This window comes from Pollicipes pollicipes, unplaced genomic scaffold, assembly GCF_011947565.3.
Source record: "Pollicipes pollicipes isolate AB1234 unplaced genomic scaffold, Ppol_2.1 Scaffold_4740;HRSCAF=5597_pilon_pilon_pilon, whole genome shotgun sequence".
Classification (NCBI taxonomy): Eukaryota; Metazoa; Arthropoda; class Thecostraca; order Pollicipedomorpha; family Pollicipedidae; genus Pollicipes; species Pollicipes pollicipes.
In genome coordinates, this window is record NW_023596545.1 from 18,114,029 (window position 1) to 18,250,773 (window position 136,745).

General features: G+C 50.4%; 6 protein-coding genes across 8 annotated transcripts in view; 2 read left to right on the forward strand and 4 right to left on the reverse strand.

Annotated features, from left to right (window-relative positions):
• Positions 1 to 53,095: 53,095 nt before the first annotated feature.
• LOC119098508 (V-type proton ATPase 116 kDa subunit a1) lies at positions 53,096 to 66,644 on the forward strand. 2 transcript variants are annotated; one of them, XM_037221456.1, is made up of 13 exons: positions 53,096 to 53,242; positions 55,374 to 55,512; positions 56,120 to 56,296; positions 56,916 to 57,044; positions 58,827 to 58,915; positions 59,830 to 59,956; positions 61,163 to 61,339; positions 61,720 to 62,083; positions 63,205 to 63,344; positions 64,184 to 64,539; positions 64,850 to 65,451; positions 65,815 to 65,989; positions 66,136 to 66,644. In XM_037221456.1, the coding sequence occupies exons 2-13, from the start codon at positions 55,390 to 55,392 to the stop codon at positions 66,230 to 66,232; spliced, it is 2,556 nt and encodes an 851-aa protein (XP_037077351.1). In that variant the 5' UTR covers positions 53,096 to 53,242; positions 55,374 to 55,389; the 3' UTR covers positions 66,233 to 66,644. The 2 variants fall into 2 exon arrangements, with proteins under 2 accessions (XP_037077351.1, XP_037077350.1); XM_037221455.1 differs by having other exon boundaries at positions 53,098 to 53,229.
• A 2,054-nt stretch (positions 66,645 to 68,698) lies between these two features.
• Positions 68,699 to 74,555, reverse strand: LOC119099213 (mannosyl-oligosaccharide glucosidase-like). The gene is given in 5 exon segments (XM_037222330.1): positions 68,699 to 70,053; positions 70,055 to 70,729; positions 71,322 to 71,499; positions 72,066 to 72,217; positions 72,885 to 74,555. Coding segments are annotated over 5 exon segments (2,436 nt in total). The 5' UTR covers positions 73,098 to 74,555; the 3' UTR covers positions 68,699 to 68,835.
• Positions 74,556 to 74,844: 289 nt separating this feature from the next.
• Positions 74,845 to 90,810, forward strand: nac (GDP-fucose transporter nac). 2 transcript variants are annotated; one of them, XM_037221523.1, is made up of 9 exons: positions 74,845 to 75,089; positions 75,696 to 75,781; positions 76,414 to 76,467; positions 80,336 to 80,531; positions 81,509 to 81,647; positions 85,521 to 85,607; positions 89,088 to 89,167; positions 89,581 to 89,793; positions 90,136 to 90,810. In XM_037221523.1, exons 2-9 carry the CDS (start codon positions 75,705 to 75,707, stop codon positions 90,331 to 90,333), a joined length of 1,044 nt encoding a protein of 347 aa, XP_037077418.1. In that variant the 5' UTR covers positions 74,845 to 75,089; positions 75,696 to 75,704; the 3' UTR covers positions 90,334 to 90,810. The 2 variants fall into 2 exon arrangements, with proteins under 2 accessions (XP_037077418.1, XP_037077419.1); XM_037221524.1 differs by lacking the exon at positions 75,696 to 75,781.
• Positions 90,811 to 91,340: 530 nt separating this feature from the next.
• Positions 91,341 to 114,865, reverse strand: LOC119098014 (secreted frizzled-related protein 5). Its single transcript, XM_037220946.1, has 5 exons — positions 114,391 to 114,865; positions 96,639 to 96,725; positions 95,230 to 95,474; positions 91,725 to 91,895; positions 91,341 to 91,346 (listed from the first exon to the last, which is right to left on the reverse strand). Exons 1-5 carry the CDS (start codon positions 114,860 to 114,862, stop codon positions 91,341 to 91,343), a joined length of 981 nt encoding a protein of 326 aa, XP_037076841.1. The 5' UTR covers positions 114,863 to 114,865.
• A 10,105-nt stretch (positions 114,866 to 124,970) lies between these two features.
• Positions 124,971 to 133,712, reverse strand: LOC119098688 (E3 ubiquitin-protein ligase SIAH1A). The gene is made up of 5 exons (XM_037221676.1): positions 133,409 to 133,712; positions 130,966 to 131,242; positions 130,424 to 130,663; positions 129,540 to 129,732; positions 124,971 to 126,980 (listed from the first exon to the last, which is right to left on the reverse strand). Exons 2-5 carry the CDS (start codon positions 131,237 to 131,239, stop codon positions 126,803 to 126,805), a joined length of 885 nt encoding a protein of 294 aa, XP_037077571.1. The 5' UTR covers positions 131,240 to 131,242; positions 133,409 to 133,712; the 3' UTR covers positions 124,971 to 126,802.
• A 1,815-nt stretch (positions 133,713 to 135,527) lies between these two features.
• The window catches only part of LOC119098015 (E3 ubiquitin-protein ligase SIAH1A-like), a 6,071-nt gene continuing 4,853 nt past the window's right edge, over positions 135,528 to 136,745 (reverse strand). Inside the window, 1 exon segment of the mRNA XM_037220947.1 lies at positions 135,528 to 135,541. Within this exon segment, the coding sequence (XP_037076842.1) occupies positions 135,528 to 135,541 (14 nt within the window).

Here is a 136,745-nt window from a genome sequence, read left to right on the forward strand (position 1 = left end):
GCTGCACAAACTTCACCTTCGGTTCTCGTACGTTTAACACGCGCCCGGGTGGCCGGTTGGATGTGGTTCGTTCGGGTGAGGGGCCATTTTGACACCTCCCCCCCCCCCCCCCCACCACGCACCCCATGAGATCTCAGGAATTAAGAGAGCGAGAGATACCAAATTCACAGCGCATGTTGACCTGTACGTGAACTCACTTAGGTCAAAGTTTAAGTTTCCTAGGGCATAACCTTCGAGTCAAGGATCAAGCAAGGTCAGATTCCAGGATGGTCTCCAAAGGGTCCCCAGAACCTAGATAGCTGTTCTGTAGCTCATTTAAGGTCAGTTATCTTGCTTAATCTTTTGAAGGTCATGGTGACTAGAATCGTGCAATACTGCTTTGATTTTGCATTTGGGTAAGTGCCAAAGACGATTACACTAGGCAGGATGTTCCTTAAAACAAAATGCTGACCTGGGTCATTTTAGGTCAGTTATCTATTCTGACATTTAAAAGGTAAATGAAGGTGTATAATGCGGTTTCTGTCGTCAGTAAATAGGAAATGAACACCAGAAACTACCCCATACAGCAAGCACTAGAGTAATAAAGCAGGTTGGTTTTGACCCTGGACTGACCTACGTATCTTCCCCTAGGTCAATGCAACTTGTTCATTCACTTATTGTGCTGTCTAAGAAAGAATCTCAGAGATGTATGACCTCGTCTAACACTCCGTTGTTGGATCAGATTAAACGACTCCCTAGAGATTGCTTTCGCTGAAAGTATGGCCCGATTTTGACCTGCCATAGTTTCAGCTACCCCACAAGATACATCCAAATTTTTGATACCAGACGATCCGCTATTCAATTGTCTATAGCTATGCAAAATTTGGCGGGGCTACGCCGGCCGTTAAGAAACCTTTCCGGAAAAATTTTCGGAGGGTTCATCAGGGGGGGGGGGGTTAGGGGATAACCGCACCCGAGTGCGTAATAAATACCATTTAAATGTTTGCGCATATCTATTACCTACCATGTTTTTTCCTCACTAAGACGGCATGACTTTTTGTGGTTATGATGTTATGATCGATCTTGGTTACTCACTGGAAAGCAGCTTACGTTTACTAGGCCTGGGACTCTAAGTGATGACGCCATCGAGTGAGTGCGATCTTGGTGTTCTGTTTTGTGAAGAAGCTACATTTCTCACAAGATGTGTTGATTAAGGCCCAGATAAACTTTTTTGCGCACATGTGTAGAGATCAACAAGTATGACGCAATTTCAAGACAGGGACAACGAAATAGTAATGAATATAGAAGTGGTAAAGTGAAGCAATTAAAGCGTTGTGCTGCCAAAGTGCTTGCACAATACTCAGTGTACAGCAATATCTGTTGGTTTGTGCTGCTCAGTAGTTTACTGTAATGCACGTAGCGTTAGGCGGCGTATTCCAAGAAATGTTGATGAAGAATTCTAATTTTACGCTCAGGGCCCTGCCGACGATCATAAGTCGGGAGGAAACACCGACGTGCTCCAGGCTTGCCATGCCAACGATCATAAGTCGGGAGGAAACACCGACGTGCTCCAGGCTTGCCATGCCAACGATCATAAGTCGGGAGGAAACACCGACGTGCTCCAGGCTTGCCATGCCAACGATCATAAGTCGGGAGGAAACACCGACGTGCTCCAGGCTTGCCATGCCAACGATCATAAGTCGGGAGGAAACACCGACGTGCTCCAGGCTTGCCATGCCGACGATCATAAGTCGGGAGGAAACACCGACGTGCTCCAGGCCTGCCCTGCCGACGATCATAAGTCGGGAGGAAACACCGACGTGCTCCAGGCTTGCCCTGCCAACGATCATAAGTCGGGAGGAAACACCGACGTGCTCCAGGCTTGCCCTGCCAACGATCATAAGTCGGGAGGAAACACCGACGTGCTCCAGGCTTGCCCTGCCGACGATCATAAGTCGGGAGGAAACACCGACGTGCTCCAGGCTTGCCATGCCGACGATCATAAGTCGGGAGGAAACACCGACGTGCTCCAGGCTTGCCCTGCCAAGGATCATAAGTCGGGAGGAAACACCGACGTGCTCCAGGCTTGCCATGCCGACGATCATAAGTCGGGAGGAAACACCGACGTGCTCCAGGCTTGCCATGCCAACGATCATAAGTCGGGAGGAAACACCGACGTGCTCCAGGCTTGCCCTGCCGACGATCATAAGTCGGGAGGAAACACCGACGTGCTCCAGGCCTGCCATGCCAACGATCATAAGTCGGGAGGAAACACCGACGTGCTCCAGGCCTGCCCTGCCGACGATCATAAGTCGGGAGGAAACACCGACGTGCTCCAGGCTTGCCCTGCCAACGATCATAAGTCGGGAGGAAACACCGATGTGCTCCAGGCCTGCCATGCCGACGATCATAAGTCGGGAGGAAACACCGACGTGCTCCAGGCCTGCCCTGCCAACGATCATAAGTCGGGAGGAAACACTGACGTGCTCCAGGCTTGCCATGACACCTGATAGGTTTCCTCAAAGTTTCCCTGTAACCCTTGTTGAGGCCGACAAAGAAGACCTTGTCACTTTATGGTTGACCTCAGCAATTATCGGTTAATCGACAGTGGGGACCGTGTAATGAGAGAAACATGCGCATAAGTTCATCAGCAGCCACGCCCTGGATATGCACATGTTGACATTTACCAACAAACACATCTCGCCCACATAGTTTGGCTCAGCGTTATGGCAACAAAACAAAATCAATTTCAAATTGAAGCCTCTTGTCTTCAGGTTGTGGTGTCAGTTGGTCCGAATTTAGGATGATAAAATCGTGATCATGACTTTGATTATTAGTCCTTCTGGTCCAAATCGCAGGCCTTGCGTGCACGTGCACCTACCGTTGCCCCGTCTATGGAAGACGTGTCCCTTCGAAAAGTGGAAGAAACACCAAACTCACTTTTGTTTAGCAGAAACCAAACAAAAGGTTGCAGTAACACACCCAAATTTTGCTGTTTTGTGCGACTTACCATGACAGTAAACCACAAGCCTCGATATTATTGCGGGCATGCCATTCTTAAGTACTTAATCTTCAAAACGAACGATGAGACAGTATTAATAGCCTCATTCTTCGTAGAATAAACGGGAGAATTGAGAGATAGATGTGATATTTTGGATATATGCCTTTATCGAGACGAATGTCAGCAGTAGATAAAAACTTGTCTACCGTTCCTAATCGATTTTTTAGGCTTTTTAAACGGTGACCCACAGTTTTTTGCAGGTCACTAACATTCAGCGAATCAAACAATGAGCAATGGCCGGCCATTTCTACGATACAGTGGATATCCACGAATTAAGATACGCGAAAAATGCGTATACATGCAAACGAATTCAAGTTAAGAGGCATCACGCAAAACACACCATTGATACACTCAAACAATTTCAAGAAAACAGTCTTAAGTAAATGGGCATTACGCATCATGCATCACTTATGCATGCAAATTGCTTCAATTTAACAGGCAAATCAGGTTCGAACCTGCCTCAATTAAACAGGGAGGTACGGGCGCTTTACCCATTTGAAAGCTCAAAGTCATCTACAGAGCACAGGACCATCCAGATAGGAAAATAGGCGAATCTCTTCTCATAAGAAGGAGCCGGTGACTAGACATTAACGTATATGGCTCATTATTGCCGATCATGTGAATGTGATAAGTGTCTTGATGTGTGATGCTCGCCAGCTTAAAATCGTTTTCGTGTATGAATGATGCTGGCGCGTGATACACGATGCCTTTTTAATTGAAATCGTTCACATGTACAAGTGATGCCTGGTGCATGATGTCTGTTTATTTAAAATAATTTCCTTGAAATAGCTTGCGGGTATGAGTGATGTGTTGCCCGCGATGCCTGTTAACTTGAATTCGTTTGCATGTACAGGTATTTATTGCGTATTTTAATTCTTGATGTGCGCTGTCTCATGGAAATGGCGGGCCCTTGTCTCCTGTTTAATCCCCCGAATGCCGGTAATCTGTAAGAGCCGTGGCTCGCTGCTTAAAAAAAATCTGAAAAATCGGATAGGATCGTCAGGAAATTTTGAGTTTACTACTGATCTTTATTTTGTTGAAAGCACGTAACCAAAAGATCATGTCTATCTCTCCTTCCTTCTGTGTATTCTGCGAGGAATAAGGCTATTAGTGTTGCGTCATCTGTATGCATTATATTCATTGCAAGTGCACTGAACAACGTACGTAATTTCAAAAGGAACGCTCCAAGGTTTTGCGGGTTATCGCCCAATGCACTGAGAGCGATGAGAACAAGGGTTGGACATGCACTCCGCTATAGCATCCTGGTTGCTTGATCCGGCATGATCTGCCTGCAGTGTGCAAAGGTCCTGCAATCATAAATGCTACCAAATATCGCCGCGGTCATCTTGACTTTGTGTCACTTTTTGGTTATGGTCCTAAAAATGAATAAGGTTGCATCGGGCGCTTAAGTTTTGACTCAACTTTGGCTGTAAATGAATCATTGGCATGTTTGGACATGACAGCAGAGATGACACTCAGGAGGCAAGTCTACAGCGTGGGATAATGCCATACGTATTCCGACTGAGCCAGGGCCCCAAGCATCATCCCTCCAGGATGCAGTGTCTTATTTTGGCCAGCACGTACGAGGGCTCGGACGGTCCAGTTTGTCATGGCGGCTCGGGGCCGCAGTGCGTCGGTGACTGGCTGCCGAGAGACTCGAGCTCAGCCCGGGGCCACACTGCGCCGATGACCGGCTCCGGAGAGACTCGAGCTCGGCTCGGGACCACACTGCGCCGGTGACCGGCTCTGGAGAGATTCGAACTCGGCTCGGGACCACACTGCGCCGGTGACCGGCTCCGGAGAGACTCGAGCTCGGCTCAGGGCCACACTGCGCCGGTGACCGGCTCCGGAGAGACTCGAGCTCGGTTCGGGGCCACACTGCGCCGGTGACCGGCTCCGGAGAGACTCGAGCTCGGTTCGGGGCCACACTGCGCCGGTGACCGGCTCCGGAGAGACTCGAGCTCAGCTCGGGGCCACACTGCGCCGGTGACCGGCTCCGGAGAGACTCGAGCTCGGCTCGGGGCCACACTGCGCCGATGACCGGCTCTGGAGAGACTCGAACTCAGCTCGGGGCCACACTGCGCCGCGCTTTTTTGTTCATTCACAATTAATCGCCTTAAATCCACTACCTATCTGTCTCTTTGTCTTCCCACCTCTTCGATAGCTGAGAGTCCAAGTTCAGCTCTATGGGTGCACCAGTTCCGCAACAACCCGCGGTATGGAACATCGACCAGTGCCCTCCCCCCCCCCCCCCCCCCCCACACACACACTTAATATCCACACATCGTGAACGACCCGCACTTGGCTTAGTTCCGAAAACAACCAACAGATGTCCTTGAATTGGACGGGCCGGCTCGTGGAGCGCACCCGGCCACACCACGCATGCGGTGCGGGTCCCGTCCCGAGTAGGAGGCGCTCAGCTGACGCCATCGGTGGTATACGCCGTAGGCGCGTCACCAGTGACTCCAACAATGCACACTGCGCTGCTCGTGACCTCGGTGTGAAAGATCCCGTCCGAAGACACACCCGCTAATTAAGCAAAATGGGTTGCGAGGAGGTACAAGCAGTCAGTCAACTGCTCAGGGCTGGTGGGGTGGGGTTATAGAGGCGTTTATCGCACGTCCTCACAAGTCAGGGCCACGAGTATTGCGGAAATTGAGATAGCACCGGCAAGTGCTGCAATACTACACGGACGAAGCTTAGGCGAAGTATAAAAAAATCATGACTGGTCATGGAGCGCAGCTAAAATTGAGTCATATCACAACATTTTTAATTTAGCTACATTGACAAAATATTCAGCATTTCTTTACACAATGAACTGAACCCAAGAGGTTTTCGAGTCAAGTTCGTCTACGAGTAATAACAAGATTCAGTTCAATTCATCCCCTAACGATATTTTCTTTACATTTTACTCCGCGAAAACAAGAGGCATGTGTCATCTCTATAAGCAGCCATTCGACTTCAACGAACTCATTGTATTGAAAGCTTTGCCATTTGTGCCAAAAGGGAGGCGGGACACGGCCCCCTGCAACGTAACGTTATGTTATGGGTGCACCCCCAGAATCCTGGTTCACCAGTCAACAGTGGTGTTCCGCTGTCCACATATAACCTGTGTCGAAGTGACTACTGTGTAGAATCTTGCTGCGTGTAATGGAATTAAAAGAAAAAGGTGGCAAAAAGGGATGCGCATAGTGGAGTCACGGTTTTATGTTGCGCGGTACTTCTGACAGAATTTTTGGCAGGCCCAATTTCATTCCAGTGGACCGGCAATCAGGACACATCGGCCATGGCGGTGCCTTGCTATATCCGCTGAGGCATCACTGGCTGCGTGCTGAATTGCTAGACGCGTGAGCAATGGACATAAGTTCGGAAAGCTCGCTGACCCCAACTGGCCCGACTCAAAGTTGAGGGTAAAGTAGAGCACTTTTCACGGATTGAATTTTCAGGGTCCGGTCCAGTCCAGTCCGGCTGGTCCAGGTCCAGTCCGCCCCAGATCTACTTTTCCCAGACTTCTCAGTACAATCCGGTCCGGTTCGACTCAACAGAAAGTCTGCGGAGTGAACTCGGGCCAATGCGCTTCCATATTAAGGGCATTTTTAAAGTTTTAACAGCAAATTTGTCTCATTCAAAAAAATTGTCGACTTCACCCCATAAATATATGCAATAAGCTGTCATAAACTAATGGGTGCAAACATGCTTAACACAAATTGTTGCCCATTAGAAACGTAATTTTGCATGCCGACCAGAACAGGCAGGGTTCACCATATTGTAGGCCACCTCACTGCTATTTTGGCCAATAATTCACAAGTACCACCACTTCGCAGGCGTCAAAATCGCTCTGGTTTCAATAATCTGAGAACATGAGCACATTATCTCACACTTCTCAGCCTCCAGGTTAGGTGCAACATACCTACACATGCCATTCGAGTGTCATCGGCACCCAGATGACAAGCGCAAGACGATGCTCATATGGTGTGCCTTCGGAATAGCTCGAACGACTATCTTACCTCATATGTGATGCTTCAGGTGTGTATTCATTATCAGACTCACCAACTGATGAAACAACCTCAACTGCGACCATTATTTTCCAGTAGAGAACCGGCTGCGTTAACATGATTCACTCGAGCGACTGTCCACTGCCTGTCGTACCTGCTCTTTCATCTAGGAAAATGATACAGTTTCGTCATTTTTCAATCATATTGTCAAGATGCCAGACGCCGCCAAATTTCCTTCCTTTGGTGATAATGGAAGACTTGCGGAGGCTATTTTCAGTTGTAATCGTGCATGGCATAGCTGCATGAAGCTAGATTTAGACAGGCCAAAACAAATTCTGCCATGTGTATTGACAACAGTATGTGACGTTGCATCCGTTGTTTTGTCGGGGTACTAAGAGAGGTACCATGAATGCTTTATTACATGGTGCACAGTTTAAGTCAAAGTGTGTAACGTCTTTCGTGTGACATGAGCGCCTTAGGCGCAAATAGAGAGACCTCCCATATTTACAAAATGTTGTGCGAGAGTTAGGCACTTGTCGCCCATCATTCCAACATTTGTCATGACCACTGGCGTTTTGGCATATCATATGCATTCTAGCCTCTTGCCTTTAGCGATCGTGCAAGCTACTCCAAATCTCACCGAATATTCATCTGTGGTGTGAAGGACAGTCATGGGTGGCATGTTCACCCACGCTAATTTCCTGACTTTCTATGTCAAGTGTGTTGGACTTTTGGAATAATTACAGGAGACTCACAAACATGCAAATGTATCGTTGGCGTCCAATGTCCGCATAGTTCATGCAGGTGGGAATAGAAAAGATAGGACACACATTAATAAGTGCGTACATAGCGCCAAAGTTTTTGCTAGGTGCCAATATACCTCGCTCACATCAAGAAGCCATCTGGCGGGTGAGAGAGTACCTTTGGTTCATGATGGTAGCGAACAACGTGCACATTCTTTGAAATACATGAATTGGTGTGAGGGTGGGTCAATAAATAATTGCGAGGGTGCAACAATCTTCGTTCTGGTAGGCACCTGTAAGTGGATCAATTAAGCAGCATCCTCAATTTGCTTGTGGCTCAAAGCTCGATGGTGTGCTCTCCACCAACAAAACACGCACCTGGCCTGTGTTTCAAGTCTGAAATTCAGTGTCACCCCTTGAGGTTGGATGAGATTGCTGACATGATCAGGAGGAAGAGCAGCTATGTTATGATACGATAGGTATTCGATCGTTAGATTTTTTGGTTACCTGGGAAGAAACAAATGTTCTAATATTTTACAGCAGCAAATATGAGTGTCGCTCACTGATATCAATTTGTCAATGTGATCTGATTATAATTTTTCTATGAAATGTGTGGTTTAGTTATGATCTATGTGGCCTGTTTGTCCATTTCTGGGAATTAAAGGTACTGCATTGCACTGGTTTAAATGTATTCTCCCTAGCTGATATTTCATTAAGCATATGATGAACAGTTTAGCGGTAATTTCGATTTTGTTGGCTTTAGATTCGCTCATTCCGTATGAGCTGGTAAATTTGAAAACCCGGTCCGGTCCTAACTCGTGTTTTGGTCGAAGTTCTTATCCCGTCTAATTCGCTCCGCGGATTGATCCACAATCCGTGGATTGATTCAGTCTAAAAAGAACTCCAGCACACAGCTTGGCCGCGTTGTCGCATCCACGCCAAATGCATGGTGTTATTTGTCTTTACTTTATTCTTATAGAGACATACACCGCTGTGCAAAGAAAGAATGGCATTGCAGGACACCACAGTGGCTTCGATCCTCCAACCACCAACTCCCCCCTATTCAAGTAATTTTTCAGAAAGCTGGCGAGGGCTTTGGTCTTCTGGGTTTTACGAATAAGCAGGTACGGTAGGTTCCACTGCCTGAATACCCTCGTTAGAACTTGTTATCAGCAGGCTTGTGTTACAATTAAACATATGCACTAATGTGGCAGTTATTTTCCAACTGGGTGTCAGGGAAATCAGGCCTGCTTCCAATTTTGTTTTATTGTGATCCCATGTTCCGAGCCTGTGGACGTATTCTTTTTTCTATGCCGCTACCCAAGGACAGGTAGGTAACCAGGAGTGCCCCTCCCTCGATCACAGCGACGCTATGAACCGTGCGTTAACACCAGAAAACATAAAATCAAGTCGCGGCACCCCCAGCTAGGAAGAGGAAACAAACGTAAAGAAGCATGCGAAGAGATGGTGCAGACCCGGAGGAATCGTGTTAGGCAAAAGGCAGGGAAAAATCATACAAGAAAAGGCTTAAAGTAGTTATTAGCAGTCAGCTAATGACAGCCCGATAGAATCACCCAAAGCTACTACTGCTTATTCACAGTGTTAGTAAGGGTTGTACAGTCGCACAAGTCGGAGGGGCAATTACCTGGTCATTTTCGTGCTGGGTTTCGAGCTGGATGTCCAGGGACTCCAACAACCTAAGCGGAGCTTGTTGCTGGGAGAACTCCCGGAGCCATCGCCGTGAATTTGGGTACATGTGCATGACTTTAATTACATCAGAACGTGATTATGGAGCATGAAGAAGGTTAAATATGAAGTGTGTTGCATATGTGCAGCGCAAAGGATTGCAATATCTACAAACATGTTGGTTACGTTAATATGTCTTCATGAAATGCTTGCGTATGATGCTCTTAACGATGGTTTTTGCTGCAGAGATATCAGTTATTCTTGGAAAATATGAAATCATAATGCCGTTCCACAGCTTCGGCCAGGGTAAGATATTGTAAATAGCCTATCATTACGATTAGAGAAAGGTCGATCTAAATGTTTTACTCGCCTCATATCCATATCATTTGATTCGTAGAGCTTGTATACCGAATCGAATAATGCAGGGAGCTGTGAAGTTACAAATTTGTGCATCACAATTAACATGTGGGATTTAGCAATATCCGATAGTTTCAAAATTTTGTATCGTTTAAAGATTGGCTCTGAGCTTTGTGAAGAATGCACATTTTCTATCAGATGCACAGCCCTTTTTTGCAAACTTTCTAACTGATCTAGTTGAGAAGCATAATTAGCATCCCAAACCAAGTAGCAGTAACTTAAATAAGAAAGTATTTAAGTGTTATAGAGTAGATGTGAGGTTGTTTTATCAATGAAGTACCTAACCCTACTTATTATTCCAATATTTCTACTTACTCTGCTTGCAACACAATTAATGTGGCTTGTAAATTTAAGAGATTTGTCAATGAGTACACCAAGGTGTTTCATTTCTTTTTCTCTTCAATGAGTGAATTGTTAATTTGCACGTTAAGTTGGAAATGCAAAGAGAAGGTAGCGTAATGCTGTGTAAATGTTTTTGATACGTTCAGGGAAAGAGGGAAAAGAAGGGGAAAGCCCTTGACTAGGAGAATCCCAAATGATCTCACACGTCGAATTAGCCATCGGGGTGTACATGAAGAGGGATGTCCTACATGCACTTCAAAAGGCAAAATCTCAGTTTAGGGGAAATCAGGCCTGCTTCCTGCCTCTCATCTTAATTGATTATTTGAAACGTCGGTCTCAGAACAAAGTCTAATACATGTTTGCATAGAAGAATTCCTGGGTGTATTCCGTAAAAATGTATATCTCGATTAACGTTATTATGAGGTCAGAATGGTTCGTGACGGAGGTGAAGAAAATTTAAAGATCCAAAATGAGCCGCGGTAACCAGTACAATGAGTTCAAGGCTCTATGTACACGGGGAAATGCCGGTTAAGCGACGTTGCATTGTTATGCATCGATTATATAAACAGTAATTAGAACAAAATGAAACAAACAGAACGTGATCAAATGTAGCAAATTGAGCAAATAGTAGGATATGATCGTTATTTGGCACTATAACATCGCTTAATCAGCATCTTCTGGTATATTGCGCGTGCGAAAAATAAGTACTTTGCAATGTGCATTTCGACACACCAAGAAAGACACCCAAATACTCTCATCACTCACTGACCTGTTCGGAGAGAACTCATTTGCGCAAAGCTCCCAATCGCGCAACCATACGGCGTCGAGCCGCCTTCTCTTGGCAATGGTGGCCGATGGCGCCTGGCAGCGGGTGTCTCGCACAGGGGAAGGGGAGCAGACCGTTCGTCATCGCCGCTGCCAGGGGAGGGTGCGCCCCCTGGAAGGGACGGTCGCTGCTCCCCGCCCCCATCGGGTGAGCTCGGGCCGGCCAGTCTGGCCCCGGAACCGGTGGAAGGCTGCTCCCTGCGTGACGTTGGCCATGTCCAACGCCATCAGCGACCAGATCGACTGCATCTGTCCACGTGGAGGGCGCCTTTTTCACGGCCCATACGCGGGTAAGTACTTATATTGTTTAATGTAATGAAAGTGCCAACGGTTGCCAGATGTAGTGGTGGTTTGGTATTTTAGGGCGCGTCGATATCGGGGTCATTTTGTGTCCACGGTTGCCAGGTGCAATGCCTGTACATGCTCTCCATCACTGCAGGCGTGTTCTGTCACTGTCACCGCATCAAATGTTCATGCCATTTCAGGCAATATCCCAAGATCCAACACTTAAACCGGCGAGCTCATTCCTATTTCAAACGTGCATCAGCATTTCATCAAGGCATTAAGTCATCACTTCCCTTCCTAAAAATAGGCGCCAATTTCCATCATAATGGCGGGTCAAGCTATTTGCCTCGTTCTAACAGCTAAACGACGTTGTTGTTACTTTTCTAGCATTGCTGGCCCACATGATGGGCCCAGCCATACCTCAAGTCACACAGTTCTATGACCGCACTGACCTCAGACTCGCCCAGCTGTTCCCTCGGGAGCATTAGCGCTTAGAAGCAGTGCAAAAGCTATTGCCTGTTTTCCCATCCCAGTTTGTATGCCCTGAAATATTGTTGTGCGGAACCATACATTTGTTTTGGTTTTATTCCAGAAAACCTTCGCACACGGACCATTCACACATTCGATAGCGACGCACATAACCGCTTCGAAACGAAACGTTACTGACGTAGTCGCCAGGTCTACCCCAACCATATTCCACATTCTCGCACCATGTCTTTGGCCCATAACTTCATGCAACACCTTGCAATCATGCTTGTCGCTGGTCCCATTCTCTCGCCTGTGTCACGGTCTGTGTTCATGCATACCCTGCACTCCTGCTGCCAATACCACCACAGGCGTGTGCCGTGCTGTTAGCCTAGGGTGTGGGTGGGATGACGTCTGAGCTTTATTCCGAAGCCCTCTTTTGTAAGTTCCAGAGGATAATACGTGCTACCAGTGAACAAGGTTTATCCGTCGCACGTGAAGTCTTCCCCAAAGACCGATTTTTTTGTATAAACCCGGCCATGGCCCAGTTTTGGAGACGTGTTTGTTGCTGCACACCGTCGTCTCGTCATTGGCAGTAGGTAGCCTGCTCCTCTGCCGATGGCGTGGCTCAATATTGCATTCAGTTGACCTAACCTATGCTGCACTTTTTCCCAATTGATGGTCGGGATATCCGGCAAGCACTCAACGTCAAGCGCACTCGTGCACACCGGTCAATGCATTTTGAAATAACTCCCTGTCGCTGCAGCCACCGCCAACTCCGTGACCCCTGCCCCTACCCGGATCCGCCCCCGCCTGCCACCGTCTCAGGTCGTGGCCCCGTCGGCGGCCAGCCCGCCCGCCAGAGCAGCGTACGCTGCCGGCCACGTGCGTCCATTTTGCGGGGCGGCGTTCTCGGCCGAGGCCGGCGCCAGCAATATGGCCGCCGCCGCCGCCGCTGCCGCCGCCGCCGCGTCTGCGATCGATTGGAGATAAGCGCCGGTCTCGCAGCGGGAAACTGTGCTGCCAATGGCCGGTAGGTATCGATTCTTCAGCGGCTGATGTGGGGATGTCTGCGCTGTGTGAATATTTACAGGTGTGGTCGAAGTGGCATGGCGGCATGGTTTTGTCATGAGATGGGCTGGGCTGGTTTGGTCCGCTAGCTGATTGTGATAACAGGGGCAATTCAGATTCGTCAGTTCATTGCACGACCGCGCGTAATGTGGTTTCGCTTCTTTGCATTATTATCATTGCGACGATTATGTGACGCTAAACAGCCCAGCTGAGGAATCGTAAAGCTGTGGCAAGTTGTCCCTTCTCATCTCCTTTAGTGTCGTACAGTTAACCCTTTACCGCTTCACGCCCCAAAGTTTATAGACCTTAACGTTTTACGACAGCGCCGAGTCCTGGGCACTACGGTCATTCACACGGGCCGCAACGTGGAGTAAAACATCCCGCCCGACGACCGCGGAGGCAAGCTGCGTTCGAAGCCGAGCCACCCCAAACCAACCCCTTCTTGGTACCTCCGACCCTTCCGTCAGCGTTCCTCGTCAACGACATTGCTCCTCCCCTCCCCTCGACAGTCCCCGCCCCCCCCCCCCCCCCGTCGACGGCTCGTGCACTCACCCACATCTGGGCGGCGGGCGGTGGGGCGCGGGCGGGCACGAGCACCACTGGCGTTGCACGGTCGCGGCGGCGGCGCGGCCCGACTAGAGCGTGCAGCGCCCGAACGCCGCCGCCAGCGCCGGCCGGCCCCGCTGCGTGGCCCGGGTCTGGCGGCTGCCGTCCGCGCACCACCACCGCCGCCGCCGCCGCCGCCGCCGCCGCCGCCGCGCCGCAGCCGCCGCAGCCGCGACGCTGCGGCATGCACGCGTGCGCAGGGTTGGCTGGGGGAGGGGGGAGGGGTCAGCAGCTGGCCTGGGTGGCTTGTGTGGCGGTGCCGGGTGCCGGGTGCGGGGTGCGGGGTGCCGGGTGCTGGGTGCGCGATGCCGGGTGCCGGGGCGGGGCTCCGTACGCCCCGGCCGGAAGTCACGGGACAATGTCCGGCTGTGAGTGGGGTGATCGTAAAACCGCTATGTGTGAGGGCTGCCGTGATTGGAGGTAGTTGGCGCTCGAGGAAGTTGGGAGTGACGTGTGATTCAAATGAATTATAAGAAAATCACGACACCGCTCTCTAATTTGCCGCTATCTCTAACGTCTGCGCTGCAACCTTGGAACAATTTGGGCGCGGTCACTGCTGAGCTGCGAAGACATAATGGCGTTGTGGGCGCTTTGTGGTCCATTTTACAAATCGGCTAACTTCTTACTGGCAAAGGAACAGAAACGAGCTTTTACTGTTAGCAAAGCAGAAGAGCATACGGAATGTCTCAGGCCATGCCAATGTAGATAGCTCCAATGCAGAAACACGGGGACTGCTCGGCCTGACTGGCACGGTATCTCAACTGGGAGCGGTCCGAAGAGGCTGGACTGGAACGGCCACTGGATGACTGTGTCGTAGCATCGCACAGCACGAAAGAGACCGCATCCATTGCCCTGTCTGTTGAAACAAAACAGATGCACCACTAACTGACGAGTCGAGCCAGCAGCGCTGAGCCGGCCAACAACCACACTTGTTTGTTGGCTGGCTCAGCGCAGGGCTCTGGCTTGTTTGTTGGCCGGTTCAGCGCAGGGCTCCGGCTTATTTGTTGGCCGGCTCAGCGCAGGGCTCCGGCTTATTTGTTGGCCGGCTCAGCGCAGGGTTCCGGCTTGTTTGTTGGCCGGGTTAGCTGTCGACAGATTGCTCTGTTTTAGCCCAGGCTCCAGTTATCCTTTTTCATCAATCAGATGTTTTTGTTACCCTTATTCCTCACTTTTGAAATTTTCATGAACATTCCAACATCAGACAACAGCATCTTGATGGATTTCGAAGAATTTCAGTGTTGTTTCTGTTTTCATCCAGTGGCTTCGCCAAAACCTCAGCCAGAAGGTAATCAACCGGGTCAGTCAGGTTCTTTCAGCTCAGGGACCCCACTATTCATCTGCAAGATATTTTTGGATTCAGGGAACCGTTTCAGGTTCGTGATCCCGTTTTAGCGCCTCGGGGGCCCGTTATTATATTGTGGAAGCCCCGCGGGCGTCTTAAATTGTTAAAAAGTGCTGGGGCCTTCGGTCACAGCGGGGATATCGCCTATCCAGGGAGGGGTAGGGGGGGGGGGGCGTGGCCTTTAAGACAAAGGCTGGCATTTAAGGTCAATCATCCAGATATGTTTTGAAAACGTTCGGCACTTCCAGTGGTGCGCATGGTAACTTGTGACACTGAGCACTGCCGGAGATGTTGAATATTCTTGTGATATATTTCAGTGACTGCCTGATACGGTGATTATGGCCGCGAAGGACCACGAGCGCTGCCAAAACACCGGGTTTCTCACCACTTAAAGTCGATATTTAAGGAAACCATGATCGATGTGCAGATGGAGCAGGTTTCAAGGTATCGATGAATCGATGGAGATGCTCAATATTCTTTAAGCTGCACGTCCTGGCAAACTGCAGGCTGGCTATTTTGGTCATAAGGCCTCGGTTTTGAGAAATGTATTTGTCCGTTGAACTACACCATAGTAAAAATGGTTCCTTCCGAAGGGCCGTGCTATCCTCCGTTCATGTCCAATGGTGGCGGAACATTTGCGCTCTCGTCGCTCGTCTAACCTCCGCTCACCTGACGGTCTGCTGCCCTCACGGCGCCTCTCACTGCCGGACCGACCCTCACGGCGCCTCTCACTGCCGGACCGACCCTCACGGCGCCTCTCGCTGCCGGACCGACCCTCACGGCGCCTTTCGCTGCCGGACCGACCCTCACGGCGCCTCTCACTGCCGGACCGACCCTCACGGCGCTTCTCGCTGCCGGACCGACCCTCACGGCGCCTTTCGCTGCCGGACCGACCCTCACGGCGCCTCTCGCTGCCGGACCGACCCTCACGGCGCCTCTCGCTGCCGGACCGACCCTCACGGCGCCGCTCGCTGCCGGACCGACCCTCACGGCGCCGCTCGCTGCCGGACCGACCCTCACGGCGCCGCTCGCTGCCGGACCGACCCTCCGGCCTGGTCCGGCACGTCATTGCGTCTCCTGCAGGGCGTACCTGGTGACGTGTCAGACGAGGCCGACGCACGGGACGCCTGCATAGGAGCTTTCCCATGCCCGTTTTCTGCACCGAGCAAGATGCATGCCATAACAGCAGCGTCACGGAGTTGGAAGACATAAACAGTGGTTCCACGACAAATTGCTGAATGATGCTTAACCGAAAGTTATTTCACCAGATGTGGACAACCTGAATGCTTTTGCCGCTCCGGTACCAAGACCAACCGTTGAAAGTTGAAATGTACGCCAAGGACAGCTCTTTTTAACGACGTTCTTTGTCGGCAAATTGCCGTTCGACTTGTGGCGCTTCGCCTTATTCACAAGGTGACAGAACGAAACATCGGCCAGACTGCCCTCGGCTCAATGCATTGGACAGAACGACACAAAAACACAAGGCCAAACGCATTTCGGCAATTTTTTCGCACACCATCATCTGGCGTCGCCCATTCCCCGCAGTGCGTGTCGCCAGGTATGGCGCGCTGTCGGTGGACCGTCGCCCATCCCCCGCATTGTGTGTCACCAGGTATGGCGCGCTGTCGGCGGACCGTCGCCCATCACCCGCAGTGTGTGTCGCCAGGTATGGCGCGCTGTCGGCGGACGATGGAAGGCATCTGCAGGGCATGCCAGCAGAAACGTCACGTAGGATAGCAAATGTCACGACTCGACGATCTGCCTCGTAGCTGCTGCGTCGCGGGTTGAAAGCTTAGTCCCTCCAGGCTCTCTGGGCTAAAGCCTGGTCCCTGCTGCGTCACGGGTTGAAAGCTTGGTCCCTCCAGGCCCTCCGGGTTAAAGCTTGTTCGCTCCTCCTACCATCTCCGGCAAAGGCCTAAGTGCAGTCATTAAATATGTTTTACTTAGCGTGGTCGAAAGGTAAGAATCCTGAACACGTTGGGTCGCGTTGGTATGCCACCGGTGTCCACGTCGTTATCCAGAATCCAGGTACGCTAAATTCTCTCCTGTAGCCTATACCTGATGAGAACATGAATGCGCACGCAGATAGTCTGGCGAGTTGAACACTTCCGATGTCAGTCCTGAGACACAGGCCCGAACACCGGCTTAGAACTCCCCGGACATGTCTACCAGTCCTGAGACACAGGCCCGAACACCGGCTTAAAACTGTCCGGACATGTCTACCAGTCCTGAGACACAGGTCCGAACATGGCTTACAATTCCCTGGACATGTCTACAAGTCCTGAGACACGGGCCCGAACACCGGCTTAGAACTCCCCAGACATGCCTACCAGTCCTGAGACACAGTCCCGAACACCGGCTTAAAACTGCTCGGACATGTTTACCGGTCCTGAGACACAGGCCCGAACACCGGCTTAAAACCGCCCGGACATGTTTACCAGTCCTTGTCGGCAACATTTCCCATACGTCTAGGAACTATCGTACAACCAAGCCTGTAGTTCACAGGTCACGCATTTCACACCACCCCCTGGCCACAGGTGTCCTGTTGATGGTGCGCGTCTGGTTCCGACTCAGCCTCCAAGCATCCGGCACCGCTGCCGGCTGGGGTCGTGACCTCCAGGCGTCGCGGCGGCCCGCCTTGTTTATGAGGCCGCCGGTCGGGTGCCGCCGCCGCCTCCTGCCCAGCCGCCGCTGGCCGTCTGCGTCCGTCTGCAGCTGCAGCCGCCGCGCGACAGCCTCCCAGCCGCCACCATCGGCGCACTGGGGGCCACCGCGCCGCGTCTGGCCCGTGCCACACAACAGGCGGCCCACTTTATGGCCTGCTTTATGTGCCATCAACGGGAGGCGTGAAAGCATGAACGCTCCGCGACAAACCCAAAATGGATCGTACGGTTGTCAATGAACCGTCAAATCGTTTGCTCGTGTTAGTAGAAAGGATCTTCGTGGCTGAGAGCATAACAGCGTCCACGTTTTTTTTTTCGCTTTCCCAGGAGCAGCATCCTGCTGGGAATCCAGCACACGCGCAATACATTTCTACAAGCGTGTGATGCTATGGAAGCAAACGACATCCAGAGATGGTAAACAGCATTCTATGCCGACGCTTGCCATTTGAGCGTCGCCATCCCGGATCACTGGCAGGTGGCACGCTCCGTCTCTACCGCATGACCCCGGCTGGCACCCCGTAGCGCAGGCAGCCGCAACGGTGGCCGGCACGCTGGTCTGGTATGCCGGCTAGGCGGCCAGACCCGGCGGCTGGGCCGCAGACAGCGCTCGGCGGCCAGGAGCGCCGGCTGGCACGGTCAGGTGCCGCTCTCTCTCTCTCTCTCTCTCTCTCTCTCTCTCTCTCTCCTCTCTCCTCTCTCTCTCGCTCTCGTCTCTCTCTCTCCCTCTCTTCCTCTCGTCCTCTCCTCTCCTCTCTCTTCTCGTCTCTCATCTCTCTCTCTCTCATCTCTCAGTCTTCCTCTCTCTCTCTCTTCCTCCTCTTCTCTCTCTCTCTCTCTCTCTCTCTCTCTCCTCCCCTCTGATTTATCTAGCGTGATGCTTAGGCGCTGTCGCAAAACGTGCTGATTCGCGCTTGGTTCCACCCTTCCAACGTAGACCGCATTACTGGTCACTCCGCTGGTTATTGGTCGTGTTCAGTTGAGGTCTAGAATGTCCTTGGAATTCCAGTTTGGTGCAGTTTAATGCAACCACGTGTCGACTCCATACAAAACGATTGCGTGCGCATGTCAAATGGTCGGGAAGCGAACGTGGCGGCAGACGAACAGTTTGCCGAAAATGCTGCGCGCTAAATAATGACATACAACGCTTGCCAAGACGGTGGGGATAAAAGCAGGTGCCGTGAGATGCTTTGAAGGCCGACGCTCGTCGCAAAAGATCCGATCTTCTTGGGGCAAATAAATGCACCGCAGCGGGCAACAGCAGACAGCACGTGTCACATCCGAGCCATGACGCAGATGCCGACCATCGTCCCCTCGGACGGCAGATCGACGAAAGCGGGTAGGGGCGGGCAGCGGGCGCCGTACCCGGACCGTCTGAGGCCCTATTGAACGCAGCAGGCGGGCCGCCATTCGCCGCCGGTGCCAGAGACGGCCCCAACTGTGCTGGGCGCATAACTTATGTCACATTTGAGCCGCTGGCAATTCGGCTCGGAATGGTCGGGTCTCGGCGGCAGTTCTGGAGGCCCAGGCCGGGCCGGGGCGGGCCGGCCCACAGCGAGGGCGTGATTGATGGTGGGCTCGCGGCGCTGCGCGGCAAAAATAAAATGGGAAATGGGGCATGGGCAGAGCCAAAGAGGAGCGTAGGAGTGGAGGAGAGCATGGCGAATAACAGGCCACGGGCTGAAATACAGACAGGGAAGAAGTGATGGTTACCTGGTCACCTTGGCTGCCAGGTATCGTTCCTCAGGCTGCCACCCTCGCTCCTCGGGATGCCACCCAGAAGAAAGAAGTGCAAAATGGTACAAAGCCAGGAGGACTGCAGTTTAACGAATTTCCAAATTAACAGTTGCACGGACAGCGTTGGTGTACCGCGTTAACTTTTTATGCAAAAAGTTTGCCATACCGCACAGGGTAACGCATAAAAGGAAGCGACCTCAGAAAGGGGTCACAGTCCTCGCATTCTCGTGTTTCCGCACCCCAACACAACTACCTTCCCTTTGGGCATGGCACGAAAGACATTGTTCTTGATGGCCCACAGCAGCTTCACGACATCACGTCTTGTCATGCCTGCAGGCAAGACGAAGATTGTTAATATGTGTCTTACCATATTTCCTGATCCCCTGAAGTCATTAAACAGCAAATTCACACTTGATGATACAGTCTTAGGACAGTACGCAGCTTTATACAAAGCATCTAATTAATCATAAAACTACTTCTTCAGTAGAACATGGATCATGCTCATCATCAAAAGGATGCAAATCGGTTACGCAACACATCGACATCTTCTCGGCAGTTCCAATAAATGCGCAGTGTTTAATTGTATATGTATGGGCAGTTACCGCACACAGGGACAGAGTGCAACGCGGATATTTACGCAGCGTTTTCACAAATGGCCCATCACGAGCCGAATTTCAGTCTCATCAAAACATGATGGGAGACAGGACACTGCTGCCTGACAACATGAGCAAGTGAATGTCCTCAAAAACTCATCTAGCTGAACCTAGCAGCCAGGATGGAAAACACTGAGAGACCGAAACCTCGTGTACCCGAAGACCGAAACCTCGTGTACATACCAGGCGAGGACGATGGTCCGGACAGTGAACTGACCGAAACCTCGTGTGCATACCAGGCGAGGACGATGGTCCGGACAGTGAACTGACCAAACCTCGTGTACATACCAGGAGAGGACGATGGTCCGGACAGGTGTTCTGCCCGTAGATAAAAATTCAGTTCGCTTGCAACGACCATGCCTTGTTTGGAGCCGAAAAAGAAAGCAATGGTGGCGCTATAGTTAAAAAAAACAGCACCAAGCCTTCGTAATCTTTTCATCCAGAAAAGGATGCCTGTATTTTACGTCTATTCACGTGGGCATAGACGCCTTTTAAAATGGAGGGGCAGTACCAATCTTAAAGTTGTTTCTTTCCATCTATTCCATAGGGGTTTTTATTCAACATTCTTAAAAAGTGGGGACCATGGCTTTCTGGAACCCATGCCCCTACACGCATATGTTTTCACAAGCACACAACAAGCATACGCACAAGCAATATCCGCACAAACATACCCTTGTGCAGACAAGCATTGCAGAGACAAATGTTTATGTCTTTATACCCTCCAGCTGTATATATCTATATGTCTATATGCCTATATAAATACATATATATATATATATATATATATATATACATTATACCGCCGTAATATATCCGGTTCGTCCTGTCTGCTGACACAGTTGACTGCTCCAACAGCAGCAAAACGAGAAACCGACGCCACCAAATGTTGGAAACATGACGGTGCATACACATAACAGGATGCGTCCGGCCGCTGTGTGCGTGTGTGTTGGGGGGAGGTAAATCATGGTGTCACGACCTTTGGCGGGTGATGGTTTGTTCCCCCTCCCCCTGGGTCCGCCCTTGTTCTAATCTATATCGCCCTGAAGTGCCTTTCTGTCATTCTGGTGACTTTTGCAAGGCCAAGAATGGCAATATCTTACTGTTAGGGAAGGCTTTTCTAGCCATGCCCTTCCCATTTGTTTGGCCTGTTTTGTTCTTAATATACGATCGGATGTGTCAATGCAACAGTCGCCTTCACCCCTCTGACGTGACATGACGTGTACAGGTCACATGTGTTGATCTTCGCTAGTTCTTGTCTGCTATAGTTATCTAACTGCTATTACATGGGGGTGTGTTAAGTACGAAGTCAGTAACTTTGACCTGGTTAAGCTATTAAGTGTTGTTAAGACGGATAAGCTCAGTAAAAAGCAGATTTGATATTGTCCAGACACACCCACCCAACGCAGTTTGGCAAAACCTTTTCATCACTGTTTTTCCGTGGTTTCAGCTTGCTTAGTTTTCAAAAGTTTAGGAAGGTCTCTGAAGACCCCTCGTGGGCGAAAAAAGTGAAGGCGAAAAAACTCCCGCTGGGCAAAGGAGGAAGATTTTCCGCTTTTCAAAGATCTTAATCTGCTTGCAAAAGTGTATGCACATTATTCATCCGGTGCTGGTGCCTGTCATATGGCACTCACTCGTTCACTGCTGGCTACTGCCAGCTGACACCAGGTCGTACAGCTGGCTCCGGGAAAGTTTCAGCCCCTCTTACAATCGCCGCTAGCCATTATCTGCGTTAGCTGAATGGGCAATGGTGCAACCACCTGAGATGCAGAGGCCACTTGATTGGCATGACCAGAGGTCACGCGTCGATGCGCCACGTGCCAGACCACCAACGCCGTGAATGGCCTGACCAGAGGTCACGCGGCGATAGCCACGTACGAGACCACCAACGCCGTGAATGGCCTGCTCAGGGGTCACGCGGCCATACGCCACGTGCCAGACCACCAACGCCGTCGTTACTGTAATCACGTAGACTGTTGACGATCGCTGATTGACCTGGCCGTGCACTCCAGCCTTCCCCCAAAGACATCTCGACCACGCGTGTCACACAACATGACAGGAAACCAAGTCCACGGCAGGCGCAGCCATCGTAGCTATTGGAACGGGAGTATCGCGCGGTTCACTAACCCGCCTGCCGCAGGTCGTGCGTCATGTGTCTGATGTTCAACAACCAAGCACTTACGCTCGGCCATCTGCAATGTCAAGTCACAAACGCGCTGCTCAAGCCTTGCAGTTGCAGCTGGGAAACGCGGGAACGCGTCTCAGTTTGAGCTCCATTACAGCTCGTGGCTATAAATAAACCGAGACAGCACACCCAGCGCCTGTAATCGTGCAATGGTTACGGTCGGGCCATGGCCAACTGTCCCTGGCGCATGTTTTAGCGTACGTTCCGGACGCTGCGCTGGCGCTGGCCGGTACATCCACGCTCGTTGACAGTGCTCACCAGCCAGGGGCCGCAGGTCGCGAGGTGAATGACAGAGGATGACAGCAATGGGCGGCACCTGTCCGGCTCACGGTCGCCGGCGGGCCTTGATGGGTGCAGGCGCGTCGGGTGGTGATGAATCGGACGTCCAGGTGCGGGGGCGGCCTGGCTGAACACGAGCTGGCGTGCCTGGCACGCTTTATGGTGATTAGCTCTATTCTGGTATCAGTGTGCGATCAAAACTTTCTTAAGGCTTAACGAGCACTGCAATTTGGCTTTATATGGCTTGCAGTTGCATGGTTTTGATTTGTGGCTGCTGCGCTAATGAACTGCTCACGTCTCGGCCCGCGAACAGGCGTTACAGCCATGTTGGACTCGAAATCAAATTAGTTTTAGCGTAGCCGGGCCGACCTTTCCCACGGCGCTGCAAACAGCATGGACACTGGACGGTTCTGACAGACACACGGTCACAAGTACAGCATGTCACCAGAGCACACCGACAGACGGTATGGGCACTGGACCGGTCCGACAGACACACGGTCACAGGGACAGCATGTCACCGGGGCACACCGACAGACGGTACGGGCACCGGACCGGTCCGACAGACACACGGTCACAGGGACAGCATGTCACCAGCGCACACCGACAGACGGTACGGGCACTGGACCGGTCCGACAGACACACGGTCACAGGGACAGCACATCACCAGCGCACACCGACAGACGGTACGGGCACTGGACCGGTCCGACAGGCACACGGTCACAGGGACAGCACATCACCAGCGCACACCGACAGACGGTACGGGCACTGGACCGGTCCGACAGACACACGGTCACAGGGACAGCACATCACCAGCGGACACCGACAGACGGTACGGGCACTGGACCGGTCCGACAGACACACGGTCACAGGGACAGCACATCACCAGCGCACACCGACAGACGGTACGGGCACCGGACCGGTCCGACAGACACACGGTCACAGGGACAGCACATCACCAGCGCACACCGACAGACGGTACGGGCACTGGACCGGTCCGACAGACACACGGTCACAGGGACAGCACATCACCAGCGCACACCGACACATGCCACAAATTGAGGTGGTGATAATCTGGATATAGACAACACCTTTTATCAAACAAAACAACTATTGAGGGCGTGTCTGTAATGTGTCTGAATTTCGTGACGAGTTTCCCAGTAGCATTTAAACTGATGTGAACATCTGCTCAAGCTGGTTGGATTCGTTACAATACTATTAAGTCAGGTACATGAACTGCATGGTCTCGAAAAACAACGCAAGTGTGTAGATGTACTACGCATTCTTGTTGTCTCAGATTACCCTTGTGCCTAATCACACAGGCTGGTTGGTAACCGGAATGCATCTGCACACTTTGCTGCAGCTAAACTCGGATGGTCCGTTTATCGTAAGGCCTGGGCCTAGTTCAGAGAGCACAATACAAGCACACGGAGGTTTAAACTGCTCGTCAGCGGCGTGCTTTCGCAAAATGAGTTTGGGGAAGGGGGTGAACTGTGTTAATGACCTAAATTCCCGCTAAATATGTAAACAAGCAGGTTTTTTCCTGGACTTTGCCACCTTCTTCTCAAAGTTGGCGGGTCGAAGCTCCTCAAATTTGAATGGGAAACCACACTCCCGCTGCTTGTATGGGCTTACGAATTGAAAAAGTCGGTTTTGCTTGGCATTTCTCATATTTAAAAATTGAAAGCTCGGACGCAGGAGATGACAAAGCTGTTTTTGGTTGCTAAGCTCATATGCCGAATATGAAAAGTGTGCATGCTGTTTCCTTCTTCTTTTTTTTTTTGCTTTTGCATCACGAAATTAGACCCCGGTTTTCTTCACGACCCATGCGATACGCCAAGCCAAGTTTCAGACAAGCCTATATGTCTGACAAACACTAGATATACGCCCACGTCCGCTCATGTCAGAGACACAGCGGATGACGGTAGGGAGGCCCCACGGAGTCTGAGTTTGGGCAGAACTTTTCAGTTGGCCTCTGAGGCAAAATGAGGTCTTCTCGCAGGGGAGAGCTTTTGAGCGGAGCTTTCAAGTGGGTCTCCTGACTTTGAACGATAAGAGCGACACTCCCTCCCCCCCCCCCCCCCCGCCCTGAAGCGCCTGTGTCTGTGTCTGACCAATCGATAGGGAGCTTGATTGTAGGACGCACTGTGTTTATGTACTGGGAAGAAGGCCATGAGAACCTCTCATCCATTTGTCTTTATGTACACACAGCCGTCACTTAAGCGCATGTACAGGGTGTACATGGCATGCACATCTTGTGTGCATGCATGTACATGAAGGGCTGGGTACGTACGGAAAACAGGAGAATTTTCCCAGAGCCACCGTGAAAATAATTGTCACAGGCACGGCACGCGATGCCTTCTCGGTACTCCGACGGTTTGCTTGTAGTGCCGCTGACCGAGTGTTTAGTGGTTTTTAATTAAGCAGTGTTGCAGTAAGGTCCCAACATCCAGCCAGGGTGGTTTGGACAGGTGCACTGTGTCTCTGTGTATTTGCAGTATATTCACCGTAGTTTGAATGCCTTCACCAGTCAGAATGTTTCCGTACACCTTGTTTTAATCAGAGCTGAAGACACCTGGCATCCGATGGAAAGCCTTTAGGATTCACCTTTTCAAAGATTTTCCCCGGAGAGATTTCGCCTTTACCCCAGAAAGTTTTCCGGGCTCTAGACCGTTGAACTATATCACTCTGAAATGCACAACCGTCGTCTTGGCTGCTTTACACGGTAAAGTTGTCCACGGTCAAGCTAGGTAAAATTGTGATCTTTATAGCAACTGACCATTGATGTCAGACGTCTTACAACAATGACTAACACCGTTTCCCCTATCGGTGTCATTTGTTTAGGTTGTTTATATAGCCGGGCGCGGCCATGCAGCAATAACCTTCACCACTCGAAACATGACATATCTCAGATCACACCGATCGACATCCATGACCATCCATTGTATCGATTTCCCCGGAACTATCCAGCGCCATTTTGCGAAAAACTATAGCATGCTTACTTTTTGAGATAACAGGAGAGAGAGAGAGAGAGAGAGAGAGAGAGAGAGAGAGAGAGGAGAGAGAGAGAGAGAGAGAGAGAGAGGAGAGAGAGAGAGAGAGAGAGAGGAGAGAGAGAGAGAGAGAGAGAGAGAGAGAGAGAGAGGAGCAAGCTACTTTTATCTATATAAACGGATTTCATCACTTAACGAATTATTTCAATTATAGTCATTTGCACCTACCTGCAAATAGCGCACAGATTGTCGAGCGAGCTACGATACGGCTTTCTCCGTGGGTCTAGCTTATTTAATTTCCGGGATCTTAGGGATGGCTCTCTCAGAGGGCGAAGATAAAAGCCGCAAGCGAGGATCGATTTGAAGCACTCTCTAGCTGCCTGTGGCTTCATAACTGAATGGCGGCTGTGAGCGTGACCTACCGACGGCAATAGTCTCCAAACGTGACTTTGTCCACCCGCGGCCTTTCTGACCCGTGCACCCTGGCCGTCACTGTGACGCCCGACCACTGTCCGGTTCATGTACCCCAACCGTCACTGTGGCGCCCGAAGATTGTCCGGTTCATGTACCCCGGCCGTCACTGTGGCGCCCGAAGATTGTCTGGCTCATGTACCCCGGCCGTCACTGTGGTGCCTGACCACTGTCTGGCCCATGTGGTGTCCGGACAAAAAGTCGACGCTCATTTTGCCGGGACTTCCATATTGGCGGCATGAAAATGTTGACATGCCAAAAAGTCTAATCGGAAAAATGGTGAACTGCAAAATGGCGACATGGAAGAATGCCGACATGCCGAAATGGCGAACTGCCAAATGACGAATTGCAAAATGGCGATATCCCAGCAAGTCGACATGCCAAAATGACGAAAGGCTAAATAGCGAATTGCAAAATGGCGACATGTAAAAAGGTCGGTATGCAAATTTGGTGAACGCTTAAATGTCGTTGAATTGCTCTCCAGTGATGTTTAAACAAATGGTCGCAAGGTATAATTGTGACATGCTAAAACGACAAAAAGTCAAAGGACAACATGACAAACAGCAAGCTCAAGTGGGAATAACAAAAACACGAGGTTCTCCAAGGCTACATGGAATGAGTCATTTCTATGCGGTCTTTCATGACAGCTGCGTCAAGTGCCTACGATTCTGGTTACTGACTAACTGTTCCCGTTCTCTTCCTTCTTCAGGCAACATAGGACAGAGAGACACGCATCATAAATCTCGGAACAAAATGTGTCCACGACTTTGGTATTTGTGGTCAATTACCGACATGCAGTTTGCCGAATGCGTATTGTCGGCTGTCATGTGATGTCTTCGACACTGGCGACATGTAAAACAAGTTAACTTGCCAAAAAGTCGGAGCGGCTAATTGGCAAACTACAAAATGGCAACATGAAAGAATAGCGACGCCAAAAATCCGAAAGGCGACATGACAAGCTGTAAAAAGAGTCACATACCAGAAAGTCGATAAACCGGAATGGCAAAATGCAAAGCGGTGGCACGTAAAAAGACAAAATGCCAACTTGGCAAATGGCTAAAGGGTGAATTGCTTTTAGACAATGCTCCACATTTGAAGAGGCTGAAGCAAACTTGAGATATAATGGAAAAATCTCACTTTCAACTATTGATGTGATTAAAGGTTCAAATACTGCTCTAGGGAAAAATGGCTATTAATAAATATGGCCCTCAATACGTAATCGTTCGATTATGTCATTGGAAGGATGTTATGACGTCAGAGTCGCTGCCAGACTGGACGCGTCAGGATAACCACTGCATTTTACGGGCTGACGAACTTGTAGCATTTTAGCTCGCCGACAGGGGGTTTGGCAAGAGTTGTGTGTTAAATTAGCCGAATATCGCTTTGTGCGTATGCTTTGGCCCTTTCCCCTCTTAATGTTCTCTTATATTTCTCCATAATATCATCCGTTTTTTTTACTTGCCCTTATTTTCGCAGCTAAGCCACTGCTTTTAAGCAATTCAATCCCAGGCACATTTTCTTCTGAGCTAGTAGAAATGCCAAATGCCTGAATATTGCATCAAAAAAACGCGATTGGTGTACGAAACTTGCAATAAAGGAAGTGTTCTACATCTATATAGGATTTTGAACTGAAATAGCCACCTTGAAGACCTTTCAGTGCTGCTCACAAACCTGCCCTTTTAAGGCCCAGCCTCTCTAGTTTATGAGCTGCGCGCCCGCGAAAATAGGGAAAGCTATACCGGGAGAGTATTTCAGTCACGTTGGCATTTATGACATCATAATAACGCCATTTAAATCCTGTCATTCCATAAGCCATGCGAAGATCAAAGCCAAGAAAAGTATAGTTGTCTTGGTGTCATATCTGGTGTTCGTGAGCGCACCTTCCAGAGATAACGGCCGTTAGTTGGCTCTCAAAGTTTTGCAAGGCACGATGATGTTATCAAACCATGACACATTGAATAGCATGCACATTTACTTAACAGTTCTCTGTTTAGTGAATGTTCATGTGGCGCCGTGCTAAAAAGACAAAAACCAGAAATGGCGGCATTAAAAAACGAAAAATATTTTGAAAAATCTGCTTCCTAACTTATGTGGTAAGCACGAAGGCTGCAATCTTTTGATGATGACATGAAATGAAAATCTGTATACCGGCGTGCAATTTCCTGTTAAGTTGTATGTACTTCAGCCCCCCCCCCCCCCAGACTCCACACACACGCACACACACACACACACACACACACACACACACACACACACACACACACACACACACACACACACACACACGCACGAGGCCCTTCAAGACTTTGAGGGAAAAATGGGGCCAAATCCGGGCAAAACCTCAGTTGTTGTCGAATGCTCGTGGTAGGTTTCATAATTTTTCACGATTCCCCCACAACGCTTGTTACGAAACTACGTCCCTGTTCCTATTTGATCGTTTATGATGATTTTGTCCAGTTTGACTCTCTTTGTCGAAACACAGTTCCGTTTCTTTCCTTTTGCCATAGGGGCCATTAGCTGACGCGTAAAGCTGATGCCTACCATCCGTAAGAACCTGCCTGAATTAAGGGCCTACCTGGCTTAATATTTATTTATCTCTCTATTTCCTTATTGCATTGCATTGCCAACAGAGCAGCGTTCTCCTAACAGGAGAAGTCTTCTTGATTAGATACAGTAAATACACAGCACACAGCGCCCATCCAGCCACCCAGTTTTTTTTTGGCGTGACCACGTTTTTAAAACGCCATTCACCAGGACCAAATTCAAATATGCGTCTTTTGTATTTTGCCATTCTGCCGTCTGCCAAGATGGCATAAAAATGTTCTTCTAGGTCGCTATTTTGTAGTTCACCATTAAGCCGTTCGCCAACTTGGCATGTGGGCTTTTCCAATGTCGCCATTTTGCAGTTCGCCATTAAGCTTATCGCAATTTTGTCATGTCGGCTTTTTTACCGTACGCCTTTTTGTAGTTCGCCAGTTAGCCGTTTCGACTTTTCGCCGCGCCGACTTTTTTACATGTCGCCTTCGGCATTTACCATTCAGCATTTGACAAAACAGCACTCGCGAAATGGGATTTTCTTCTTTTTGTCCTAGAACCGGTTCATGTATCCCGAACGCCACTGTGGTGCCAGCTCATTGTCTGACTCAAGTACCCCCAACCGTCACTGTAGTTCCAAACCAATGTCTGGCTTATGTGCTCCGACCGTCACTGTCGTGGCAGACCACTGTCTGGCTCATGCGCCCCAACAGTCACTGTGGTGGCAGACCACTGGCGTCCGGACGGCCGGCTGCTGAATTTTCATCCCTCAAATTGAACTATTTTCATCTGATATGTATAGGGCCGGCCTTAATAAAATAATGTCGTTAATTCAGTTGAGCATCCCTGAAGTTCTCGATAAGGACTTGACCAAAATACTATTGAAAGCTTAATAAGCTACACGCGTTGAAATATACTTGTTTAAGTGCTGGTCAAAAAACGATAGCATCCTGCCCAGCATCCTAGAATTGCCGACTTCGGGTGTAAAGCAACACCCTATGAGGAGGACTTTTTACTCCTTTTCCCCATATCTTATGTTAATTTTACACTCCTGCCTGACATTGTCAAATCGCACATGCCAAACCCCTATTTCCCCCTCTGAGGTTTTCAGATGTCATCCAACACCGAGCTCACTTGAAACCACCAGGCATAAACGAGGCTCCACAGAACCTGGACAGCTATTACTATATCTTGCCTCACCCACCTCTGAATCATGTCTATGTATGCACAGAGCAAGGATGCCAGGTACCTCCAAGCCCAAGAACCCCAGCGACTCCAGCCGCTTGCACGCATTAAGTCCGGTTTGTTTACAAAATGCACCACAATCGACACCTGTGTGACAAATGCAAGGTTTTCACGCATCTCCTATTGTTTTTTGTCTCACCACCACACCACGAAAGCAGAACCTGGTGCAAGCACCAGCAAGGCCTGGTGGATAATTTTATTCCACGTATTTCTTTTACCCGAAAAACTTGACTACTAAGTTGCATCACTCCCGAAATGCGGGAGTGAAAAATTCAAGAAATGTGTTCTAAATGGATGAATTTGAATTTGAAAATTAATTTCAAAGATGAATATCGCAATTTGAGCACTCATGAAAACATATTTTAAGTAAAATCAGCTGATAACAAAATGCCTCAAAAAAATTATGAGTTTACATATTTATTTAACTGGTTTTGTTGTCTTCGTATCATACGAGTATGACACCACTTCATTCTTCCTTCCTTTCCCATTGCCTTTAGAGGTACCATTTGTTGCTCAAAGTGCTACCCAATTTCTCTGCAAGATGTTGCAATTGCAAACTTGCACTATTTTATACATAAATTGGATTAATTCGCCAGCCACCCGAAAAATGTCGGATATGCACCCAAGAGTGAACAATTCGCAGGAAATGAAGGAGACAATTTGAAGCACGAAACTTACTTTAGCCGCCATTTTTGCTCTGTTAAACCCTCGGTTAGCCGTTTTTTGGCTCATGGCGGCGCTCGATAGTAATAAATCCAAGCCTTTCGAGTGTCTTACTCACCAGGCTACCTGGAAAGGCTATCCTTATGCTGCCATACAAACCCTTAGGACAGACCTGATGCAGCTAATACAGAAGTGTTTGATGGCGAAATTCTGTCCTCCGGAAATGTTTATCATGCACACCTCTTACTTGTTTCGCATTTAAATCTCGTAGGTTGGTGGACATGATTGATATTTAAATTTGGGGATAAGTGGGATGACTCTGTCTGTTAGCAACCTGTGCGAAAGATGCTGACTTTTCGTTTTGGGGGAGGCGGAAGAAGTGTGCCCTGAAAAAGTCAGTAAGCTTTCTGTGGACCAAGTAATTGCTTACTTTACCTGCTTTCAGCACATGATTTATAATCAGAGTTAGCCATTTTCTGCTTAAATCCATTGATTTTTGTCATAATACAAATTATGATGCCACAAGGCATGCAATGGGCTTATCTTTTTCCATATTCTTGATTATTTGCCCCAAGTTTCTTGAAGAAGTCCCTCATGGCTGCTTTAAGCAGATGATTTCTATAGTCGTCATGGTTTGCTGACCGGCAAACAACTGTACTGTATATATACACTATATTTTTAACATAGGGATACTCTAAGCTGCATAGCAACTATAATATGAGTTAAATATTGGTGTGTAACAAATAGTCAGACCATCCCATTTAAAATATAAAGCTAACATCTCAAACGTTTTCTTTAAATACGAGCAAACAAGTCTAAATAGATACCTTTGCTGCAGCTGAAAAGGCAAGCAGCAATACTGGCATGGTCATCTAAAAGTTGTTATTTTTGGAGAAGAGAGATTGTTTTGTGGAGCATACCCATCATTGCCCTTGACATAGGTTAACCATGACAATCAAAATGAGTTGCTCAAAGTGCTTTAAAGTGTTTGATTTATGTATTGTCAACTTTGTCTGATGTCAACAAGCATACACAAATGAAGTGAATAAAGATGGAAGTTGAAACCAGCCAAAAATTAGCTTTAAAGTGTAATTATCACAAGTGCTGCGGTCAACAGATAAGTGCGTTGAGATGATTTTCAACATATGGGCTACTCTGAGTTTGGTAAAGTTGGTTAGGTGCATGGCAAGTGGCACTAGAAATTGTGCAAGGCTCAACAACTCGCAACTGCTGCTGTGATACAAACAGGCTAGACAGGATGAGATGAAGTAAGGCCTCTTTAGGTTAGGCATAGTTAGGATACTTTCATGGAAATAAGCATTGGTATTTTGTAAGAAACAATGGCAAAATGTTTGTTTTCTCTGACCCCATCTTAACAGAAGCCAGAGGTATGTCTATTGTATTTGACTTGGTGATGGGCTGATGTGTAGGAGTCCAAGGTTTTTTTTTGTTTTAGTGCTTTATGCTTGTTGAATTTTCCGTTGTTATTTTGCTGTTGAATTCCTTTGCTTTCTTTTGTGTTGAAAATGCCGTGGAAGGGAATTGCAAAGTTCAGCTTCAAATTACTGGCGTTACATAATTGTTTATGCTGATTACACTGCCATGAAATTATTATGCTTTAATATATTCTGTTTGACTTTAATAGCCTAAGATGATAAAAACAAAATGGTTCTGTCAGACATAGGATATTCCACCCATGTCAACTTGAAATACATGCCCTTGTTTGCTGAAGCGTCAATCACGAGCTCATAAGTTCCGTCTTGTGTGAATTGACTTTTTCACTCCCGCACGGTCTTTTCACGATGGAATTTTTCACTCCCACCCTAGTTCAAAAGCGATCCTAGCTCCGTGATCATGCATCATATAAATCACTAGTGCCCACGTTTTTCTAATTGTCTGCGAGTCTTTTCATCTGCATTATATGTTCACGTAAGATCACACGTAGTATATCACAAGGTCCACATATGACACAATGATATATTACTTCAATTACTTCCGTGTGACATTAAACAACGATCTAAAAAGTACCCCACGAAAGAAACATTTTTGCCAACGCTTCGTTTGTTGGCCAGTGCTGCCCGATCATTGCAGTCCACGACGCCGACGGCGGGCGCCAGTCACGCTGTCTGGGTTTGAGGTGAAGCAGAGCCGCTAGGAGCACAGCGTAACGGTCTGATCTCATCCACGCTGTCTGGGTTTGAGGCGGAGCATACCCGCCAAAAGCACAGCGTAGCAGTCTGATCTCATCCACGCTGTCTGGGTTTGAGGCGGAGCATACCCGCCAGGAGCACAGCGTAACAGTCTGATCTCATCCACGCTGTCTGGGTTTGAGGTGGGGCAGAGCCGCTGGGAGCACAGCGCAACAGTCTGATCTCATCCACGCTGTCTGGGTTTGAGGCGGAGCAGAGCCGCCAGGAGCACAGCGCAACAGTCTGATCTCATCCACGCTGTCTGGGTTTGAGGTGGGGCAGAGCCGCTGGGAGCACAGCGCAACAGTCTGATCTCATCCACGCTGTCTGGGTTTGAGGCGGAGCAGAGCCGCTGGGAGCACAGCGCAACAGTCTGATCTCATCCCCACTGTCTGGGTTTGAGGCGATTTGACCCGTACCTATGAAGATTAGGTAAACACGTGGGAAAACTCCACTTACTTTACAGGAGTACGCTGGCTGTGACTGCAGTATGCAGAAATTGATGCTAGTGAACGTTGCAAAATTGTTATTTCAGGTTTGAAATAGAACTGTGCTGGTACAATGAAAGTGGTCCCAACTGGGTGGGTCAACAGTCATTTTTAGTCATTTGCTTCTTATCAACGTGCAAAGGATCAATGCCGAATTTTCAGAAGTTGGGGCTTAATCCCCTCCTCCATGCTCCCGCTAGCTCTGCGCCTATGGAACTGTGCATCACGCAGACACGTGAAACAGTCTGAAGCGGGAGAGCGCCGGGCGGATAACACCGATATTTAGTTAGTAATCGACGGGTCATGGCATGACGTCATAGGCGGCCAGCAGGCCGAACAGACAATCTTTACGCGCGAAGGCTCTACCTGTATCACGGCGAATGTGACGAGCGTCCGCTGGCTTTTCACCCCGCGAACAACGGCACCGGCGGTTCCCGACCGGCAGACTCAGTCCAGCAGCATTTGAAAGGGTTCCAATAGTTTTTATGGCATAATAACGCCAGTAAGGTTTATTGTAGGGCAAGTGAGCGGGTGAGTGACCCCAGCGTCCAGCTCCACAGATGAGCCCTTTGGTCTGACGCGCGCCACCCTATCCACGGCAGCTCCGTGATTCACAAGGGCCGGTTTTACTGCACACGAAACGCGCTGGAGCGGAGAGCATCCTTCCTCACAGGGCAGACAGCCCAGCCACCCATCCTGACGGAATTAAACGCCTGCCCATCCGGCGGGACGCTGTCAGCAGCCTCCGATGGCAGGTGGTGCCTTACTGCGTGCTGCCGGATGCCGTCTCGCGCAGATAGTGGCCTTACACTATCTCGCGGGGGGGGGGGGGGGGGGCGTTCACAGCGAGGCAACATAGCCCGATCGAGGCGTCAGGCTTGCCTGTGGCGTTCCGCTGTCGAAGGCTCGGCCCAGCCGGACGAGACGCCGTTGGACTGTGAACGGGATGGGTTAGGCGAGTATCGGCACGGTATGGGATGCGGACCATCAGTGACGACTGAGCAGGTCTGGTGGGTCGGTGGTGATGGGTGCATCGGTAATGAATGCACCTAACTTCACGACATTGCCGGTCGGTTGCACAGTTTCATCATCACAGACAATGCCCTGGTCAAGGTCAGCTCCTGCGAAGTTTTACAAAAACAGTAAGCCACCCAAGCCCCCTTTTTACGAGCTCTTTATATGCGTTGGTTTATAGGTAGAAGTTGCTTAAAGTCAATTATGACCGCCGTTTTTCTCATCTGAATTTTTGACAAGGTAACTGCAAATAAGTTATGTCCTATGGTTACACTTATAGCTGGTACAGCTGGTATATTGAGCTGCGAACCATGCAAGTCTTTACAACAGGCCCCTGTTCATTTCCACCCATGCGCATATATATTATTCATTGATCAAACAGCCCCCCCCCCCCCTGAAACTTAATTACAGAGTGGTATATACATAGTTTGATCATCCCTGACTCAATACGATTTTTTTCGTTTTGTCATATGGTTTTGCATCTTGAACAGCCTTGTTCCTCAGCGGCTGATTAGCTCGTGCCGCATTTCCTGTCTCCTACTTTCCTCTTTTAAATTACGCTTACACGAACATTCTCAACGAAATCCAGAGACAGATGAGGTGCACCAGCCAGCGCGGTGGCGTGGCACTACGCTGGCTGACGTATTTTTCATGTCTGCGGAGGGTGCTAGCCAGAGCTCCTGTTTGTTACGAGGCGACAAGCAGCGGAGCTCACTGCCGCGCCGGCATTGTCGACAGTGCCCTCGTATCCCATCGTATCTCACTCGCATTCGAAAGGTGTCTGGCCGGCGCCCCCGCCCCCCCCCCCCCCGACCCACTCACCGAGTTGCCTGGGGTAGTGACCTCTCCCCACCTCCAGTCCTGTGGCGGAATGAGCCCCCTACTTCCCTCCCCACCCTATCCCACCCCACTCTCCGACGACGGAACAGCCCCTCCCCTCCCCCCGTCCAGGCGCACGCAATCATCTGCAGAGCTGCACGGTGACTTTTACGGCAAACGGTTTTATGCAGCTTTTACGGGCGCATAATTACGAGTATTACGGTGCGGCGGGCGCGGCCCTCACTGGCCGCCCCACCGGCACAGGCCGCGGAAATGAGCCGGTGACCTCTGATGCACGGCCGAGGCGGGCTGGTGCATGGTGGGGCGAGGCGGGTGTGTGGTGAGGCGGGCTGGTGTATGGTGGGGCGAGGCGGGTGTGTGGTGAGGAGGGCTGGTGTATGGTGGGGCGAGGCGGGTGTGTGGTGAGGCGGGCTGGTGTATGGTGGGGCGAGGCGGGTGTGTGGTGAGGCGGGCTGGTGTATGGTGGGGCGAGGCGGGTGTGTGGTGAGGCGGGCTGGTGCATGGTGGGGCGAGGCGGGTGTGTGGTGAGGCGGGCTGGTGTATGGTGGGGCGAGGCGGGTGTGTGGTGAGGAGGGCTGGTGTATGGTGGGGCGAGGCGGGTGTGTGGTGAGGCGGGCTGGTGTATGGTGGGGCGAGGCGGGCGTGTGGTGAGGCGGGCTGGTGTATGGTGGGGCGAGGCGGGTGTGTGGTGAGGCGGGCTGGTGTATGGTGGGGCGAGGCGGGTGTGCTGGCGGGGCAAGGTGGTGTGTAGGCTGGGTGGGGATGGTGGGCAATGGGACGGGGCTGGTGGACTGATTATGTCCTAAAAAATCATTGTGGTGTTCAGAAGCGTTCATAACTCAGCCAGCGGCAATTTTAATATTATCCTTTGAGAGGGTCGAAAGATGCATGCGAATTCCAGCAAAGGGTTGCTGCAGTCCCTCCATGGGTTATGTCACTCCTGGGGTTCGGTGGACTGGACCTGTTAAAGATGTGTGCTAACATCCCTTTTCAAGAAAGGGTGTAATTTCAACAGGTGAAGTATTGACACCTTTGGGTTTTGTTACCGGCCGTAACGCGGTGCATCCAAACTTCGTCACCGATGAGAATATCACTCCATGTGACCGTTTTCAAAAGGCCAATCTCAAAGACCATGTTAGGGAAGAGCTACCCACAGCGTAACGAGCACATCCCATGCAAAAGAGGGATTTCAAATGAATCCTAACAATGTGTCGCAACTTGTTTAGTATTGAGCCTTCAACCTACGCAGTGTCGACCCAACACAGAAATTGCCCAAACATTTCGTCTTGAACCAGGTATTTTGCTTATACTGGTGCGAAATCTCTGAGCATGGAGTCAAACTGTGCGATGGCTGTAAACGCAGCCGACATGGTTTGCAGCATGATCTACTCCTGCCGGTATAACTCCAGTCTCCCCTCATCGTCACCCACGTCACGGGTGTCGATTTGCATTCTTTTGTGAGGGCCCTAGCCCCCCAGTGTTAAGTTGGGCCCCAAATGTTGGCTCGCCCCCTTCCCATTGCTGTTGGCTGGAATACTACAAAACGTGGGTAAGAGATGATCAGGACACGAAGGCTATTTTCTTTATCTTTCTGCATACTGGCGTCTCGTACCACTCTCATAACAAAAAGTCATGGTTGCTCTCGCCGCAGCCGTAACGGCTGAGCGGATAAACAATGGAGTAAACTTCATATGCCTAGTGGCATAGGACACGCAATGGTTTGTAATGTTTAAGTGAAAAGCTCTGGGATATGTGGATGACGTAAGTCCTTTAAGGCTAAACCCGACCCCGCCCCCACAACCCAAATGCGTGCCGCCTCTCATGACGGTCATGGGAGAGAGCGCCGTGTGCGCCGTAAAGTGACCTCTAAAGGGGCGTCTTCACGTGCCGATTAGAAGAGACGCGTGCGTGCAGTGCCTGCTCCCTGGATCCAGCCCTGCATGACTGCCATGATGCTTGAATTAAAGACTCATGAATCATGCAAAGATTAAAACATATATTGCGTGTAATCAAAACAAAGTGGGCTAAATCCGGTGAGAAAAAATGTGGGGTAGATGTCAGGTCTTCGATTCGCCCCCCCCCCCCCCCCCCTCCCCCTGGCCCACGTCAGCTTCATTACCTGGGGCCCACGATCATAGTACGGCGCTGACGCGTTGAAAACATAACTGGTGACCGCGCTCAAATGTTCGGACCTAAGCAGCGATGTAACAGAATACCACAGAGCAGCACACACGAGAGAAGACGAAACTTTGGAGGTCCGATCTATATTGGGTCTAATATGGAACCTATGGCTGCTGTGTTGAGCAACCTCCTGGCTCCAAAAAGCTCCCCGTCCTCCCATCGTTAGAAAAAGTCCCAACCAGGGGAAGAGACCGAATCTAGGCTCCATCCATGCGCAATGCATTTGTGCATGAACGCTCCTTTGCATTTTTGCTTGGGCGTGTCTTCATTCCTTCACAGATCATAGCTGAACAAGTGAAGTCCCAACTAGCGACATCTGTGGGCAAAACTGTAACGTGCAGCGGAGTGGCGGCGCTGCGGTTTAACGGACTAAAAACGGATTATGCAGCGATTTGCACTGCACAAGATGCGGGTGAACATCAAAACCCGTTCTAGGTGACTGTTGTGGGGGATTGTAATCGCAGCTAAACACCAGAAATCAGAACTGCCATCGAGGCACTCGAGCATGACCATGTCTGTTCCGTCATTGGTTCATTCAGGGATAGGGGTTTTAACAATAATTTCCTCTTTGTTCATGAGCGGCCAAGTACGTAAAAGCCACCTAACAACACATCTTGTTCTTGTAAAAGTCACCTAACAATACATCTTGTAAAAGCCAACTAACAACACATGTTCCCAATGTCTCAAAAACTTCCGTAGTGTATTTCCGTTAGCCTCGATTTGAGATGTTTATGTGTACTTGGATGGGACGCATGGCTGAGTTGACCATTGCAATTCATATTCGTCAACTCCCCTTGGCTGACCTTGAGTGATCTGATTTTTTTCAACCCCATACTCGTTCCCCTTGCACTGATATCACTCTGACCTCCAGCCAAGGTTCGGAGTACTGGAAATAGCATGTCATCGGAAACGAATTTTTTAAAAAAAAATTGTTGGTACCATTTGATGCAGACTGATGTCCCTTACTGTCGTTATGAATTTAGGAAACCGTTGACAAGTCAAAGTCCCTTTTAAGTGTGATTTTACTCCCATAGTTATGTGGAACCTGTTGATTAGTCATTTTATAGCAATAGCAAGAGCCATTGTTAGTTTCGTTCATGCCGAATCAACCAACTGGCCGGCTCACAGGAACTGAACTTGCTCCGAGGGCGAAGTGCGAAGCGCTTTTCATGAACACGAAAAAGGGAAGGGAGAAAAAGGAAGCCATGATCCCATGATCCACCCACCTTGCGTGGGAGGAGAGGGATGGAGACGGCCCCCACAGATATAAAAATCAAGCTAAGCAGAAACGGCAAATCTACCGGGTAAGTAGGGCTCCGTGTTATCTAGCTTGTGTTAAACTTGCGCATGTCTAGATTGTAATCTTCGAATCAAATAAAATCCAACAAGATCAAAATCGAAATCGGAAAAAGGATCGGAAGTGCCCTCAGTTTTTCGAACGAGAGCAACTTCAACCTAGAAAGTCTTTAATAAAAAGTCAGGCAAAATGACACCAACCTTTTGCAATGTCATCTCAGGTGAGTGACATTATCTTAGGTTGAAATGCTCAAGATGAAGAAAATTCAATCACATGGTTTTTGTATTGGAAGCACATATCATCGTCTATAATTGCACTAGACGACAGGCTACTCAAAAGGTCATGTTGGACAGCTGACCTGTTCTGAACTTCGTCAATTCAGCGTAATTACAGTTCACGCAGGCCCTTTAGTGTTTCAGACGGCTGGCAAAAATAAAAGCAGATGAAATCGTGAGAACAAGACGCCATGCAATGCATACTTACCTGATGGCGCCCAGGCTGGGATCTACGGCGACAAGTTGTTCGCGATGTAAATCATACCTAAGGTCAAAATGTCCTCTTAATCATCTTTGGTATACACGTAAGTAAACAGACAAGAACTTACAATAGAAAACCACGGACTATTGCCTACAAAGATGACAACAATAAGTCTAGTCTAAAACATTGCAACATATTTCTCCATTTTTTCATAATTCTGCTTTTCTCCATTCCTCTCCAAATTCTCCAATTCTCTACACCAAAAGGAAGTCCAGCGTTACCAGACGCGAGGTGGGAAAAAGGAGATCCTGCGTGTAGTGGTATCTGTTGTTGAAAGTATGACGCATTCAAAAGCAGTATGACGCACTCATAAAAAGCATGCCGTCTGTGCGTTTTTTAGCCTGAGCAGATGCGTTTACACGACGGAGATGGTATGAATCGTCAGGTATGGAGAGTTCTATGTTTGAGGCTATGCAAGAAACACGTGCTTAAAAACGGCATGTGTGAACAGCTCCCAAAAAATTCCCACCAACGTAGTTTATAAAATCAACGTAAGCTAACGTCTTTGTAATCAAAAACTTGGAAATGGGCTACACAAACTGCGCATAAGGATGTTTTCCGGTAAAAAAACCTGTTTGGTTTGACGTTCATCTGACACTCGTACCTGTACCAAGGCCAGTCAGTTAGTTGGAACCCAAATTTCAGTTGTCTTGTCATGTACGACACCATACCCTAGCCAGCTGATTTCTTCTTGGACTCTGTTGTTGTGTTAGCTTGAAAGCTGTCCTCAAAAGTGCAGCCTTGCAAAAGCCGGTGACGCTATGCTGTACCGCTCGGAATTTGCTTTAAAAAATCCTAGCAGGAAAGGGTCAAACTAACCACTTAAGCACCTGAGCGCGTACAAGAGCTTGCACCTTTCGCCGCTGGATGAATGTGATAAACTTTCCTTACCTTAGGTGTGTTCGCACTTTTTGGTAATTAATCCCCCGCAGCGGCCAAAATGCACCAAACACACTACTGATTTGAAGCCTTTGTGATCGGCAGATGTCCTCTTTGGCGCCGTATTTCAAAGACCTGGCAGTTTTTTCCGAATCTGTAATACCTGTAGCTGAAAGCTTGGTATATTTGGACTCAATCTGTAAAATATGGAAGTCTTCCAAAAGAATCATCCGTTCTTTTCGATAGAAGACAACTTGTCCTGAGCTTTTCTGTTCCGCCATCATTTGATGGCTTTTTCGCGTAGCGTCCTGTTCCATTTTTACTCTGGTATCGGACTCCCCAAAAGGCAGGACTGAAAATGTTTCGGTATACAGTCCGATCTCAGCTATGGTAAAAAAAATATATGAGGAAAGCAAAAACGATGTAGTAAATATCAGTCTTTATTCTTTTGAGAAGAGTTCATCATATTCATCATCCACACCGATCATGCTCAATCCAAAACATAAGATTTTATATGTATGATATTGATCTCCGCCAATACACGACAAAAAATATCTGCGCTTTCTCTAGCATCCTGCACTATCCCGCTCAACTGAGACGCCTTAGCATGCTGACGTCCGACTAGCCAAGAGCCCAGCCAGGAGGGGGGGGGGGGGGGCGGACTCCATTTTTGGGCCGTCAGGGCCCATTTTTCACCATAGATGGCTTCTGACAAGTTACAGATCAGCGTGATGCGTTACACCGTGCTCACCACCCTGCTCCTTTCCCACAAGAATATCTGGGCTGCACGCTGACAACTAGCGCACGTGATACGTGCGAAGACGTTGCGCGTCCTGGTATGTCGTTAGTTCGTGGTAGTCCCGGAAGTAGATAGTTGTCCTTAGTTCATGCATTTCCATACAGATGGCAGAGCTCCCCGTAGTCACGGAACCATTCTCGGCTCAGGCCCATAAAAGGAAAAAGGGTGGAGCTGAGTAGGCGACCCCACAGCGAACCAATCAGCAGTCTGTGCTGTTCATCACCTCGACCAATCGTGATGATCTCTCGATGACGTCACGCCGAGTCGGAGCAATCATGGTGCTACGTGCGCCGACTGCCGCATCATTCACCGACGCCGAAGAGCAGGCGACTGCGCCGCGTCCACGGCGCTGACGGGCCGTGACCGGCCCTCAGTGTTGCCCGCGTGGGTGTGCTTTGTTGGTCGAACACTGGGTGGTAGTGCGGCGAGCCTGTGCTGCTGTGTGGTGGTGTAATGAGCCACTTTAAGCATGGCTGACCCGTTGCGGCAGGCGAGTGCTGCGTTGCACGTAGGTGCGAGGAGCGAAGGCCGTGATAGCCGATTGTGGCGTTTTAAACTGCAGAATAGAGGAGTCAAGACATTTTACGTTATTGATCATGCGTTTTGGAAGCACAATGTGATGCAGGCACGTTTAATGTCCTATAAGTAAAAATACGTAAATATATTTCAACACCGGCAACACCGAGCTTTCGGATTGACAAAAGATATGGCTTGGAAATCAGGGGGCATATCGTACCGGTCGCAATGTTCTGTATCCGTTAATTTCTGTTTTGCTGCAAAAGCGTAATATGTGCCGTATCGTGTAGCTCTAACAAAGTTGTAGACCACATTTTGCGGTTTAATTATAGCAAATTTCGAATCGCGCTTCCGTCTGTTTACATAATGCTTTATGAATACACTATTCCCCATTGAATTTGTTTCGGTAATTATTTTCATCACAAATCTTGCCTCATATTTTCCAAGGACCGAGTCGTCGATGCGCAATGCGTAAACAACGCGGGAGCACATGTGTACTGGGACGTATCCTGCAACTCAGTCTTTCGTTGGCTATCCCTTCGAGCGGTAAGACCATCAGCTGCTATCAGTAAGCACAACATCACGCAGACTTTCGGCGTAGAGCCAATTTCGTGGCTGTGTAAGCAAAGTTTAGAAAGTACAGTCATAAAATAAAAAAGAGCGAAATTCCAATGGCAAACAACGAAATTCCTTGGACTGCAGTGAAATCATTTAGGAGTTTGAACACATTATGTAGCTGGTGCGTCGCTATTGCAAAATCTTTTAACCAGCTTGCTGTACAGCAAAAAAGCTTTATCGCTGCCTTTGTTTGGTGCAAAATGGAGCAACAACGCCAATTGGTGGGGGCTTAAAATGACACTAAAATCATCCCAAAAGCTAGGTTTTAATGCCGGTTGAAAGATTGTAATTCACATAACTCAAGAAGTCAACACTAGAAGAGACCAGAACTTCCTTATTTCGGCTATCCTTCCACACTGCTCGCTGGGCGGGTCACTGACATGCATGCGATGATGAAGCATGAGGTTTGGATGAATCCGCAGATGACAAATTTTTCTATAGATTGGATTGAATCGGATCAGATTTCCACCGACGCAAGGATTAGGGCCTAGCTGGATTTTAAAAATTTGCCGAACTCAAATCGGTTTGGTGGGTTGGAGGTTAATGTAATTGAAAGGTAATAACTGGTGGTCGAAATGCCAAATTGATACTGTACCTTACAACACCTAGAATCAATAAAATGCAGTGGTTTCAATATTATGTGATCCACAAACAGGTTACATAGCTTATTCACATATTAAATTAGCAAATTTTGGCCGGGCTTTAAGCGGGAATTGCTAGCTACCTCGCGGATATTTGCGAGTATTCTACATACACATTCTCCAACTTCAGTTTTCCTAACCACAAATTTGTTGCATTAACTGGTCGTTGTTGGTAACAAATACAAATGGAAAAAGAAGTTATTTCTTTGCACAAAAAGAAAGAAAAGGGGTGGTAAATTTCATCATAATGTTCTCCAGCTAAGCAATGCATGCCATTTCATCAACAGATAACCCAAGAAATGCTGTAGCTTCAACAGTAGGCTGCAATAGCTTAATAATGGTGCAACCGCTGGGTAGCTTAATAATGGCTAAGGCTGCAATAGCTTAATAATGGTGTTTAATGGACAGAGAGGCAGTGTTGTCAAGAGCGTTGTTTTCCGCATACAAACACACCACGAGTTATAAGTGAGCTGGTTTCATATCTGGTGCTAGCTTCAGCACCTTCAACTGCGAAACAGTCCCTTTAAAAGGCAGGCTCCAGCTCCAGCCCTCAAAAAAGGTAAGCCATTTTCAGCTGCTCAGCCACCCCAAGCATACATAGAAAAATTACACTCCTGGATTTTGCATCCCAGATGTGAAATAAATCACCGATAATAGAAAACACACTTCACATGCAAACACGCCATAGCTTTTTGGCACATTTCAAAGATACAACTACACAGGACAAGTTCAAGAATTAAAAAACTTATGTTATTTTGTTATTGCCGCCCTGGCCTCTAGTCAGCATTGGTGGACGGGGAGGGCTCGGACTCCGAAATTATATTAAGTTACACCTCTAGGTGTGATCCAATAGCAATCGAAAATGCTCAAATAATCCTGAGATGTATCTAGATTTCACGTCCAGGTTCAAAAATAACACAAGCCGCCGCATTTTTCGAATACACTCATGATCAGTAAACGCCTTACCTTCACCTGCATGGTTTGTGATTATGCAATCTGAGAACAACCACTCGAGATGAAAATATTTCAAAGGTAGCAGGTCGGCTCGAACAGAAACAAGCCTTATGCATTGCAATATGATATACGCGTTCCAACAGATGGCATATTGGTTCAAGGGAATGTCCCACCTTTGGAGCGTATTTCAAAAACATACTCTAGTAAAATCTCAGGACTAGTTACGTCCCATATTAGCACTGAGGAGTGCCACAAAAGCACCATCAAGGCACAATGAGGATTCCAATTTCAATCATTTTCGAGTCCAAATTACGCTGCCGACGCTTTGTAGCCGCACTACGCTTCTTCCCTGCAGTCGCAACCACCGTTGTCGTGACAACCACCGTGGGCACCTCTTCCAGTGCGAATCAAGGAATGTTTGTGATTGACCCAGCGGGCAAGGGTCTGTCACCGAGAAGCGCACCGGTTCAAGTTTGAAACAGTGCTCACATGTATCATTTGATATTACCATACACTAAAGCTAGGTGCGCCTCGAAAAAAACTGTAGTAAACGCCGTAGGTGAGAAATCAAAGCCATAGTATAGTGTTTCGTTGAATTCGCGGTGTTCTTCAGGTCCGCACATAACTTTGTCTGAGCAGAGTTATACAAGCTTTCGTGCCATTTATTACACAAACATTTTGACGTGTCAGCATGTTGCAAACATCACGGAACATATATTGGAAGAGCAAGGCAAATTAAGTGTACTACTTTCATGGCGGTAATCAGGGAATTATATGAGATTTCTCCCGCAGGAACAGCTACTTCAAATACAATTGTCGAGTTATTTAGGAGAATTTCGACAAAACTGATATTACTGACAAAATCGTATGGTCTGATGTGATAAGTGATCGGCACAATACACGTATGATACTCTCTTTGGTTTAATGACTTCGAGTATGGGCGGCGCCACCGGCAGGGAAAGGACGTGGGATGCGTTCCCATCTGTCGTCGGAAATGGGGGAACAGTCCCCCCTATCCTAACAGCCTTCTTGCTGGAGAAGATACCATCTTCGCACGGATTTTCACTCATGGGCCCCTATTCCCAGCTTTTACAATATGAAGCTTCCTCACATCGGTAGGATTACATCGCTACAAATACTAAGCGACACTGTGAGGGCTCCAAAAGACCACTAGAGGATTTTCCCTACGTCTGGCCGAGTATATTCAATGCCGTTGTCTTACGTGTCTAGACGTTAAAGTCGGATGAGGATGTGATTAGACCATCATGTGCCCGCCGCCTATGAATAAAGGACATTTTTGAAGGGAAAGGTGCAAAGTGATCTTGAATTCTAGTATACCTACGACAGTGCAATATCAGTGATTGCCCAGGTACCGCTACTATTTTCGTACGCTGTCGTCAGTCCCATCACGTGTCATGACCACTTCACCGTCGTGTTTTACGCTAACTTTAGAACGCAAAATGAAAAGGCCCTGAACATTTTCCCACCTGTTTTATTGTGCACTGTGTGCATTTTGTATAGTGTCCTGTATGATAAGTCATTATAATATTTTATTTACCCATGACCGTCCCAGAGTTACAATTCAGGGGACAATTTTGGCACTTTAACGCAGTATTAATATATGTTTGACAAATGATATTTCCGACAAATTTGGAGTGATAGCTTTTCGATTCGAAATGAAGACAGGGTTTGAGCCGGACTTTGCAAGGTTTATAGAAGTCCGTCTCCCTTACTGTTTCCGGGGCATAGCAAAAAGCGGCTGGCATAGCGACAATTAATGTGCAATGCCATTTTATGTATCCGTTTTATGCCGTGAATACAATTTTGAAGCTCCAAGCAAATCACTGTGCTGGCTCAGGTCAGTCTGAGATCAAAGTTAAAAAATTAGGACCCTTATAATTTATTTCGGCATGAAAAGATTTGGTGAATATTCCATGACTGTGCAGAAATGTGTAGGCATGCACATTTACTGGTTCGGTTTAACCTGTAAGCATTCTAAGGTCTTATGACTTGGATTCAGGGGCGCGAAAACTGTGTCGGAGTTAATTGGGGAGGGAGGCAAACTCCAGGGTGCCGAAATAGGCCCATAGGGTAAGAATGTGGGCCTCTACAAGCCGTAATGGGCCCTTTGCAGTCAATAATGAGCCCTCTGCAGGTTAGAATGGTCCCTTAGGGCACAGGCGTAGAAACGTATCCAAAAAATGAGAGGGGTGGTAGGCTCAGTGTGTGGTTAAAGAACCTGTACTGGGTAGCAAGTCCGGCGACCGGAGAGTGGGGGGGGGGGGGGGAATTAGAGATGAAGTACGGTACCCTCTAAATTCACATGACATATATTGGAAATAATCAAATGTCATGGCTGCTATGCTAGATATACATTTACAGACAGTTCCTCACTGATGCACAATCTTGCCTTTTCGACTTATTTATGCCATTTGGCAAGTGGGACCATCCAGCTCCCTTAGATTGCTCGTCCATTTCGACATTGTTTTCCTGGGAACGCGAAATTCTACGAGCAGATGGGCATTTTTGGTCATTGGGAGTCTTTGCCAGCAGAAGGATAAATGCTCATATACGACCTAAACACAGGATGGTCAGAATTTTGAATGCGTGTCGATGACTCATAGCGCGTCAGAGTTTATATGCGCCTAGGTTCCGCCGGCTGCTTTTTAAGAGATAAGATCTGTCGCAGAATCTTAGACGGAAACAAATTCGGAAGCTTCAAATACTCATTACCAAAAACTATGTGAAGAAACAGAAAACCCGAGTCTCCCCTGTAATAAACGAAATGATAGAATTACGGCCCTTCTGTCGGTTGTTCCTTATCTGAGCCCTACTCTGTCCGCCGTCGGCGGCCTCTACCCTGGCCTGGCTGTCACTCACGTGACTGACTACAGTCTGATCGTACGGCTGCTTGACTGCATGTTTGTGGACCAACATCACTAGTTATTGGTATGTAAAGCACATATTGGACACATTTTGCACCATCTATTTTCGAAAATATTTCCTAGCACCACACCGTAGCAAAATAAACTTTCAGGAAGCTACCTGCTTTAGGCATGAATTGGTCCAGCGGGCATTCACTTGCCCCTCATTTAAGATAGCCAACTTAATCTGCCTTTGTATGTAGACAGGGCGTAACCAGAGCCTTGCCAAGGGGGGACGCACAGGGTTGACAAAGACCCACCTGATGTTACCCTCACCCTAAAACGACGGATATAGCTCACTTGCTAGCGAGCCTTTCCAACGGGGGGGGGGGGCACAGGGTTGACAAAAGCTCCCTGATGGCGAAGACCCCCCCCCACACACACAAAAACGGCATGCAGCTAACTTGTTAATAAAATGAATGGTTTTCTTTCTTTTATCGTTAAGTTTACCTTGTAACCGGGACATAAACATAAACCAGAAGCTACCGTGATATCAAATCTATTTGTGTCTTGAAGTTAATCAACTAGAGCGATTAGGCGTTGGACAACTGCATGGAATAAATCACCGACCATCTTTATTTTACAATGGTTCAGAGGACCCCTTCTAAGCCGATGGAACTCGGAAACTTTGCCAGATTTGGGGGGGGGGGTCTTCAGAAATATCGAGCACCCCTTGAACGTTGATTATAGATCGAAATGGGTTATGGTGACAGGGCTAAACCATGTTCGTCTTGAAATTTTCAACATTTAGTCAAAATCGATTGCTGATAAAAATTGTGTGACCAACGACCACGACGACGCCAACAACAGTGACCAGGACGCCCAGCGTCACAGTCTCCATCGGCCTGGCGGCGTCGGCCCGCGGCTGGCGCTGGACGGTGGCCAGCGGGAAGCGAAAAAGACAACGCATGCGAAAGAACCACCTTTGAACGCGTTAAGGTATTAATGCGTACACTAGAAGAAGTTCAGGCAAATACAAGAAATCTTGTCCGTATGTTTCACCTGCGCGATTTTTAGACTGACAATTAGGACGGATTAGCCTTTACAGCGCCGCGAAGTGGCGCTGGAATCTGCAGGGGAACTGAAATATTAATGGTGGGATCTCTATTTTTCGTGTTGCTTTAGTATTTAATTAAGCCAGAGGAAATCCTTCACTTTTTCTGAAAGTACGCTCCAGTCCAATCTTTGAATGGCTTGAATTTATTTTGAGAGACTTCCTTAAGCATTATTCCACGAGCCATCCCTGTGCGCACAGCACCCGCCACCTGCCGTTACCTGCAGCGGCCAACGCCGCTCGGCTTTACAAAAACTGCAACTCCGCCCATCGCTGTTCTTGCTCCTGACATTGGGAGTGTGTATGGTCTTAAGCTGTCTCATATTACTTGTTTCACTAGTCGATTCTGCAAAATAATGAGCATTTCAGGCCAACATGGGTTGGCCTTGTTCATTTTCGACCTTACTTCTATCCACTGAATTCAACAGTGGATGGAAATGGGGTCAACGCTGGGAGCGCATTATCATCGGAGGTCCAGGGCTGAACGGTCATTCCGTCACAGCGAGGGATGTGTCCCGATTGCCACTCTGGTGACACGCGGAGCGGGGTACCCTGTCCGATCGGGGGCCCTCAGAGGGGTATACCACACCATCCTGAAGTCCATAAACATGGAGTTCAAGATGGGAACTGCTGCCTTATTATATAACATGCTTAGGGAGCTGTTAGCAACCGTGCAGAAAAACAAAGCTATGCACAAAGCCATGGGTGAGTCTTGGAAGTAAAGGAACCTCGAATTTGTATCTAAATATCTTTGTTCGTCGTACATGATAGGATAAGATGCTGCCATTTACCACATAAGGCCGTCGTGTACAGAGCGGTTTCAGGAAGATGGCTGGTGAACAAGGCAAATCGACATGCTTGTTGGAGGAAGTACAAAAGTAAACTAACGGCAAATAAAATCTGAAAATTAGGGGAAGTTAACATTGCTACCCCTCTCACACCTCAAAAAGTTTGGCCCATGGCCTCCCCGAACCCCCCCCCCCCCCCCGCCGCTGCTTTTACACCTATGCCATACGGTCAGAATAGGCCCTCTGCGGTACAAAATAGGCCCTGCGCAGTCAATAATGAGCCCTGTACAGGTGAGAATAGGCCAACTACAGGCCAGAATAGGAACGTGCGGCTCAGAATGGGCAGCTGTTTGGCCAAAATGGGCTAGCTACACAGGCCAGAATGGGCCCTCGTCAGGCTTGGATGATCCGTTTTACAGGTTAGTATGGGCCCTCCAAAGCCGACAGTATGACCTCTATATGCCCGAATGGGGCCTCTGCAAGTCAGAATGGGCCCTCTACAAGTCAAAATAGACCCTCTACGGGCCAGAATGGGTCATTCAGCCAAAATTGGACCATGTGTGGATGAGAATGAGCCTCTACAGGACGGAATGGGTATCCACAGTTAATGATGGGCATTCTTCACACAATAAGGGGCCCTTTGCTGGTTCAGAAGTGCCTGCTTTGGTCAGAATGGGTCCTAATTGGGCTGAAATGACTATTGACAGGTCAGAATGAGCTTTGACATGCATACATAATCCCTTTGTAGTTCAGAATCGGTCCTTAACATACCAGAATGGGCCCTCCACAGGCACTCCAAGTTGGATAAGGAGATGGGCATGAAGGCGCCTCCCCCAGCTTTCAAGTTGGGGGGGGGGGGTTCCTGCACTGCTCCCTCTCCCAAACTGGTTCCTGCGTCTTTGGTTGTAGTGGAGTATCTTCCAGCCAGTGTTCCGGCAGTGGCTGACCAGAGCAGAAGCCGGAACCCACTTTAGAGCATGCCCTTGAGTGATACATTTGATATCTTTCAAGTCCGAAAAAAATATTTGAAATTGTGAATTAAGGAGATAGATAACATAATTTGAAAACTATGGTTTATTATTTTAAAGCATAAAAGCATTGAGAACTAATTTTCTAAAACCATGTCACTTGACCTAACCAAAGCTAAATACCTGAACTCCAATGCTATTTAGAATGGCAGGCAACATGCAGAACAATGTTCAAGGATATTCTGGTACGTAGACGAGGATGCGGCTAAGGGAAGCATAGCCTCCTGAGCCAAAAGGCTAAGGCTAGATACAGGCTGATTTCTCAGAACTTGGGCCCGAATTAGTATGGCGAACCTATGGTAGGAAGATAGTAACAGGAATTCTGCCTAAGATCGCCGGAGCACGTCCTGAGTGGAGCTCCAGGGTGCTGCCCGACAACGCCAGAATGGGAAACTTTGGGACAAACTAGGCCTCACATTTGTAGACGAGTGGGACAGACTTCTTCAATTATAGAGACCCGTATCAGAAGCATGAGCTCCATTTCTCTGAGAAGAGTATATGAATGTTTCTTCAGGGAAACTGGCTTTTGGGGACGGGAGGGTGAGCATAGAACACCTAGGTGATAAAACTTCAAAATTGCTTAGCAGTGAGCCAAAAAAGTGTAGAAAGACTTAGGTATTTCCATGCAAATGCAAGAAGTATCAGAAACCGGCTTGGTGAGCTCCATGCTCATGTGCTTGGAGAAAAATTAGACCCGGTAGATATCACTGAATCTCGGATCATTCAGCAGCTTTTTAGGGATGGTTTATACGAATTTTAAGCATCTGGTTACGATATGCTTACTTTTCATAGAAGACCAGAAAAAAGTGAATGCTAGTAAATGTGAGGCAGAACAAACAATGTGGAATTGTAGACAGTATGAAGAATAGCTATAGTGTAGAATCCCTCGAGATAGATATGATGGCGTCAAAGGGCAGTACATTAGGTGTTGTAACTTTTTTAGGCCTCCGAATAGCTGTCAGTAGCCGAGATGTGAGTGGAAAATGTGTGGTTCTGGGAGATTTTAATATCACAGGCTAGAGCGTAGATTTTTGCCAGTCATCAAAAATTCACAATAATATCTTTGCTTGTTTCGAGGAAAATCTTCAACAGGTGGTGTGCGAGCCCAATAGGGGAGAGAAGTTTTGGATCTTTTATGACAAACGATAACGGGTTGGTAGATGCTTTGACAACAGATGAGACGATGGGAAATAATGACTTTAATATTATAAAGTTTTCTTTGCGTCTAAGTTATTCAGGTAAAGCCAATCATACTCTTATTCTAAACGTTCCTTGGGGTTTACCTGAAGAACGCACAGCCAGCTCCCAATGGGAAGATATTCCAACTGGTCTCACTGCACACCAGATGTGGAAAGTGTTCAAAAACATTTAAAAAAGGAGAAAAAGCTCCTTTCCTTCTGGAAAATGCGAGAAATAGTACGAGGAAGCCCCATGGTCGACACAGACAGTGCGCGATTTGAAAGCGGTGAAGATAGATACATAGATAGATAAAAAGTGCAAGATACAAAAAGCAACAACACGGTGTATAGAATCGCGCCAAGAAAACTAATCAGGAAATCAGGGCAGCCAAAAGATGGTTTTCGGCATGTCAGCATGGTTCAGCAGCAAAAGAGTCAGCATGGTTTTCTTTCTGCCAGGTCCTGTTTGGCAAATCTGGTAGAGTTCGTGGAGGAGGCTACTAGTCAGATAGATAAAGGAAATAGTTAAGATGTTGTCTGTCTAGATTTTAGTGAGCCGTTCGATTAGTGACCATACCAACGTCGGCTGCATCAGTTAAAATTACGTAACGAAAATCTCGGCTGGGTAAGGGCTTAGTTGCTAGTCAGGGAACAAGGAAAAGTGCTCTGTGACAGATCATCTCAGTGGGAGCTAGAAGAGACTGTGGTTCCAAGGGGTCGGTGTTGGGCCCTTTGATCTTTACTATTTGTGTGGATAATGTTGAGATAGGATTAAGGAGCAAGTTACAAACATTTGCTGACGATACTGAATTTGTGGGGTGTCTAAAAGACCGACCGCGTAAACCAAATTCGACTTTTATGTCCTTCAATTACGATAAGTGAAAGGTGACGCATTTTGGATAGTTTTGACAATGAGGGCATTAGCTATAAAATGGGAGGCCGGGAGCTAGACCAGAATGAAGAAGAAAAGATCTCCGGGGTATTATTTCTGCGGATTTAAAGAGCGACAACCAATGTGGGGCTGCTAGGAGCAAGGCATCCCAGATCCCAGTCAAGAAGTTGCACTTTGGTTACGTCGGACCACACCTTAAGTATTGTGTACAGGCTTGGTACCCATGCTTCTAAAAATCTATAGATAGGCTGTAAATTATACAACGACTACAGCGACAGCGAATGCAGCGACGAAAAGTAACTACGATGGAAAATGGGAAGTACGACTTGAATACAAGGATAGACTTAGGCCCTTGGATATGTATTCACTGCAATACCGAAGGCTTGGAGGGGAGCTGAGAGAGGTATTGAAGGTTATGGAAGAGACAGAGAAGTAATGTTTACATGGTGTGCTGGAAATTAGACCGACACATAGGGGAAACCAGCTTCAGTCAGCAAAATAAAGGAGCAGAAATATGAAAAGGCAGGTGCCATTTAGTCAGAGTGTGAACCAGTGGAATGGGCTGTGAATTAAAGTTGCAAGAAATCGTTCTCTAACAACATTTAAAAACCGTTTGGACAAGTTCTGTCGGTCTTAAGATCTTATCTATAGCTAAATTCCTACAGATCAGGCAGTAAGATTAATTTCGAGGATGTGTACGCAGCCTGAGGTAGGCCAGCCTCGATGGGCGCTTGTGGCTCTTTGTTGACCAGACATCTGTATGTCTCTGTATGCCTTAATGATACGCACTGCGGTAAGAAGAAACTACAAAACTGAGATAACAAAAATCCGCCGGTATGGGACAATGGACGTCGTTCCACGTTGGAAGGAAATGGCTATGACAGCCGTTTGGATTATTTCTTTCCAGTCAACAGCCACCGGACCAGTGCTAAATTTCCAGAAACTTGTATATCGCAGCCCCGGCCCCATCCCCGGCTTCCGTGCCCCTATTTCTTACGGTGGTGCAGCCCTTGGCAGCCCCCTCTGTTCAATGGCCTTGGTGCAGCCTATGGCACACCAGGAATTTGAATAGCAATGATCGGTTGCAAAAACGCCAGTTATGAGGTGCGTGATTTCTCATCTATTTTGCATTCAGGTGCTGTTAAGATGGTTCTGCGATATCGTCCCCACATCAAAAATTGGTGGCACCACCCTTGACCGTTACTAAGACCTTTTGTGACAAAACAGCTCGACGTTGTGCGTGAAAATCTAAAGGTTGGCCCCGCCAAAGTGGAGGAAGCACCATCCTCTCTCCCAGTTCACAAGTTGATAGTGCGCGAGCCGCCCCGTCCGCTCACGCGCATGACCCAGCCTTCGAATTTAGCGCAAGGTGACAGCCAGCATCCGCAGCGGTGGCGGCACAGCATCGGTCTCGATGACAGCGTGCCCGCGACAGAAAATGCCACACTTCAGTGTTACGTCTTAATCATTCACATCAGGATAAAAGTACTTTATAGATATTTCGTGCCATCTTATTGTGTGCTGTAGGGTGGCTGGCCGGCCACAAATTCGTCATTGCGGCACGGAAGCTACGGGGTCGTTGCCACCAAATCTCCATAGTACTACGTTTTCGGACAAGTGCGCTCTACTCCATGGTGCTGCGTCACCCAAGAATGCTCAAGATGTCCAATATATGTTGGCAGGAGCGTAGTTTCATAAAATGATTGGGGAGGGGGGGGGGGGGGGCGGGCAAACAACGAACAGTGACCAAACCTACTTCAAAATATGCCAGGAAACAGCCTTCCCCCAGATTTGGCCCGCTTTCTTCCCAAAGCTGTGGGGGTGAGGTTCACGTTGGGGAGGGGGGCTGAAGTTCCCCGAATAAAAAGGGAACTACACCGCCGTACGCCGGCATGCGTCATATTTAAATGCCATTTTTCTGAAAGCCGCCTCCGCTACCGACAAATAGCGTTCATAGATGGCAGCAGGCAAGCGCCCGGGCTGATAACATCACATGACGGTCACAAGAAAACCTCGCAGCGACATCTACATCGTCAGTTCGAACCGTTGATAACAACGCAATAGCAAGGATTCTAGGGTCGGCGATTGCGCCTCGCGGACCGTGTCGTGTTGCTCAGCGCAAGGGGGACGTTGAGTGGATCTTAGTCCCCTAGTGGAAGGCATATTTTGTGGCTTATTAGGTAAGGAAGAAACGTAAGTCACATGTTGAGGGATGTTGAGTGATCGTGAGAACCTCGGTCACCCGCCAACGCATGTTCATTGCTCTCGTTTCATTGTTTCGGGTTAGGAAGCATCCATGGAAAAGTAATTCATGTAGTTTGACTTCCTGTTTTATGTGGAAACTAACCTTGTGACCATGCAGAGATATTTGATCATCTTGAAGTGCTTGTGTGCAGTTCATGCCAACTTTTATTTAACTTTGCCAGATCGAGAAATAACACTGCCATAAAAAGAAAGATACTGCATCTGTACCTGGCACTCAAAACCACCTGAACCGCCTCATGTGGGCTCACATTTCACCCACCGCTGGTTGCGGGGGATGCTTAGCAGCTTATGCCCTGACTGGTTTGGCCATTATTGTTTCAGAACATGGAAGTTTTTAAAAGGTGTTCACTATGCTTTGCTACACTATGCTATATATAATATGTATATGTACTATGCTGGCATATGAGGCCAATGGGCAGTTAATTATTTTTTATAGCATTGCACAAAATGTTGTTTTGCTTTCTGGCAGGGGAAAATATAGTTTGATGTGGCAGAAAATGTGACTAAATTTATGGCAAGTATGGGTGCTGTTGTGGAAAATATATTATGGAAATCTAGACACTTGTAGAACAAGAACATAAAGCAACATGCTATTCCATATGAAGTGTATACAGCCAGACATTATTGAAAAATGTAACCTGGGAATAGTCATGTTTCTTTTGCCATTTGGGTTCAAAGACTGAGACATGATGGGTGAGGGAGGGGATGAGACCTACCAAGAAGCATGTGAATTCAATATAGAGTTTGCAACATATTTAACCATGCAGGATGCCAATGCATGTCTGTCTTCCATTACATGATCAAAATTGGACAAGCTACAAAATCACTCTACTAAAAGTCAGATTGAGAGTTAAACATGATTTTAAGGCATGTTGCTTTTAGGAATCACTGCATGATTAGACAATAAGAGCAAATGTTAAGTTATTTTGCACCTTGATTTTAAGATGCCAGACACAAATTTTCCTTCCACTCACTTCACAATTTCTTCCTAGGAAATGGGCTGATATTGCATGAGACAATTTCTTTTAAATAATAGCCACCTTCAGGATAACTGTAAAAATGTTAATTATGATAACTGGTGTATGTGTAAAGCCTGCGAGTTCAGTCACCAATGAGCTACATTCACTCAAAAGGGTAAAATAAAGTTTGTTTTTGTGACATTTGTGATTACATAGCCTTTTGTTGGAAAATATAGCCATTTGAATTGAAGAGTGCAATAAATAATTAGAGAATTAATTTTTTATATAGAATCATTGGTAGCATTTAACTATTAGCTCATTTACTTTAGAAGAAAACCAAACAGCTGAAGTCAAAGTATTACTCCATAAACTGATCATCAAACATAGTGCATTTTATTTTTGCACCTACTCTTTTATGTGAATATTTCCATCATGTGAACATGGTGTTCTCCTGTGGCCTTAAGCAGTGACTTTTTGGCCCTCAAAACACAAGAAAACTTTAGAAGCATAAATCTAGAAACCAGCATGAAGTGAAAACAGCAGCAGCATTATTTACTGATGAAATGTAGTCATGTTAGTTTGCGCGTTTGAAGATGAGCGATTCTTTATGCTTGGATAGTCCACTCTCTTCACTCACCTTTTACCTAATCTTGCTGACTTGTGGCATTCCTTACTACATTTAGGATTGAGGGTGCTAATAGTGACAGCCTGCATTCACATCTCCACCATCTCTTGGACATCGCCAACATTCGATGGCATGGCAAGTCCCCAGACTAGAGCCAACATTCAGCGGCGTAGCTGGTCCCCAGACCGGAGCCAACATTCAGTGGCGTGGCAAGTCCCCAGACTAGAGCCAACATTCAGCGGCGTAGCTGGTCCCCAGACCGGAGCCAACATTCAGTGGCGTGGCAAGTCCCCAGACTAGAGCCAACGTTCAGTGCTGTGGCTGGTCCTGCAGACCGGAGCCAACATTCAGTGCCGTGGCTAGTCTCCAGACCGGAGGTAACATTCAGTGGCGTGGCAAGTCCCCAGACTAGAGCCAACATTCAGTGCCGTGGCTAGTCCTCCAGACCGGAGGTAACATTCAGTGCCGTGGCTAGTCCCCAGACCGGAGCCATGTCGAGCTGGGGCCTGTTCCGGAGCGAGGACATGGCCCAGTGCCAACTGTTCCTGCAGACCGAGGCCGCCTACAACTGCGTCTCGGAGCTTGGCGAACTCGGCGTCGCCCAATTCAAGGATGTAAGTCGGCTCCCGCCCCCTTCCCCCCCCCCCCCATTGTGTCTTTCGAACCATTTAGAGATTTTGTTTAGCTAATTGTTAACATTCATGGGATAAGTTAGTCTGTGTATAGATTGATAAGCTGCTGAAACTGAACCTGGCTTAATTGGATCAGTCCCAAACTGATTTTTCAAGAAGAAAATCCAATTGATGATAGCAAACCAAACTAGGGTCACACAAATGAAATGTGAAAAAAGAGAGGTTACCTGCTTTCAACTTAAGAATGCTCAAGATACATCTTTTTAGAACAGTGATCTAGTGCATGTGGTTACACTGGAGTGTGTATTATATTTGCATTCCATACTTGGACAGCAACTGCTAAAATTCATCTTTATTTGGGCCAGCGATCCCTGCCCTATGTGCTCGCGGAAGCTGCCTGGCACGTATCAGTCAGCGTCATAAACCAGCAATGTTCTCTGCATCTGCCACACTGAAGGACAGTCCCGAGTGTCATTGCGTGCACGCTCTCCCCCTCCCCCTTCACACCAACACCACCAGTGCCGCCCGTTCCCGAGCGGCGCCGTTGGGTCGGCCCCGCCGTCGCTTACCAGGTGCTGGCCGCCGCCAGCTAAACCCGGACGTGAACTCATTCCAACGCAAGTACGTGAACGAGGTGCGCCGCTGCGAGGAGATGGAGCGCAAGCTGCGCTACTTCGAGAAAGAGATCCAAAAGGATGGAATCCCCGTGCTGGATACCAACGAGAATCCGGAGGCGCCGCAGCCGCGCGAGATGAATGACCTCGAGGTGAGCCGTCGGTCACGCCCAGGGCACAGGGTCAGGACAGGATAGCAGGACGGTGAACCGCGGCAGCTTGAGATGAATGCCCACAATTGCTTTGATTAACATTTTGTCGTGACTGGTTATTGCGTTCGGTCATTTGCAGCACAATAAGTCACGATTATGGGGCGTCACGTTTTTCGCTTGAGTTACTAGGCTGCGATGACGTGTAGTGAAATGCCATGTTGAATCTCGACAATTTTATGTTGTATTTATTTTGAGCAAATGCATGAGCACGTGTAAAATTGGACTGAACAGTTCTTATCGGGGCGTACTGAGGTTTTGCCATTTGAGTTGGGTCAGGATGCTGTGGGCTAGCAGGCACTATGACCCTGTACTGTCAAGTGTATTCTGATCCGTTCACTCTTGCATTGGAATTGCCCCATGACCCGTGTCCCGGCTAATATGAATGCGCTTCAGAATGCTCGCAGGTCCCTGGATGTTTGCATTATTAGAACGCATTCAGATATTACACCGAGCAAAGACCTCAACACATATTCATTTAGCGCTCAATCGATCGATGAGATGTCTTGTGATGACTTCCCGACATTGCCAGTAACCTCTAACATTTCTCTGTCCTTTAAAGCAAACATATGAAAAGCTTGAGGCCGAATTGAAAGAGGTGAACAACAATGCCGAAACATTGAAGAAAAACTACCTTGAACTTACGGAACTCAATTACATCCTGGCGAAAACCCAGATGTTCTTCGACGAGGTATGTTTTCAATTTCTTTTGTCTATCTACTTTGGATTTGAAGGATATGTTCCACATTTGTATGGAGTTTTGACATGAAATAGCCATCTTGAGATGATTCGGCGCAGTTCACAGCCATGCTCTGCTTAAGACCCAAACGCTTCTATTTTCTAAACGCCCGAGAAGATGTGCAGGCTATTTCGGGTAGACTACTTAAAGTTCACTGAGGCACCCATGGCGCCATAATGACGCCATTCAAATGTTTTCATTCCATTAGCCGTGCGGCGATCAAGGCGAATAGAAATCAAGTTGTGTCATTCATATCTTGCGCTCGTGAGCACGATTTCCAGATATAACGGCCGTCAGTTGGCTCTCAATGCTGTATAAGGTACGATGTGGTAATCAAACAATGATGTATTGAGGAACATATTTACTAAGCAAATATGGTGTGTTGTCAAGAGCAGAATTTTCCACCACGTACGCTTTAAGTTATACGTGAGCACTTTCATTGTATTTGATGCTTACTATATCTTCAAATGTGGAACATTCTCTTTTATAGCATGTTTGTATTGGTGTAACAGAATTAATTCACAGCCGAACACATTGCAGTGAGGTGGGCAGGTTTTAAGGCTTTCCGCACAATTGGTCAAGACATTTTTGCTGGTGGATAATAATGTGTGGGCTCGCTGGCGCATTTCTTAACGCCACATTTGCTTGTCAAGGAATGTTGAGCTCTTCAGTTTTGGATGCTTTTTGCATTGTGTTAGGTTATGAATGGGAATAAATCTGACATTTTAGCCACTTCATGTGGTGTTGAATGACGGGTTTGCTCGTTTTCCTGGCTTCATCTTCCTTTTCTCACAAATTTCCTGGTCCGTCTGACAAATGAGTCTCATCCTTTGCCACTGCTGGAACACTTAATATGTGCATGGTGCATGGGTTTTGCATGTTCTTTCTATGTGCTGGCATGACGTTGGCATAGTTATCTGTGGGCCTGTCAGGTATGTATTCGCTTACCAGCTTTTGTGATCACTTCATGGCTTACATTTTTCTTGCATGGTCAGCGTTACATGGCTGTGTGTTATTTTTTCATCCCCCACGAAATGTCTTCATCTCCATGGCTTCCTCTGTTCGATACACTTCGCTTTTCGCACGCTTCCGCCTTGCCGTTGTAAAAGATCTTCAGCGCCGCAATTTTCCCACGTTTCCATGTACGCGATCTTCGTCTATGTTGTCTTTGTACGGGCCATGGTATGTACTAAGCGGTGGGACCCGGTGCGTCTTCAGCTGCGCCGCTGGCCTCCGGTGACTCAGGCCAGCACGACGCCCGCCCCGTAGTGGCATCGCTGGAGCTGACCGCTGACTGTAGTGGCGCCTGGTGGCCGCTCGCGGCCTCGGCGGATGGCACCGGCCTGCGCGCCGTCCTCCAGCCGGCCGCCGCATGCCCCTCTGTGCGACGGAGTCGGCACTGTCTGGGCTGTCTGTCTGGCGGAGTCGGAACTGTCTGTGCTGCTGTCCGCCGTGTCCGGCCGACCGCATCGCCGGCCACGGCTGGGAACGCTGCCGGGTGCGCTGCTAGACCGCGCTGCTCATCTCCCTGCTCTTCCCCTCTAGAGCGGCCATCCGGGCCGGTGCGGGCCGCCCCGCCCCACCTGCTGTCTCCCGTCTCGCTCCAGAGCAGCCACCCAGGCTGGTGTCTTGGCCCTCCCCCTTCCTCTCCTGTCCTGTCAGTCCTGCCCCGCCTGCGGCAGACGCCGGACGAGCGGCGCTGCTGCGCTCTGACCGAGCTGGGGCTGTGCGCAGAAGGAGGGTCCCCAAGTGCAGGAGGGGATCCAGCACGCGCTCGTCGCCAACGACGAGGTCGCCAGGACGGCCGGCTCTGCGCAGCTCAAGTGAGTGGCATCTCTTCCGCCGACTCCGCCAAGCGTTGGCGCATCGGTGTTTCCAGACAGCACTGAATATAGGGCAAGGGCTTCTTACGTTCTCTCCTTTTTGTAAACATACTAGGCTGCACAGGCTGTTTGAGAAGATGATGGCATGTACTTCGTACTTCTTTGTCTGGCGCTGAACTGCATTGCTTCGGCCAGTGTCGTTTTACAATATGCATGCTTCACGCGTAGCTCATCCCCTAGAACATTTGTGTTGTTGTTAAGAGTACAGCACTAGATTTTCTGATCAGGCACCTTTCAACGTAATTCTCATCTTGGTGCATGTATACCATACCACCCGCTACCGCCTGTTGCACGGGGCATTGCAGGCACGGCGTGGTGGCACCAACATAGTGCTAGGAAGCAAAAAAAAAAAAAAACCGGAATGGAGAAATGTGCGTCACATTGCGAGTTCGCAGTCCAAAACTGCCGCGATGTCTGCGTAGTTAAACCCCAATTTCACCTCAGCATTGTCAGCAGCATGCTCTTTGTGATGTCGCCGATGCCTCTCCGATCTTTTTGACGTCACCGACGGCCGTCCAGTCTGCGTGACGTCACCGATGGCTGTCCGGTGTGTGGGACATCACCGATGGCTGTCCTGTCTGTGTGATGTCGCCGATGGCTGTCCGGCCTGTGTGACGTCACCGATGGCTCTCCGGTCTGTGTGACATCACCGATGGTTGTCTTGTCTGTGTGATGTCACCGATAACTATCCAGTCTCGTGGCACGCTCCGTGTGTCGGTGAGACCGATGGTTGTCTTGTCTGTGTGATGTCACCGATGACTATCCAGTCTCGTGGCACGCTCCGTGTGTCGGTGAGTGGGCGTCCGTCGTCTGCCCTGGCCAGCACGACTATACGCGTCTCCCCTGGCCGGCAGTTTCGTGTCGGGCGTGATCCGGCGCGAGCGCGTGCACACCTTCGAGCTGATGCTGTGGCGCGCCTGCCGCGGCAACGTGTTCTTGCGCCAAGCTGAGATCGAGAAACCGCTGGAGGATCCCATCTCGGTGAGTGACGGCCGGACAGGGGGTCTGCTGGCAGGGGTGTGGAGGTGGACCCGCTGGAGGACCCCGTTTTGACCTGGGGTGGTGGAAAGGACTGCGGACGTGGCTGTGTATTGGGATTGAGGAGGGGAAGGGAGGGACTGCAGGCGAACGGGTCGGGTAGAGGCAGGGGCTTAGGTCCACAAAATGCGTTGAATGTGCCTGTGGAAGGGGTGGGGTGGGGGGGGGGGGGGGAGGTGGGCAGGCAATGTGGTGAGCAGAAAACTGACTTAACCTACCTCAATATAGTCCTCCAAAAGAGTTTCTCCTGACCTTGGATTTACCATTCGGTAAAGGGTCAATCAAATTCGGACATTCGGATTAAGATTAGGGCATTGAGCCACTCGCCCAACTAAGAAGAGAACTAAGCCCTGGGTGGAACTGTCGCTGTAAAACCTGACTATGGGAGGCGGTGTGCTGAAGGGAAGGTCGTTTGTGATCGTGTATGACAGGGAGATGCGGATGGGGAAGGGAAAGGTTCTGTGGATGCTTGGGGCAGACTTGGCTGTGTGTTAGAGAGGGGCGGAGACTGGAGTGACGGTCGGGAGCATATATATATATATATATATATATATATATATATATATATATATATATACATATATATATATATATATATATATATATCGTATGTCTGGTGTGAGTGCCCATGGGGACGGCTAGGTCACAGAGGGATAGGCGAGTAGACCATCGTACCTCGGCGAAACGGTGGGGGGGGGGGGGAACGAAATGTCCTGCTATGGGCCGGGAAGGATGGCGCGAGCTGCCATCCTGTGTCGACGAGACGCGATGCAACATTATCCGGCGGTCAGCTACACTTCTGGTTGGTGTTAGGCCATCAAACTGGTTTGGGTTTGCAAGACATTAGATGACAAACGTTGACGCAATTTAGGTGAAATCTCAAACATTATTAACCTCATGTGGAAACCATATGCAACCGAGGATATCAGTGGTAACAAAATATGGACGAAATGTCATGTGCTCACATATACGATATTGATGATAACCAGCATACGTGGTGCGAGCCGGCACGCCGCGTGCCAGGCACCACACAGGATTTCCTGCCAGCCTGAATCTGGCGGTGCGTGCGACACGTTCTGTGCCTTCCTGTCCGTGCCACGTGAGTGGCCAGCGCCGCGTTAACCGGCGCTCTCGCCGCGGTGTCGACAGGGCGAGAATGTCAACAAGAACGTGTTCATCGTGTTCTTCCAAGGCGAGCACCTGCGCACGCGCGTCAAGAAGATCTGCGAGGGTTTTCGCGCCACGGTCTACCCGTGCCCCGACACGCCGGCTGAACGGCGCGAGATGAAGCTGGGCGTCATGACGCGCATCGAGGACCTGAACACGGTCAGTGGGCCGAACAGAAGAGGCGGTCGGCCATCGCGCGACCGAGCCGGCGGCCGTGCGCACGCTTTAGGCGTGTGGCTGTTCTGTTTAGCACGGCTGTTCCCGCTCTCCGGTCCGCTGTGTTGTTACCGTGTCCTGCCTCCGAGGCGGGCGAACGAGGCGATTCGAGATGACTGGTACCTCCCGTAGCGACGGATGCGCTCGCTTCGTTACGATCCACCCTCGCGTGGCTGATATTCACAATAAGGTTGCACATCTATGCACATGCTGTGCGAAGCGTACACTCGCGTGCACTAGAGCCGTGTCTAGTTCGTGCCAGCGTCTGCTGCGATCACCACTCGTGCGAACTTCGGCGCCTCACCGGCCCTCTGGCCGCGCAGGTGCTGGCCCAGACGCAGGACCATCACCAGCGCGTGCTGCTGGCCGCCGCCAAGAACATCCGCACCTGGTTCGTCAAGGTGCGCAAGATCAAGGCCATCTACCACACGCTCAACCTGTTCAACCTGGACGTGACGCAGAAGTGCCTGATCGGCGAGTGCTGGGTGCCGCTGGCCGACATGAGCAACATCCAGATGGCGCTGCGGCGCGGCTCGGAGCGCGCCGGCTCCACCATCAGCCCCGTGCTGAACGCCATCGAGACCCGCGACCCGGCGCCCACCTACAACCGCACCAACAAGTTCACAAACGGCTTCCAGACGCTGGTCGATGCTTACGGTGTCGCCAACTACCGCGAGATGAACCCTGGTGAGAGGGGGGAGACAGCCGGCGGCTTCGGCTTCGACTGCCGGCGGTGGGCCGCTGTGGGGGCGGGTTTAGAGGCGCGGCCGCGCGCTGCTAGACCTCGGCGGCGGGCGTGCGGCGCGTAGCGGTGCTGTGAGGCGTTAGCGGCCCGTCCCCGTGCGCCGCCCGATGCTGCGAGCCTCCCGCCAGTCACCGGCCCGTCCCCGTGCGCCGCCCGATGCTGCGAGCCTCCCGCCAGTCGCCGGGCCGTCCGTGTGCGCCGTCCGATGCGGCCAGGCTCCCACCAGTCACCGGGACGTCCGTGTGCACCGTCCGATGCGGCCAGGCTCCCGCCAGTCACCGGGACGTCCGTGTGCACCGTCCGATGCGGCCAGGCTCCCGCCAGTCACCGGGACGTCCGTGTGCACCGTCCGATGCGGCCAGGCTCCCGCCAGTCACCGGGACGTCCGTGTGCACCGTCCGATGCGGCCAGGCTCCCGCCAGTCACCGGCCCGTCCCCGCGCGCCGCCCGATGCTGCGAGCCTCCCGCCAGTCACCGGGACGTCCGTGTGCGCCGTCCGATGCGGCCAGGCTCCCGCCAGTCACCGGGACGTGCTGGTCGGCGGGGATGTTACCGCACCTTAAATCGTATCGGGGGTCATTTTTATTTTGGTGTCATTTTTACGTGGTCAAAACGTAAAAATGGTCTTATTTGTCCTAGGTTTGTTGGGACCCGGGTCCCGCCTACCCGCCCATGCTGATCTGTTGCGGGGTTTCTCGTGAAGATAGGGCCTTGTAACTGTGCCTGCCTTGCCGCTCTGCTGATCTGGTGATCCGTCATGGTGCCTATGGCTCTGTTTGCCTTGGTAGATATGTGGGCTGTGTGGGGGATAGTGACCGATGGTCACTGTGGTCATTCCTGGTGATGAATCTCGCGTTCATAATCGGCGGTACTCTGTCTAAATGTTTGTGACGCCGGACATGTGGCAACTGTCCACATTCAGTGGTGCTCGTGATCCACATGGTGTTGGTTTTTGCCGACGGCTGCTGCTGGGCTGGCCTGGCTGCCCGTCCGGCGCGGCCGGTCGCCCCGCGCCCGACGCCGCCCCTCCCGCGCCGCTGACACGTGCCGCTCGCTGCCGCAGCGCCGTACACCATCATCACCTTCCCGTTCCTGTTCGGCGTCATGTTCGGCGACATGGGCCACGGTCTGCTGATGGCCCTGTTCGCCGGCTGGATGGTGCTTAATGAGAAGAAGCTCGGCGCCAAGAGGATCGAGAACGAGGTGGGCGCCGTCGCCGGCCCGGGCACGCGGCCGACCCTGCCAAGCTCGGGGATGCGCCTCGCGTCGAGGTACAGCGCAGACGTATACCGCCGGTGTTCGAGCCGCAAATAATGCGCGTCGTCGCGTGGGATTCTTGCTTTCCATGGCGTTTCTCGTTGCTTCTCGTTACGTTACTCGTTGTTTCTTGTTACATGACGGTAAAGTTGATCTTGTTTCATGGCAGTAAAGCTGAGGCCAGGCTTCCGTAAACCAGACTATTATGCGGCTGCTTCCAGGTTAAGTTGTGAGCGATGCCTCTCACGTCTTATGCCACGCGTAAAAAGTCTTGTCCGGGCCTTGCGTTGACTAGGCTTTATGAGTGAATGTGTTGGGTGCGGGTACGGGTACATTTATGCGAATTGGCTCCGTTATGCTCCGTAAATGCTCCGTTAGGCTTGATTCAGGCATAGTGGAATTCAGCGAACATCGCAGTTCGAATGACGAGCCTGCCAGGTGACCCCCAGCCTATGGACGGAGGTATTCCGGTAGAAGCACCGGTGTTTTACTTTCGCGTGCAGCTGCGTGGCAGGCCACGAATCGCCTCAGATGTGGGCGCTCTCCGCTCCAACCATGGCCATCGGTACTTGTGTCGGACGTCGAGATTAGCTGTTGCGCTTCGCCGGTGGCTGCGGAGTATTCAGCTGGACGGACCCGATGCCTCCGGCGGCGTTCTGGTGTGTCGGGCACCATGAGTCTGACTCCGCGCGCCCAGCGCGGAGTATTCATCTCCGTTTGACGCCCCCCACGCGCCCAGCACGGGGTGTTCATCTCCGTCTGACGCCCCGCTCCCCTGATTCCAGATCGCGTCCATCTTCTTCGGCGGGCGGTACATCATCTTGCTGATGGGCGTGTTCTCCATGTACACCGGCCTCATCTACAACGACATCTTCTCCAAGTCGCTCAACATCTTCGGTTCTTCCTGGCGGAGCGGCTGGAATGCGACCACGATCTGGAATGCGAGTTCGGAGACCAGCATGCTGGTGCCTGAGAACAGCTCCTGCTTCAAGGGCCAGCCGTATCCCTTCGGCTTTGATCCCATCTGGCAGCTGGCCGAAAACAAGGTGACGTTCCAGAATGCCTTCAAGATGAAGCTGTCGGTGCTGCTGGGCGTGGTGCAGATGGTGTTCGGCGTCTGCCTCTCTGTCTTTAACTACAGGTGAGCGGCTCTCAGGGTGGCTTAGGTCGATTTACTGAATCCTGGGTGTGAGTAGCTACATTTTATGTTGTGGTGATTTGGATTCGTTTTTCTGTTGTGAATATATGTGACACGCTTGTGATTGATCTGTAACTCTGTGCTTTGTCTTCTGTTGGTTATACATTTGGCCGATCCCAGTGATCGACCTTGTTCGCAGAAATGTACGTGATTCGGAGCGCTGTCATAGACGGGATGTTCAGTGCCGGGTATGATAACGGGGGCCGGCTGCCGTCCAAGCTAAGACCACTCGCCTGTCCTGCACATCCGGCAGGCACTTCCGCCAGCTCTCGGACATCGTCACCATGTTCCTGCCGCAAATTCTGTTCCTGCTGTGCCTGTTTGGCTGGCTGTGCGTCATCTGCGTGCTCAAGTGGTGCCTCTACTCGGCCACGCCCGACCCCACCAGCGAGCAGGACATCCGCTACGGCTCGCACTGCGCCCCCTCGCTGCTGCTCATCTTCATCAACATGTTCCTGCTCAAGGACATGAACGCCGACCCCAAGGGCACGGCGCCGGGCGAGCAGTACTGTGACGGCTACCTCTTCGATGGCCAGAAGGAGTTGCAGTACGGCCTGCTGGCGCTGGGAGTGCTCTGCATCCCGTGGATGCTGATCGCCAAGCCGGTGCTGATCTACATGCGGCGCAGGAAGGCGCCAGTGCAGCTGCACCTGCCCGAGACGGCCGGCGCCGCCGCGGCTCCGGCTGACGGCACCAGCATCGGCGAGTCGGCGCACGGCGGCCACGAGGAGGAAGAGGAGGAGTTCAGTGAGGTCTGCATCCACCAGGCCATCCACACCGTGGAGTACGTGCTGGGCTCCGTGTCGCACACGGCCTCCTACCTGCGACTCTGGGCCCTCTCGCTGGCGCACTCCCGTGAGTAGACGACGCTGCTGTGCCGGCGGCCGCGGCGAAAATGCACGCCTGAGATCAGCTCAGAGGCAGGAAAGAAAATTGTAGTTCTTAACGGGGCTTGAACCGAGGAGGTTGAAACTGACAATCGATAAGCTGCTGTTCAACTCTGATGGATGCATTTCTCCTGTGAAGCGGTGGACGGTATCATCGCGGCTACCTGTTTCTGCCTGGAGGTTGTCCTGTCAGAGTTATCCAGGTTTGATGTGCAATAGTTCCGCGTCGGATGTGATGCCGTCGGCGCCGGACCAACCCGTCACCGTTGTTGCTGGCGGGACTGAATTGGGGCCGTCCCCGGGCGGGTGCTGACCGCCGCCGCTGCCACAGAACTCTCGGAGGTGCTGTGGACCATGGTGCTGGTGAACGGCTTCAGCATCACCCATGAACTGTGGGGCAGCGCCGTGCTGTTCTTAATCTTCGGCGGCTGGACCCTGCTGACCGTCAGCATTCTGATCGTGATGGAGGGCCTCTCCGCCTTCCTGCACACCCTCCGTCTGCACTGGTGAGAGGCGCCGTGGCTGTCGCTGGACGCGTTCCGCCGCCCCTTGCGGCCGCGTCAAGCACGGCATGATACAGTTGGGCTGGAGTGTTTCAGCACGGATCCGATAGCGCCATTCCTTTAGTCACCCGCTCCCTGCTCGCCCGCAGGGTGGAGTTCCAGTCCAAGTTCTACAAGGGCGAGGGCTACATGTTCACACCGTTCCGCTTCAAGGACATCCTGCAGGAAGCCGAGAGCGCCGAGTAGCCGCCCTGGCGCGTGCGTAGCGCGGCCGCTGTCCGGTCCGCCAGCTGCGGTCTCTGCCAGCGATCGAGCCTCGAGACCGCCTCTGATTCGCGTGATCTGCTTCATCTGGTCCCCGGCGCCCGGCCCACGCCCGTAGCGGGCGGCTGGGTGGTCTGCCGGGGGACGGTCGCTAGCCCGGCACTGGTGGTGGGCGCATCCCAAGTGCCTGCTCGCGACATGCGATTATCCGCTGTGTGGGTATTATCCTACGGCTGGGCATTTTGTAATTTGTATCAGGAATCGATTCGTCTGTGCATAGGTGCTGTGATTTTCTTACGTGTATCTCGGGCGATAACGCAGGCGTCAAATCGCTCACTTCATGACGTCCTGTGATGTAAACTGAACTGGACCAAATAGATTCTTCCAAAATATTTCAAGTTTCTCAATACTGGCCATAGGCTGTGAGACTCCCATTGAATGTTGTTACCAATGGAAGGAGGGGAGTGACGTTGTATATTTCTGTATATCATAGCATGGTTCAAAAATGTGCTGGCTGAAGTGTGGTTTCACTTATCAACATTTAGTGATCATTGTGCATGCCAGAACATTTAATCTGTATATATGATAGGTACTCATGTTTTATGAACATGTGAACTTCCCTGAAGTCCGACAAGTCCGAGGCGTCTATTCACTAATTTCCGAGCGCACGTCTGTCTTTCCGTCTGCCCGCATTTCCGCAGCCAGGCGATGGGCGCCAAATGACCACCGCAGTCGGCGCGGCCCTAAACTCCAATAAACAACAACAACCGCAGCCAGGCGCGGAGCACAGGCGGGCTACACCGATCGTCTTGAAGTCTGCACGTGCGATGGCTTCAGCCGTCAGGATGGACCGCGACATAGACGCGCTCTCTCGACACCGGTGTCGCGTAACAGTGCTGGCAAGATGGGTGTGTTCGGGCAATTACAGAGATACAGTTGTTCGTAAATGTGGGGAAAATATGACGCTCAAAGCCCAAGCCTTCGAAAACATGCCACATATGTCTACCAACGATGAGTGTTGCGTCCCACGCCTACTGGGCTGCCATCTCACGCAAACGTTCAAGGCTTAGGAAGGCTTATCCGGCCACGCCATGGAATAATGACATGCCGATAACGTTTGCGGCTGGAGGCGGCGGTATGGTGGTGGAACTAGCGGCACCGGGTTCGCGCTGCGAAACAAGCGGGAGCCACAACTAATGTATATTTTCAGTGTCCTAGTGCATGGAAAAGCGTTGCATAAGCAGTGCCCGAGTGGTCTGCGAGTGCTTGACGTAAAAATTTTAACTGAGATCCGCTTCACGTTATTGAGACCAATCTGCAGCACCACCGGTGCCACCAGCGTCACGTTTTCGCGCAGTGGAGCACTCGGGCTGCTTGCGAGCGTTATGGTTTGAAACGCGTAACCCAAGCGGCCTCACGGTAACCCACCCGAGTTGCCGGGCGTCTGGGAGGCCACAGGAGTACGGGATCCCATTCCTCGCGGCACCCGCAAGGTAAGTGGGAGTGTGAGGGCGAGTGCGGGGCAAATAGCGCCAGATGTCCCCAGCTACCGCGCGGGCCATAAAACCCCAGTGATAAACTGATGTGTCGTGCACTGAAACACCAGAGGGCGGTGGTACGAGCAATCATGGTATCTGTTACATTCAGGGTATGTAACACCGATGCGACCAGAACTCTGTTAAATTGCAGCAGCGACCGGGGCGCTCGGCTGACCACCAGACTGCCACAGGCTCCGGGCTGCGGACCAGTACTAGAATGCCGCAGCATTCGTGCGGTTTCAAATTCCGTCAGCGGCACGGATGGCGTGTGATGCGCCACTGTCGAGTCAAGTCGTGACGACTGCGCATGCCAGATGGTTGCAAGTGGTCTTGGTCTGGTTTCCAGATCCTTCCAACAGTGAATTCAGCGAACATAATCGCATTCTATAGCGGTGCGTGGTCCTCAGGTGTTCGCCTGGCTGTCCGGCGTGACACACGGAGTGAGGCGATACGTAGTCCTCGGGTGTTCGCCTGGCTGTCCGGCGTGACACACGGAAGAGTGAGGCGATACGCAGTTCTCAGGTGTTCGCCTGGCTGTCCGGCGTGACACACGGAAGAGTGAGGCGATACGGTCCACAGGTGTTTGCCTGGTTGTCCGGCGTGACACAGGGAGGAGTGAGGCGATACGTGGTCCTCCGCTGTTCGCCTGGCTGTCCGGCGTGACACACGGAGCAGTGAGGCGATGCGTAGTCCTCCGGTGCTCACTTGGCTGTTCGGCATGACAGACCAGACGATTGGCCGCACCCTGACAACCCAATAACAGACAGACATCCGGCACCACCTCCCTGTACACATTTGCGCTGAAAATCATGCGCCTACGTCACGTCACGGTGATAACACCCTATATTCAGCAGACATCCCTTCAACCAAGCCCCCCCCCCTCCCCCCCGCCTGTCCAGTAGACATCCAATCAACGAAGCCCTTGTATTCAGCAGACATCCCGGACTCCGCAGATCCCTTCGCTCAAACATACACCGGGAATGTAAAACAGTCAAAAACCGCAACACGCGAACTGCCCTGGCGCGCTGTGCGCGCGCCGCAGGGCGACTAGTACGTCTCCGCCATAATGAGCACCACCAGCGCCGACCAGCCCGTGAAGGGTCTGCAGCCCTGGCCCCAGCCCGTCTTGTCGTTGTACTGTTCCCACACGAACCCCGTCCGCTTGTACTCTTTGACGATATTGCGCACGAGCGCGGCGCGCAGGCGCTCATAGACGCGCCGCGCGCGCTCCTGGTGCGGGCCTTGCGCCGTGGCGTAGTGGCGCAGCGCGCGCACGGCCAGAAAGTTGATGTTGACCCAGATCGGGCCGCGCCAATAGGGCGGGTCGTGTTCGGTGTTGCGGCGCATGTAGAGCGGCGCCGACTTGGCGAGGGAGCGCAGCCCGAACTCGGTCCAGAGCAGGTTCGGGTCCTCCAGGTCGGCGAGAAGGCGGCCCAGGCGCGGCGACGCCGGCTCCAGCACCTGCAGCAGCAGCGGGAACAGGCCCACGTAGCCGCGCGCGCTCACGAAGCGCAGTACCGGCTGCTCGTCCGTCTGGCGGACGAGGCCGGGCGGTGGCGGCGGCCGCTGGCCGGCGCGCTCCGGCGCCGGCGCCGGCCGTACCAGCCGCACCGCGTCCGTGTGCAGGCCGAAGTCGGCGAACGCGCCGTCGGCCTCAGACCAGTGGAGCGCGTCGAGCCGCGCGCCGTCGGCCAGCAGGGCGTGCGTCTGCCGGTACGCGTCCGCCGGCTCGCCGATGGCCACGGCGATGTCGGCCAGCAGCGCCGACGCCAGCGTCATCCAGCAGTGCAAGTCCACGTGCCGCTCGTCGGCGTTGGGGTGCGAGGCGCGCGGGAAGTCGTCCAGCCCGGACGTCAACGTCTTGGGGTTGAGCTCGGCGGCGGCGCGCGGGTCGCGGCCGCGCCACCGATACGCACCCGGCAGCTCGCCCGCCTGCGTGGTGTTGAACCAGGCGTACCACGCCTGCAGTCGCGGCCACAGGCGTTGCAGGTACGCCACGCCGGGCGCGTCGCCCATGGCGTGCATCATCGAGTGCAGCGACAGCAGCAGTGTCGGCGGGTTGGCGTTGGTGTTGCGCTGCACGACAAACTCGCCGGGCACCTTGCTGAGCGCCTCTGAGCCGAGGATCTGCTCGCGCGGGATCCACCCTTCCACGTTCATCAGGTCCAGCCAGTGCGCCACGATGTCTTTGGCGATCTCCATGTCCCACTGCGAGATGAGGAGGTTGTGGAAGCCCTCGTCCCAGAGAAAGCCACGTGGGAAGAAAGCTACGCGACGGCACGGCCGAGTAGAGGGCCGCCGGCCAGTACGGCACCGGCTCTTTGTTGTGGTGCGACTGCACCAGGGATGTGCCGTAGAAATATCCCACCCCGCCCACTAGGTTGCTCATGGTCGCCTGCGCGAACCGCACTTCCTCCTCACTGTACCCCTTGGCGGCAAGGCCAAACTTGGCTTCGAACGTCCGCTCGAACAGGCGCCGCCGCTCCGCCAGCAGTCGTTCGTACAGCTCGCCGCCGAGCGCGGCCGGCCGCGACGCGTCCGCGCTCGCCGACTCAAAGCGCACCTCCAGCTCGAACGGCGCCGCCGCCACCGCCTGGAACACGACGAAGTTGGGGCGGCGCTCGACGCCCGCCCCGAACATCTCGCCGACCAGGCCGATGTAGCGCTGGTCGGACGTCTGCACCAGCCGGAAGCCGCGTACGGCCGTCTCGCGCAGCTGGTGGAGGCCGGGCGCGCGCGCCGCCAGGAAGAACTGGCGCTGCAGGCGGCCGCGCGCCGCGTGGAACGTCAGCCGGAAGTCGCCGAGCGCCTCGCTGGAGCCGTGCACGGCGCGCAGCGTGTCGCCGGCAGCGTCCACAGAGAGACGGTCGGCCGGGCCCGCCTCGTCGTCCAGCGCCACGTAGTACAGCAGGGAGATCTGCAGACCGTCAAGCTCCGGGGTCTGTGGGAGGGGGGGGGGGGGGGGAGGGGTCAGACAGCTGACAGTCACAAGCGAACAATACTGTCACGGTGTGATGGTCCGTACGCATCACCGATTAGAGCACGGCACGAGACATTCAATGCGGGACGCAAAGCAAAGCCGAAAAGAACATCACGAAGGCACGAGCAGATAGTCAAGTGGGAGGGGGGATATGCAGGAACACTCCTACCGCGTTAGAACAGCGAGCACAACCAGAACAGACCCGACTACTCGTCCATGGGTGTGAGCTACCCGAGCGTCCATCAAACCTGGAAGGCGAAAGCAGCCTGGGAGTGCGAAATATGCAGACGCAAGCACTAGGTTCCTCCTCACACCGAAGCCGAAGACGTCCACCGTTCAGCACCCCCCGCACCACCAAGCACCAGTTTCAGGCAACGGAAGACAGTCCACACCTCGCAACAACTCACGGCTGCCTAACATTACTATCTTACTCCCAGAAATATTTTAGTCCTACATTCTTCCACGCATAACATTCGAGAACTAACTCCACGCGCCAAAGTCGCCGATCGGCTGAGTCTGCCTGCGCGGGCGACCTGTGCACCCGATATCCTACCTTGGGCGTTGCCTTGATGCGAGCGGTCCAGTCACCACCGTGGTCGCCGCCCGGCTGCTTGACGAACGTCGTTTCCAGCCGCACGTGCTTGTCCACCAGCTCCTGCACGCCGAAATATCGGCCGTCGTGCTGCTGCCAACCGTAGCTGGAGAGGTTGTCGCCCTGCTCACACCAGTGTCTGTCGAGGAAAGCGGAGAGAGCGGAGTGAACACACCGACCACGGGTGGTCTCCAGACGCGCGTAACTATTTCCAGAAGATGCCTTGGGCTCACTGTTTCGATATAGTCCATCTTCGCTGCGCCGGGGTCCCCGAGCGCTAATATGGTCAACGCAGTCGTTGGCGCTATATAAGAGGCGTGATGATGTGCGTCACGTTTTCTTAAAAAAAGAGGAAAATATATCACTGAAGTCTGGTTAGTTCCGCCCTTTCAATCACGCACATGAGCTGCAATCAAGCACTCAAATATATTGCATGTTTCAGGAATATGAAACGGGAACCAACGGTGTCGTCTTAGAACGTGTGCAACCGCTAACAGCACACTATGCTCTCCGGCCAGCTGATGACAAGACCACTCCCAATCTTGGCGCTTCGTGATGAGGATTATGATGACTCGGGCCTTAGCACGTGCCGGCTGTCTCAGTCATATGACGTCCACAACCCCGGCACCTCAGATGATAATTACAACCGACAAAACGTCATACGAGAGACGGCGTCGGAGGTTGCCGCCCTCTCCGTCGACAGACCTGAGTGGCAGGTCTCCGCCCTGGAACGTGGCCGGCGTGAACCACATGAGGCCGGTGACGGGCGAGCGCCGGTGGCGGCTCTTCATGCCGAAGTACACGCCCGGCCGGTAGGAGCCCCAGTAGCGGTCGTCCGGCCGGATCGGCTCGGCCGCCTGGGCGCGGGACATGGGAGTGGCCGTCAGAGCGCAGGCCGGCGCCCGGCAGAGGGCGCAGATGGCCGACGATACTCTGCGACTGGGCATCGGTCAGGGAAGACGCGGTCGGGGTGGACGGAGCAGCCAGGTGCTCCATTCCTCCGACCGTTAGACGGGTGACGACAGAACAGCCCCACACTCCGCATGTTCCCGGAGTGACTCTCTCGACTGCATTCATCGACACAGTTTGAAACTGCTCACGGAAGCTCTCATTTCAACATAATTCCTGTTCGCCACAAACCACTACGCTCACACGATTATTGGGTGAGCACAGAGAAAACCGCAATTATTTGCGACAAACAACAATATTACCTATCATTTTTGTGTAAACACTGTGGGCTTGGGGAAACCCCGATTTTCTTACAGTTTTTACAAGGTAGGGCTAAGTTTCCTTAAACCCTGGCCTAAAATGCCTGTTTTAAGCATTCTTCTCCCCATTCAAACTGTCATTCTCACATCGGATTACCCCGCCACGATTTCACTTTGACCTCTGCAATCCTGATTTTCCCGCTAACCCCAATCTCAGAGGCATGGCTACCCTGATCACACGTGACCGGAGAACAGACCAGCTCCCAGCGGTGGCGGTGCGGGCCTGGGGAGGGCAGCCCGCCGCCGTGCTATTGACCTTGGGCGCCGCCAGCGGCGTGTTGACGCGCCGCTCCATGTAGCCCTGGTAGGCGAGGTAGCCACCGACTGAGAGCAGCGCGCCAGCAGCGAACCACACCAGCAGTGACGGCAGGCTGGCCGGCGCGCCAGGCGGAGCGCGCTTCTGACGCGGGTACGGTGCGCGCCCGGCCGCCGCCGCGCCGCCCGCGCTTCGGTGCCTCGCCTTGCCCATGCTGTCCCCCAAAAACAGGTGCTTTGTCAGTCTGGATGCTTTGATGGGATGGGGGGGAGAGCTGGACTGAGCTGTTTTGATTTGGATAAGTGCCTCTTTGTGCTACAAGTTGTGCTGTGGAATGTTTGTTCCATGAATGCTGGTAGATATGGCATGGTCAAAACACAGGAAGCTTCGGCCCCACAGCAAGACAGCATTGCCCTACCTTCAGAACCATGCTTGCATGCTTATTAAGTAACAACACATTGCTTATGTTTTCAACCATAATAATAACTTAGTGGTTTTGAGGTGATAAATCTAAGATGAAGATTCTTAAGATTCTTTGCACACTTCACATGTTATTTGTACTTATCTATTGACAACATGGCTGGTTATGTTGATCCCAGGAGACAATGAACTACCTCCCCAGCCCAGTGTTCTCAACATGTCCATGCACAAAGAACAAACATACCCATTTGGGTCAGCAACATACATACCCATTGGCAATATGATTACAAACCACAGAGTATGAGCCAGTCCAGTTGCTACCTCCTGCTCTAACATATGCCCATTTGTGTTACTGGACTAATCTACTGTCAAAAGGAAAAGTCCTCCACAAAAATACATTTTCACCATTTCTTGGTTTAAACTATTGTCAGCAGGACACAGAACATTCTGATTCTGAAACACAGCCTCAACACCAAATAATTACAAATGCCATTAGATAGCATCATGTCTGTACCCTGTCTTCCACCAAGATGCTATGGAACAAATATTGCGGCAATCAAAAGTAATAAATACCTACATTATGTTACCTCCCATTAAGGTAGTGTTCAGAACTTCCCAAAAATATGGTACAATGAAGAGAGAAACCCTAGTGCAAAGAAAGATACTGACAAAACCAGGAGACTTAAATCCTTGGATGTTTTGCTCAGAAGTGTTTTTAGGGTTTTGGGAACACTCAATCTGCATTAAGACCTTTTCATGTATTGTATGTCAACCCCCCAGGAATCTCAACACTGGATAACATTTTAAACTAAAAATCCTTATTTGATGCCCATCTATGACCAAAACACTGTTACACAATTTGTTAGCCATATCATCACAGATCAAAATTCCACACACAAAGATGGTTGCCAAAGATGTGATGTGCATGATAGGTCTAAGTCCATCCTTTATCATATTCTTCAGCATTTTATTAGCTGAGGGGAAGGTAGACCACCAACCCATTAAATCTGAACTAATCAACAGCATTAAGCTTTCACACTTTTAGTCAGTCCATAATGCACGATGCATTTAACAATATTAACAAAATACTGTATAAGTACTGCTGCGATGAATTATCCACAATTGACAATCCTAAATTACTTGGGTCAGAGCCATCAACATACTCATGGCATGAGCCACGAGTGATATCCACAGCAAGGCACGGACACATTGTTTGGCATCATTCCGAACCGGCCAAAATGTTTTGCAATAACTGTGGTGAGAAATTACGAGGAATGATCGAACACCCACTTACACCAATCAACCGATGCCGGTTTCCCCAAGGCCGTGGCTAAGCCGAGGGTCAAGATACTGAACATGCCCTGTCTGGAGCGGACTAGCCTTGTAATGGCTCTCCCAGGATTGGCTGTATTTCGCACTACCCGAAAAGCTTCAATCTACTACTGGCCATGTGAATGTATATTGGCAAGATATGCAGCGTTGGTCAAAATGTTTTCTGACAAAAATAACGCAGCTATGACATTTAGGCCGCGATCGTCTTTGGTGCCACGTTGAATGGTTTTCATGGCGTCGTCTGAAAAGTCCTGTTACGTGGTTGTTTTGGACATGAGTGGTGTGTGCGCTTGATCAGTCTGTGCTTCTGAAATATCACGGCATTTCTGAAGCTTTCTCGCGGACCACATTCGGGAGGAATAGGAATTGGCGTCTGGTCGAGAACGGCTGATAGTCCCGTGGCTTCGCTGCCCGTCGCATTTGGAAAAAATAGCATCTCGTTCATTGAAACATGTTAGTATGCTGTTATTTATCCGCACATTGAAGCCACTGGCTGGGTTGTAACAAGCCTGGAATGCTCATATGCTTATTTTGCCCAATTTTTCAATGTATGATGAGGTGTGATAAGTTAATATGGATGCCTGAAATGTTGATGTCTCAGTTGATTGAGTAGATAACTTGCTGTTTAGTCAAAGCTGTTTTATTGGTTTCAATAACATTGCAGTTCATATAAGTGCTGGAAGGTTTGTGTTATTGTGCTGAATGGATATTACAAACTGGTGCTAAACAGAATGGCTTCTATAGCTTGCTATGGCTCCATAAATATATGATGGTTCCATGTATGATATTGATAAATATTGTGTTATATATATATATATATATATATATATATATATATATATGCATATATGAACATAGGAGTATGTGACAGGAGATAGCTGCTTTACTTGCAGAAGTTTAATCACAGTCAGATGGAATTAAAAGCATGTTATGTACCTAAGTCCTGTAACATTATTTTCAAGTGATTGCATATGCTGTGAATCAGATCTCCTGGCTAAGTTTGGTGTTCATGAACCCACAGAGATGCATAGGTGCAATAACTATGTATTTTGTGTGCAGTACATCAAAATGGGTGCAAAGAGTCCAGTCAGTGATAAAGAGCTGCTGGTGGATATGGAGAGCAACATCAATGTGGGAACTAAAAGGTACTTTTATGCTGCAAATTTATTTTGCTTGTGTTGATTTTAATGTCAAATGCTTTTGGTGGGAATGGCTTTGATTTCCATCAATTAGAATGCTTATGGCCACACTGGGATGCTTGACACATGATTGGTTATATAACATTCTTGCTCATGCATACTTGTGCTTAGCAGCCACCACAACATTTTTCATCCTCTCCACGGTGACGCTCGGTACAAGATTTTAAATATCTGTCTTTTGTCTTAAATCCTTTTCCTGCTACTGTTGTGCAGCCAATATATCAACACTATATCACTTAGCCACTACATAACTTCAGGGATGTCGCTTCTTTGCTGCAATTTACTGCTTTCTTGCAGACTGTTATTGATTGCTGTACATATTATTACTTGTGTCTTACATTGATGCCTTTCTTTAAAACAGGATGTTTTTAATCCTGTGTTAACACATACATTTCAGCACATGATTTACATGGTTCAGTTGTGTGTTTTGAGAGTTTGAAATGTTGCAACACACAATGTTGTTGCCTCACTTTGCATACTTCAGCAACTGCGATGCACTAGATGAGCGTCAGGGCTTAGTGTTAGCTAAATATGATCTGATTTTTTGCTAATATGTGTTTTGTAATGTGTTTCAACAGGGTAACTCTCCTGGCCCAATATGTCAAGATAACAGCAGTGGTAGCTGCATACTGGTAAGAATATCTGCTCTACATGCCTTACTAATTGTCTAGTTATGCCAGGATTATAGTAATCATGGCTTTACATTTCACATGGACACACAATGTGGAGAAAAGTTAGCATGACTGATCTGTCATGATAGTGGCAGTTCATGTAACATGATTGCTTTAAACATAAACAAACTAATAAATACAAACAAGCTGCTAATACTAGGCTTCTGTAAAATTTGAGGCAGCATTGCTGCACATGTCATATATTTACCTCTCAAGTATGTTGCTGGCCCCATAGTTCTTTCAATACATAATTACACATCTAGTTTTATGAAGATGTGTTCAGGTAAGGGAATGACCATCACATTCAGTGACAAATATTGAGCTGGTGAGCAGATGATTTTGTCCTGGGCATCCTACACTCAACATGAAAAGAGAGCAGAGGAAATCAAAGTTGAACAATGCTGGGGCTTATTGCGAGAGGCGACGGTGACAGGGACACTGGCTAGGGTCCGCAACTCTTCATTATTTTAAGGCATTGGCGCCTTTGACCAAAGGATGTCCGGCTAAGCTAGCAAAACGCGGCGATCCGATTTTCCTTACTTCTACCCAGCTCTGAAGATTGGGCCCGTCTTGTCCTCCCCCCCCCCCCCCATCCGGGATCGTCTTAGTAGGAAACGGAATGGAAACGGAATGGATAAGAAGTGGTCCCGATGCAATTTTTGTGGTTGAAACTATCTTTTTCAAAACAAAAAGGCAACGTCTTCACGTGGCCAACAATTCAGGGATCGAGGAAGAAACAGCAAAGTAGCAAAAACGAGAGGACATTTTTATCTCATCAAGAATTGTACAAATATATTGAATACAAGCGAAGTAGCAAAAACGTAAGGGCATGTGTATCTCATCAATAATTGTACAAATATATTGAATGCAAGCGAAGTAGCAAAAACGAAAGGACATGTTTATCTCATCAAGAATTGTACAAATATATTGAATACACTCCCGATGTGTTTATCGAAAGCGTTCCCATGTTGCAATCCCATACACTTCAACTCTACTCGTCAACAAAATGTCGACTCGAAACAGTCATTTTAATCCCGTGTAAGCTTTTTGTGAAAATTCCGGATGATACAGATGTAAACAGTAATGAACAATGGTTTTAAGGCTTTTATGTAGGTACTCTCACTGTATTTGCACCTTTTGTTCTTAATGTCACTTTTTGTCATCAGGGTATCTTGTGCATGTCATCAAGCATCTCCTGAACTGGTTTTTTAAAAAGTAAATAGCGTCCGTGCCCTCGAGCGCGCCATCTGTTTCATTTGATTGGCGGCGTTACGTAAAGTTGGCAATGCGTGGTCCGTTCGCACTGAACTCCCCCTGGGAGCTGCTCCTGACTGCGCCGGGGTCACGGAAAATGGGTGATATGTGTTAAAAGGACGGTTGGAACAAGTCGCTAAGATAGACGACTCTGCCGCAAACGGCTCAGACATTGCAGCTGGTAAGCCGGACGGTTTGAATCACCGAAGTCTCCACTCAGGGACGTATAAGAAATGAGGACTAGAGGCACCCAGATATCTGTAAGTCATGCTTTGTACAAGTTCGGACGTAAAGCTGGCAGATCGTCATCATCGCATGAGGATGTTGTGCGGCACGGCTCCACGTATGCGTCCATCGAGCTTTGAGAGCGGAACGATCTCGGTCAAAACTAACCCGTGCTCCCTCCACGCGCGGTCCCCCCGCTCGCCCCAGTAGGAGAACCTGCAATTTTGAGGTAATCGTGTATTTCACTATTGGAAATGATGCCTTTGGTCTGAAGAGTCTCGTCGGCCAGTCATAGAAAATATATGTAACAACAGCCCTAAACAACTCTCCCTGCAGAGCTACAGGTTGTAAATACAGAGTAATATCACTCGAAGAATAACGCCACGTTTCAGTGTTTGCTCACCAATATAATCCAGTCCACGTACAGAGTAATGCACCGTTACTTTCCTTCAAATATTCCTGTCACCAAGTTATCCACCACAGTCCGTGAGATAGAAAAAGGATCACGTCCTTTCGACATGCAACATTGATTACTCGGCACTAAGATGCTAGTAGGTCGGTTTGTGGTGTTCTTGACATTTTTTTGACACATGTTCCTGATACCCTCCATATTTTTAATCGGGTTAAGGCCTGGTGTTACGCTCCGTTTCCCCGGAATCAACTAAACCAATTTTTAATGAAAATGTTCCACGTGCGTTTAAACGTCTACATCATCCAACGTGACATTTGTGAGAACTCCTTGAGGTTTGGACTGCGCAAGCTGGGTTGTTTCGCCCACATTGTATTCTTCTGTTGAATATTTGACTATCGGGACAACCGTCTCTCCCCAGAAACGGGGTTAACCCTTAGCTGTCTTTGACGTCGTGGCAGTTAAACAGCTAGGACGGCGACTCATCTCGCCAGTACGCCTCCTTCCAGTGATTCCCTATTTACCTCTTTCGTTCGTGCATGGCCCTTCAAGTGCCTTCCAGGCTTGTCTTCAAAAAGTTGGGTCTTTGGAGCGCTTTTTACGCTTTATTTAAACCTAAACACACTTTGTGAGAGGTTTGGGGAGAGGATGACTGGAAAGCATTAGGCAGTGTTCTTTCCAACCCAGGAAAGCCTAATTACCGACGCGGTAGTTACCCGCTACGTTATCTTTGTTGGCTCCTGATTGACAGGACGAACTGTGCTCTTTATCCTCTACCCCTCATTTGCAAGCCCGATCATTCCTTGATTTCGCTTCATTCATACACGCTGCTCCGTTCAAGTAATGCCGAGGCGAAAACGATACCCGGGCTCCCTCTGTCGAATGTTCTGCGGCCATGCCCTGCTCACAAATGTTACCGCAGCTTCGTTAGGAAGAGGGAGACGTTAATTTGCCTATTTTTGTGTGGCCCCGCGAATGGAAAATTACTTCATGAGAGGAGCCACGTGCTCACCGATTTAGCTACAGCCCCATGCGATGTCTCATCAGGAAATGAGGCCAAAACCGCACGTATTTATGCGACCAAACAACACATATATCACTCCGTTTGCAATTGAGGCCAAATTCTTCCAGAAATGATTTTACATAATCGTTTAACGTCCTAGGTGTTTCTTCTTGAAACATTACTTTCCCGAACTTGTTTAATGGCGAAATAAACTCGAAATTCAGTCATTCATCGTAAGCTCTTTTGAGGGGTCGCTACAAAACCCCATGGGTCGCAAGAACGTCCTGATACATTTCCAGTGGTGGCGCGTTAGCCCCAATCCAGGGACGTCGTTACCCTCGGACGCGCGCGCCCTGTGCCGCCGCGCCAGTGATGGTCTGAGCTCTGGAGCGCTGCGCCGCGTGTGGCCTCCTGCGGGACACTGTGGACGGCACGTGCCGCCGCGCCAGTGATGGTCTGAGCTCTGGAACGCTGCACCGCGTGTGGCCCCCTGCGGGACACTGTGGACGCCACGTGCTGTGGCGCCAGTGATGGTCTGAGCTCTGGAGCGCTGCACCGCGTGTGGCCTCCTGCCGGACAGTCTGGCTCACAGTTCGCCAGGCAATCGCGTTGGAACTTGGCGCGGGCGTAACACATTGTAAGCCACTTCCACGTGGCCCTGTCGTCCGCTTTAAAGTATACAGGTAGATCATGGTGGCGTGTGGGCTAGGATGAAGTTTGCAATCAGCTGGTTTCCATTGCATGTAATTAAGTACCTACTTCCATGTTCTTTGATACGCCGAATGAGTGCGGAAAACCCGTCATTGTTGCAAATGCACTCGTGCCAATGACTTCCTACTTCGCTTGACGTTGTTTCATCATGGTTTTACGTGTGCAGTTTGCACGCCTGCCAGCGATCGGACGTCGTGACAGTGGGCCCCGCTGGCTGCTGTCTGCAGGGTGGTGTCCATCACCATGGTGTTCGCCAACAAGACGCTGTTAAGCAACAAGGGACTGACGGCGCCGTTCTTCATCACCGGCTATCAGTGCCTGGTGACGGCGGCGATGTGTGCCCTGCTCAGCACTGTGGGCCGCTTTCTGCCCGCCGCCGCCTCGCTGCCCGACCCTAGCCCTCAGCCGCGCGTCCTGCTGCAGGTCTGCCGCCCACACCGGCGTTCTCCGCCCCTCCCCCACCCACCTCCTGTTCGTTTCAGGTGTGCCGCTCACACCGGCGTTCTCCGCCCCTCCCCCGCCCACCTCCTGTTCGCTTCAGGTGTGCCGCCCACACCGGCGTCCCCCGCCCCTCCCCCGCCCCTCTCCTGTCCTGCTTCAGGCCCGCCAACCACACCGGCGTCCGCCGCCCCTCCCCGCCCCTCTCCTGTCCTGCTTCAGGTCTGCTGACCACACCAGCGTCCCCGCCCCTCCCCCGCCCCTCTCCTGTTTTCTTTCAGGTCGCCGCCCACACTGGCGTCCTCCGCCCTCCCCCGCCCTTCTGGCCTGCTTCAGGCTTGCCGACCACACCGGCGTCCCCGCCTCTCCCCCGCCCCTCTCCTGTCTTGCTTCAGGTCGCCGCCCACACCGGCGTCCCCCGCCCCCCCCCCCCCCCCGCCCACTGGCGTCGCACGCCTCTGCCCCTCCCCTCTCCTGTCTTGCCTCAGGTCTACCGCCCACACTGGCATCCCCCGCCCCTCCCCCCTCTTGGCTACGTCACTGATGTGCGACTGAGTAGCTCATTGTTTTCGCTCTCATGCCCTGTTTCAGAATCCCGTCCCTTGTCTTTCGAAGTTTCCTGCCAATTTATTATATCAAGAATAACGTGTTTGCTTGCGCATGATGTCTGCATTGAAAATAGTAGATAATAGAAGTGTTATGCTTGTGTATGTATTACAAGTAAGTCACATCAAGATAAGGAAATCTGAGAGATATAACTAAATTTTAAACTATAATGAAATGGCTGTGTAAATGCGCTACTCTACGTTAAGAGATCAAACTTTAAGCATAATTTGAACTCTACTATATCAGTGTTGTCTGATAAGTCTGACTGCTGGGGCGCTGTTTGTACAACCGCTCTGACTTATTTAAACAGTTCAGTGGCAAAAAGATAACCTGATGATGCAATTATTTGTTCCCAGGTTCTGCCGTTGTCTTTCGTGTTCGTCTGTATGATCACCTTCAACAACCTGTGCTTGAAGAACGTGGATGTTTCGTTTTACTACATCGGCCGTTCCCTGACCACTGTGTTTAACGTCATCTGCACCTACCTTATTCTAGGTAAGCTGTGGCGCATGGGGTGATGTGGAATAGCCTAGGGTTTGTTTGAAGTCGGGCCATGATGCAATGATGCTGGGGTTCGCTGGAGCTCAGCATTTGGGCTCAGAAGGCTCGCAGTTACGTTGGTGAATACTCAAATGCGGTGTTTGAGTACCACGAAACACCTGAGTAGGTGCTGAAATTAACTCACAAATATCCCAAGAACATCTTTTATTAGTTTGTTCCGGAGAATAGTCTAGTTTTTTAAGTTGTGGAGCCCAGTAATTTTCGTTTGAAAATTTAATAGTATCGTTGTATCTTTTCATTGCGAGCTTCATAAAAGCATGCGGATGCACAAAGAATAGATGTAGAAGCAACCAGAAATGATAGAAATATACCACATTCTCAGAAAAACAAGAACATTCTGACAGTCAGTGTGTGGCATTCCGTTCATCGGCCATAGTTGGTGTCGATAGTAGACTTAAAACAAAGGTTACTGTCGTTGGCTGTTGCGGGGTGATTACGAACAGTTGCATTGGAATGACGCATTGCTGACTGTGGGAATGACGCTGAGCGTGTGTTTTCATACGGCCGCAGTCTCGGGGAAAGCCAGTCAGGTCTTGATAGTCGGTTGACTCCGCCAGGATGGCAGTGTGTGACTTCAGCACGGCTGTGCTGGTGGCTGAGGACGAGTGACTGAGTATGTTCTGGAGGAGGTGAATGTGTCCATCAGTTTTTCAAGGTTTGAACTAAATTCACAGGTTGCACTGACTCTTGGTACGCTTGCAATGGCTTCGGGCGCATGAACGATTGTCAGAAGAGATCATTGAAGAACATTCGGAATTATGGCCTGACATTTGAGCTACTAGTTAGGTTTTGTAAGCTATACGACTCCTGAAAACTGGTGGGTGTCTTGTGACTGTTTATACTGACCTGTTGATACTGACCTAAGAGATCCAAATCCGTAGGGCAAATTATAAATGTAGTGAACAGTTCACGATTTTCGTTAATTTGTCTAAGATGAGAACGAAAGAGTTTATAAAAATCCCGGATATTCAGGTATGCCCTAAGACCTCTCCAGGCTGTTGTGGAGAGCTCTATGAGTACACGTGTCCGCACTCTGCGTGCTGCACAATGCTAATTCAGACTCCCAGGCATTGCAGCAATGTGATTAACAGTTGTTTTCTGACCCTCAGCAGCGTGACAAGACATATAGCGTGCGTTACTGCGTTTCAATAGGATATTGACTTACGGTTTTGATGAAATACAAGGGAGGCAAATGTCAGCTAACTTTGGTCATTGCCTTGACAAATGTCATTCAAATGTTAATAGTAGACATTACAATCGCACGCCCATTCTTGAAAGTTCTAGCAAAGCGATCCGTTGTCTTTCGCTTCCTTCGAAGCATAACGAATGTATTAAAGTGGTGTTTAAGCGGTCACGTTCAAATGATGCAACATGCATAAAGAATGCATTTTGTGGGAGGCTCTACTGACCACTTTGCTGCGCGGAACACTGGTTTCCTTTTGGGTCCAGTTGGGAGCCGTTTTTCTGTATCCCTGATCACTTTATGTCGTGCCCCTCAATTACATTTCTGTGACTGCTGGGTACCAACTGACGGTTCAGACTCAACCCAAACCTGTTAGTTCACGCTTTATACGCACTCTCCTGTCCTCAGTCCGTTCCAGTCGTTCGCGTTTGTGTGGAAGTGAGCCGACTTTAGCGCCATCTGTTTCCGACTCCCACAACTGACTCCTGAACGCACTGATCAACGGCTCGTTTAGCCGATTAAACGGCAATTGGCGAGGATTGGCTTAACTGCGCCACCCCGGAAGCTCACGCCGCGCCGTTTCGGGGTCTTCTTGTATGCGTCCAGTCAAGTGGAATAGATGAACGACAGGACGCACCGGTCGCCTGTAGGACAGAGACGTGGCAGCGGGTACGTGCGGAGCGGTCGCCTGTAGGACAGAGACGTGGCAGCGGGTACGTGCGGGGCGGTCGCCTGTAGGACAGAGACGTGGCAGCGGGTACGTGCGGGGCTGTCGCCTGTAGGACAGAGACGTGGCAGCGGGTACGTGCGGGGCGGTCGCCTTTAGGACAGAGATGTGGCACCAGGTACGTGCGGGGCGGTCGCCTGTAGGACAGAGACATGGCAGCGGGCTCGTGCGGGGCGGTCGCCTGTAGGACAGAGACGTGGCAGCGGGTACGTGCGGGGCGGTCGCCTGTAGGACAGAGACGTGGCAGCGGGTACGTGCGGGGCGGTCGCCTGTAGGACAGAGACATGGCAGCGGGCACGTGCGGGGCGGTCGCTCCGCGCCTGGTCGCCGCCTGAAGTGAGTTAGTAACAGCCCATCACGAGCGAGACCGCAGGGCGGGCGAGTTTCACATAAAATATGACAACATTCAATCGAACGGCCCGAACTCGCCCATGCCTGCTCTCATGCTTTCTGGAAACGATTGGCTGTGAAGCCATCGGTCGTAGGGGCACGCGTTTTCCAGAAACAAGAAGTGCAGTGCTTTAAAGTTCGGCGATCTAAATTTGTAGGCATTGGCTGAGGAGTCGTTCAGTCTGGTGAGATTTTCCTGTCACTGCGATTTGAACAAAACGGTTTTTGTCTGAGATGGTTCAGTGCTTGTGAAATGTAACACATGCTAAGTATTCAGATAAATTAAAATTACCTCCTTACACTGATCGCATGCGTGCCTATCGTCAAGTAACATGCACCCTAAATTAATTTTCTGTCACAGGCCTTACTCACAGATTTGAAAGGTACAAACGCGCACAGGTGTCGAAACATGCATTCGTACTCTGCGAAACTATGAGCAAGGCCAGTGACCGGAAATCCATTCAAAATACACCTTACTTAACGACGAGCATGTATGCCATTATAATAAGATCAGTTTAATTCCACTGAGTGCGCAGTTTTCCCGTTCGATTAGCATAGACAACGTACTATTTTTATAAGTTGAAGAAGAAATAAATCGCTCGGGTCGAAACTAGGCTCCAATGTCGACAATCCGGCGTGGCAGGGATAAAAGACCAACTGATTTAAACGGAGGTTAAAACGCGCGGTCGTATTGGCTAAAGTACGGGTCAAAGTGGGTCATTGATCACGTGGTTTTGTGCGCAAGCCACGAAACCGTTTGGGGTGCTGAAGGGTCGATGTCAGAGATCGGCAACTATGCCAGGTAAAGGCGTGAAACTTGCATGGACGTAAACCAGACCTTGCACCGTCTGTAAATCGTGGAACAATATGCACGCCGCCTTATCCAAAGGTGCGCCGGTGTTGGCCCAGGCAACGGCCATTGTCATGCTTTCCGAAAGCGTCGCGAATGCTGATATTTGGATAAATTGAAAGACACTGGTTGGTTGCCTCTGAGAGACTTAATTGATAGAGGCCATGAGAACTACACGGGGGCTTAGTCCAATCTGCTGTGACTAATCCCCACTCAGAACATTTGCGTTGGTCGCAATACCTCAATCATATGCAGGAAAGACCGGCATTAGTAAAAGTAAAAGACAGACATTAGTAAAGCTTCCTCCACTTCGTCGGTTAATTCGCAGGCCCATCTGATTCATAGCCAGTCAATTACTAAACATAACATGCCGTGAATTAACACAGGAATACCTTATTAGCAAACCTTTGGACGTCTGCCTGCCTAACTTTCAAGGAAGACCAGATTTGTTCAGAGGTCCCGGGCGGCCTTGATCTGTTTATTTTACGCACTGCTGAAAGGAAATGCTAGAATGCCCTCACCCTGGGGCGGTCTGTTGTTCTGTGCCATTTCCCAGGGTTGGCGTCACAGGAAGTGAGGCACTGAAAGCCCGTGCGCGAGCATGCGTGCTGTACGTTTCTGGTGCGCGAGCTCACCAGAAATGCCCATCTCCCGCAGGTCAGAAGACGTCGGTGCAGAGCATCGTGTGTTGCGGTGTGATCATCTTCGGGTTCCTTCTCGGCGTCGACCAGGAGGGGGTCGCCGGTAAGATTTGCTGGAAAGTTTGTTGCTCGCTGGAAATTAGCGTCCGGCTTAGCGTGCCGCTGATACGGCTGAAAGCTGGCTCTTGATGGCTTTCATTATAAACGACTTAGGCGGTCTTGGAACAGCTTTAAAAGATGGGCAGTTTGAGCGTCGGCGTTGTAGAAGACTGGCGCTGCTGTTCTGGGAGCTCTGCTGGCGGCTAAACGTAAATCATCTAGCAGGAGTCTTGAAGCGCTTGCAAGCTCCCTATTAAGCCATCCTATTGCTGTGATGCTTTCCCCGCCTCATAGGCATTGAGCAGTTAACACACATTAATACCGATACACACAAACACAACATATGTATGCATATATGTGACATATGTGTGGTGTAGACATAACGAATACTGGCGTCATCTGGGGCGTCTGCTCAGCGAAAAGGCGGCGGTTCCTGTTCTAGTCGACCGGTGGCACGTGGTACGTGCTGTCATCCGGACCTCTGCAGCCCTCTCAGAGACACGGCCAATGGTCAAACGGAGAATACCACTAACTTAAGGCCGCGGCCAGCATACCGTTCCACTAAAGGTGCTCGGTCGGCAGCCGTGCGTGGCCAACGTCGTCGCCTACAGGCGCGTGCACCTTTGTTCTCGGGGTCCTACGAATGCCAGAAACAGTCGGTGGGCCGACAGAAATTTCGTGCGTGGAAAGACTGCTGCACGGGGTACGGAACGCTACCCGACCGAGGCGTTCCATGCCTGTATGCTGATGCAGTGCGCGTGCCCGCGTGTGCACCCCTTTTCCGTATGACCCGAGTGTGGAGACTCGGACGGCACGGTCTGGCGTGGTCGGAGCATGAGGCGTCCCCGCCGCTTCCGGCGAGCGTATGCTAACACACTGCACGGTGCACGCATGACCGCATCCAAACAAGGTGTAAGCCTCTGGAAGCTGGGAAGCTATCATGCTTGGGCATTGCATGGAAATGTACATTGCAATGTTGCAGGCCTCCAGCTACTTTGTGCTTAGTTTAAACAGGGTTGTTAATGATGTTTTCCGTAGTTAATAGTGACGCTTTCCTCAACTGCATACGCGTGTAACGGTCAGTATATTGAATTTGATAAAACCCACCATGCGGCCCATGTCTGATTTCGGTGCCTTCAAAGTTATGTTTTCAGCAACGTTTCGGTGATGGTCATCGAAAGAGGATTCGCCAAGGACTTCATCGCCGTTGTGTGGCGATGTGAGCCACATGGCGGACTTGCCGAGCTGTTTGGGGATTAAGTAATTTGTCGGAAATACGTTTTCGGAGAAAATCGAAATGATGTGGCTCCCACCGCTGTGCAAACACAAAATTGGAGACCACTTCCTTTAAAGGGAGTGTCCCACCTTTGGGGCATATTTCAAAAACACATCGGCGAAAATTCAGGACTATTTACGTCTCATGATAGTACTGCGCAGTGTCACTATTGCACCAGCAAGATGAAACAAGGAAATAATGTTGATTATTTTCGAGTCCAAATACGCTGTCGGCGCTTTGTAACATCACTGCACTTCTTCACTTCTTAGTAGCCCGGGCGTGTATCCTGAGTTCGTGACAACTGAATTTGCCGCGATCGCCGTCATCATGACGACGACAGACTCTGCTGAGGGCCATCGCTAACTGTTACGGGCTAGAGGTGACCCTTTTGAGCTATTTTAACCCGTACATTGCGGGCCTGCGGGCATATAAGTGGCACGTCTGTTGGTATGAATGACGTCAGTACAAATAGACGTTTGTGATTCGCACGGCGTGCGGCAACGGCCAGTTACCGAGAAGCGCGTTCGTCGAAATTTGATCCAATGCGTCACCATAGACCACGTGACACACCGCTTCCCAAAGCCAAATTGTGCTTCGAAAAGAGCCTCGTAGCATTTCTTACACAAACGTTTTTACAAATCAATGTTTTGCCATCTCTCCAGAACACATACGTTGGAAAAGCCAGGCAAGTGAAATGTTTGACTTTCAAAATGGTGAGCAGGCAATCAAATGAGATTTCTCCCATAGGAGCAGCTACTTGAAATCAAAATGCTGAGCTATTGAGGATTTGGTGGAAAGTGGTATTACCGATCAAACCGGACGCGTCTAATTTAACAATAAATGAAAAAGTGCAGAAAGGTGCCATACTCCCTTTACTGAATTCATTCTAATTGCCTGTTCGTGGTAGAAAGTCAACGGGTTGTCTAGCTTCTAAGCAAGATTAGGTTTTGCGAACCATTTTTGACCAAAATGTGCGTTGCACATGCACGAATACAAGCTTTAAGCTGACACCGCATCAAGCCAGTGGGTGATAGCATATGTAAAAAGAATTGGGCCTGCCAAAAGGTGTTGTAGTTTTGTATTGCTCTGAGTCCAACACACAGACATTTGACCTTATCAAAACCCGGATAACTCAATCATTTATCATAATTATTTTTCGTTGTACTTTGGTCTTGGACCGTGGCACTATCCGTAAACACTACATAATGCAGGTACTGGTACTATGCTCTCGCCTGCCTTATGATAGGACCCATACTTATGTAAAAATTATGCGAGAGCAGTAAATACACGTTTCCTGGGAAATGCGATGTAAAATAGAGCAAGAAAGGTTGCTGTAAGCTTCCACACCTTAACTCAGAATATTTTTTGTTGTTGTAAGACCGGTCCTGTCAAAGTCGATAAGGCTAATGCAGTATTGCTGTTGGCAAGAGCCCATTGACGTTTGCATAATCCGACATTAGACTGGGCCTGTTGATCCACTTGCCGGTCGGTCGATCCACCCTGCTCCTCCCTGATCGATTGTAAACGTTCCAGTGTAACAACAGCCGTCCATACCTTAACAAAAACGCTCGGTGATCGATGATGATGGTGATAAAAATGATCGACCCTGGACCCAGAAAACGCTCTGTTCGAGTGTACTCGTCAGTATAGTGTAAAACTCTGGTTAAGTGTACTCGTTTGTCCAGTGTAACGCTCTGGTTGAGTGTGCTCGTTTGTCCAGTGTAACGCTCTGCTCGAGTGTACTCGTTTGTCCAGTGTAACGCTCTGGTTAAGTTTGCTCGTTTGTTTAGTGCAACGCTTAACTCGAGTGTACTCGTCAGTGTAGTGTAAAACTCTGGTTAAGTGTATTCGTTTGTCCAGTGTAGCGCTCTGGTTAAGTTTACTCGTTTGTCCAGTGTAACGCTCTGGTTAAGTGTACTCGTTTGTCTAGTGCAACGCTTTACTCGGGTGTACTCGTCAGTGTAGTGTAAAACTCTGGTTAAGTGTATTCGTTTGTCCAGTGTAAAACTCTGGTTAAGTGTATTCGTTTGTCCGGTATAGCGCTCTGGTTAAGTGTACTCGTTTGTCCAGTGTAGCGCTCTGGTTAAGTGTACTCGTTTGTCCGGTGTAGCGCTCTGGTTAAGTGTATTCGTTTGTCCGGTGTAGCGCTCTGGTTAAGTGTACTCGTTTGTCCAGTGCAGCGCCGTGATCGTTTCCGTCTGTCGACAGGTTCGCTGTCGATACTTGGCGTCGTGTACGGCGTGCTGGCCTCTCTCTTCGTCTCCCTGTTCGCCATCTTCACCAAGAAGGTACCCTTGGCTCTGACAAGTCCGTCGCGTGGTTTGTAGCGGGGATCAGCGATTAGGCGACGTGGTAGCCCCAAAGCGGCTTTTGCCGACTGCTTTAGCCGTCTGAATCACTAGCTTAGGGGGGCAGAGCGCATCGCGCGGTGGATTTTCCGACCGTGTTAAGTCAACGTACGATTACATCCTCGGGGTATCACGGCGGTTCCGCGTGCGGCGTATTCAGCCCGTCTTGCGTCAGCTAGCAGAGTCGTGTCTGCACCGGCCCTGCCCGCGTGTCGACCGCGCCGACTGCCGGCATGTTCTGGCGGTTACGTCATGGGCGAAGGGTCGCTGCGGAGCTGAGTCGGTGTGCGCGGCGGGCCTGCCGCCGCCGCCCGTCAATCCGGTGTCATTGACGGCATCCGCGGCCGGCCCAGGTGCTGCCCGTGGTGGACGGCAGCGTGTGGCTGCTCACCTACTACAACAACATCAACGCCTGCCTGCTGTTTGCGCCGCTGGTCTACCTGTCGGGCGAATGGACCCAACTGACCCACTACCGCGGTCTGGCTGAGCCCCATTTCTGGATCCTTATGACTGTCGCCGGATTGTTCGGCTTCGCCATCGGCTACGTCACCGGTCTGCAAATCCAGGTGGGTGGCGTCACGGGTCACAGGTCTGCAAATCCAGGTGGGTGGCGTCACGGGTCACGGGTGTGCACGTCGGCGTGCGGGTGGTGTCACGCCACTGCGCCACTTGTCCAGGCGTGATTTCCATGTAATTTTGTGGAAGACTGTCATGGAAACTTACCAGCTTTCCGACTATCTCCGCCGCATCAACACGGGAGCCTACGTCACCTGCTGCTGTAGCAGTTATGTGATCTATGAAATTGGTAGAAGCTATGACAGACTCAAAATATCAGTGAGGCTCGAACTGTTCGCCGTCGCCTGAAGACGGAGCGGCTGCGGCACGTCTGATGCTCGCTGCCGTCGCAGGTGACCTCGCCCCTCACGCACAACATCTCGGGCACGGCCAAGGCGTGTGCGCAGACCGTGCTGGGCTCGTGGTGGTACTCGGAGGCGCGCTCTCTCCTCTGGTGGACCAGCAACGGCATCGTGCTGCTGGGCAGCGCCGCCTACGCGCGCGTCAAGCAGCTGGAGATGGAGGCGCGCCATCACTCGGGCGCCAGCTAGAGCTGGAGATGGAGGCGCGGCACCACTCCGACGCCAGCTAGGGGCCACGCGGCCGCGGTGGCCGGCGGCGAGGCCGACCCAGACACACGGACGGCACGTGCTCTTCACAGGCCGGCCTGGCGTGGCGGCAGGCGTTGTGGGTTCCGCCGTTGCGTTTTTTATGTGACGCCTGGGAAGGTCAGTACGCGGCGTTGTTTTATTTCTAGCCTATTTATTGTTGAGGATGAGTATGCGCGGTGCTCATCGGTCCCGCGATCGATGCGTGGCCAAACGCCAAAGGAAGAGGCGTTGGCGACGTGCTGCAGACCCGTCGGCTCACGGTGCAGCGCCAGCGCCCTGCGTCGTTCGTGTGGCCGGTGCGGAAACTGTATGGCCACGTATTGTGTCGAGTGTTTCATTGTGTCGTCGTCTCTGTCGTGTCGACTCTTCAGGTGATGCGTGTCCATCTGCACTTATGTAATAAATGGGGCAAAGTAGCGTGCTGTTCCTTAGCAGCGGCTCGTTTCGACATCAGATTGCTCCTGGTGTCGATATCCGTCGTTAACACCGACGATTTAACAGGTGCGTTACATGATATGCTGTAACATAGTTTATCTGCTACAGTAGGGTGTTTTCATGGTAAATGTATTTATTCATTCCTACCGTTCTCCAGAAAGTTACATACATCACATAATATATGCAGCCCAACACTAGGTATACAATGCATATAACAATGCTACTAAGGCCGTAAAGTATTAAAATATTGCGTTGTCCTGTCAAGCTACGTAGGATTATCTTGTTCACAAGTGTGCTTTCACTTAGCCTTGTGTTCCACGCGTTGTTAGCGGCGATTATCACATCATTTGGTCGGATGGCACAGTGCACCTTTTCATAACATCCATGGCGTAAACGCAGCACATCGCTCCAAACGGATCATACGGTTTGAATGGACCATCTCGAAGTTGGCCTATGCCCCTTTTGAGTTTGCATAGCACAGTAGTGGCACTCTCCATTCTGCACTCCCAGGTTCACCCCTGTCACAGGCCAGCGGGCATCTGCACACCACTTCAACACTCGACAACAGACGCGAGTTCTGTACTGTGAGAAACGCGACAGTTCACGACGGGCGGCTGGATGACCGATGGCTGCCGTCTCGCCGCCCCGGCCGTCCCCGCTCCCCGTCCGGCGGAGTCTACGGACGCCACGCCCTTGCATGAGCTCGCAGCGGCGCCGGGCAGGCACCCGTGCTCCGCCAACCGTGCCCGCCTCTCACTACCGCTCGCCGCGCGCACCGGCGCCGGGCAGACCCCTGCTTCGCCAGCCGTGCCCGCTTCTCACTGCCGCTTGCTGCGCGCCCGAGCGCCGCTCGCTCGGCCCCGGCCCCGCCTCCGCGTGGCTGCGCCGCCGCCGGCCGGGCCCCGGCGCCCGCCCTTCTTACGCCGTTGGCGGCTCTGGCGTTTGCGCTGCCGCCGACGCCCGGCTCCCGGCCGGCGCGGCGCCAGCGGCGGCAGCACCTTCTGCTGGATGGCACGCGCGTCCGAGCAGTTGAAGCGGCGCAGGAGGCCGCGCACCGAGCGAAACAGCTGCAGCAGAAGAGGGCACCGTCAGCCCAGGACGGCACCGTCCGCGGCGACAGGGCACGTGGGGGTGGCCGTGGGGAGACACGTTCGGACGGGGGTGCTGCAGTCGAGTGGGCGCCAGGCCTTTCGCGGACGGGGCGTGGAGAGTGGTGTGGAGCGACACAGATGCGACTCGTAACTGTTGTGAACACATGCCGGCGCAACGTCGCAAGGCAAGAACAAACCTCCGCCCGGTGCGCAGGTACGTTCAATTAGCGTTGAATGTGCTTAAGAGCGCACTTTATCGCGCTGAAACCATCTGACGACGTGTGTGGCTGCAGGTTGTTGCAGCTTGCTGGTGAAGGCCTACTCGTCCAGCAGCGCAGATGAGCAGCACGGGCGGTGTCCTGCGATATGGCTGGTAGGTCGTCGAGAACAAAGGAAACGGAAAAGAAGCGGATGTGCGCGGCGGTATGTTCTACCATGCATTGTACAAAGCATTCTGGAGAAATTCGTGCGATATTTGTCCGGACTGGAATCCACCGACCCTCTGGTTGACTACGGTCGGAGTTCAAATCGGCTCTAACGTCAACGCAATTTGAATCGAGTCAGAGTGACATCGATTCCTTTCAATTCGCATTGTGGGTAGAAGTTGGCGTAAGGTCAAGCAGATGATCAGTACGCCAACCCACATGAGGATGTAAGTAACGAATGCTGGTATAACAGCTTATTTACAGCTCAAATGGAATGTCGTCGTACATATCTTGGTATCACAATGAATGCACGTGAGCTATTAACAACCCCCTAAGATCTCGAAAATTAAGACAGCTAGAGGCACCAAATTTACGGGGTAATTTGGCCTGTATGTGAACTCACTTGTATCAAAGTGTGAGGTTTCTAGGTCGTGACCTTGGTGTAAAATGAGGTCAAACGATGCTAAACTCCAGATTATTGTCCAAAGTGCCCCTAAACCTGCTCATGCAACCACCTTGAAACAAGATGACTGTTCCAAGCCGAAGGTCACCAATTTTCACTCCAGGTCAGTGACCTTTTGGGACCTTCAAAGTTTTAATGTGATGAAAAATCTACCAGATTGCTTCTATTTTGCTATTGGAATAAGTGTCAGGGATTACGTTAGACAGCAAGATCCTATGTTTTTTATGTTGAGCTGGGCCATTTTATGTCAGTAACGTGCTCTGACTTTTAAAAGTCCATGAAACACGTGTCTGATGCAGTCCCTGTTATTAATAAATCCCAAATAAATACTAAAAACTATCCCATAAAGCTCCTGGATACAAAAGCAGGTTAGTTTCGACCTCGGTCTGACGTTCCTACCTGACTCTAGGTCAATTGGATTTTTTGTGGCTCCAAACCTAATTGTTTTATTGCCTGAGGACTTGTGGTAGGGATGTATGGCTTCCTCTAACACCTCGTTGCCGCAGCAGATTGAGCGATTCACTAGAAATGGCCGTCGCTGCTATCCACGCTCTGACTTTGGCCTGTCATAGGTCAGCGATCTTACAAGGTGTATCTATGTTATGTCATCAAAGGTCCGCTTTTCGACTGTCGAGCTCATCAAAACAGCCATGCAAAGTTTGGCACTGCTACGCTGCGCCGTTCGGAAATAATCCTGGAACAACTTTTGCGGGGTCGAATTGACCCCGAGCGCGTGTTAAACAGGCAATGGTAGAAGAGTCTTCTTTCAGAGCTGACGCTAAATTCAGTTTTATCGTAACTGGTTGACACTTTATTTTTTTCATTAAGTCTGAATCGAAGTCGCCGCTGTTGTGTTTTGCTGCACGGAGGCTGAGTTAGAATCAATTCCACGCACTGCGAGTCGCAGTCAGAACAGATTACCTCGATGAGGAGTCAAGCTTAAGTCCGCAGCTGGCAAACTTAGCCTTCATTTATGCTTGTTATCAAGTTATAATTCTCTTATCCCGATTTACCGCGGATGATAGCCCTGTTTCGGTCTTAATACCTTGGCAGTGACATCTGGCCATCAGCCTCAAATCTTGCTGCCAACTGTGACCGATCTGGCTGGGGCCCTAGTCACTCGATAAAACCCCGTGGTATTACATACCCCTAAATCAGAACGCAATGCTTGGCACGAGAACTCTTTAACTGGCCCAGCCCTTCGTCATTTTACATCAGACGGGGCTTGGGAGCGCACTTACTCAAGTTCATGAACTTAGTCGGTCCGTGTAGCGTAAATATACACCGCATGATCTCCCATTTACATAGATGCTCTCAGTAAGCAGCCTTGAGTTAAGTCGAGCTGGCCAAAGCCGGATAATCACCGGGCTCTGCGGCCTGCGACGTCCGACGCCTCACAGTAGGCTCCTCGAGCTTTGCCGCGTACTGCGCACCGTCTGGTTTGTGTTGAGGCGGCTGAGTTTTGATGTTGCCCTCTATTATGATTGACGAGTGACGTGAGCGCAGCAGGGGTCGGTATCACATCTGGTGGTCCGTATCACGTCTGGTGGTCGGCATCACGTCTGGTGGTCGGTATCACGTCTGGTGGTCGGTATCACGTCTGGTGGCCGTCAACCCGAAGCCTTCGACATTTTTTGGACAGCCAGGAAAAGGGCACTCCGTCACCTAACAAACATTCTACAGCACACAAACAACTGTTTAAAAGTAGCAAATAGCCCACGTAAAATGTCCAGTTGTGCACTCAGTGCTGACCATGCAAAGAATAAACGGAATGGCACGGGGCACATTCTTTCTTGAGTGTCGACTCACATTACTCCCAAGACATGTCCTTTGCCAAGCCTTTCCATTGTCCACCTCTCGCAGGGCTGATCCTCGCTGTCAGCTTTGCCCAATCATTTTTAAGGGAACGCGAAGCACGTCGCCACACCCCTTTTGGAACGCCAGCAGCTGCATTGGCCTTATTAGCGCGCAGAGACCATGCGCAAACGGGATTCAAACCCGGCCTCCCACATATGAGTCCAAGGCTCTAACCAACCAGCCATTTGGCCCCCTTAGCCCTCGTTTCCGACTTCGCAGAGGCACTTAGCCTTGTCAAAGTTAGAGATTACAGGTAGAAAATGCTGCCTTTTACGGACGATTTTTTCCTCGGTTTTGGACCTGTTTTTAACATCGGTCCATGAAAAACCTGAATTTGCCGATGTTTTCGGTCTCACTCGTGGCTTTGACGGAGACAGTGCGGTCTCCATGGCACCTGCTGCTGAGGTGGTTTTGACACTGACGTCCGTCACAGGCGGGGCGGACCTCCGCAGGGCCTACTCCCCTCCTCCTACGGCGAGGCGACCCCCGGCGGGGAAGACCCCTGGAAGCCCCTCGGGAGCGAGCAGTGTTTACCCTTCTCGTCCCCCGGCGGCGCATTGCTTACCTTGTTGCGTTTCCAGGACACGATGAGAGAGGGCACGAGTCGGCCCTCGCGCCGGCGCGCCATCACCAGGTACTTGCCAGCCTGGGGTCGCACGTGCGGGCAGCAGGCCGAGTCCTGGTTCCAGACCAGGCTCGGTCGGCGCAGCGCGCGCCGCTCCTGCCGGCTGGGTGACTGCGGCTTGAAGAGGCGCGCTTTGCCGCACTGCGCCTGCCCGGCTTGGATTCGCCGGAACTTGGCGACCACCACTGGCGGCGGGGAACGCCGGTTCACATGGATGGCGGAACATTGTCACCTATGGTGGCGGGGGGGGGGGGGGGGGAGGGGAGAGATACGCAACCGCTGGAGAGTGGCTTGCCCCCGTTGTGCTCGTCCCTGCTTCTACCTACCCTCCTCTCCTTTATCATGGATAGAAACCCGGTCCCTAAAAAGTGCAACAACAGCAAAATAGAAACAAAAAATTACATTTCGGAACAGTCTGATCCTCAGTCCCGAGAGAATCGAATGAGTCTCCACCCATCCGCACCAGCATCAGTAGCGGGGCCGAGAGAGCGGATATCACGGCGGTGTTGAAATATCGCCATTGTAACTGGAGATGCACTTTGCATTGGTACGACGTGACCGGGTACAGTCAAGATTCTTTCGCTATCCCGCTGACATTTCGAACTTCCACATCAAGCGCGAGTTACTGATCCCATGCATCAAACTAATAACTTGCAGTACATTATGCAATATCCCAAAAGCTTTCAAACACCCCGGCACTGCAGAGCTTGAGTGCCTTACTTATATTGTTCTGCATTTGTCTGTCAGCCTTGAAAAACAGATGATTTCCGAGATGGGATATCAACCAAAATTCCCTGCCTCGCGAGCGAAGACAGAGCTAATGCAGCATACAACCCTGCATAGCAACAACTGATGACACGTTGGCAGATGACTGTCATGCGTACCTCCCATTGGATGGAACAGCCTCAGTGTTTTCCCCTTATGATCGGTTGGGGGGGGGGGGGGGGCGGGAGAGCTATCACATGATGCAAGGGCGATTGCAGTGTATCAGTAGCAATAGAAAGCCACTGCACAGTCCCAGCATTCTACTATAGCTCTCCTTACCTTGCTGAAAAGACGAAGGCGGTGGACGCGCTGATCCCGCGGCTCAGGCCGCACTACTCACTTACATCGGACCGACAATAGTGGGGACACGCTGATCCCGCGGCTCAGACCGCACCAGTCACTTACATCGGACCAGCAATGGTGGGGACGCGCTGATCCCGCGGCTCAGGCCGCACCAGTCACTTACATCCGACCAGCAGTGGTGGAGACGCGCTGACCCCGCGGCTCAGGCCGCACCAGTCACTTACGTCGGACCAACAATAGTGGGGACGCGCTGATCCCGCGGCTCAGGCCGGACTACTCACCTACATCGGACCGGCAATAGTGGTCCATGATGTTCTCCTTGGTCTCTGGCTGTTCGCACGCCTGGCAGTCGTCGTCGAGCGGCTTTTCTGCAACAGATGGTACAAAATCAGTGGTATCTTTCGTCTCTCTTTTCTGGCAATCCGAACATCATTGGTTTATCTTATCAATCTACAGAATTTGGGTTTGAGCCTTCCATGAAGTTGGCTTCGTGGTTGGAAACGGTATGATAAAGAACGCAAACCGTGTGGTGAAGAGCGCATCATTGGCAAATATAAAGCAGTCAGTACAGGGTAAGGTACAAATCTGCTCATATGTTCCGAGAAACTGTAATATCTTGCTAAGCCGTCGTCTGGGTATTCCATAAGCCGATGCCGCACAGTTGCAAGTGGGATGAGGCGAGAGATTATCTGTCTGCTCATCTGTACGGCCTAGCGGGACAATCTGAGATAACAGAAAAGTGTTATCTCAGATTGTGAAGCTAGGCTCACAAACGTGCGACCTGCCAAAAGGGATTGTGTTGAGCCGGCATTTTTAGCACAAATCCTCTGTAATTCGATGTCCAACGGGTCCGGCGAACCAACAGACGAAGAGGAGAAGATGCACAAAAAGACAGGCAATATGTCATACCGACAATATGAAGAGCATGCCAACCTGTCCTGCATACACGAGGACGCGCAGGCCTTGTACATACCTGTGACGTGCGTTGCGCGGTAATATGGACCGAGCGACATCTGGCGAGTCGTGCTGGATAATCACATGTGGCTGTGTTGCCAAGCGAGGCCACTGGTCAGAAGGGCCAGTTGGGCCCATTCGGAAATTGATCGTGAAATTCAGTTGCAGTAGCTCGAATAACATCATTGCCAACAGTTTCAGTGCTTTGTAGTGCAGTTATGCTAAACGATGTGTGCTCGCATGTTTTTAACCAGTTAGGCACATATTTTTGACGTTATGTTGTGCTTTATCCTAACCACAGATCCGAACGCCATCAGTAAACCCTGCTAACCAAGTGGAAAGAGGAACAAATCGATCTCGAGGGCTGGGCATCCGTTTCCTGGTCGGAAAGCCGAGGTAATGTCGAACTTCGGACATCCTTCAGAGGATGCCTTAACGCGGGCGGAGAACGGCTGCGCGTCACGTGCGGCAGCAGCAACACCACTGCCGTGAGGTCGCTGACGAAATCAGCATTGAAGTGAGGATGTTGGGGTGAGGATGTTTCGCTTTTGAATAGTATTTTTATCTCAACCAGATGAAAGTCCACATAAATATAGTATAATATTTAATATAATATTTAAGAAATATACATAATATTAAATATTGTAATATAATATAAAAACAGCCATAAATTCATCACCGTACCTAGGCCAACGGCGTGCTAGTCAACCAGCCATGCCAATCTCTGGTTGGTTGGACAGGACGCCATGCCCACTAGGCCCCTTGCCTGCACTGTAAAAGATAAGAGCTTTCCTTGGTGTTGAAAAGGGAGGATCAAAATGAAGCAAAAATGAGAAAAAGACCAACACGAACGAGGACGTCTATACAGTGGTATCGCTTTGTATACTTTCGGAGTGCCCGAGCCCTCCTCTAATGCTGACTTTAAGAGAATGTTCCATATTTAAAGGTATTGAAGCAAGCATGGGAAGTGATGAAATCAGCTCACTAGCAATATACTATATGCTATGATATATATATATATATATATATATATATATGCATACTTTAAATATGTATATATATATATATATATATATATATAAGTTTAAGGGTATACTTTTTAAGTGGAAAAGGCTGTTCTACACAACAAAATTCCTCAATTTGGTGAATATGCTTCTCGATACGTCATCGTTTTATTGGGTCATGGAATGCTTGTGTTACGTTGGGGTACTGCCAAACTAACCGTGCGAGACTGACACCCTAACACTCACGTATAGCGCTTCAACTTAACGACAGATGGCAGTGGCGGCACTAGAAGTGTTCGCTGAGCCAAACATCGTTACGTGCTCGTGTTTCCGCCCTCTCTCTTACTGTTCCTTCATATCTGTCCGTGAGTTTAAGAATTTCATTTGCATCCACTTACTCGATCATGACACTTTTCTTAAACGGAATGCTTCGCATCTGCGTTTGGTTTTGACTTCAAATAGTCATATTTAACATAATTCGGTGCGATTCTTAGGCTGCCTTCTCAAAACCTAAACCATTCTAGTTTTTGAGCTCCACGCCGCAAAGATGTGCAGGGTATTTTGAGGAGACTACGTCAAGGTCAACCAGGGATCAATGACGCTATAATAACGTCATTCATATCCTGCCATTCCACTTGTGATGCACGCAAAAAGATAATTGTCGAGTCGCTCATATCTGATGTTTGTGAGCACGATTCCAGACTTGACGGCCATCAACAGGCGAACAATTAATGCTGTGCAAGGCACGATAACGTAATCAAGCAATGACGCATTGATAAGCGTTTTTACTTAACAAAGATATTGTGTTGGCTAGAGCAGTCTTTTTTTCTCTAGAATATACCAATAGTTCGTCATGAACCTGTTTCATCATATCTGATGCTTGCTTAGATATCTTCAAATGTGTAACATATCTTTACGTGATCGAACATAAGTCTCACGTATTCCATAACCAGCAACCATGTCCAACTTCTTATATCATGCAGCACAAAACATGCTTTGTGATTGAAACTCGCACAGTTTGCTCAATATTGAATGAGAGCCAATTGACGTCCACCGGACTTAAAAATCATACGCACGGACGCCAGACCTGAATGGCTCAACGGAAGTATTCTCGGCCTTGAACGCCGCATGGCCTATGGGGTGGCAGGATTTGAATGGTGTTGCTATCGTTTCATGCACGCCTAAATGACTTTAAAAAGGCTGCACGAAAGGGTCAGAAGATCTTCTCGGACGTCTAGCTCGGAAACTTGAGAGTTTTAGGTCTTAAAAAGGCAGGGTTGTTAACTGCACCAAATGATCTTCAAAATGGTCATAAACCCCAACAAATGTGAAACCCTCTCTTTCAACCCCTTCAGTGCTCTTCCGAACCCCTTGTCCCCAATGCATATGAACAAAGAAGGGAGCATTGGGCCAATGAAATGCAATCAATATCTGAACTGCTGGTAGAGTACGCCCTAAACGCATCAACATCATATCATCATATATCATCATTGTCACTGTCACATCGGGTGCTAGTGGGAAATCATTCTTCAACATCAAACCAACCTTGGAACCGATGGGTTATTTTTTAATTCAATCTCGACATCAGGGACGCGTGTCAAAGTGGTCGAAATCCTCTGATAAATCAGGATTTGAAGGTATCAGGTTAGGTCATTTTACCGGCTCATTTACACCACCCCCATCCCAAACCCATTTTAGAGAGTAATACCCCGGCATTCTTCCTTGTTCCGCGGCAACATGTGAAACCAACCACATACAAATTTGAACTTGCGTGCTGGCAATCTTAGAAGCAAGAACACCGCTGACCGGAGTTGCAGTTACCATCGAACCGAGCGGCGTTGGTGGGCCAACACCGGGCAGCGGACACCTGACGTGGGGACACAGACGTGGAAAAATGCATTCGAAAGTCTTTCAAAATGTTTCCTTACCGTCCAAAGTTACACTGGGGCGTAAATTTCACATGAAAAAGCTTAAGGATGTGCTTTGAACAGATAAAAGAGATAGCAACAAGAAAAGAGAGATGTTATGCCCACTTGTCTAGTTCCACCACCAAAGTCCGAAACCAGTTCGCGGTGCTATCAATGTTAATACGTTCGTATTATAACTATATAAATTGCGCTGGTGAAACATGCTCCCGGACTTCCCTCTAAACTTACGTGTTGACATCCTAGAGCTTTTAAAGGCAGATCTTTCCGAAACGTTCCCGTTTTCGTTCGTTCACCGGCCATCACCTACTGACGGCAAAAGGGTCGACGTCGCCGGGCCAACGGAGACTGCAACGCCGGGTGTCGGGGTTTTGGTTCCAAAGCTTTAGAGCTCGCGTGGTAAAAAACTATGGTTTTTAGTTCTTCCAACACTCGGTTATGAACAAATGCTGAATCTTCCCAGACCAGCATGGTCACCGAGGAGCCAGCTCCAGTAGCATCGTTTTTACAATTAACCAGAGTGGCGCGTCACATTAACACTATGGCCGTCTCCATTGTCATATCTTCAAACTGTAACGGGCAAGGGTCGCTTTCCTTCCAGCGGCACAACAGCTTGGAACAGAGTCTCCCAGAAGCAAGCCGGCTCGCAACGCGTTTTTAATGAAAAGAGCGGGAAGAATGAAATCAAGAGAAAGGCCTGTGCCTAAGCGTTTTGGAGAAAAGCTGCGAACCATTTTCTGAAATGATGCGTGGAGGATGCCTTCAGATGGCACAAGGAACATCTGATGCGTTCATTTGTCACACTAGCTAAAAACGTGTTTTATCAACGAAATTTTTGGTATGTTGGGGAGATTCAAGTAAACGGGGTGCAATGTCAGGCATCTTGTGGACACAATTCTCGTGATTACATAAGTATAGACACCAACTAATTACAGAATAACATAATGGTAAGTTGTGTGCATAGCTCACTTTTCAGCACACAAGGGAGAGGTGCAACTGCACCCCCAGGTGCATTTTTACAAAGCTTCTGTAAATTGCCTGGCTCCTATGTAGTTACTGAGGCTATGCATATGAGCTTCCAAAATGTGGTAAGAGTGGTTTATATATATATATATATATATATATATATATATATATAACTTAACTATGAATATAACATAGAAAGAACTGCGCTCATGTGCTAAAAAAAAACTGTGCTCATGACGTTTTTCGCACCTATCCCTTATGGCGACTTCCAAGATTCTGGTGTCCAAATCATGCTGAGAAATGGACACTCATGGTATATCATCATCGTCATGCCGGATCGTCATTCTGGGCACTCATCTCAGGCGGCCACAGCCCACACCGGAGACTTCTGAATCAGGACAGTGAGCTGTACTCAAAATACGAACTTTTCAGGCGTTTTTGACAAAAGTACGTCGTTCCAGAAAAAAACACAGCGGCGGACTCTGTGTGGTGAGAATGCGTCTGTTGCTTTTTTACGTTTCAGTGCATTAGTGGTAAAATGGGCCTATCACTTTGATGTTGGCATGTTCTTGATGACGGCAAGGAAACTTATGTGAACTATTTTCAATACAGGGGGTGTCTCACCTTTCAGCCATAATGCAAAAGCATACTCTGGTGAAATCTGAGGACCAGTTACATCTAACAATATCACTGGGTGGTGCCACTGTTGCACCATCAAGATCCAATAACAACAAAGATGTTAATTATTTTCAACTTCAAGTTATGCTGTCCACTCTTTGTAACAGCACTACACATGTCGTGGTTTTTGTTCCAAGGCTTTTGCTATGCATATGAGCTTAAAATATGAAGTAAGAGTGGCACTACCTTCTTGGTAGCCACAGACTGTACCCCGGGTCTGCGACATCTGCAGTTGCCACGAGCCCCGTCGTCGCGACAGCCGCCGTCGTTATGACGGCGACAGGATCTACTGAGGGCCCAGGTTAGATGTGCCACTTGCCGGCTGTTTGAAACCGCACATTGCGTACTTGCGGACTTAAGAATGACACCTCATCTGGTGTGAATGACGACAGTACAAAGACAAATTCGTGACTGGTACAGCGGACAGCAAGGGCGTTACCAGAAAGCACATTGATTGAAGTTTGAACTAGTGGATCAATATAAACAATGTGATACTCTGTTTTCCAAAGCCAAAGTGCGCTTCAAAAAGAGTTACTGTGGTAAGGGATTTTTTTAGTTCTTTCTTGTTTTGCTCCCATCGTTTCGGTTTACGTTCTTTTGGGACGAAACTGCAGCGTTGTTCCTAGCGCTTCTAATGATGTATGGATTGTGGCACCGAGTTGTTCAACGGGATTGACACCATGTCATACTGCTGTTATCACCACCTGCACTCTACAGTTTGTCACACACATGAGTCGTGCAATCTATGTGATGCATCGAATCGCATGTCGGTATTGTCTCTACTTCAAGGGACGGACCGTCGAGTCATCTAGTTAGGGCAGAGCAGCATCTTTTCGTTTAATTCTACTTTAAGTGTTGGTAGTTGCCCAATAGGGCGGGGAGACCGCTCCGACGAGTCAGAACAACGTGGCCTGTGCTGCGGCACAGACAAAACAAAATCACCGCACATCTGAACATTAAGTCGCTGCCACGGTCTGATGAAATTCGAAAATTTGGATAGAAGTTCAGACGGATGTGCATGTTTTTGCCGTCTCTTGTTTCACGACATGCCTTATTCCGGACCTTTTGGTGGATTTCCTAAGGCTGGATAGGTAATCATGCACAACAAAGAGCAACTGCACGTCCAATTAAGAACCAGATCGTGGCCCCACACGCCAGTAACAGCTCCTCTTGGATTACCGATCACAGTTTACTGAAAACGAGTCATGAGGTCCCAGTTTTAGCCCGTTTCATGCATTTGAGGTTCACACCATAATTGGTGCACTGCACGCTAGCAGCAAAATATACTGCATACATGGTATCCGGTAAATACAGTGTGTCCTGTATTGAATACAGAGTGAAGAAAGTTCTCAAATTGTGGAGGAAGGATGTCTTTAATATTCGTTCAAACCTTTTTTGGCTTTATGTTTTTTGTCCACCCCAAAAGCTATTATTAGCTAAATAGCATGATGTCCAAGTTTCCGTGCCATGTAAAAATAGCACCTGAAATAAGTTGCATGCCTGTGAAATTCCTTAAAATCATAAGGTCGGTGTTGGTAGCAATACCACCGCATTTGCAGGAGCTGGTAGCAAATAACTGCACATCGCTTCATTTCTTGTCGTCTGAACGCTGTGTCCGCTGAAACAAGACAAACAATATTTTTTCCAGCATCAGCACAATAATCTAGATTTGGGAAGCTGACTTGGCTTTTATGACTTTGTTTGCGACGGCGTCTCATCACCAGTGACGCAGCCATAACCTTAGTAATGTGGAAACACCAGGTTGACAAAGGTCCCAGCTGGTAGACGTCTTCCTCCCCCCCCCCCAAAAAAAAAGAGTCCACTGGATTCCGCCAATTTGTTTGGAGTAAACAAATTTCTTGTTTTGTTTAATATGGTTGATTCCTTTACCGAAAAAGAACCTAAAATCCCCCAACCACCAGCTTTCTACACTTCTCCTTGTATTGAGATGTAAAAGGTGACGAAACTGCGCATTAAATGACTGCGTTGGATGGACTTCCGGTACTCTTCATTTTGCAGTGGTTCGTTATATGCTTTCGTAACCGATGACTGCCATTAATGTAGCCTGATTTTTCGGGATCTATAAAAAATGTCGGAAGCCTGGTGAATTCAACACCAGCGTAGATCGAAACACGTCAAAACTCTGTACTGACATTGCCAACCTATATTCTCGGGACATATACGTTCATATATATATATATATATATATATATATATATATATATATATATATGTATGTACGCATCTCTCTCTCTCTCCTCTCTCTCTCTCTCTCTCTCTCTTCTCTCTCTCTCTCTCTCTCTCTCTCTCTCGTCTCTCTCCTCTCTCTCTCTCTCTCTCTCTCTCTCCCTCTCTCTCTTCTCTCTCTCTCTCTCTCCTCTCTCTTCTCTCTCTCTCCTCTCTCTCTCTCTCTCTCTCCTTCTCTCTCTCTCTCTCTCCCTCTATATATCTATCTATCTATCTATCTATCTATCTATCTATCTATCTATCTATCTATCTATCTATCTATCTATCTATATCTATATCTATATCTATATATATCTATATCTATATCTATATCTATATACATTAACATTGGCAGAGTAGCTATAAGCTTTACTTTTCACAAGAAAAAGTAATTGAACTTGCTTTCATATCGGCGTAATGGGTTACCTGCAATTTCAACGCTGCCATTAAAGGGAATGTTCCACATCTGTCTGGGGTTTTTGAAATGAAATAGCCATCTTGAATATCACTCAGTACAGTTTGCAGTCCTGTCCTTCTTAAGACATAAACCCGTTTAGTTTCTGCGCTACACGCCGCGAAGGTGTGCAGCCTATTTCGGGGAGAATATGTGAAGATCACCCGGAAAGCCATGGCGCTATTATAACATCATTTCTATCCTGCCACTCCATTGACCGTACATTTCATTTATTTGTTTGTACATATACAAACATACATACATATTTCATTCATTGACCATACTTTACATTTCAAGCTCAATAGAAAAATAACTTTCGAGTCGTTCATACCTAGCTTTCGTGAGCACGATCTCCGGATATAACGGCTGTCAATGGGCTCTCAATCAATGTTGTGCCGGCTACGATAACCTAATCAAACAATGACGTATTGAGGAACATATTTACTAAAAGAGAAATTGTGTTGTCTAGAACAGCCTTCAACTTTAAAGTACACCGATATTTATAAGTGTGCTTATTTCATCATACCTCATGCTTGCTTCAATATCTTCATATATAGAGCACTACCTTTAAGTTTCGCGTCCGCATCCGTAAATTTCACTGGGCCGTGTGGTACGTAGGTGCCACGCATTCTTTCTCCGGCGTTCCTTGAGGCCTAGGTCGTGATGAAATATTTCTGTGACATTAAAAAGTTCATCCATCATGGAGGTTGTGGTAATCGCCAACCAGCACCAAATTCGTGTTGTTTGTCCGACTGTAAAACATAGCCGTTCATCTTGCTCTTCCGACAAGGGATGACTGTCACGAGCACTGGACGTCCTGCCCACAGCGTGAATATTGATGTCCAGCTGGCATCCAGTGCCCCAGGAACGCTTGGGTAATACCTTCTCACGACCGCTCACTGATCGCCGAAACTGTCCGAAGGAAGGCGGCGCTCGCGAGCCGTGCGCGTCTTTCTATTCCGAAAAACTTCCACGGCGCTCGGTGCTAGCGTAAACAGGCGCGGCGGACATCTGCTTGCGCAATTGCCGCGCGCTGCAGTTGGTATTTACTCGGGTGGCGCGCAACGCGAGCTATCGACCTCGCGTCAGCTGACTCGCGAGGCCCCTCTCGCTGCCGTGACGTCATCACGAGACGTCCGGGGCGGCGGGCGGCTGGCTGCGGTTACCGTGGCCCGTGAGGTGGCGCGCGAGGCGCCGTGGCGAGCTGTGTTAGTAACGGTGCTGCGTGGGGAACTGTGGGGAAAAACCTGCGGAAGTAGCGCGTGCGGGCTCTGACTGAGGTCTACACAGGGTTCGGATGCCGATGCAGATACAGGTCCGGTGAAGCCATAGGCGTACACACATAGTAGCCCTCGGGGCACGTGTCCTGCCCTTCCACATGTGTGTCATGTTTAGTATGTACGCAACCAAAGGAGTACACGTGCGAGGCATATTCTCCTTCACCAAATTTGTGATGCGTTAATATGCACATGACATAAAGCTGACATAACAAAAATTCAAGTAGACACGTAAAAATAAGAACATCGAAAACATGTGATGCATTTTACGACACAAGAGTTGTGCGTGCCTGTGGCACTTACAAAAAGGCTAAATGGGCACTATCCCGCCTTTTTAACTGCAGGGTTTTTCCCCCACTCGTCTTTTCCGCATCTGGCGACTTCCTTGTTGCCTTGTTCCTTGAATGGAGAGTGCTTTATTATTCCTACAGTTTTTTCTGCAAATTCGTCATTTTCTAGCGAGCAAACAAAACAACGCAGTAACCGGTCCCTGAAATGAAAATGAAAAACTCCAAAGGCTATTAATCCAATTTCATCAAGCTAAAGCTGCACACAAAAACAATCGTGTCTAAGGATTGGCGTAGACCGACCTTTTAGTTTTGAGCAGCACACTTAATCAATCATTTTTCCGCGCTGAAGGTTTGCGGAAAATGAGCTAGACCATTATAAACTTTGAACAGCAACACTCCATCCAAACTACGTAGTCTAAGCGTACAACTGGGAAGTTGTTTTCCATAGGTGCACGAGCATAAAAAGTTATAAACCAAAAGTAATAGTAGGCAGTGTCCATAGCACCCTTGTGAAGTGACTCTCACTGACTGTTGCAAATAAGGCTAGATACGGCCTTAAGAAGACATGTTCATAATCTGCGCTGCAACGCAGATTTGATGTGCATTCGGTAATTAACAAAGAAACTCTCGTTAAAGGCGGCTGGTAGTTGCCCGAACCCGTTCCTGTTAAGACTACTTGTCATACCCCTTACCATGATCCCAACAATGAAAAAACGCTAAGGCCCCTGGTTACTACGGATGCCCTCAGCTCCCGGGAGGCTTTCCTCAGCTCTCGGGGGCTTCTCTCAGCTCTTTAGGAGGCTTCTCTCGGCTCTCGGGAGGCTTCCTGATCTCTCCCAGGGTTTGCTGGCTTGCGGAAGGACCGCTGAAGCTAGCCGGGCATTTGCTATATTTCATCAGCTCGAACTTCACTTTAATGGCTTAATCACCGCTGGCACTTCCGAGGATGCTTAAACTTTGCTATATATTTTCTTGTCCCTAAGCAACGCCTGAGGTTCTCCTCGATTTGGAGTCATTTGATTTTTTATTTCACACATTGCCACTGTCTGAGCTTCATGGTATCATGGCAACCATCGGCTTTGGTGTACCAGTGTTCGTTGACCCTGACCGAATTGCAGGCTTTCCTTGAGAGGAGAGGTTAAGCGAGCAACATATAACTTTCTAGGGGCGCAGTCAGAATTTTCTTGATCTGGCGGAGGGGGGGGGGGGGGGGTGCGCAGTCATGCGCAGTTACCGAGCTCCTGCGGAGCTCGGTAACCGCGCATGACGCCAATTCATTTTTCTAATTTTTGTCGGGATCCACTTCTGCTGAAAGACCAAATAATCCGTGTCTCGGGACCCCTCCCACCCCCAGCCGCCTTTGGCTCTACCCCCATTATCAGGGGTAACCAGTGCTCCAAAGGAGGTGAGTAGGAACACAGGATGTCTCGTGACGCCCCGTTAGCGCCCCATAGCCAACTTCCCATAAGCTTGAACTTGTTTCTTCGCACCCCCTTAAAAATCTGAGCACGTCTGGGTTCCCGTATAGATGCTCGTGTAATGATATAGATTGTTCGTGCAAGCGTTATCTGAAGTGCAGCAATTTGCATCCAGGTACTCAGAAACATTCTCTTTACACTTGCACTTGCGAATTTTTTTCACACTGATTGGAAACCCCATCATTTCCGAGCCCTAAAATCTTCTCTGACATGCTATTTCCGCTTTATTGTAACAACAATGCCCATGTTGCAACTTTTTTATTCATCCAAAGTGCTCGTTTGTGTATGTTGGTTCAACCATTTTGCTGAAATGCAATAGAATCCATGTTGCAACTTTTCCATTTACCCGAAGTATCTCTTTCTTCTAAACGCAAGACATGCGCGAAATTCCTGGGAGATTACCATCTTGGCATCTTCACCAAATTTCACTGGAGTTTCCTCCCATTTATAAAAGCTGGAACCACCCATGTCATGTACCGAAATTTTGGCGTAATACGTAGAAAAGGTAAAAAGAAAATTATTTAAATTCCACAACCTGCTCCGACCCATTTGGCCGAAACCAGTAAAAAAAGACAAGATGCTCCATTTCCGCCATACTCTGCTTTTTTGATGGCATATCAGAAATGACGGACAAGAACCTAATTACGATCATCGTCATGGTTCGGTTTCATCATGTTTAACGTACGATATTAATGTTATTGACAAAGGCACACCAAAATGGGAAATGCTTCTCATTCTTCGGTGATTTTACCACTCGTCCCGCGAGGTTACATGGGAATGAACGACACAGTTGCCCACTCCCCTTCCTCCCCCCCCCCCCTCCCCCATCTCTCCAGCGGCATCACCGTCATCTGTTTGTATGCTTCACAAATAGTTCTGACGAGGGGATGGATTCTGTGACATGTCCTGGTCATCTGTGACGTGTCACCTCATAGTGATACTTCCCGGAGACAGCAGAAGTGGCATCCTGCGGTCGTATTCACCTCCATAACCTCTGTGACATCTCGTTAAGCGGGTGACTCGCCGCAGCCCTAGAGAATGGGTGGTTTGTCAATCCACTCTACTTGTCAGTATGCACGCACATACATAGATACCCTATCTTAATCTACCGATGTATCTGACACTTCAATTTATCTTTGAGCAGAACTGTGCCTGAGAGGCCTGGTGTTTTCCGGCAAATCTGACAGTATAGAGGGAGAAGTGTGCACCTCCACCAGTACCGTACGCACGAACAAATCAGGAAGATTCCACAATATGTAATGATTTGATGGGCTGATAACTCCCTGCACTTAAGTGCTCTTGCGAAATGCTTCCCCACATTGGAAGTTCTCTCGGCTCTCGCACTGTGCACAGTTTTCCATGGAAACGCTCCATGGGCTAGCAGCAACAACGCTGTCCAGGGCGCGGCGCCGCGTCAGCGCCGCGGCCCTCCCCTCTGCCCACGCGCACAGGTCAGAGTCCAGCGGGCGTGGAGGAAGGCGGCGCGACGCCCCGGCGCCGCCGCCCGCTCCAGCGTCGGCCGCCGGCCGGCTGAGCGCGAGCAGCGCGGCGCCGACCGCCTGCGGGACGCCGGGTCCCTGAGCGGCGCTCAGCCGGGCTCGCTGGCCCCGCTGAGCTTCCCAGCATGAAGCTATAATGCATATATATATATATATATATATATATATATATATATATGTATATATATATATATATATATGCATTGTTAATAGATTATGCAAGACTTTACTCGTGCAATAACAAATACTGAAATCCATATGGCTGTGCATTATAGCTTCATGCTGGGAAGTTAAGAACACGCCTCTCTCTCTCTCTCTCCCTCTCTCCCTCTCTTCCTCTCTACACTTAGGTACAGTCAATTAAAGAGCATGCCCACAAAATGTGAATGCCCTAAAAAGAGTGTTGCTAGATTCTTTGCTCGAAGGGCATTGTGCACATGTTCTATGAGCTTTCTCATGCTGACCTCAACCGCGTCGAACCAGCACTTGCTAACAACGAATACGCCAACGGTGAACCAAACAAAAATATAAATTGCTTGCGTGATACTCATTTGAATACTCACTGAAGGCCAAGAAAACAAACCATCCACGAGATCTACCATCGCAACGAAATGAAATCTGCCAACAAAATCTGTGAAAAACTGAGATAGGTAGTGCTCAAAAACGTAACAAGAGTGGATGACAATATCTTAGATTGCGCATATATTCTTATTGTCACAAAACTGAGTACCTTTCATGACAGAGGTTTAGCACTTATCCTTTGTTCCTAACGGGGCTCGAATGCATGGTTAAGCGCAGACAACATAGTGTCTTACTCCTCTTGGTTGCCCTAACGGCGATTACGGCTCTCGTTAATCATAACGTTCTCTCTCTCTCTCTCTTTCCTCTTCAGTGCCACTGCGACATCCTCTCTCTCTCTCTCTCTCTCTCTCTCTCTCTCTCTCTCTCTCTCTCTCTCTCTCTCTCTCTCTCTCTCTCTCTCTCTCTCTCTCTCTCTCTCTCTCTCTCTCTCTCTCTCTCTCTCTCTCTCTCTCTCTCTCTCTCTCTCTCTCTCTCTCTCTCTCTCTCTCTCTCTCTCTCTCTCTCTCTCTCTCTCTCTCTCTCTCTCTCTCTCTCTCTCTCTCTCTCTCTCTCTCTCGACGGCTCACAATACACAGCACGGAAAAAAACACCAAAAAATAACATACAACGCAGCCATGGTACAAGTCTTGGCATATGGTCCAAATGGTCCAATGGTCCAAAGGCTCGCACAAAAAAACCCTGAAATTTCAACATCAGCACACGACAATTAAAAACTCAACATCCTGGGAGCGCTCCTTATTCACGACCATACACCTGTACCAGACAAATGAATCAAACCTTTGAATGATCTCTTCAGAGCAACACCTACCCCCACAAATTACATTTGACGGTCAATATGGCGCTGACAACTGATCGAGGAATGGGTCTGAGATGGCGAAATGTAGTTGTATTTGAAAATGTTCGAAAACACTATTGAACCGAAGCATAGTAAATGTAAAAGGCTAATGTTTCGACTAGCTTGCTGGTCTTAAATGAAAGCTTTCGGGATGATATCCACTCCTTCAGCCTTGATCAGACGATTATTTTAGAAACAGATTCCGGACTGATTGATTGACCGTGGATTCAGGAACGCGTGCCCATTAAGCCTCTACATGATTATTTCACATTTCAGCATCGATTTAATAGCGACCCTTACGTCATACCGCAACACCAAAGCAAGATAACGTACACGTGGGCAAATTGACCTGAACCGAAGACCGCTATGGCGCCCCTTATTTCACATTGTTCTACAACGGCTGCTCTTTTCCTGTTCTAGTCCTATCATTTCAAAATTCGATATGCACTCGCCATCGGTACTGCCGGTGTTATATTCCAAATGTTTTTTGCTGGTCGTTCTAGAAATGAAAAAACCCTATATAATCATTATTTTTCTCCATTCTCGTAATCTAAAATTTCCTCTCTTTCCACGCGACGCATTGACATGTGTACAGAACGTGCTTCAATAAGCCAAAACACGGTTTATATTTGCGTTTCTTATTGCTCATTGGCGTTCACCCCTTCCGGTCTTTAAGGTTCTACAAACTTCCCTCTACGAGCCTTCCCCTCAGGAGTCTTTCTACATTCACATGTGTATCGGTAAGTTATTCCTGTCGTTTGGTCCGTTTTTACTTATCTTTGGGGCGAACTAGATAACTTGTAAGGTTTGCACACGGTTTGCTGGCTACACGAGCGTATATTTTAAAAGACGCGTTATCCTCTCCGCTACTCCTCTCACACAAGGTAAAATCACGAGTAATCCACTGACTTCTGCTGTGGTACCGGTTCGTCAGCTACGAAATATAGCTGTGTGACTGGTTATGCTGGATGCTATAGGTCGCAACGTGTAATGAAAGTTATCTTGTCGGTATGGCTGTAGCAATATCTGTTTGTGCCAAGACATAATGACAGTGGTATAATTTCATGCATGTTAAATGCCGACATGACTCAAGGAGCCCTTTATTACTTTTGAGCAAGCTTTTGAGCATGTATAACCAAGATTCCGAAACATAATATACAAAGGATGCACACGGGGCCGCCATATGTCTCTCAGCGAATTCCTTTTGTACCTGACAGACGCTGTTAACCGTAACTTATGAAAGGTCGAACAACAAAAAAGGTTGACAAATCTCGTGCCCAGCCCGGTACACCTTTCCTTTGTTCTATACATTTTCTTGTGGATGAGAACTTACAGGGAGACAATTTTGCCATCCAGCTCCTTTTTCGTCGTAACTGGCATGTCTGAATGCTTGCTGTTTAAAGTGAATATCCCACTTTTTTGGACTCTTCATCTATTGTTACAGCAGACGCATGCAATGTCGTCAGCAATACCAGCACTCTCGAAATTCTTCTGAAAAGCTGATAAATCCGATTTGAAGGAGTCGATCCTGCGGGTAAAATGTATTTGACTTTCTGCACACTATGTGAAGGAAATGATCTAATTTACCTTGGTTTTCCAGCGTGTGTGTTCTGTTACTTTTGCAGCACACTAATGAGTCAAAACATTTGTATAATAAATGCTACGAAAGCTTCAAACATATTTTTCAGGCAATAAGATATGCAAACATGAAGCTATCATCCCGCAAATTTAACGAAGCGTTCCACTGTGGGTTTGATTTTGCCCCTATGGCGTTTAACACAACGGCTCTTTTCGAGGCACACTTCGGTTTTGGGAATTTGAGAATCACATGACTCTGTGACGCACTGGTCCAAACCTCAACCAATGCGCTTCTCGGTAACAGGCTCTTACCCGCTGGGTCAATCACAAACGTTCTTCCATCCGCACCTGTGGAGGTGCGCACGTTGTCTGCCATGGCAACGGTGGCTGCCATGGCAACGGTGGCTGCAATGGCAGGAAAGAAGGGCAGTGCTGTTGCAAAGTGTTGACAGCCTAATTTGGAATAGAAAATAATTCAAGTTAATATCCTAATCATGCCTGGACGGTGCTTCCGTGACACGACCCGATGCCATTGTTAGACATAACTCGTCCTGAGGTTTCACTTGATCATGTTTTTGAAATATGCCCAAAAGGTGGGACACTCCCTTCAAATTCTCCCTCCATCTGAGACTCTCGTTTCCGTTTGCACGATATTCCGCCGGTTCAGTAGACATGCTCTACATGAAAAGACATGTGGATATTGGATCCATGGAATGCCGTCTGAAAAGGCCTGAGAAGCCCGGCAATTGTCAGCTAGCAGCGCGAAGCCTCGCAACACCGGCGCTTCTTTCGGAGTGAGCTAACTGCGGGCCGGTCCAACATGGTACACACTGGTGTGCCCAGTACCGCCCGTATTCAGTTGTGTGGGTGCTATAGTCTTCAGAAACGCACCACTGCACATCACACACAGACCCCACAGCACTGGACGGTATGACAATGGACCGCTGCCATTGAGGGGACGGATAGGCGTCTGCTGTCGTCACATTCGCCGACTCAATGAAAGCAAGATCTTCTACAAGACAGGCGCATTTCTGAGGGACGCAGTGTGATGACAGACCAGGCGCTTCCTTACAGTGACTTCCTTGGCTTACAGTGACGCGAGTGATGTGAATCGACCGCTGCCATTGCCACGTGCCAGCCGGTGCGTGATGCCGTTACGCACCTTACAGTGACGCGAGAGTGATGTGAATCGACCGTTGGCATTGCCACGTGCCAGCCGGTGCGTGATGCTGTTACGCACCTTACAGTGACGCGAGAGTGATGTGAATCGACCGCTGGCATTGCCACGTGCCAGCCGGTGCGTGATGCTGTTACGCACCTTACAGTGACGCGAGAGTGATGTGAATCGACCGTTGGCATTGCCACGTGCCGGCTGGTGCGTGATGCTGTTACGCACCTTACAGTGACGCGAGAGTGATGTGAATCGACCGCTGGCATCGCCATGTGCCAGCCGGTGCGTGATGCTGTTACGCACCTTACAGTGACGCGAGAGTGATGTGAATCGACCGCTGGCATTGTCACGTGCCAGCCGGTGCGTGATGCTGTTACGCACGTGAGTCTCCACCGCGGCGGTTACGTGGTGCGTCAGGTGAAGCACGCTACTGAAATCGGGTGCCGCAGTTTTATGATGCACGTGATGAGACGTGCATGCATGAAATGCACATGCTAAGGTAAATAAAATAAGACTGATCTAAGGTTACACGTGCGGACGCCCCGTATATGAATGATAATACAGTACTATTCTTAAACGCATATTCATGACTGCACAGATCTGTGCATGACATAATCATAATTGCAAATTCCTCTCTCGCAGCCGTCACCACATAACCGTCAGGATTACGGTATGTACCACGTCACTGCTACCTTGTCACCGTTCTTCCCACATATTTTCTAGTGTTCCCCGTACCCCGCGTTTCAACGCAACCCTCTTGGTCTTCCCAATCTTGTCTTGTCTTTTATCTTCCCTCGCCTCCATAGGTCTCTTCTCATCACCTCCATATCCCCCGTTCTACCTTTCGTGTCCCCATACCCCTATGCATACGTCCTACGTCTCCCTGTCTTCCCAGCCTCTCTTTCTCTCTCTTTTTCTCTCTCCCTTCTCGGCTAAGTTCGCTCGCGCCCACGAGCGTAACTGCCCCTGGATTTGGCGAAGTTGGGACCCATTTACTTTTTCACAGAGCGGACCATTTTTGAGCTTTGATCATATAAAATTGTGTCAAACCAGGAATGAAGCCCAGCAACCTTTAAGCGTGTTTGCGCGTATCCTCGACATATCGCCGACACCCACCTGGAGACTTCTTGCCCGACTGTGCCTTGATGCACATGTCATTGTCGACCGGAAACTTGTCACAGCGCACGATATCAGGCCAGGGGAAGCCGTACTCGGCCATGCGCGCACCGCAGCCTAGCTCCACCTTCTGGCAGAGGCTGCGGCACGGGTAGATGGGCCGCTCCAGGCAGATGGGCGCGTACAGCGAGCACAAGAAGAGCTTGGTGTCCGGGTCACAGCGCAGGTTCAATAGCGGCGTCCACGTGGCTGACTGCATGACCAGCTCGGAGAGGCTGTCGTGCTGCAGCAGGTTGGGCAGCCGGAGCCGCGTGTAGCCGATGTCCCTACACAGGCTCATGTTGCGCGGGATGGGCACGCACACGGGCTGCACGCTCCAGTTGCGCACTGTCTCCCAGGAGTCGAGCGAAGCGACAGCGCCGGCCGCGGCCACCAGCAGCGGCGCCAGCAGCAGCATCCGCGCGCGCCACATCGCGGCCGCGGAGCAGCACACTGGCTGCTCGCCGCGCTCTGCGGCCGGCGGCTGGCGCCGGCCGGCCTCGGCCAATCAAGGACGGCCCGCGGCGGCCGCACCACGCCGCCCGGGCCTCGGCCGCACTCTTGACTGCGGCAGACGGCAGGAGGGCTGAGAGCAGGGTCACCGCGAGCTGGCGGCGGCGGGATCGAGAACGCTTTAGCGTTTAAGGGCGCGTCGGCATCGCGGTCATTTTTTTGACCGCTGAGGGAAGGCGGCGATAGTGCCGAGAGGAGGGTCACTGAGGTGGGGGGCGGGGAGGTGTCCAAAAGGACAAGGGGAGGCCACTGGGAGAAGGCAGCGAGGGGACGGAGAGGAAGCGAAAGGAGGCGACGAAGGGACGTCGGGGAAGACCACTGGGGGAAGGTGGAGAGGGGGCCGAGAAAAGAGCCACTGGCGGGAGGCGAAGAGAATACCGAGAAGTAGGCCACTGGAAGGAGTTGGCGAGAGAACAAAAGGGTCTTTTCAAGTTTCACATTCAAGTGTCCAACAAGTGATCATGTGTCGGCAAGGGCCCCGAGTCGCCCGAGTCGGCTTGGGATGTATTTGCTCGGCGAGGCCCCAAATGGCAGCATGCTGCTTGCGTCGCTAGCGGTCCTTCGACACCGAAGGGTGTGTGTGCGTGCGCGCGTGCGTGCGTGCGTGCGTGCGTGCGTGCGTGCGTGCGTGCGTGCGTGCGTGCGTGCGTGCGTGTGTGTGTGTGGGGGGGGGGATCCTTTATCGTTAGTGGCCATTCCAGCATCGATCCAGGGCGACGGCGCCGGTCAGAGGGCCTCCGTCGTTAAGGAGGGGACCGATATGCTGAGCGCCAGAAGGGCAGGAGCCCTTGGAGGCCCTGGGCCTACGTTACAAAAATGACAGCCGGTAGGTTTCCAGCGCTGGAATAAAAGGACTCTGTATCCCCTAGCCGTGATAGATCATGTGAGCCCTAATATTTGCGCCACTTTTCCCTTTCTGGGAAAAGATCATGTGATCCCTAATATTTGCGCCACTTTTCCCTTTCTGGGAAAAGTAAGCGCTCTCATGCGTAATCAATAAGGTGGACCAAGCCGTCGGGTCGAGGGATTGTCATGATGGCTTCTTTGTTGGCATGGCTAACATATGTTGGCTGGAAGATTTCCATGCTTTCTCGGGACCGAGAAGTGACAAAATATGTGAAATAGTTTTAAGCATGCACACTCGCAATCTTAAAGTGCAAAAACACCGATGTCCGACGTTGCTGTCTCTAACGGACCAAACCGTGTTAACACGCGCTCGGGTGAGGGGGGGGGGGGGCGGGGTCAAATTGACTCCCGCGAAGGTTTTTCCAGAATGGTTTCCGAACGGCGCGGTGTAGCCACGCCACATTTTGCATAGCTGTAGACAATTGAATAGCGGATCGCTTGGTATCAAAAATGGAGATGTCTCTTGTAAGAGCGCTGACCTATGGCAGGTCAAAATCAGACTATGGTTTCAGCGAAGGCAATTTCTAGGGAATCCTTCAATCTGATCCAACAACGGAGTGCTAGACGAAGCCATATTCTCTGACATGCATTCTTAGGCAACACAACAGTTGAATGAGCAAGTTGAATTGACCACAGGTCAGGTATGAAGGTTACACCAAGGTCAAAACCAGCTTGTTTTGTTATTCTAGGGCTTGCTGTATGGGATAGTTTCTTGTACTCATTTCGAATTTATTAATAACAGGAACCGCATTATGCATCTTCCATGGGCTTCTTAGGGGTCCGAATACTTAATTGACCTAAAATGACCCAAGTCAACATTTTGTTTTAGGAACATAATATTTGTGCCTTAGTCAAATGCAAAACTTTAAGCAATCTTGTATGATTTCGGTCACCTTGACCTTCAAAAGGTCAAACAAGGTCACTGACCTTGAATGAGCATGTGACCTTTTGCTTAGAAACGGTTATCTAGGTTCTGAGGGCACTTTGGAGATCAACCTGGAACTTGACCTTATTTGACCTTTTTGACCCAAATATTATGACCTAGTCGTCTCTAGCTTTCTTAGTTCTTGAGATCTCAGGGGGGTCAAATTAACCCCCACTCAAACGAAGGGTATCTAGCCGGCCACCCGGGCGCGTGTTAACCGCCACAGCTGACACCAGGTGGCGGGCGGAAAATGGAAAGGAGGAAAGAAACAAGGACGGAATAAAGCAAATGCGTGGTCGTCATGGCTCGCGCGTTGAACGCCGCCTGTTGTTAGCTGTGGGGCCGTCGGGTCCAAGGAGACTTCAAGGCCAGTACAAGATAGGACAGGACAACCCCGTAACACCTATATTGGTGCAAATACAAGAACGTTTGAGATTGGCCCAGCAAGCGGCAAGGACCTGTTACCGAGAAGCGCATTGCTTGATGTTTGAGCCAACGCGTCGCTATGGACTATACGATACTCTCATTCGCAAAGCCAAACTGCGTCTGGAAAAAGCCACCGTGATAAACGCCATTTATCCACAAGAAATCAAAAGCTTTAGTAAAACGCTTCGTTAAATTCGCGGGACAATAGTGTCTTGCTCGCGATTGTTTTGTCTAAAAAGTGTTGCAAGCTTTTATAACATTTATTATATACACATTTGACGCAATCGTGCGATGTAAATGTTACAGAACACACACGCTGGAAAATGCAAGGCAAATGAAATGTATCACATTCAGAATAGTAAGCAGGGAGTCCAAAATATTTCTCACAAAGGAGCGGCTACTTTAAGCCAAAAATCTGAGCAAGCCAGGTTTATTTCGAGAAAACTGGCATTAGTGATAAAGTCATACGCGTCTGATATAAAGAAACAAGCGAAAGTACAAAAGGGTGGCATGATCCCTTTAAGGGTCTAAAGGGCCAGATGGGAGTCGTATTCTGGGGCCTGGCCCGCAGGGCCGGGCCCTAGAACACGACCCCCAGCCGCCGAAATGGGTCTCTGAGTAAATGAGGGCCTATATGTCATTCGGGCACCACCAGTAACGCATAATTGACTCTGTGTCAGCATGAGTCCGAGGGCCCATTTCCCATACATGAACAAAGCCGAAGATTTATTTTGGTTGGGGTCCCAGCGTCTGTCAGGGCCCCACAGGGCCTAAAAAAGGCCCTGTGTTGGCAAGGGACGGGCCCCCTGTGTTGGCAAGGGACGGGCCCTCAAATGATAGTCAAGGGGCCTTTTGGGCCGAATGGGGAACCCCTGAGTCGGTAAGGGTCTTTATGTCGGTCAGGCACCACCAGCAGTGGACAGGAGGCTCTGTGTCCGTATTGGACCGAGGGCCCACTTCCCGATCAACTAAAAAGCAAGAGCCAGCGATGTGCACTGGTCGGACCCCTGCATTTGTCAAAAGACCCAAAGTGCCTAACAGGGGGTCCTGTGTTTGGAAGGGGCCCGAGCCGACCAAGGGCAGTGTTTGGTGAGGCTCGAAGAGGGGCCCGGGCAGTCCACCGAAATCGATGATCAAGGGCCCAGTTGGAGGGCGTAAGGGGCCTAAAGGCTGCCCCCACGGCTGGTTACATAAAGAATCGCGACCCGTGGGGTCGGGACCTGAAATATCAGTCTGAGGTCCTGTTGTACTGTTGGAGGACCCCATGAGTCAACGCGGGTGTCTAACTTGGCCAGAAGCAACCAACGCCGAACTCTTGGCTCCCTCTCACGCTGAACCCTGGTGTCTATTTCTTAAGCGGGATCAAGGCCGGGGGGCCACGATTTGTATTAACTTGGGTCCCTGAAACAACGGTTTGGGCCCCTGTGTCCGTCAGGGGCCACAGTGTCTAACAGGGTCCCTGTGTCGGCTAGTGGCCACGAGCCGGTCACGGGCTTTGTATGAGGAGGTTCGGAGAGGGGCCGAAGGGCCCCTTGCTACCAAAACCAAGGGCCCGATTGGGAGGCTGGAGGGGCTTAAGGACTGGCCGTAGGTTACATTAAGGGCGTTCCACCCCACTCGTAAGGCCGTGACCTCAAATGTCAGTCAGAGGGCCTCTTGCATCGATTGGAGACCGCTGTGACAGTTCGGCCCTCTGCTTTGGCCAGAGATCACAACACCGAATAGTCGGCTACCCTGGTGTACCATTTCCCTAACACGAGCAAGGCCAGGCTCGCGATTTACGTTGGTCGGGCTCTTGCAACAATGCGGGGCTCCCGCGCTGTTCAGGGGCACACAGTGCCTGCCAGAGTGTCCTATGCCGACAAGGGGCCTCAAATCGACCAGGGGAACATTTGCTCAACAGGGACCTGAAGGGGACTCCGAATGCCAGATGGCCTTTTGCGTTGGTCAGCGCCCTTTGACAGCGAAAGGAAGCATGACAGGTTATGATGAATGTTCACAATGAGACAATGGAAGGCTCCTGTGCCAGTCTGAGCCCCCCAATACCGAACGGCGGGCCCCTCAACCCAGTTCCAGTATGGGCCCGTTAAGCCGAACTGGAGTCTATGCGCCAATTATTGAACCCTGCAGCGATCAGGATCTAATGTCAATGAGGCTTCCTGTGCCAACATGGCAACCAACCGCGCAGGTCTCTCGCGTCAGGGAGGGACCAATGTGATATGACGTATCGCTCTAAGGGCCTTCGGATCGACCGGGAGATCCCGCCCCGTGTCATCGCGATGACAGCCGGAAGATACCCCGCGGTGGGACGGAATGGTCCTTCCTTCAGCCCTTGACCGATAACAACAATGTGTCCTTTTAATTAAAGGGGCCCCTCGCCGGGTAGGGAAGGGGGCCTTGATTTTAAGCTGGCGCGCATCACATGTGTGTGGTGCGTGCTAGCCCAAAATCATGTACATGTATGCGTGATGCCTGAAATGTCATGCGCGATGCCCGTTTAATTGAGCCCATTTGCGTGTATGAATGGTGCGTCATAGGTGATGCCTGGTTACATAACTTCGTTTGCATGCGCGCGCATTTTCGCGTAGTTTTACATGCGCCCGGATGGCTAGTGGGATACTCTTCGCTCGGGTGAGCGGTCAACTTGACCCCCCTAAATCTCAGAATCTAATTCAGCTAGAAGCGCGAAATTCACAGTGTGTTGGGTGTACATAAACTCACTTGTGGTAAAATTTGAGGTTCCTAGGTCATGACCTCAGGTTCAAGTAAGGTTACCCAAGGTTTAACTCCAGGCTGGTGGTCAAAGTGCCTGCAAAACCTAGATGCCTGTTATAAGCAAAAGGCCACATGCTCATTGAAGGTCAGTGACCTTGTTTGACCTTAAAAAGACATAGTGACCAAAATTGTGCAAGACTGCTTTGAATTTTACATTCGCATAGGTGACAAAGGCTACATTAGGCAGCATATTCCTAAAAAATCGTTGGCCTGGGTCATTTAAGTTATGTGACTTATTATTACCTTTAGCAAGTCCATGAAAGATGAATAATGTGGTTCCTGTTACCAATAAATTGGAAATGAGCCTCAGAAACTGCCCTATACAGCAAGCCCTCGAGTAATGAAATTGGTTTTGAACTTTATCTGACTTTCATACCAAACCCTAGGCCAACGGAACTTATTAATTTAATTGTTGTGTCGCCTCAGAACGCATCTCAGAGATGAAGGGTTTCGTCTAGCACTCCGTTGTTAAATCAAATTGAGCAGTTCCCTAGAAATTGGCTTCGCGGAATCCATGGCCTGGCTTTGACCTGCCGTAGGTCAGCGGCCTTGGAAGGTTCATCTAGATTTTTGGTGCCAAAATGTTCCGCAATTCAAATCTGTACAGCTATGCAAAATGTAACGCGACTTCTCCTCACTGTGCAGAGACCGTTCTGGAAAATCCTTCAGGAGAGTCAAATTGACCCCCACCCGAGCGCATGTTTATTCTTAGATATGCACTATATCGTAGTAATGGCTGGAAATTACTCTTCGTTTATTTCTCCTGAATGTTGGTGACCTTTAAAAAACGTGGCCAGCTTAAAAAAAGAAAAATGGAGTAGGATCGGCAGGCAACTACGAATTTACTACTGATATTTGTTTCCATACAGTTTTGAAAACGAAATAACAATAAATCTATCTGTTCATTCTCCTGGTTATTGTACGAAGAATAAGGCTATCAATACCGTCTTTTTTATGTGCATAATGTTCCTCACAAATGCACTTAGCAACTTACGTTATTTCAATCACTTCTATATGAGTAAAATATTTCATGAGGGGGGGGGGGGATATGCCCCGCAGGCTAGAATGTAAATGCACTTCCGCCTGCAAACACAACAAGCTCGGATTGACAGTAATTCTGAGCCCATCACCACCCGTGTAGGCCACTCGTAAATCATTTATTTCCCAAGCAGCACGGAACAGGAGCTGCCGAAGCGCACTGGAGCCCGCCAATCTGCTCGGCAAACGCGCCGTTTCCAAACAGCGGCTCAAGGCGCGAGCCTTTCCGCTCCATCTGCGGGCCGCCGCCGCCGCTGCGATGCGCAGACCCCGGGACTGGTCGGTAGGCCGCGCAGGCCCGCGCAGGCCCGGGGCCGCTCGGCACCTCGGAGGCACAGCCCTTCCCGAGCTACCCACCCGATCCGTCGGACCCCTGGCCGAGCGGGGCTGGGGTCAGGGGGAGGGGAGGGGCTGTCCCCGCCTGTGCGGATATTGGGTCGCCAGCCGAGGATCACGGATGTCGTTGACCTCGCTGCCTGCGGTGTGATCCGAGGAGCCCCGCAGCTGGATGCAGGGTCGTCCGTAGCGCGGCCGGTCCGGGCGTCACGCGAAACTCCTGATGACGTCACAGGCGGGCGCCGACGGAGAGTCACGAGCACGGTGGGCTGGAGGTAACGAGACTTGCCCGGTGCCGTTACGATATCACCTCCTTACTCAGGCTTCACATACCACACTGGTCGCAGTGGTCGACTGGTTGCAGCGGCGTGCAAATGTCCAAAAGAGCGGGACAGCCAAATGCCCTTTAAAAGTCGACTCATTCCATCCATCTCCACGCGCAGGGACATAGGGCAAGGGACCATGCAACCCCAGAGTTAAGAGGCTTGCATTTACCAGATGCTGGGAACTTCAGCGGAAATTTGGTCAAAACAAAGCAAACTGAACATGAACTCCCTCCATCGTGAGCAAAATTCTGGCTACGTGTCTGTCCATGCGGCTGCTGTTTCATCTTCAGCTGAAAGCGTGACGTCATGGGCCTCTGGCCCCACAGGCACTTGTGCCTACTGCACTGTCCATGGACCGCTGCTTTCGCCTCGTGCTGATTCACCGTCGTCATGTTTGTTGGCCGCAGATGCCTCCGCTCGCCGGCGTCAGTCAACAACTCGCAGCAGGCGCTCCCCCTCGCGCGCCCCCCCCCCCCCCCCCCCTCCGCTCGCAGCCGCCGCCGACCGACTGGCGATACGGCGCGAAGCAGCTCGCACCTTACCCACGGTTCTCAAGAGGCCTGTGGCTAGGGCGCGAGGATGGAATGCGCAAGAATGGATCTCTTTAATTACCGGAGATGTAAGCGGCCGCCGTCCGCCGCGTCTCCGACGGCGCGGCTCCTTTGAAGTCCGGTGAGTCCGCGACCAGCCGCGATCGACGCGCCCCTGGCGGCGTCCCTGGAGTTACAGTGAGGTCACGGAGTCCACGGGCGACTCCGACCAGTGCTAAGCCGGGACATGCAGGGCCTTGATTTGTTTCCTTTAGAGCCGTCACCGAGAAGCGCAGTCCGCCGGGGCTTAGCCGCCCTCCCAGGTGTTGGCGCCGCGTCTAGGGAGCACGCGTGTCTGAATGTCTCGCTGATGTTCTTTTAATGCTGAGGCGAACGAGCCAACGGCGAGATTGGGGAAACCTAGCGGTCGTCCGCCACACGTGGGACCCGTCACGCGCATTCCAGAAGTCCAGCAAGAGCACATTTGTACGACGCAGTCAGCCCACGTATGCTCGCATCGTCAACGTCGAGGGAACTCCCACCCGATCGGAATCGAACGGAGGCGGCGAGCCGGCTGTGCTCCTCAGGCAGACAATAACGCGCCAGCAGCGAGCCGGCTGTTTCAGGCGTTAGACCAGTGGACCGGGTAATAGGCGCTCAGTCCGGCGGCAACGCCGACAAGTTGGCCGCACTTACGGAGGGGCTGGCGAGGCTGCCGACATGCTGAGACCATCGACACCTCAACGGGAGAAGACATTTCTCAATAATGGCGACAACCGAACCGCCTTCGAGACCAGGGAACTGACAACACGTGGCATCGGCGCCGGTTCCCTCACCTCATATTTCCACAATTCAGCGAACGTTGTTTTACTTCCGAATGATCAGAACAGCCGGACAGATCTGAAACTTCTCGTAGTCGACAAAACTAAAAAACATGGCCAGAAACATGCTCGCAACTACGTTTGACGACTACGTTTGAATATGCGGACGACTATTGCACGGTCCGTGACGCACATCACGTTGCAATTCTCATACACCACAGCTCCACCGAATGAATAAATCTGAGGCATTGACCGGGGCGACCCGTTTGGCCTAGCAAACGAGTTGAGCAGTGGCTCGCTGGCGCATTGGATATAGAAACTACTCTGACTGATTCATGCTCACTGGCGCGTGATCAATTTCATTTTGATTTGCAAGCCAAATGACCATTGACCGTCTACGAGGGCTTGCAGTGGCAGATCTACAGCCGGATCGACACCGGCCATCTAAGAACAGCTCTCCCACCTCCGGAGGCGTCGGCTGGGCCTGGAGTCGGCCTGCTCTGGGTCACACGGCGACCTGCTCCGGGGTCACACGGCGACCTGCTCCGGGGTCACACGGCGACCTGCCCCGGGGTCACTCGGCGACCTGCTCCGGGGTCACACAGCGACATACTCCGGGGTCACACGGCGACCCGCTCCGGGGTCACTCGGCGACCTGCTCCGGGGTCACACAGCGATCTGCTCCGGGGTCACACGGCGACCTGCTCCGGGGTCACGCATCAACCTGCTCCGGGGTCACACAGCGACCTACTCCGGGGTCACACGGCAACCTGATCGGGGGTCACACATCAACCTGCTCCGGGGTCACACATTGGGGGGGGGGGGGGCGAGCGGCTCGAGATTCCGCCTTCCCCGCCCCACTCAGTTGTGGAGGCTCGAGACCTTTGCCCCCCTCCCCCCACCCTTCTCAGCTGTGGAGGCTTGAGACCTCCACCTTACCCTACCCCTCTCTCATCGAACTTTGCAGCCAGTGGCTAAAAGGCATCTTCGGAATTTCTTCTATTACAAATTGTGAAAAAGCCCACAAGATGGTACGAATTTTGTGTGATGGACCATTTTCAGCTCAGATTCTTGGACATTGTCCAGCAATCTCGGCATTCCGTCTTATCGCATAATTCCCCATCCGGCAACTCGTTTCGTGCCTGGAAAATCGCGCATACAAACGTGCACGCATTCCCGGAGTTTCTCGCAAGGTTCCGTTGTTTCGGGCAATCAACTCGCGATCGTGACTACATTGCAGTCTAAATACAGAAAAAAATAGACTCGACAATACCATAGGCTTGACATGATTAGACTTGATGGCTAGACCCTACACGACAACTCGCCATGACTTTAGACTCGCTGCGACTAGACTCGGCATGACCCTAGTCACGGCATGCCTCTGGAGCGCAGTTGTCTAATAAAATATGAAATTCCTGACTCCAGCCGCATTCCCTGCCGGGATCGCCAATCAGCCAGGCGCTCGTGGTTCTGGGACGGAGGTGCAATCGTTTGTAGGTCCGGTGTCGGCTGCAGGCTGTGTATTCCTGCGACATCGACTTAGGGAACGAAGTCGGCCACAGGGCAAGCCGGTCATGACTTCATCACGTACGATCTTTTGGAATGCGGCCTCTATCCCACACGACATTTATCCTGCACAGCTTATATCCCGTCCGATCTTGTCAGGCTTATTGCATGCGTTGCGTGTTCACCCAATGTTAAGCCAAACGGAGTGTGTTCATTTCGTTCAAGTGTAATTGCCCTATGGAGCGCCATTTGCTACGCTCTTAAATGAAAGCGCTTGGGGGCACACCTGACCCCACCGTAGCATTGCCGAGCAATTCGCAATAACAGTAATTATCAGCTGTGCAATAATGAAGCAATTATCACCGCACACAGTTCAAATACTTCCCGTTGCCGAGAACGAGTGCAGTTCTGCTACTCCCGGACCACCAACAGCCACTGGTCCGATGCACGATATATTTGAACACCCGATAACTAAAAGCTGCCGGGCAGTCGTCCCGCCTCGGGCTGCACCAGCCAGGAAAGAGCGCCGGCCCACTGATCCGGCCCGGCAGTACGCCGTCCGTCCTGCGCCGGTACACCCCGGCCGCACCGGCCACACGCACGCCAGGCCAAGCCGGTCCAACTGACCAGCTCCGACAGCGGCGGTGACAGGGCAGACACGGCCCGGCGAGCTCCCACGGTCGCGGCTCCTCACGGCACATGGCACTCCCTGAAGCCAGTCTCACGAAGCAAACGATCAGCAGAACGCAATGAAATAAAACGCCTTTAGTCGTTCTGAATGGTGTGTGAAAAAAAAACAGTAGAAGGTGCTCACGGCGGGCTACGCGCAGCAACATACGAGGAAACAACCAGGGGCGTTTCAGCTACGCAGGAAGCACTGCAACATTTGCTTCTCGAAACTGGCTTCCGGTGATTGGCAAATAGCAACCGGCTTCTGCCAGGGCACCGTTCGCCCGGCATAAGAAAACTGAATGCGCGGCCTGCCAAACGGCGTCCCCTCGGGCAGAGCAGGCGGGGCAGGGAGGCATCCGAAGGCGCGCCCCAGTCCAACGTACACACGGCCGCCGCCCACGCCCGACCTCCACATCGGACCGCACTCGGCAAGTACAGATACGAACCCTTTCGCCGCACTGGAAAAGCCGACATTAAGCCACCCGAAAAACGGCCAACATGTGGGATCGCCTCTCCCCAAACATATCAAACGTGACGACGTCAGCACTCGAATATAGCGCAAACTCATGCCGAGGCTTAAGCTCAATCCACCGCAGAGAACAGCGTGCTGGCGATTAGTGCCGCGATGTTCGGTCACTCAATCCACTGAAGTGTGGTATTACAGTCTAGACATGGATGCGCACGAGTGCGGAGTTTTCAGGGGGTTCGCCGCCGCGCACCATACACTAACACAGCCCACGTCTGAGTGACAGGCAGCGCTCTTGAGGGTTAGGCCCGCCACCGTCCACCGCAGGGGCACGACTGCAGAACTCCCGACATGAGCCGGACGCCAGCCGCACCGGGCGACGAGCTTCAGCTGTCGTCGCCGCCCCACCGCCCGGCAGACTCGTCACCCGACCGCCGACACCGGGACTGAGCTATGGCTTCAACTGCCACCGGCCGCCGCACGGGGTAAACTGGCGGCGCGGCAAGCCAGGCCGGCACTGGGGGCGAGGGCATTCCCAGCTAAAGCCTGGGTGACTGCAGACTGGCTTAATTGGGGCCTTGCGAGCCGTAGCTCAGACGGTTCCGACGACCCCGCCGCTCGGCGGCAAGCGGCGGCGGCGGCGGACGGAGTGTGTCGGGGCGCCGCGGAACGACGCCCGCCGCACCGTCCAGACCACCAGACGCGCGCGCACCCCGACCGGCACGAAACACGGCGGCACATCGCGCAAGTGCCGGCACGCCCAGGCACTCGCCGCGCCCGCCCACAACTGGCCATCCCGGCAGCGCCGCGGCCGTTTGTACTACACACTCGCGCGCACTCCCCCAGCGGCGTCCAGCGCGCCCAGCGTCCCGCCGGAGATGGCCGCACCAGGAGGGAAAGAGCGGCGGCCGCCGACGGCCGGCCGCGGTCACCCGCACTACGTCGGACGACACGGACGCGGTCGTGCCCGGCGGGCGCGCGCGCCGGCCGTGTGCGGCGCAGATCTTGCTTCCGTTTGCACTGCGGTCAAGGCACGAACGGCGGCCCGACGCCGGGCGGCCGCCACGCGCCCCTGGAATGGGGGTATTGCCGATCACATATTACATCACAGTGGTGGCAGGCCGCGCCGCCGCTCAACACATGGAAATGGTCACGTTGATGCCGAGGTTGCCGTTGTCGGCGAACAGCTGCGCTATGCTCGTGTCGAACACGAGGCAGTCGGACTTCATGATGGCGCTGGACACGCCCTCGTGGATGGAGCGGGGGGTGGCCTCCCACGTCAGCCGCCGCCGGTGCCCGTTCAGCTCCAGCCTGCCGGACCGGGGACACAGAGTCAGATGTGGCTGGCCACAGACGACGGCCGTTACATGGGGCGGCGAGCGCCGCCGCGCCAGAACTGCCACAATACTCCGTGGACCCGGCGCTGGTACATGACAGCGTGCCGGGCAATCAGCTCGCGATCATGACTCCGGCACAGCTTAAACGCAAGGCAAGTAGTTGCACTGCTTAAAAGTGCGCACATTCAAAATCATTAAACTTTCCGAGAATGATTATATTGTGACTGCGGTACAGCTTAAACGCAGGGCAAATGAAGCACATTGCTCTGAAGTGCATACATTCAGTCACCAAACTTTCCGAGACTGATAATATAAAGAGCCGTCAGGCATTGGTGCGTAACCTGACTCGGCTTCCGCTTCGAGAAGCCGCAAATGTATTCCAATGACATCAGGTTTGGCTTTGACACTGAACCATTTCCCACGGCTTTTCAACTTCGGCTTCGGTCTTGTGCCATTGTTAACATCTGACTCGCTTCGGGCTTGACCACTCCATGAATAATTGCTACTCCTTTGGCTTAATATAACCTTAAACCGCTGGCTTTGGCCTTATCACGGGGGCTTCTCTTACATCAGTTTTGACTTCACAGCACAAACAAAACACAATCTTGCTCGTCCAGGCGTCCCCATGCACCACACAACGTTTCCAGGATGTGTCGCACACACGGCCCGAAGCCAAAAACCAGGCAAAAACCAGGCTACTTTCAGGACCAATAACACCTGATGACAGCGAGAGCAATCACTGTGCGAAACAATGCGGCCATACTAACACGCAGTACCAGGAGAATGGTCGGAAACAACTTATTCACCTGCACCGCTCACACCTCGCATCAATCACTAAAGAGACTTAGTCATTGGCCTCCGAATTTCACATCACCCCCCCCCCCCTAATATTTTGGGGTCATAAGACAGTTTTACCAAACGCGCGCAGATAGTCTGGTTCTCGCAAAACAACGTGTCTATATATTCGGTCTCGGCCTCAGCCCAATGATTTTAACCCCAGGGATCCAGCTTTGACCTCGCGTCTCGCGAAATTCGGAGGCCAATGACTTCGGCTTCAGCTTCGCGTGTACAAAGTTCGAAGCCACTGATATCGTATTCTGCTTCATGTTCGCAAAGTATATTAACACAAAGCCATTGGCTTGAGCTACAGGTTCGCAGTTTCAAACTTCGAAGCCACCGGCTTCGGCTTCAACTTCAGCCCTGGGCGTCATATCATTGCCTCAACTTTAAATTCAGCTCTGCAGTCAGAAGTCCGGTTTCGTCCCCGTACCTAATGGCTTTGCACAGATATTTCTTCTGGCACCATTCTTCTACACACCTGCGACTTAATTCGATTGCACTATCGAGGGCGGAGAAACCCAGATCCCGCAGGAACTTCGATGGCGAGTTCTACATGTCTGGATTCGTTTTCAGGATCCACGCTGTATGTTCACAGAAAAATGTCTGATATACTGGACAACGACTGGCGCAACACCATTGGTAGTCGTTTCAATACAGCATGAAGGTAGATGAAAGCCCAGAAGTGGGTCTCCCATGCCGTCGAGCCAGGAGTTGGCGGGAGGGGGTGGGGAGGGGGGGGGGAGATAACCGATCACGCCCCTCACCAAGGTGGGCGTGAGGTGGGGCTGTCACGCCCCTCACCCAGGTGGGTGTAAAGTTGGCGCGCCACGCCCCTCACCTAGGTGGGCGAGACCGACGGGAAGGTCACCGAGCACGTGCCCTCCGCGCTCACACAAAGTAGTCCATTACACGCTCTCCCGGAGCCATGGAAAGACATTTCCAGGAATGAAATGGGCTATCGATTTCACAATACGCTTCCGACACGCCGCACCCTGATTCGGTTTCAAACCGGACGACTTCCCAGAGTCGGCCGCCGCGTGCTGCTCATGCTGACACCGGTCAGCGCGCGCCGCGCCCTAACGAACGCTCCACGAAGCCGGAAGTTAGCCGCTGACTTCGTTACGAGTGATTGCAGCGGGCCATGGACTGCGGATGACGAGTTTGGAGGCAGGTGCGGGGCAGCCCGCTCCTTCGACTTCAGAGCGCGGCCGTCGGCAGCCACCTGTCACCAGTGACCATCCCACGCTCGGGTCGATAACGGCTACCAGGCCGTCCCCGTGGCGAGAAAGCGCCCGTTGGCTGTACCCAGACGGCAGCGGCTCGGCTGGGGATTTCCCAACCCCGCTTACGGCCGCTCCTGCCATACACGTGACGCCACGCCCACCTGTAGATCTCCGCCGGCAGCGGTCCGGCTGGGACCCCCCCCCCCCCCTCCCCCCTTTTATACTCCGCTTGCAGCCGCTCCTGCCACACACGTGACGCCACGCCCACCTGTAGATCCCCCGCCGGCAGCGGTCCGGCTGGGACCCCCCCCCCTCCCCCCTTTTATACCCCGCTTACAGCCGCTCCTGCCACACACGTGACGCCACGCCCACCTGTAGATCTCCCGCCGGCAGCGGTCCGGCTGCCCCCCCCCCCCCCTTTTGTATTCCGCTTGCAGTCGCTCCTGCCACACACGTGACGCCACGCCCACCTGTAGGCGAAGCTCTCGGCCTGCTTGCGCGACCCTATGAGCTGAACGATGGCGAAGAACTGCTGGTGGCCGTCGTACTTCTCCTGCTTCTCCAGCACCAGCATGAAGTGGTGGTTGTAGCAGGACTGCATCATCACCCAGTCGACGGCACCGGGCAAGTTGATGTCGGTGGCCAGGAAGACGATGTCTTCACCTGAGACAGCGCGATAACGATCAAACACGCAATGAAGTTGATCGTTGATACATAACCACTCAAAAACTAAAACGAATAGGGTAAACAATAACAAATACAAGCTTGTCTGACACGAACAGAACGAGGTGTTTTGAGCACGACACCCCGAGCATTTTGAGTACGATAGGGCAACAAAGAACTGGATGCCGCGCAGACCAGGTTAGCCGGCCCTGACCTGCGCGCGGCATGCTGTGGAGTTCGGCCCCACAGCTTTACCAATCCGGCATGGGCTTCGATGAACGGCAGAAGAGCATGACGAGACGCCGACGCCTGGCACACCCAACAGAGTGTATGCACAAAGCACACTTCAAATGCCCGAGCCTCAGCGCGCGTTCAAGCACGGACCCATGACCTAGCGGCAGAAAAGCACCAGGATCCGGCAGCAGGAACCAGCAGCCGGAGGCCAGATACCTTCGCTGGTAACAGATAGCGATACACATAGATTGCAAGACCTGCCCCACGCGACAGGCTTGCGCCGATAATTAACCGCTGCCGCGAGCAGCGACGATCCGCGCCGCTGATAAATGTCGTTCTTGCCCTCCCCGCCGCGCTCGTGTTTCCCGGCGATAGATCTGCGATCAATGCGACCAGGAGAACCGCACGGCTGACGCGGAACACACCGAGCCGGCCAGCGCTCTGCGGCGAAACTCACCCTGCAGAGTGGTGATGCTCTTGTGCGCCATGGTCAGGTGGTTCATCACCTGGTCCAGACTGCCCTGCCACTTGCAGCTGGCGCCGGGGCACGGACATTGGTACGGGCGGCACTCGCACGTCTCCTCGTGCTCGGCCTTCTCTGTGTGCAGCAGCAGCACCGAACAGCCCGACGACACGTACTTGCAGGGAAACATCACCGTCGTCGCCACCTTCTCCATCGCCAGGTTGCGGATGTTGCCTGCGGGACAGTGGCGACTTTGGAGGCGGTGGGGAGGTGCACGGCGACGCAGGACTCCAGTCAGGTACCCATGAGCAACGGAGGAGGCGTCGACCACCACGCGGCGCGACAGTCGTGAGTGGCGCGGGGATAGCAGTGCGCCTCTGAACGAGACACTGACCGCCAGGCATTTCAGGCATTCATATACCACAGTTTACACGAAGGAGCACCGTCGCTGATGATGGCGCGGGGGCGGCGCCGCCCGGAACGTCAGCGAGCCCGCCAGCGCGGCGGCGGCCGCGGGTAGCCGCGTGGCTGCTCACCGAGCGTGCCGCGGCAGGTCGGACAGCAGGTGAGCTTGGAGCGGCATGACGAGCACACCAGGTGGCCGCTCTGACACTGCAGGATCGGTGGCAGCACGTAGTCGTAGCACACCGGACACTCAAACAGCGACGCCAGCTCGTTGTTGGAGCCGGCGCCACTGGGGCTGGCGGCCACCGCCGCCGAGGTGGTGCCAGTCACCGGCAGCGCCGCGCGACCCAGTTTGCGGTCGGCGCCGCCAGCCGTTGTGCCAACGTAAGGCAGCTTTCCGGACATAGCCTGCAAGACGGGTGAAAGGTCAGCACCGCACATCGCACTTAACTTCCAGACACAGCAGTGGGCAACCAGAGGCAAACGCGTGACAAGTACACGGAAGTGAACATAAAAATGGAAACTGGGGCCGCGATTTCCACCTTCAGAACAGGGCAGCTTGGTCTCTGGATCTGGCTTGAGCTGTGATATGCTGCATGAACAGTCACCCTCATGTGCAAGTCGCGACGATTTATGTCGACGCGCGCCTCGCTGTACCCCGATTCGCACGTTCAGGTCTAGCTTAAAATAGGATGGAGGCTGCATTTCCGCTTCTTACGCGCCGTGCATACAAAGATCTGCCATCACATAACCAAATCTCCGCAATTGTGTACCACTAAATGGCCCCCACAAGCTTAAGTTCTCTAAAAAAACTGGAAGGAAATTAAAAAGTGGCAAAACATGGTGCACACCACATGAGCCAGTATATTCAAAATATACATAGCAAACAGCATCGCATATAACTTGTTCCAGTGACCTAGCATAACTGAGTTGAGGTCAAGTGTTGGGATCTGGATCAGGTGAACGGCAAGTACAAAGCTGGGTTCCTGGCACCCTGTACTCTGACCCGTCATTGAATTGTGATCCAGTGGTATGACAACACCAAGATAATGAGAGTGCACATTAATAGGTTGTGCAATATTGCACATTTGCTTTGATAAACTGATTACTGGTAGAGAACAGCATCACTAATCAGGCTTGTGAAATGGTTCTGGCAATACTTACAATGTACTGACCTTACACCTACAAAGACCAAACATCCACAATGTTGTCAAGAACATCACCAGAAGTGTCTGTTATCACTTCAGAGCCACTTTGTATACTTGCATATCTTCTTGATATCACTCCTGAACAACATAAGCATTGTTCTGGTCACCCTTTCAATGTGAACTAAGTCTTACATCTACCTTTGTGACCAGCTCTGACCATTCACTGGATGTACAATTTAAGCCCTGATGATACTTAACTCACAGCTTTTGAAGGCCCTTGTAATGCTGCTTTCCCCAATGACATGGCTGGTTCAGGGTTTGATATAGCCACATATACCAATGTGACAATAGCCCTCAGCCCTTCAACCTTTTAATCTCAGATGACGTGATGGGTGTTCTGTGCTGACATGCATTTGAAATGCAATTTTCCACATCCAATTTGAATTTACTACTTTTATTAATGTATAATTTTTCACTGCACTAATTTTATTTGTCAAAGATCATAGTAGCCATTGCCCAGTTCTAACAATGACATAAACCTTTGCTATATGTTAAGAAATGGCTTGAACTTAAGACTTCTACCAAAAGCATTGTCAGCTGCATTCTATCTTCAAAATTAGCTTATCTAGAACTCTCCTATCCTTATATATACATTTATATATATATATATGTACATATATATGCATTACTAAGTATGTAATTTCATACAGAGGCTCACTATCTCAACTAATTCTCCACTCACATGTTCAGGCCTTTACTTTGTTGAAGCATTCATTTATTAATACTTTTTTGGTCATTAACTTTTGCTGAGTTAGAACACAGTTCATTGCTCACAAAACACATTGGCCAAGCAAAATCTTGTTAATGGTAATGCGTAATAGCTATATTTGAGATGATAGCAGGAGACCAGATACAATGAAATAAGAAAGCATAATAAGAAAGCAACCATGTCATAAATTCCATGAAATTAGGCTTGGCAGTTACATGAAATGAGGATTAGGATTAGAATCTAATCCTGCAATTGGAAGAGACTTCACCATAACCTTCAGAGGGACAGCTGGAATAGATTTGTACACTGCAGGATTCCTTCCAGTTACATTGAGATACACAATTCTTTTAAGGCTATGGCATTAATAAATGTCCATATCATGTACACAATATGTATAATGAATATCCAATGAGCTAAACTGACAAAATCAGAATCTCAGCCCTCTCATGTAACTCCCATGAAAGAAACATGCAGAGCTGCATGCACCTCCACCACCATACACTACAAGCTACAGGAGACAAGTATGCATTTAATGGGGAGCTTCAAGCTCCATAAGCACACAACTACACACATATCTACTCATTAACAGCTTCTGTATCCTACAACCTACAATCATACTGTTAGGTCACACCAATAACAAAAAGCTTAGAAACTCACAGAAAACAGTAACTGCCTCTAGCTTGTCCAAATGCTGTCTTCAGAAGTTCACAGGTTCTCAGCCAGTCTTTTATGTTCTACATAAAAACTGTGAAATACCTATGTGTGGACCTATTTGATCATCCCTGAGCAGCTACAACTTTTGCTTGCATAAAGATAGCGTGAAGCAGCAGAGTCTCTGAAATATGCCACGGCAACACCCTCCCCCTCTCCAACATCATAACCGTATATCACAAACGTTCAACAGCAATAGCCACATGCCCGCGACCTCAAAAGCAACGCACACCATAAGTGACACCACGCATCACACCACAACGCATACAGAGCACAGATAATTCGTAGACAATACTGGTGCAGCAGCTGGCGAATGCTAGACATGAACGCCGCAGCTGAATTGTATTACCATCCTCTGCATATGTTTTAAACGATCGGTCTTAGCACACAAGTAATGGAGACGTGGCATTCTGTGACCACTTAAGGACAAAATGCACGAATTAATTGATATTAACAACACAGAGCAACTACAACTGCGGGTAAACAATGACGCATCTTTCATGCTGAGACTGACTACCGACTTTTAACGTTGGAACTTGAGCAATCTCAAATGTGAGCATCTGCAGCAGGTTGCGCGGGCAGAGCCCTGGCAAGCTTGGGAGGGGGGGGGGGAGGGGCGTAGGGCCGACAAAGGGTCCCCTTATAGTGAAAAGGCCCTACCTAAAAAATCGCCAGTTATGACCCATTTAATTAATGAGGACATACCTTTCATTGGTATTGTTCACTTTCCTTCAATAACTGGAATAGAGCCAGAAGCTACCGTGAAAAAAAATCTGACTGATTTTTATGGCCAATAAACTGAAGCCATCATTACGCTGAACGAATACATGGAATAAATCGTCAGTGCTCTCCAACAATGATCCAGGGCCTGGGGAGGAGCCAGAGCCTTGGCAAGGATGCACAGGGATGACAAAGAGCCCCTGATATTAAAAGGCCGCCCTAAAAACAAGTCACCGGATATGGGCCATTCGTTTATGATGGTATGCTTTTCTTTCAAACACTTACAATACACGCCAATGCCCACGCACGCACGCGCACGCGCACGCACGCGCGTATATATATATATATATATATATATATATATATATATATGTGTGTGTGTCTGTGTGTGTGTGTGTGTGTGTGTGTTGTGTGTGTGTCTGTGTGTGTGTATATTACAAAATTTTCCCTTCTAAAGCTTGAATATAGAAGAGACGCTACCGTGAAATAACTTCTGTCTAAAGTTTATAGTAAATGAGCTGAACCAATCATGGGTTAAATGGCTGCATGAAAACATGTCTGGTGCTCTTTATTTACAGTGGTCTAGTTTACCCTTTGAAGCCGATAGAACTCAGACACTTTGTCAGAACTTTTATCCGGGTTGTTCTGAGCTATCAAGGATTACGTAAATGTAGACTGAAGACCAAAATAGGTCAACAGTTTGGATCAATATGGTAAAGCCATGTTGTCTGGGTATGTTGAACATTCAGTCAGAATCGGTTAGTAGTACAAATTATGTCGCGTGGTTTTAACCGTCCACGCTCGCATATCTTAGGGCCAAAAATTTCGAGGCCAGGCGTTGCAGTCGCCTTAGGCCGCGCAGCGTCGGTCCCTGAGGCGAACACTAAGCCGTGGGCCAATAGGTGGACGAAAATGATAACGCACTTGAAAGAAGTGCGTTTGAGCACTTTTGGAAAGGAAATCGTACATTCAGAGGCATCCCGAGCGTTCATATGAACCGTGGGTTTTTAGATGAATGACGATAAAGTATTAGTCTTTACAGCACCTCGAAGTGCTTGTAAGACCGCAGCAACCGCGAGACTCGTATCTCGTGTGGAGCTGGAAGAATGGACGTAAAAGGTCTTTTTTCGTGTTGTTAACTAGTTAATCTGTCAGGGAAACAAACTCAAAGTTTAAAAAAAGATTCGCCCAATGTAATCTTTTCAACTGTACGAATTCAGGTTGAAAGACATTCAGACACGTGATTTTCCGATGGCCGCTGTGCGCGCATGGCAACCCGCCACCTGACGTTACTTGCAGTGGCCAACGCTATTCGGTTTTACGAAAACTACGACCCAGGTCATCGCTATTCTTTGCTCCCTGAGATTAACGGGCGGGTCATTGGGGCTTCATGGCCACCTCAGCTGCTGGAGCTATATGGCATGACTTACCTGGTCACCCTGACGGGAAGGGCGGGCAAGCGCGGGGAATCGACCCCTTGCATGTAGTTTCCTGGACGCGCAGTGGTTAACACGGGTGCGTGTAACTACTACACTTTCGGCACCCAGCGCTCAGGCTCAAACCTTTCGATACTATTTGTTTCCATTAGTCGATTCTGGCAAAAGAATGACACATCTCAGCCAAACTAGGATGGCCTAGGGGTTTGAGCGTTGAACTCACTTCGACCCACTCCATTCAAACCCTAATGAGGTCTCTTATTCTTTCCAGTAAACGGGTTCCCTTGAGTGCAGCACGACGGGACACATTGTTCCCGGTCAAGAGCTGAGGGGCTTTCTGTCCCACCGCAGTGTGCCTTCCGGCCGTCGTTTCGGCCGCACGGGGCGGGCAAATTACCTTGCACCGATCCGGAGGCCCAGGGGTGGTAAAGTATACTTTTGGTCGTCGACAAAATTTCTGGACGAAAAATTGTGCTCCAGTGGTATATGCATATGATATGAAAGAATGGCTGTTAATTCCATGCTCAGAAGCGCCATCAGTAATCATCCTATCACTGAAGTCTCTTTCAATCACTGCAAACTTTTAATATCACGCACACAACCGAAACGTTCATCATACACTGTTCCTCAACAAATGTCAGGAAAACTGCTGCTGTTTGGAAAGCAGGCGCACGTGCCCTAGACTATTGAGATAGCCCAGTCGCAAGAGTAGTTATCTTCCACCTTCGGGACTTGCCGGGGCCTCACGTTCAAACTCGATCTACAGATGGATTTGCTTTCCTCGACCGCAAAAACAAACAAAAACGGAGGACCTCGACAGCCAGGGCAGCAGAATGCATGACAGATTTCGAATCAGTGGAAAGCGGCACTGGGAATGACATCAAAGGGGGGGGGAGGGGGGGGGGGGCTCTACGAAGCCAGCCTCTTATGAAAATCACTTGTGCGCTTCGGGTCCATCTCAATCGTCATCAAGCTATCCACCATACCTTAGGCATGCCCCAAGCCCGGCGCGGCATGTTTTGACTGGTGGGTGCCTCTTGCCATGCCCCAACAACTGCATCGAAATTTGCCAATAACCTCTTATCAGGCGGATAGCTCTTTCTGAACAAGTTACTCGCCCTGCAGGA

What these genes read in the sequence shown, in the direction of transcription:
- LOC119098508 (XM_037221456.1), top strand. Translation starts at nt 55,390, where the DNA reads ATGTCGAGCTGGGGCCTGTTCCGGAGCGAGGACATGGCCCAGTGCCAA. An exon ending in CGCTGGAGGATCCCATCTCG is followed by an intron (nt 59,957 to 61,162) that starts GTGAGTGACGGC and finishes CGGTGTCGACAG; the next exon opens with GGCGAGAATGTCAACAAGAA. An exon ending in CTACCGCGAGATGAACCCTG is followed by an intron (nt 62,084 to 63,204) that starts GTGAGAGGGGGG and finishes TCGCTGCCGCAG; the next exon opens with CGCCGTACACCATCATCACC.
- nac (XM_037221523.1), top strand. Translation starts at nt 75,705, where the DNA reads ATGGGTGCAAAGAGTCCAGTCAGTGATAAAGAGCTGCTGGTGGATATG. An exon ending in CGACCAGGAGGGGGTCGCCG is followed by an intron (nt 85,608 to 89,087) that starts GTAAGATTTGCT and finishes GTCTGTCGACAG; the next exon opens with GTTCGCTGTCGATACTTGGC. An exon ending in TCGCCATCTTCACCAAGAAG is followed by an intron (nt 89,168 to 89,580) that starts GTACCCTTGGCT and finishes CGGCCGGCCCAG; the next exon opens with GTGCTGCCCGTGGTGGACGG.
- LOC119098014 (XM_037220946.1), bottom strand. Translation starts at nt 114,862, where the DNA reads ATGTGGCGCGCGCGGATGCTGCTGCTGGCGCCGCTGCTGGTGGCCGCG. An exon ending in CTATTGCCGGTCCGATGTAG is followed by an intron (nt 95,475 to 96,638) that starts GTGAGTAGTCCG and finishes CCCCGCCGCCAG; the next exon opens with TGGTGGTCGCCAAGTTCCGG. An exon ending in TGTCCTGGAAACGCAACAAG is followed by an intron (nt 91,896 to 95,229) that starts GTAAGCAATGCG and finishes CTTCTGCTGCAG; the next exon opens with CTGTTTCGCTCGGTGCGCGG.
- LOC119098688 (XM_037221676.1), bottom strand. Translation starts at nt 131,239, where the DNA reads ATGTCCGGAAAGCTGCCTTACGTTGGCACAACGGCTGGCGGCGCCGAC. An exon ending in GACCTGCCGCGGCACGCTCG is followed by an intron (nt 130,664 to 130,965) that starts GTGAGCAGCCAC and finishes ACTGTCCCGCAG; the next exon opens with GCAACATCCGCAACCTGGCG. An exon ending in GCCGAGAGCTTCGCCTACAG is followed by an intron (nt 126,981 to 129,539) that starts GTGGGCGTGGCG and finishes CCGGTCCGGCAG; the next exon opens with GCTGGAGCTGAACGGGCACC.